This window comes from Mustela nivalis, assembly GCF_964662115.1.
Source record: "Mustela nivalis genome assembly, chromosome: 15".
NCBI lineage: Eukaryota > Metazoa > Chordata > Mammalia > Carnivora > Mustelidae > Mustela > Mustela nivalis.
In genome coordinates this window covers 41851137-41995315 of record NC_139034.1, presented here as the reverse complement: position 1 = coordinate 41995315, position 144179 = coordinate 41851137, and the positions used below count along the sequence as shown (strand labels likewise).

General features: G+C 34.7%; 1 protein-coding gene across 5 annotated transcripts; it reads right to left on the bottom strand.

The window, feature by feature from the left end:
- Positions 1-30865: 30865 nt before the first annotated feature.
- On the bottom strand, positions 30866-130117 carry PCDH17 (protocadherin 17). 5 transcript variants are annotated; one of them, XM_082700675.1, is made up of 5 exons: positions 125206-130117; positions 124996-125079; positions 93153-93211; positions 92847-93019; positions 30866-35609 (listed from the first exon to the last, which is right to left on the bottom strand). In XM_082700675.1, exons 1-5 carry the CDS (start codon positions 127567-127569, stop codon positions 34927-34929), a joined length of 3363 nt encoding a protein of 1120 aa, XP_082556801.1. In that variant the 5' UTR covers positions 127570-130117; the 3' UTR covers positions 30866-34926. The 5 variants fall into 5 exon arrangements, with proteins under 5 accessions (XP_082556801.1, XP_082556799.1, XP_082556798.1 ...); XM_082700673.1 differs by having other exon boundaries at positions 124996-129411; positions 129518-130117; XM_082700672.1 differs by having other exon boundaries at positions 124996-130117.
- Between the last annotated feature and the right edge of the window lie 14062 nt (positions 130118-144179).

Here is a 144179-nt window from a genome sequence, read left to right as displayed (position 1 = left end):
TTAAAATGTCAATCACTAGGAGCCTGCAGCTGTAGATAATAACAATCCTGTATTCTGGACATCAAAGATAAATATTTCTTTAAGTATAATAAGCAAAAATAATGGGAAAAAATCTCTGTGAGAACCATAATGCATATCATGATGGAAACATATGGGCAAGGAGATTCCTTAGAAATCCAAATGTTTTCCTTAACATGTTTAAGAATGGCTTAGATTAAAAATTACATCACTTAGGAAAGAATTTAATACTGAACTCAGTTTATTTTATAAGAGAAAATATTTTTGCTGTTTGCTAAAATCTTAAAACTTCATTGTTTATGAAATTCTGGCTTTGACTTTTTACAAAATATACATATTTCAATTTTATGATTCAAGTGCGATCTTTCAAATATTTCTGTCAGAATATGTATAATATATGAGATAAAACAATAAACTAGAAACTTTTGTTTCATACCCCTCTCACACTTGTTTCCCTCAAAGTGTCTACTGCATGATAAGACACACTTGTGTAAGTCCTACTTGTGTAGGACTTAAGGAACCAAAGAAAGACACCTCAAAATGATGCTGATTCATGTGGCTCCATGATGGAATCATAGTTTCTCAGGTTTAGAAAACGTTGTAAATTTAATTTATTACATATTTTCATTTTACTTTTAAATAAACTCGACAAAACATCTCTGGGTTAAAATATCTTTGTTGACTGGTAACATATTTTATCTTTGGATAGGTCTCAATGTCATAAATGTCTCACACACAATAACTAAAATAGGCCACCATATATTGTTTTCTTTTGTTCTTAAGTTTAGTCAATAGCACAGCATAATAGAATGTTCTTGGTCTAGATACTTCAAATACTGACAATAGCTTAATATTTAGTCGTCCTTCACCCTTCCCAACCTCTTTCTTCAGTCATTGGTCACAAGAAACAATTTTGGGGGCGCCTGGGTGGCTCCGTGGGTTAAGCCTCTGCCTTCGGCTCAGGTCATGATCTCAGGGTCCTGGGATCGAGTCCCGCATCGGGCTCTCTGCTCGGCAGGGAGCCTGCTTCCTCTCTCTCTCTCTCTGCCTGCCTCTCTGCCTACTTGTGATCCATGTCTGTCAAATAAATAAATAAAATCTTTAAAAAAAAAAAAATTAAAAAAAAAAAAAAAAGAAACAATTTTGTATTCTTTTAATATCTTGATTACTTCTTTCTGAATGCTTTCCAATTTTTCATGTTATTTTTATTAATTTGTTTCCAAAACTGAAAATAATTTTCCAGATGTGATTCTGCCACTGGAGATTTGAAAAGGACTTATATATATTTACTATGACAATTTCTAGCAATTCTATTTCAGGAAACTAGGGGTCCTGTGTAGCTCAGTCAGTTAAGCATCTGCCTTTGGCTCAGGTCATGATCTCAGGGTCCTGGGATCAAGCCCTACATTGGGCTTCTTGTTCAGTGGAGAGCCTGTTTCTCCTTCTCTCTTTGCTGCTCCCTCTGCTCCCTTGTACTCTCTCTGTCAAATACACAAATAAAATACCTTAAAAAAAAAAAAAAAGGAAACTAATAGTCTAGAAAATGTATTTTAAGCCTTCATCATACAAATACACACACACACACACCCCACACACAGAGAAATGTATATTTCTGTTTTTTATGTCTAGGATAGCACGTACACCACACCCTTTTCTCTCACATTTGGGACTTTCTAACAGAATCAAACCAAAGAGATAATGGAAACTAGGTACAGAAAAAAAAAAATAATAATAATTATAAAGAACAAGAATAGAGTGTTCTTTTCCCTAGATTTTTGCTTTTTCAATAATACTTTCTCCAATCTGAATCTTCTGAGATCCTTCCCAAAGGAGGCCAAACACGTTTTAAGTGGTTACTACTATACCCAAAATTTCCTTTATGCAAGATAGTAAACAAATGGATGACTTCACTTCCTCTATCCTAGCTAGCATTTCTTCCACTTGCTGCTCATTTAGGTCTATGCAACTATTTTTGAATGGCTCTTTATAGTTTAGGAGAGATTATAAAACAGACCTACACAAAATACTGGTCATTGGTGCTACAGAATACAAATGTCATATTTCAAAAGATCAGAATATTGTTATCACCCTCTTTTCCTCTTTTTCATTCCTGCCCATGGCTCTGATCCTGAGAGGTCAGCTACATGATCTGTGTTCAAAGGGGCAAGGTCCTGCTTCTCTCTCTTTCCAGCACTTCTCCCACAGGATTCTTCACTATTACAGCCTTGTTCTAAATATTTCTCTATTCTGTGTTCTATTTAGCCATGAATATCTAGCTTCTACATGTCCAGCTTCAACGTGATTTAAGTCAGACAGAATACTGTAATATTTCCCTTACATGTGGGTGTGTGTATTAGAGAAAATGGCTGGACCCTTAATGACGTTATGTGGGAAATAATTCAAAAACCTTTAATGATAACAACTGGAAATAACCTACATTATTTTTTCTGCATGAGGTCTTTTTGTTTAATATATGGTCAATATAAAGTGTGAGATTTCCATGAGTGAACTTAATAATAAATGACCAAAACCAAAATTGCAGGATTTGCTAATTATTGCTATAAGAACTTAAATTTCCAGTACAAATTCCAATGGTTTTGCTTACATTACAAATCCAGGATTTCCTGATTGAGAAGTGACCTTATGTCATTGACCCATTACTTGTAACTGAAAGAAAGAGGTCATGGATTAAAACTTTATCTTCTGCACATCCTGAAAATGTTCATTTGCTCTTCCTGCCAGTTCTCAACCAAAATTACATCAAAGTATTCCTATGCAATTTATACAATAATTTTTAAAATCATACAAGAGGTGACAGCAGTATTATTCCATATACTGATGCTACTCTATATAAAGATGAAAATAAAGATGGAAAAATCAAAGTATATTTTGATATGTGTTTCTGGCACAATTTTTTTTTTTAAGTTTTAAAGTTTTTTATTCTAGAATTTTTCTTCATACTCTATTACTCTATTGTAATCCTGGTCAGTTTTCAGCACTGACCCTGGATAGATATACTTTGAAAACTGAGAAATTCAGAGAGAGGTCAAAGACTAGAATTTCAAAAAGACGACAGATAAATGACATGCTTCTAAGTAGAGTTGAATCTCATGCTTGCATTTCTCCTGGTCCTTTATACTAGTTTTTTATTCCTTGGCTTTTGATGCAGCCTCCTTTCTTTCTTCTCTCTTTGTCTCTTACCTGATATCAGGCCATATTAATTACACGTGTATGTTTCAATCTGTTTCTTTCCCACTTTTATGGTGTTGATATCTCTCACTGGGATCCATGTTAAGTTTCCTACTGCCTGATCTTCTGCCAGATCTTCTGCCACAGGACCCTTCTCTCCTCTGTAGACACACCAGTAATCTGTTCTGATGTGAGAGGACCTAAGAGGGCCTAATCAGGAATGACTACAAAAAGGAGGAAAATATCCTGCATATCGTTGTGATACACAGTCACAATACACATTTTGCTCATGTTTTGACTTTGTTCATTTTCAACATCTTTACGAAAACACTAGGATTGATTAAAAGCAAGAGGGAAGAAGTGAAACTGTTAGGATGAATCCTATGTGACAGAAATCTTTAACTTTGAATTTTTTTGTATGTAAAAATTCTACAACAATCATCAAAGGAATACCTAGAATGTCAGTTGAGTGTTTTACTGTACATTGATGTTTGGGGACTTTATACCATTTAATAGATATGAACCTACAACAGCCTTTAGCTAGAAAAGAAACTAAGTGTGAAAAATTATATTTGTAAACTGAAAAAAAAAAAGTATTCTTTACTTGCAAGGAAACCCTGGTAAGAATGTGTACTAGAGATTACCTTCTGCTTTATATTTTTTCTAACATGATCTCTTAGCCTATTGTATAATGTGGTGATTTTTACTAAGGTAATTCAACTGTTAGAATGTGCAATCTGGGGGCTTGTTTTTCTTTCAGTGGTTTAAATAACCCTATGTAGGCAATAGAATTATCTTTACCAACATCTCCCTACTAGTTTGAAACCTTAAAAAAAAAAAAAAAAAAAAAGGAATTTTGAGCCATAATGGTAAAATGTGGTAAAGGAACCAAAGCAAAAAGCCAAATGAGATCTAACGTATGCCGAAAATATAATATTCTTCGAGCCAATGCAACTCAAGCAGACCATAATAACCTGTTGGGGTTAGTAAAGTTCATGCCAAAAACGGATGATTTCCCTAGAGCCAATCAAAATGATGGAAACATTGGTGCAAAATCACAGCTGAGCAGGTTTAGTCCTCTCTTCACTAGCTACAGATGGCGTGTAATTTAGGAATGCCCATTTGGTGAAATTTACCAGTTCCTCTAGAGATCACACATATGGGTTTGCATTTAAAAAGCAATTGCACCACGAATAGCTTTTTAAACAACAGATGTAAGTATTGACAGTAAAAGGATGTCCAAAAACCAAAGTATGTCCACATAAGAAAAAAAGAGAGCTTATGTTATACTTTATAGCACTTTAAACTTTAGTTTAGAAAAACTGTAAGTGGCCTTTTAACTTAAAAAAAGGACTAAAAATAATTATGAAATCAATTCACATAATGTTTGCCAACCCATGAATTAGATATGAGATTCTGTCTTCACACTATGTTACTTTCGGGTGCTTTTTTTTTTTCTACCTTCATATATTACAATCTACTCTTAAATCCCCCCAAAATACACAAGTACCTTCAGAGGAGTTTGAAATCTGTGAGTCAATCTGGGCTCTCTGCTTTTCAAACACTATTTTATTATTGTTATTGTTTATTTGTTTGTTTTATAGGAAGTTCACAATGAATCACTGAAAACCCCGTCATCATTTAAAAATTGAATGGACGTGTGTAAGCATACAGAAAGAATGATATTTGCATTTGCAGATATGTGCACTAGTTAGGAAAAGATGTTAGTTATAAGTTGTAAGGTTTCCAATTGCCTGTCCTTTATTGCTTCCTTTAAAGAAAGAAATTAATTGTGTGAAATTGCCTTGCTGGTAAAGCGATAGCAGATTGCAATGGCAGCATTGACCTAATCTAGCAGTAAAACAGGCAATCACATCCTCAGTGAACACTCATAGAAATATTTGATTTCCGGAGTGTGCAGGACCAAAGCTTCCCTGGAGAAACACTCACATAATTTCTGTTCTTGTATTCCAAGGTGGTTCTGTTGTGGATTTCTCCCGCATAGTGCAAGGCCTCTTTGTTTTTATTGAAGGATATGCCTTTGTACCTCACAGTACAATCCCATATGGAAGAAAGCTATAATTAAAAGGTTAGGTTTGGACATCAGGCTTTTGACACTGATTGTTTCTTGATTGAATAAAATATGATGTTACTTTTTCTCTCATTCTGTGATGCCATGATGCACTGGAATACTAATAGCTATGCAAACGATGACATTAACAGGAAGATTTCATTTTTCTGCTTATGACTAGCATCAGGTGAAAAATTGTGGGAGATTGGATTGGTTTGTTTGGAGGTGCAAAGATGGGCAATTGGTACTATCCCAGGAAGCAAAGGAAAATGAAATTGATTGTACAAAGGGATGGACAGATTCAGAATAGTACTCAAATATTTATGACACCCTCAATGGGTGTAATGAGAATGCAGAAATGGAATGCCCATCAAGTACAAATGCAAATAAGAGAACTGTTACCATCATGTCTCTTCCTCCACATTCAGCTTCATATTTGTACTGGACATTTACAAAGTAACTACTACATTGCCTAAGCTGTATTACATTTGCATATTAAATTAATTCAAGTGTTTTCTTATTTCACAGAATAGAGGATATTAGAAGTATAAATGCTTGTATCTGTTACACATATAACCATAAAGGCCCTTGATTACTGTATTCCCACAATTTGCTAACTGCTCCTGTGTAGTTAGATAAAGAGCTCTGATTTTAGAAATTTACTGTTTGAAAAAATAGAGAAACTAAATGAGGCTTTCACTTTAAATGGAAAATTATCAGTTGTTTCATTAGATATGAAATAATTTATGTGCAAATTCTTGTGTATCAGAATGTATATTAGAGTCAGTTTTGAAGGAAGAAAGACAAACTGATAACTCCAGATGTAGAGAAGATTCTAGAAGTAAAACACAGAAACCAATTGCATGAATAATCAGGGAGGAGGAATCGTGGTGGGAGTAGATACTACTGAGTCATTCTATTGTGCTGCATAGGATGCAGGGGGCATTGCGGAGTATTTGAAGATCAGATTTTCCTGTCCTTCTGATTATTCTGGGCTCTATCCATTGCTCAGAGGCAGGCTGTCAAAGCTGACCCCAAAGTGAATGTATACATTTTGGGGCTTTTTGCCACTTCAAAAGTGGCACTTCAGATGTAGAAAAAGACTAGGAAATAGGCAGGACAAATATTTGCTACCAATCCCCACTCCCCACCCCACCGCAGACACATAATACACAAATAAGCCATTTGAAAATCATGTGAAATAGAAGCAAAATTGGAGGGGAAAGTAAAATAACACGGATAGGTGCTGAGAAGAGATCATGTGCCCACCCATCTGTGGAGAAGGGCAACCCTGGCATAGGGGAGTAGAGTTTACAAGAAGGTGGGCATAGGGTGGCCTCATGGAATCTCTCTGCTCCTTGAAGGGGAACAAGGAGAGCCCTCTCTTTCTTTGTCTGAATGTGGCCTGAACAAGCAGACTATGTCCTTTCATCTGAGATAAGGAATCCATGAGGCATTCAGACATCTACCCCCGCCACCCCCTGGTCACATATATAACCCAGAATCTAGACCACTTCTTAGGGACAAGCTGAGATGTGGAGCTGCCATTGATCAAATTTATCCTGAAATAAGTAGGGAAAATCTCAAGCAATTAAAATTATCCTAAATTGGTGACATTAATTTTTTTTTCATTATCAGATAAAATGGCAAATTATAAAAATTGACTTCAGTCAGAGGGAAAAAAAAAGATTTTTGCACACCTAAGTGCATGGATGGAGAATTTATACTTACTATGTAAATTAAGCAGCAAATGAGGATTTTCGAAAATAGCTGTGATTCCTAATTAAGATTTTTTTTTTTTGGTAGAGATAAAATTTGTGTACCTCAGACACTCAGTGAGACAACCCACGGTGGTATATAAGTAGCTACTGAAGTAAGTGAAACAAAACAGTAGTACTGTGGACATCTGGAGGAGAGAATGTTAGTGAGGATTAGAGAGGTCACCAATGGCTTCCTGGAAGTTCTGAAAAGATGGATCTAAATTGAAAGAGCATTTGAGGATGGAAGAGGGAGAGGAAAAGCAATAACAACAACAAACAAAAAACAGAGAAACTTAACTGTAATCACCATTAGGAAAAGAGCCTCGCCTTCTAGTAAACACTGTATCATCAGTACTCAACTCACAACTCAACTGACATATGGTAGACACTCAATAGATCTTGAATTCTTGACTGATGATAACTATGATCATTATCAATTCCAAATACAATGGGATTGACCCACAGTTTCCCAATGTCTGCTCCATGGACATTTTGGACCTGGTAATTATTTTTTGTGTGCAACTGTCCTCTGTATTATAGCATAGTTAGTGTTATCTTGGGCGACTAGATTCAAGTAGCACCTTCTTTCCTCACATCATGACAATCCAAAATGTCATTGCCAAATGTCCTCTGGGAGGCAAAATTGTCCCACACTGAGAACTACTAGATTGGCCGGACTACGCTGGCCTCTACTTATGACAGGTAGAATAACAGAATATATTTTAATAGATACAGGTTTACATGTTTTATTTGACTGAGTCACTGCCTTATTTTCTTAATGTGGCACCATTTCTTGAGTTCGTTGTCTCTCTGAACATTGTATTAAGTGCCTTATAATAATTATGTAAGCTCTGAAATAGATATCACAATTTTATTTTGCAGAAAATGAATTGCCAGAAGGCACCGCTTTAAGATTCAAACCAAAAGCTATCTGACTCAAAAGTCATATTCAGCATTATGCCAAACTATTCTTCCACCTTCCTATATGCTTATGGTATAGTCAGATATTTAGATGATACATTTATACACATAAGTATACATATTTATAGAGAGATGGAGGTCACTTGCATTCATATATGTATACATAAACATATTTGCTCACCATGTCTTATGACATAGAATACACTGATTACTTTGAAGATGAGATTATCTGGAATGAGATGTGTATTTCAATTATTACCTGAGCCATATTAATCTTGCTTTATTCAATTTGAGTACAGTGTTGACTAACGCTTCAATTAGTTCCAGTTTGCTTGATTTCACACCCCATAAAAGTTAATGCTGGCTGTGTCTACACAGGCAAACTGGAGATGAAGTGATTATTGCAAAATTGTGAGTAGTAAGCACACATTCTGTTATTGAAGAAAGGTAGCCTGATAATCCTGAACTATTCAGATTTGCTTTTTACGTTCAAGACATAATATTTAAAGGCAGAGAAATGTTAATTGACCTTTTACAAACTTTATTTTGTGTTATACTTAACGTGGCAAAAAAAAAGGGAGGGCAAAGTGAAGAATATGTCCAACTCTACTCTACAACTAATCTTAAAGTACCACCACAACTCTAAATCTCAACTTCAAGTGCAAAATACAGTGGCTGTAAGGAATAAAAGTTTTTGGATGGCTACCCGAACTGTAAAATCCTGTTTTCTAAAATCTGCATTATGCAAGATGGCTAGCGCCTCCTCTGCTTCCTTTCAAGCCTGCCCCCGAGGTTTTCAGGCCTACAAGGTCAGACAGATTTAGTCTTCTGATGAAGAGTGACAACAATCCCATTTTTTGTGTACATGACACATGGTCCATCATATTAGAAAGTAAAAAAATGGCCCCGGGCATTGCAGCTCTCCAACTTGAGCTCAGAGGGCTGAGTTATGCTGCCCTTGGGTTCTTCTCCATAATTCTCTGGTTTTGTCCCTTCAAGCAGAGAATCTGATCAGAATCTGTTCCAGACCCAAAACCCAAACCTGCCATCCTATTTATCATTTCTCCTTATATTGGCCTCTTAGTTGAAACTGGTTATCATAAAGCAAATCTACATTGCCTCTCTTTCCATAAACAGAGTGGTGTAGAGTCTGGCCTCCTCAGTATCACGGGTTAGATTCAACTTGTGGTTTTACCCTTACTATTCATATATCCTTGAGAAAGTTATAGAATACCTAAACTTCCATTTTAATCATTGATACAGTTAAGGTAATAATAATACACAACTACATAGGAACATTGCAAGGAATAATTAACTGAAAATGATAAAGGACTTTTAACAGTGCCCAGTACATAGTAAACCTTTACTTAGCATTTGCCATTTTATGTCATAACACTAGAGAAATAAAAGGTTTAGGAAAGAGACGATGGACAGTTGGAGGGTTATGAGAACAAATATTTCTTATTATATTATTAGGCTTTAGGTATATACACCATCATGTCTGCTCTTTCTACTCCAACATATATGTTTGTGCAAAATCATCTTATCAAACTTTAAATAAAAGTTTATTCAAAAATACCAGTTATTGAGGCTCCTGGGTGGCTCAGGGGGTTAAAGCCTCTGCCTTCAGCTCAGGTCATGATCCCTGGGTCCTGGGTGCTGGGATCAAGCCCCACATTCGGCTCTCTGCTCAGCGGGGAGACTGCTTCCTCCTCTCTCTCTCTCTCTGCCTGCTTCTCTGCCTACTTGTGATCTCTGTCTGTTAAATAAATAAATAAAATCTTTAAAAAAGAATACCAGTTATTGTCAAGACCCTGGAAAGCATTAACACTTTCTGTTAATATACATTTTTTTTAAAGATTTTATTTATTTATTTATTTGACAGAGAGAGATCACAAGTAGGCAGAGAGGCAGGCAGAGAGAGAGAGGAGGAAGCAGGCTCCCCGCTGAGCAGAGAGCCCGATGTGGGACTCGATCCCAGGACCCTGAGATCATGACCCGAGCCGAAGGCAGCGGCTTAACCCACTGAGCCACCCAGGCGCCCCTGTTAATATACATTTTTAAGTCACCACTTTAGTGGCATAAATAAACTTCCTTTATATTGTTCGACATCCTTCAAAAGATTTATTGTTGTTGTTGTTGTTTTAGGTAAAGTGAATAATATAGGTATTTTGCTAAATAATTACTTGTTTTTATTTACCAAGTTGTCTTACTCAATGTACTGTTTCTCTAAAATCCATTTATGATGCAGAAATGACAGCCCTTTTTGACTTGGTGTAAAGTTCCCAAGGTTACCGGTTACTATAAAAGAAAAGGGGAAATAAACATTTTTTTATTCATGAAATAAGTACTAGGGGAGCTCTCATGGTGCATGGGAATTCAGGCACTAAACTGGTAACTCCGTCATGGCTTGCTTATTGTTTGACCACTCATTTCTCATCTCCAACTTTCTCACTGTCCTTTTTCCTCCCACTTCAAATCTTACATTTTTTGAAACAGAAAAAATTTCAAAGAATAATGTATTACACACAGTATCCTTATATTTAGTAATAAGCATTTGACATTATTTCCTTAATATCTACCTACCATCTAGCATGTATCTTGAATTTTTTAAAAATAAATTGCAGACATCTTAACATTTAATTCTAAATATAAATTAAACCCCAAACATAATCACACTGCATTTGATTATTTTGTCTCTTTGGCCTCTCTTTGACAGAAAGTCTCCCTAAATTTCTTTAAGCAGGATATTGAATTTTAAAGAAATCAAGCTAGTTACCTTTAAATATTCCACATGCTGAATTTATCTGATTTTTCTTATGGCTTCATTAAATCTGTTTCTCTGTCCCTGCCATTTTTTGTAAAGTGAATGTTAGTCCTGAGATCCTATTTAAATCCAAATAAAACACTGGGATAAGACTATATCATGCAAATTCTGGACAGTTTATATATTTTTTTTAATTGGGAGGCCCATGACTTCATGCTGTCTCACTAAGTAATGCCAAGTTTGATGACTCAGTTAATGTTGTGACCACAAGACCTCTATTGAAAAGATACTTTCCCCCTTTGCAAGTGGCAACTAATCTGTGAGATGGCATTTTCATCGTAGAAATATCTTTGAATGATTCTTGCTTGAATAAATCATTTCATTGCAGATTTTAAAATTATTTTAATCAATTTTATCATTTCCTTTCTATCTGTTTGTATTCTTCTGTAGATAAATGCCTCCCTGATACTTTGAGGATAAACTAAAGTTACTCATAAAAAATTAAAAATTACTGGTCTGGGTAAATGCTTAATTCTTTTAACATAACTACTATTTTCAAAGTTGGTTTGACAGGAACACTTCCAATGGTAACTATTTTTTTTCTCTTATTTCTTTAGTTTTTTGCATATCAGCATGATCTCATGGACTTTGTTTATTCAATATGTGACACTAATACCTGGAATCCATGATTTGTTTGGAAAAGCAAATTGTCCTCAAAGTAGCCAACAGGAACCACATTAGGTGGGTCTAAATCCTTCATCAAGAAACCCTGATTCCTGGGTGCCTGGGTGGCTCAGTGGGTTAAGCTGCTGCCTTCAGCTCAGGTCATGATCTCGGGGTCCTGGGATCGAATGCTGCATGAGGCTCTCTGCTCAGCAGGGGGCCTGCTTCCCTTCCTCTCTCTCTGCCTGCCTCTCTGCCTACTTGTGATCTCTCTCTGTCAAATAAATAAATAAAATCTTAAAAAAAAAAAAAAAAAGAAGTCTGATTCCTTCAGTTAGGAGTGGTGTTTTGAAACCAAGATCAATGATCTAGAGATCTCAGTGCACCCAGTATAGTATCATTGCTTCTAGACTCTTAAAATTCTCAGAGTTAAGAAACATACCTTTTTTTCCATTTGGCCTACATAATTAATGGCTTACATGTGAAAAAAATAAAAGTATTGGTATTGAATTACATTTAATATTAACTTGGTAAAGTGAACATTTTTATGAAGCTGAGTTGTCCCATGAAAGAGCTTAGTATGTCCATTGGGAAATATTACATGTAGTCCAATTATTTTTCCCTCCTAGACTTTTCATATATTTCCAAAGTATTCTATTTTTTTTTTTTTAGGTTTAATTTATTTATTTGAGAGAGAGAGAGCACAAGCAGGGAAAGGGGCAGAGGGAGAGGGAGAAGGACGAGCAGACTCCCCACTGAGTGCAGAGCATGCCATGCTGAGGGTGCTCCGTGGATCCCAGGACCTTGAGATCCTGAACAGAGATGTTCAGATGCTTAACTGACTGAGCCAACCAGGTACTTATTCTGGCCTTTTTTTTTTTTTTTTTTTTAACATTTACAAATGAGCTCTTCCACTATGTCTCCTAATTTTCATTTATTTTATATCATGCATATTTACTAAATAATTTTACTTTGTATATTAGTTTTGTTATTGTTTTTGAGGTTTTTCTCTTCTCTTTTAGCTTCTCTAGGTATTATGCCCTCTGCAAACACAATTAGCATACATTTCTCTTTCAATTCTTGTATGTCTAAATTATTATTTTTCTGATTTCATTTGATTTTACATCAAACAGAATTTTAAATAGGAATGGACATACTGGGACTTTGTTTGTTCTTGACTTTAGGAGCAAAGTTTTGTGGCTCACCATTTTGTAATATTAAGGATTATCCATCATATCAGCATTGACATTTTAAAAATTAAGAATGCATACTGAATTTTATTGAAAATATATTTTTAGTTTTTAAGGAGATGATATTATTTCTTCTCTCATATCTGTTATGATAGTAGATTGTGTTGAATACTTGAATAAAAACCACTTAAACATGACATTACTATTTATTTTATTATTTTCCAAAACTTTCTTTGTAAGTTCTTTACATGTATATTTATAAGTAAGATATATACACAGATAAATATAAATAAATTATTCAGCCTTTTGGGGGCTGAGTAATTTAGGTATCAGTTTAAATTAGACACTTTCTCAATGTTTCAGGAAAGATTAAATAGTATTCAAAAGTGTAAAGTTTTTATAATTAAATAGCGATGAGAAATTTGAAGTTTTGTTCCACCTAAATCAGCTGCTTTTGCAGGAAGCGGGGGTAGCACTTTGTTAACATTCTCTACTTCATTTCTACAAATTGGTGTGTTTAAATTGGTATCTGTCTCTACTGGGCTAACTTTAATAATTCAAAGTGGAATTCAAAAGGAACATGTTGAAAACTCTTTCTACCCTGGACTCAATCCTTATCTGTCCTTATCTTGCCCTGCAGAAAATACCACAATATACTCAGTTATTGAACTGAAAACCTGAAAATTATCTTTGAATATTTTTATTTTCTTTGTCTCATGGTTTTCTCTTCCTTTCATCCACTCTGTCAATCAGTTGTATGTTCAAAACAGATTCCGGATCTGTCTCGTCTCTCAGTCTATCCCACACTCCTCTAACCTGGGCCATGATCGTTCTCCTGTGGATCCCCAGTAGCCTAACAGAGTAATGTCCCTGTTTATATTCTCAGTGCCAAACAAATCATTCATCTAATAGCCAAATGACCTTTTTATATATATATTTTAAGATTTATTTATTTGAGACAGAGAGAGAGTAAAAGGAGGGAGGGAAAGAGAGTCTCAAGCAGAATCTGAGCTGTGCGCAGAACCCAAAGCGAGGCTCGATCTCAAGACAGTGAGGTCCCAACTTGAGCCTAAACCAAGAATTGATGGCTTAGCCAGTTGTGGCACCCTGGCACCCCTATCTTTCTATAACATAAATTAAATTAAAGTCAAATCATTTTTAAGGTTTGACCCCTGGTTACTTACTATTTTGTTTCTTCAATGATACATTTTCTCAGTTGCCTCCTTGCTCACTAATTTCTAATTCATTGACATATTTTGTTTTTTTCTAAATTTGCCAACTTGTTCTCACTTTGAAAGAAACATTCTTGTAGCGGATTATTTTTCAGGTTTTTTTTTTTTTTTTTTTTTATCCTCTTCCTTCTAATGATAGCTCAAATAAATACTGCCTTCTCTGAGATGCTGACTTAATCAGCTATCTAATTTCCATACCCCAGATTATTCTCCATTACATTACCCATTTTATTATCTTCATGGCCTATATCACCATCAGAAAGTATGTACACTGTTTACTTGATTATTATCTGGGCATATGAAAATCTAAGCTCCATGAAGAACGGATTTGCCTGTGTTGTTCACAATTTTATCCCCAAGACCTAGAGAAGTATCTGACAATTAGTAGGCCTAATGTAAACAGTGATTGAATAAATGCATGACCCTCTGAATGAAGAAATCCATACGACTATACAAAGACTTGAAAAACTGAAACGAGGAAGGGTCAAAACAGGAGCCTATAAAAAACAAAAGTAGAGCATGGTAATTCCTGAGAATTTCTGCCTAAAAAGTTATAACTATAGGCAAACAAACACTGAGACTAGAGATTTATGAATTATATCATATTTCTCTCTATGAGTAGTCTTTTTTTTTAGTTTAAAAATTAAGAAAAATAATATTACTACATAACGAGTTTTAAATATACTTGTTCTGCTTGTTTGCTTCTAGCTCAAGTGATTGGACCTGGTGAAATACATTCAGAGAATTATTCAGGTTGTTCAATATACATAAATAATACAAGCTCAATATTTTTAAACTAATTCTGTACAAGAGAAACGAAATTTTAAATGTGTAGGGCAGAGACAGAATAAGGCAACATCTCAAATTCTCAAATTCAAATTCACAAATAAGAGCCAAGGGCGCCTAGCCCAAAATGGCAGGGGTTATAATTTTGATAGCATACAAATATTTGGTAGAAACCCTCACTCAGTGTAACACAATGCACTAGTTTGGTATAAATATTTTTTTTTCCCCTAAAATGTTCCCTTAGGGACGACCAGATCTGTTGTTCAAACACTGCCACCCACATCCGTATGTGCCATCTTCCCTGCCAATGTTTTTTAGTTAGTTTTTGCTTTGTTTTGTTGTTTCACTTTTGGCCACCATGTAGACCTTAAACAACCAATATGTGTACACACACACACAAATATATTATGAAATATATATGACACAGATGATATAACTTCAGAAAAACATGGTTTCAATCAAAGTATATTAGGGAATGCTTGTCATAATCAGGACATTTGAATTCTTCACTAGTCACAAAGTTTCTTAACAATGTGAAGGAAGACCTAAAATTTAGATAATTAATACAAATAACACATTTGGAAACGTACCAAATTATCACTTCCTTTTGAAGGAAATCGCTTGTTTTCCTTGGGAAAATATATATCTGTCTCCTTGGAGTAACTTTTTCACTCTGGTTTTAGCACGTTGTTTTGGCAGTTTATTAAAACTCCAAGTGGGAGTCATACAGATTCGTCTAAATATCTTATTTTGCATTAACACTGGATTTCTGTTAAAACATAACAGATCATTACATTCATTCATCATCATTTGACTGTGAGGCTGCTGTAAGCCAAAAATAGTCAACACTTGTGGAATATATAGTAATTGAGAGCAACAGTAAATTACATTTTAAGGGCTCATCAAGGTGAGAATGAGACACTTCAATGCCATTTCTTGCTTCCTTGTTAGGAACTTTGCCAAAATGGAGAAATTTAAAGATTTGTTAAACGGTGCTTTATCTCATCGACCTTTCTTCATTTGGAAGGTTATCCCTTCACCTAAACTTGTTGCCATGTTATGGAGTTTCCCTGGATGGCAATGATTAGCTTTCACAACTGAGTTGTAAATAAGGACATAAACTCTACTTATATTCCTGAAATCAAATACAACTACTAATGGTGGAGCACGTATATCATTACGTTTCCATGGCATACCCTATTGTCATCTCAAATTTAAAGCGTATATTCTGAAGTGAAAAATAATGAGGAGTGGGATAAGGAGAACAAAAAGAATTTGGAAAAAAAAAAAACAAAAAAAACAAAAAGAATTTGGACTAGAAAGATCTTAGAATAATAAATAATCAACATAAAAAATCTTTCTGTTGTAGTTTTCCTTAATCGGGGCCCAGATGTTCTCTGATATACAGACATATCCTTGAGTATCAGAATATTTTCTACTAGATCTTTCAAAGTATAGGTTTTCATTTTTTAAATCATAGAAGGTTTTAGTTATTAAATTAAGACGTATATAACACTATATGGCAGTAGGCTAAAAAGAAAAGAATAGAGACAATTAATATGTAAATAAAGCATTCATTTAAAAGACATCAGGGTATGTGTACTAATGAATGTTTTACAATAGGTCTAAAAGAGGAAAGTGGTAGGAGATTTGTGTCATTATAAGATGCACACTAGTTTAGCAATGCCTAACTGAAAACCACCTGTAATCAGTCCCTAAACAGAACATTGTGCCATACTCGTGCTCATGTTTCAAATAGCAATTTAGTTTCAACAAAACAGTCATTTACCATCTTAAATTAATTGTGGGTAATTTGAATTTTATTAGATTTGTATCCCTGTTTGTAAATGATTTGTAGATTTCTTATTTTTTTCAGTCAAGAACTATCAGTGTATGAAAGTCATATTTAGTTTTGCATTTGTTCTTATACACAATTAACTAGCATAATAATGCAAAAAGATTTATTAATAACTGAAGACGTTTAGATATGTTCTACTTTAAGGAAGTAGAGATGTTCCAAGGAAATATTGAAAAATCTTCCTCTACTTGCCAAGAAATCATTTAATGGGCTGATATGTTTTGGCAGCTATCAGTCATCGTAGCATAGTTTCCTTCTAATATAATTTTGTAAACAAGTCATGATCTTTCACATCACGGTTTTGTATGTACTGCTTCCTTTTTCTAGAATTCCCTTCTTTCCACCAATTTCTCTATCCCTCCATTCACTTACAGACTTTTACTTAAACTTAGAGACTTTTACTTAAACTTTAAAACAGCTAGGCAGTTACTTTCTGTGGTAACTCTTTCAATGAAGATGTTTGGGAGAATCAACTCGTACATGCCTTGGACACAAAATTAATTTGTGTAATATTTCCCAATGTGTTCTTCAACTGTCCTAAACCAAAACTACCGTTAAACAAATTGTCCTAAGGACTGATAATATGGTACAACACTTGCATTAGTTAGGGTTCTCTAGAGAAACAGGACCAATAAGATATAGATAGATAGATGATAGATAGATGATAGAAAGATATTACATGGAATTGACACATGAAATTAAACATTGCACTCCTTCGTATATCATTCAAAATAAAAATATTATGAACGCAAAACACATTTGTGAGAAACATATTTGTGAGAGGATCCAATAATTATCTTCTTGTCCTCATAATCAATTTGGTCTTTTATTTTTTTAAAAAACTTTATTAATTTGAGAGAGAGAGAAAGAGCATGAGTAAGGGGTCGGAAGGAGAGGGAGAAGCAGTCTCCTCACTGAGCAGGGAGCTGGGCTCAGGGCTCCTGAGGCTTGGGTCATGACCCCAGGAGTCATGAGGTCCTGGGGTCATGACTCAAGCCAAAGGCAGATGCTTAACCATTTGAGCCACCCAGGTGCCTCTAATTTGATCCTTTAACAAACATCAAAATTAAAAACATAAAAACCACTTTAAAACCTTTTCTTTTTTTTCCAGACCCTCGTTTTACTGTGTTCTTAGCATACATATAATCTAATAAATGGGAGTTCCAGCACTAAATGTATGTTCACACCTTCAACTGGATCTCCCAAAGTTGGATTTAGTAAGTTCTCGAGTGCTGAATATTAAGTTGTGAATTGTATGTCAGATTTAGTTATTATTTCTTGAGATCTCTGACATGAAACAGTAATGACCACTGAACAGGCATAGTTTCCTAAGAATAGCCTAAGCCAAGAAACCGAAATGGGATAAAGGAAAACAAAAATCTAACGTACAATGAGATCTAGTATATGGGCTTTCTGATAAATGACTCATGTTGTCAGAGGATTCAGTAGAGTCTATCAGTGTATATTTAAAAGTACAGTAACATGTAGGGTCTGTTTTTGTTTGGTAAGGCGTGGGAGCTCTGATTTTACTTTGTGACATAACCCTCTCTTCCACTCCCCTGATCTTCAGTAGTGTTTTTCTGTTGGCAGGGATGAGAGCATTGTACAAATTAAAGGGGAATATTTCCAGGAATATTCATTTCTCAAGTAGTCATTTTAAAAAATTTTTGACTTTAGGATTGGTCTTACAAGTTCATATACATTGAGACTTTTTTTAAAGTATAATTTGATCTTAAAAGAAATTAAAAAGACCATTTTTATTGAGTAGAAGTATTATTAAAATGTGTATCTCTTAAACCTAAATTATATTTTATATTTTCAGAAGATTGCATTTTATACTTGATATACTTTTACAAAATACTATCGAAAGTACATGGTTATATTATGCATTATGTCTGGATTAAAGAATCTTTCATTAACTTTTCATTTTTATTTAAAGGGAGTCACATATAAATTGCTCCAGTGTGGGCTATTACCAAGATTTCTTCTTGTGAAATCCTAAAAGTTCAGGTGTGCTAAAAATACAAGAAATTTCTCATGGGAATTTTGCTCTTTCTGGATGAGAATATAAGAATATTTTACTTCCCTTCGAAAAACACAATGGAACAGGTGTTAGGTTTCATGATTTGGGGGAAATCAGAAATTAAATTGCTTTTTCCAGATTAGATACTGATATTTTTTTAAATAATGCTACTTTGCCTAGGGATATTTAACTTAATCCTATGCCATTGATTTACCTAGGCATTAAAGCTGTTTTCATGAGCTTTGAGAGAAAAGGAAACTAAACACTTGCAATTATTTTTCCTTGAATTTTCCCACCCTTCACATTATTTCTACTTATTTAAAAATAATTTTCCTGACTTCTGAGAAAAGTTACACAAAGCTCTTTCTTTGGAATTTTTTTTAATAAAAAATAAAGGACGATTTCTTTTTTTTTCTATTGTCTCTTAAGTGTTTTTACCCTTCCTCCTTTTCAATTCGAAGCAAGTCTTTTCAAGTTCTTCTCACATTTGTCACCTCATTCTTTTGTGATCCCCTTGTAATTTCCTGGCGCTCACTTTCATGGTTTGCATATGTTGCACAAAGCTGAAATCAGGTATAATCAATTGCATAACATAGTACTTTCACTGAAACACAACTATAAATGATTTTGAGTATTATCTGAGAAAGAGTCTATTTATTACTTTAAGTCAGAAATAGCTGCAGTGGTGATACATATTTTTCTGAAATTTCAATAAAACAATATTTTTGTCTGCCTGTTGATTTGACTTAAAACAATCCCACAGTTTTTACAACCATCTGAGTTACATAACAAGACTCAATTACACCAGGTGGTATTGACTGATGTATTTAATAATGTAATAAAGATGCCAACCATGACAGAATTGGTTAGTTTGATATTAGGGCAAAATGCCATTTCTTCCACAAAGTTGGCTAATAAAAAATATTGCTTACAATGTGATGAAACCTGTCAAGTAAATTTATGGTATGCAAAATTCATAAGCTCTCAAGTATTTCTTTGGAGTTTGGCAGTCTGGACAGCCTGCAGGATGCTCTGTTTGTGTAAGAAACAAACAAATTGAATGGCGGGTGAGCTGGCGAGTAAGCAGTCCACATTACGATTGATTAATTGGGAATATTTCATGTTCTGTATCCATCTTTTATCTAGAATGTTCTTCTTTGGAGAGTTCTATATTTCACATTCAATTTTTATGTTCACTTGCAAGTTTCTCTGGTCCCACAATTCAAAGAGAGTCTGTTGAAGGGGAAATTAGAGGCTGTGATTCAGAATTCAGTGAGTCTAGTCTCTGCAGAAACTTGGCAGAGGATAGAATCAGTTCTTGGGATGCCAAATTTAGTGGCCCTGGGCCAGATGCTAATTTTGAATGCATGGCACACATCACTTTGTGTCTCGATTAAGCCATGTCTGTGAATCCCATGCAAGCCCGGCAACAGATTTTATGCAACCCATGTATTAGTGTTCAGCGCATCATAGATTTCATTCTGGCTTTAAACATGTGACAGAAATTACTTCTTTTACATTATAAATTCCACCTCTTTGGGGAAAAAAAAAAGCAAGGGATGTTAATTGACTTTTTTTTTGTCCATGATTATTTAAAACTGAATAATATCAATTCTGGTCGTTTCTTATAAAGGTGTATTCAAGAAGAAAGAACTCATCTTACATAAATGCAAAAATATGGTAAGAATAACAGAAGATTATTTTCCCCTTCCACTCACTTGCTTCTTTAGCATATGTTAGATCATGAATTTGGATTTTTTAATTAAGCTAATGCAGAAGTCCTAGAGAAGTCTAATAAAAATTATGGAGCAAAAAAACTAAATGTCAATTTATAAAACTGAATGAAGAGGCTTTATTTTATTATAATATTTCCACCTTCTTTGAATCACCCTGCTATTCTATCACCTGGCTATCTTACCAGCATATTTTTTTTTTCTTTTTCAAAGATTTTATTTATTTATTTGACAGACAAAGATCACAAGTAGGCAGAGAGGCAGGCAGAGAGAGAGGAGGAAGCAGGTTCCCGGCTGAGCAGAGAGCCTGATGCAGGGCTTGATTCCAGGACCCTGAGACCAAGACCCAAGCATATTTCTTTTTGTTTTCTGCACTGGCAATCGAAAACTTTCAGTGTATGTGGACCTGCAGAGATATACCACCCTTTTTTGCTTAGGAGTATGTCTGGCATTGTTCTTGTCTGAATAATTTGTAAGTATATATACATGAATGTATTTTTACATGTAAACATTTTTTTAAAGTTTCTAACATAGATATTTTTAAGGGAGTTGGAGCCAGGGAGTGATAGATAGGGTAGATCTGTTGTCTTAATGTGCTGACCTTGAACTGTGCCAACTTGCTCTGTTTTCAACCCAGATTAAAAAGGCCAGGATGAATCAGATACAGCTGGCTCTGTGAGTTATAATAAAACATAAGATTCTTGTAAATCTATTGTGTGAGAGCTATACGCAAGTCTTCTGTCTATACTAATAATTTTTTTAAATCACCCAGTGGATGAGAAATCCTGACTTTTGTTCAGGGGAAAGAGTCCATTAGTTAAATGATTGATTTTGAGCTTATATTTTTTTTTTCCTCCTCAGCATTTTATTTTGTTTCTGTGTTTCTTTTTAGTGTATTTTATGCAACTCTGAGTCTTTAGTCACCATTGGATACTTAAAGGACTAAATTAGAAACTCCTTTTGAATTCGTTGCCTTTTATTCTCACCATCTTCTTCTGAGTCAGAAATGTTACTTTTTTTTTTTTTTTTAATTAAGAGGGAAAAAAAGGTTTCAATGTAAATTATATCGTTATTTTACAACATGCTTGCATTGGCCTAAGGGAAACACAAATTGAAACAGAAGAAACTTCTGAAGCACAGTATGAAAAAAATCTTATTTTCATCCAACACTGGCTTGACTTTGAGTGGCTCTGGTCTAAATTGTGGGTACCATGGTCATATATAATGGAGATGAGATTGGGGAGGCCTGACATCTCTTAATTTATTTATTCTACCAGTGTAATGCTAGCCACCTCCTGTTTTTATTATACCAATTTAATGCCAGCCATTTCCTGTTTTCATTAGACCATTGTAATGCTAGCCTCCCACTGTTCTCATTAGTGCAGGACTGTGTAATGGCAGCCACCTCATGTTTTCATTATAACAGAGCTGTATGGTGCCAGCTGCCACTTGTTTAACTTTACTGAGAAGCATTTGACCATGGACTACATACTTCTAAAAGCTAGTAGCAAACAAGGTAAAGGAGTCCAGGGTTCTGGTGAAATAGTGCTAAGTGGTTATGTGACTTATTTGCTATTAAAGTGCAAGAAATATAGTTGCTGGTAACAGCTGGGAAACGACAATAAACCGAGTAACCCCTTGAACCTTTTTGTCATTATTGTTGTTTTGTTGTGTTTTGTTTTAGAATAATTTGTCTGACAAAGACCATCAAGATTTTCAGACTCTGTATTATGGTTACATATGGATAGGTTTATATTACCCAGAGGAGTCGATTGCAACAATGGATGGTGTTCATGGAGAGTTTACTATGTGTCCAGAGTGTTTCTAAACTTGCTAAGGAATATCTCACTTATTTCTTACAATTTCTTTACAATTGCCTTATTTATTCCCATTTTACAGATGGAGAGGTGAAATATACGGTAGTTACATAATTCATGGGCTGGCAAATTTCCTCTTTAAAGACCAAATAGTAAAGGCGTTTTCTGCTTTGCGGGGCATACGGTTTTGCCCTAACTACTCAGCTCTGCTGCTATCCTGAAAATACAGAAATGAATTGGTATGCCTGGCTTCCAATAAATCTTTATTTATGAAAATAAGCTGGAGGGATGGATTTGGCCGAAAGGCTATAGTTGGCCCACTCCTGATATAAGGTCACAAAAGCTAGAGTGGTAAGAAACAATTATAGTTCTAATTGAGGCAGTTCAGCTGCTCACCCTATGACTTTACACTAACATCCTCTATTTCTGTCCGTACCTTTGTAACTGGCAATACCTCCAATTCCATTCATGCAGGACCCTTTATTATGCAATGATTAAAGTTTTCAAAGAGAAAAAACAACTTTGCTCAATTATGTACTTTAAAATATTTTTGTTTTATTCTCTATGTTCCTTGTTTTCTCCCTAATGCTTTTATTTATGAAGCACTTAAGAATGCTTTTGAATAATAACCTACACATGAAATGTATTACAGAAAATAAAAGTAGTTCTTTCCTACAGATTAAGAAAATAAGCTATCAAATTTATTTTGACCTACATTTTCTTTTCTTTATGCAAAAACGTTATGGAGTAATTTCTTTTTTGAATCCAGCACTTTGTCACCCTCAGATTGCCGTATTATTAACATTACCAAATAGGGTAATTGACAGATGTGTATAGTTTGTTGAAATGATTAAAAGCTGTGGAGAATTGTAACCTGTCAGTGTTCCCTGGGAAACAAAGTCCTATCCATCTGTTAGGGGACTCTCTAAATGACTGTAATGAGTCACCTTAAAAATGGCAGCTGTCACCCTAGGATGTGAACCTTGAAGCAAGAAAAAAATAATAATGTATTTATATATAAAGATGCATGTGCTTTAATGAAAAAGGAAAATATATTCCCAAATTTCATGCTCTTGATCACAGAAGGAGGTCAGAAAGCAGGGCTTTGTTGTATTAGTCTGTGATGTACAGTTTCCACCCCCCGTCTGTCTGAGGCCAATAAAAGTCAGGCAAGAAGGAGTGATGTCGAAGTTCGGTAAGACATTCGATGTCTGCCTGTAACTCCTCACTTGTCTTTAACATTTCTCAAAATGAATATACCCTCACAATGAACTTTGTGTGGCTCAGCGTCACCTGTTGAAATTACCTTTATTGAACTGCAACAGCAGAGACTCAGAGAAGACTGAAGCAAGAAGTCAGAACACTGGTTGTGAGGCTAGAAAAGACCAGGATTCTTCCTGTCCTCTCCCGGCTACTGGGTTCAGTGTCGCCAAGTAAAGATAGAGGAGCAAGATAGTTCTTATATTCATTCTCTTCTTTAACCATTTCGGTTTTCTCTCTTAGTTTTGGTGTTTTATCTAAAATAGGGCAGGTGGAGTTATTACATTTGCTGTGAAATAAAATGCAAATTCCACTATGCAAATAGACCATTAGGAAGTAAATTAGCTTGAACAGTAGTGGTATTTCAGCAATTATATTGCTTTTTAATATGGAGAAATTCCAGCATAAATAAAACCCAGCAGGTTTGTATGTGAGCTGGGTCGGTGACTGAGTCTCCACTGGAAGGAGGCCCCTGAGGTGGGAGGCTGTGATTTTCAACATCTTCCTGGTCTGTTGGTAACACCAGCACTCACTACAGTGTATAATAACCATTTTTAACATGCTTAATGCACATCTAGACCAAATAAAATCTCAAATGTGGATTGGCTATGGTAATTACTATTTATATTAATTGGCCTGTCAGTGTGCAGACTTTCAACTTTGCCACTGGAGTTCCTGTCACCCTTTTAACACATTATCATTATTATTTTTAAACCAGAGTCATTTCAAGTTCAAATTCATAAAATGTGCATTGGAACCGCCCACCTTGCATTACAGATGGGTAAAACAGAATGTGTCAAGAGAAATAAAACTTTTAAGGAACCATTTGCACTAACCTTCCCCTCACCTCATTTAGAAAGTCAATCTGACATTTTTTGGCATTCCACATATTACTTTGAAAGAATTAAAATCAGTATTTATGGTAGGAAGATGCCTAAGAGATCAATGGAGGCATTCATTCTGCAGCGTCTGGGCACATTTATGGTCACCTAGTTTCTGCGTTAACATTGCCATTCCTTGATCTGCCTCCATCATCATCACCTTTTCTAGGACTTGACTGCCCCACATTCCCAGTGTCATTGCAGAGACAGATTCTACATACACACTGAGGACAGATAACTGAGGTTGGAGGATAAGTTGATCATGCCAATTGCCTATAAGGCACAATAGACTCAAGATGGCCCCGGAGGCAGACTCTTTTCCCTCCCTTTACAGCTGGGGGATTTTGTTTTACCTGCCCTTCTCAGGAAATCAGTTTCAGACTACTCCAGGAGGAGTAAAGCAAACAACGACCATCCCGACCATCCCAAGCAACACCTTTTCTTTTCGTTCGATGGAGATTCCTCCAATTATCTGTATTACTGGTACTGTTTACAGTCTAAGATAATATTTGCAGCTGCAGAAAGCCACTGGCCCTGACTACCTCCCAAGCAGACTATACCTGCAAGAAGTTGAACATAAGCCCTGTGCTAAGGAATTTAGAAGACTTTCCAGGATTTTTCTCAAAACTATGGAAGAAGACATGTCAATCCACTTAGTACTTAATGCCCATTATTCAAAGCCCAATGTTGTTCACTCTTCTTTTCTTAACTCCATCCTCTCTCTCCAAGGCAGGATTTCTCAACCTGGGCATTTTGGACATATTTGATGGGGTGAATCTTTGTTGCAGGGGTCTGAACTGTGCATTACAGGACGTTTGGTGGCTTGCTAGGTGCCAGTTACAAACCAACTCCCTTGCCTCTTGAAAACTAAAATTGTCTCTAGATACTGCCAAATAACTCTGGGAGGCAAAACTGCCCTCCAGTTGGAAATCGCCAATTGAAGTCATTATTCCCTATTTGGTGTCTAAATAATCAATAATTATAAGCTCCTCTACTGACATGCATAGAACATCATGGAAGCAATAAGACAGGATACCTCTATCAGCCTGAGGGTTCTTGGGACAGCAGACATAGACAAAAGTTCTTAGATTGGGAGGGAGACAAACCATAAGTGACTCTTAATCTCACAAAACAAACTGAGGGTTGCTGGGGGGAGGGGGTTTGGGAGAAGGGGGTTGGGATTATGGACATTGGGGAGGGTATGTGCTTTGGTGAGTGCTGTGAAGTGTGTAAACCTGGTGATTCACAGACCTGTACCCCTGGGGATAAAAATATATGTTTATAAAAAATAAAAAATTAAAAAAAAAAAAGTTCTTAGGAATAGAATGATTCTGCTTGGCAGAATTCACACTGCAGATAATGAGGGGATGCTTGGAGAATCTGGAAATCTTAAAAAAAAAAAAAAACACTTTTCTGGGGATGAAATTCATCCATGTTCTTGATCTTTGTCTTTCTCTCCTGTCTCTCTTTGTCTCCCCAAATTTCCAACATGATTGCAGATTTCAAAGGGAGAATTATTTCTGGGAAGTTGGAAATATACACATAAATACTCTGCTGAGGGCTTGAAGCTGAGAATTGCAAGATTCAGCAAAGTTGGCATTGCCTCTAGATAGTTGGATCTGCCCCAAGAACAAGGTGCTATTAGGCAGCATCTTATAAAGAATGGATCACCAGGCCGCAGCAAGCTGTCCCAGTGTTATTTTCCTAAATTCGCATTCCACTTGGCAAAATTTTCACAGAGCTCTCCCAGCTTGTGAAGCTAATTCAGGTGTCCTCGATCCTCCTCTTCCTTGGACTAGGCATTCGAGTGATATCGCCTAAGCTCAGCATTCACTACAATTCCTGGCTTGACCTAACCCAGCTTTCTAACACTTTCTAACTTTCTAATCAGAAAATATTCCGACTCCATTTAAATGTTTTTGCGCACACTGCCTGTCTTCTTCCAGAATGCATTTCCTGTACATCGCCACTGCCAAAAGCCTGTCCCACCTTACATGCTCAATGCAAACACTGCTTTCTCCAAGATGCTGCGATGATTCCCTCTCCCATCTCTCTTTTCCTCAGCTGAAAGTGCTTGTGTTCTCTCCCTCTCTCTCTCCTTTTTTGTCTACTGCAACTTGCACTTCTCTCATAGTACCAACTATAATCTGTATTCAGGAAAATACCTTCATTTCCCAGTGTATTTTAAATTTTATAGAGACAGAGACCATATTTTATTAAAATATGTATGCTCCATTGTATTCAAAAACACTATATATATATGCTCCACAAATTAATGTTGAATTGGGATGTCACATTCTAAGGAGGAAAATCACTAGAGAGGCCACATTTGACCCATTCATTTTTTTTTTTTTTCCCTCCTCTGGACTATGAACACAAAGTAAATTTTAGTAGTTATCCAAAATGAAAGAAATGATGAAATATGTATAGTGGTTGAATTTCAGAGGTGTTTGGGGAATAAATGCAGATTGAGAAATCATAAGTACACAATCTCAGAGGTAAGGGTCTTTTCTTATCTTCAATCAAAGCCAACCATTTCACATAAGATATTAAAATGAGGATTCCTTAGCATATAGGAATTAGTAATAATAGAGTAAGATGATTCACTTTCTCTTTTTCAACCTTTCAATGAAATAGCTAGGCAGTCTCACATAAAAATATTTAGCTAAGATCCTGCATCCTAACCTATTCACTGCTTTACATATTTCTATTATATTTTACTATGCATTTTGTCCATTTTAACATTCCATGTAGGTTACATCTAAAAATATTATCAGTTTTCTTATAGGTTAATAAAAGCAATTTGGACATTTTCCACGTTGATGTAATTATTAGGAAACACATCACTCTCTCCATTATTGATTCATAGCCATGAAGATATATATACATATATAATTTTAAAATGGGAAAGTAATAGATGATTTTGAGATAAAATTATGAAATAAGAATGAGTTTAAGAGAATAGCCACATGCAAGCCAGCTATTTGATACTATAATGTTTGATACTACAAATAGAGACAAAAATCTAATTTTAAAAGGGAAAGGATAACAGTTTAAAAATCTTATCTGAAACAAATTATTATATTGAAGACAGTCTCTCAACTGCAATGTATGAAAGAATAATATAAAAATATGATTTAATATTGCTAAAGAGATATATGGAGATATACAGCAAATCAATAAAATGAATGAATATTATATCCCACCTATTTGAATTTAGGTTTTCAAGATATAAACTAGTTGATTAGTGTTAATAGGCTATTAAAATTTATTTCTGGACCTCTTGAAAATAAAGTTGGTTCTCTGTAAATTGTAGAGAAGTAGTAAACCTTTTAGTAAGTTAAATTCAGGCAGAATAGAACTTCACTTTTGATTAACTGAAAATGACTCAGATAACACCTGCAGTGTCTCTTTTCATCTGATCATTGAAGGAGCCAATGATACAACATTTTATCCATTGTGGATGTGGTAAGTCATAGATTAAAAAAAAAAAATGTGTTGTTCATCACTTAGCCATATTGCTACTGCTTAAATTCCTTCTCACCTTTATTTTGTGACACTAGCTTTTGAAAGTAGTCAACTCTCATGCTTGTCTATGTGCATATTAATCCCATATATATATATATATGATAAATTAAATATATATATATATATATATGTAATATTTTAAATGTTTCCTTAGTATTACTGGAGTTTATGTGACTATTTAAAATAAAGCAATTATTTATTAGTTTACTATGTGCCAAAATTCATGATTAAAGGAATTTAATGCAGCCTTACAATTTTTTCTATATACCAAGTTCACAGAAAAACTAATATCCCATAATATTCATTTAGAATAGTTTGGAGAACTTACCGCCAATGTTGTGAACCAGTTTTATAGATAGCAACAAAAACTTGAGAGCAATCTTAAGAAAGGCATGATTCTTCTGATGTCTTTTCATTTTCTTGGAGACTACAATCCCTATTCTCTATTAATTATTTAATACTGTTATGAACTATTAACATAGTTCATATGCCTGTCTACTTAAAGGGAAATGCATATCACTGAAATAGTTTAATTTTTTCAGATAATGAATTTAAGATACTAAAGGCAAAAGCTATTAAATAGGGCAAGACTGCAGAATTCACAAAATCTGGAACAAGAAGAAGCGCTGCACCCTCTTTTAAGAAGAACTTTTAAGTTTAAGTGTGGTTTTAGGACTTCCTAGCTACTTGCCCTTGGGTAAGTCCTTTTACCATTTTGAGTTTCAGAATCCTTAATTTTTTAATATCTTGTGAATTTGTGAAAGTGCTGTGAATTGGAAAGTTCTTGACAAACGGAATTTATCAGTATTAATTTAGGCTTATGTAATTGTTCTTTTATTTGGTTGGCCTTATCCTGTAAACCCTTAGGGAAGCAAACACAATTTTCATACAATTACTGAATACCAATATTTAAAATATATATAATGATTATCTGTATAAGGTAAACAAAGACTTCCAAATTTGGTTTTGTTTGTTATTAGTGATCTTTGAAAAATATTATGAAAGTAGATTTTAAAAATATAAATCATAATCAAAATGTAGTTTATAAAATGATATCAATAATATAATATGTATCCAAAAAAAAAGGAGTGGAACAAGTAATAACTTGGTCCTCTCAAAGTGAAATGTTTTACTTGAAAGACAAAACCCAAAATACCTCTCTTGACCTAATGGGTGGTAAGTCAAACTCTGTGATACAAAATTTGTAAAATCTCACTAAAATCTTCCCTCTTTCAATCAGTGCTTGTAAGATACTCATTACCATTTAAAGTAGTTTGAAAAAATAAAGTTATTTTTTGACAACTCTTTCTGAAATATTTGGTAATTCTTTCTGATACAATAACAGAGGCTGCACCCTCTTTTAAGAATACTGAGAATTTAAGTCCTAGTGTACAATGGGTTGTTTAGTACTATTAGTGTCTAAAACGAACAGAAAATGATATATTTCCTTAGTGAACCATGTGCAACCTTCTTCAAAAGCACGTAATAAAGAGTTTGAGGATGGTCCATTAACCTGCTGATCAATTTCTGTGTACTATATTGATGCTATAGTGACCTTTAAGAATTCATTCTCATCATATCCTACAAAGAATTGTTCTGTACCCTTGTCAAATAATTGTATTTTGTGGGCATATTTACTTAAAAAGATGTAATCTGAGGGACTTAATAGCTTATTGACATGATGTAAACTTGTAATATGTGTTCCATTCATGACTTCCTTCTAACTGCAGCATTGCCATTAGGGTTCCTCATTTGGGTGACTTAGAGTTCCCTCAACCCTGGTCAGATGGTTCAGGAGAACCAATTAACAGCTTGCTCTACCCTCACCCTTGAAAGTGATGAATGACATGGTAGACATATGGTTTTTGTTATTCTTAAACAAGAACTTATTTTCGTTTTGAAAAATAAGTAGTGTCAAGGCAACATAAGTTACATTCCTATGTTAGTGTATATCACAAACTACAGGTACTCCGAGGGCAAAATCATTGTCTTCTGCTTAGTTCTTTGAACTTAGGATCCTTGTATAGCACTAAGTCGTGTTCAATAAAAAAGAAACAGAATTCAGCAAATAAATGAGTAAAAGAATGAATATATAAGCCAGTTAGTCTATCCCAAAAACCTAAACCGTAAAGATCTTCTGTAATGTGGAAAAGCCATGCACACTTCTTCTTCTGTAATGTGGAAAAGCCATGCACACTTCTTTGATACGTAATGTGCTGTTAAAAGAAAATTAAGATAAAGAAAAATCCAAATGGGCAAATTGTTCTGTTTTTTTTTTCTTTTTTTTTTTTTTAATATTTAGGAAATGCCATTCACTGAGAATGAGAAAGTATAAATAAGGGGTATGTGGAGAAACTAAGGGAAGATGCAAACAACCCAATCCAATTTATATAAAGAGCAAGGTGTATTAGAACTTACTTATTTGTTTCTCCCACAAGACTGTGACCCAGGGACCACTCCTCTGTTTACTCTCTACTTCTGGGGCATAGTAGCCAAGGGCAAACACACACTAGCAATTCAGTAGATGTTTGTTGAATGAGTAGAAGGAGAGGCTTATTATTTTAAATACCATGATAAATATGTATTGACTTTAAAATTTTAATTTATTTTGTGAGATTAAGAGTCACATGGCTGGGGGGAGGGGGTTTGGGAGAAGGGGGTGGGATTATGGACATTGGGGAGGGTATGTGCTTTGGTGAGTGCTGTGAAGTGTGTAAACCTGGTGATTCACAGACCTGTACCCCTGGGGATAAAAATATATGTTTATAAAAAATAAAAAATTAAACATGCAAAAAAAATATTAAAATTTTAATATATAAATATCTGTTTTCATCAATCATGTATGAGAAAGATTTTAAAAAGGACTTTTCTGAAGTCCTTTTGATTCTCATACTAAATTACTCTCAAACAAACTATAGCTATGAAAAGCCACAAGTGTCTAGGTCATGACTCCATGGTAATCATTTGACCCGTCACCTTATCGAAGCTATCTGAAAGACTGTTAACTTGATGAGACGTAGTGATGTTATTGTTAAATAAATTTTTAACAAATCTTATTTTACTGGTAAACAAGTAACTCGCTGAACAGTTGTGATGGAGCGTCCCTGTGGTACACAGTGTATAAGACACTACTTCTGTGTTAACGAATTCAAGGGAAAGAAACGCCACTATTAGTAATAGCTTTTTATTCGGAGTCCTCATTTTCCAGATAGGTCACATTAAACACAGCCATTAAACAATAGCATTGAGATAAATCCATACAATGTATGCTGCTTTTGTTGTTGTTGTCCTTGTTCACCAATTGCTTGGTGCAGCTAAGAACCTTATGGAGTGATGGGGTTGATACATGGGAATAGCCAACCTGCAGAACACTGGGGCCAGGAAAGTCAGACTTTAATCAGGTCTCATTCAATTATGTTTCAAATCAACACATCTTGATAGCCAAAACTCTCATTTGAATTAATGCTGTGATAAATGCTGTCTGTTGTCAAAGAATATAATTAGACAATAATGAGTGGGCATATATTATGCCAGACCTCAGTCTACTTGTTGACCTCAGCAACTTCTACTCCATTAGGCAACAAACAGCTTTTAACCTAGTTCAAATAAAGCATACTGCTCTATTACTACATGACTTTTTTTTTATGGTGTCATTTTTTATATCGAGCACTGCCTATATACTTTAAAGGGAAGTCATGTTTTACAAGATCTCGGGAAAATGAAACAAAGTCAATTTCCCAACCAGGAATTCAATTAATTCATGGGGGTGGTGAGCCAATCCTTATAGATGGCCTGCAATAAGGATAAGTATGTAAGGTTAAGAAATAATATGAAAGCATTCTTTACAATTGCATGATATGTCTCTTTAATGTTTACTTTGGTATAGGTATAACTAACACTGATTCTCACTACTTTTAACTTTGATGAAAAGATCTTTCATTAACATTTAATGAAAAGATTGTTGTGTTACTGATTGTTTTTAGTTCACCAGTGAACAGTTTTTAGAACTTTTTGACTTTCTTACAAAAATTTCTATAAATTCTTATTCTGTGCTTGACTTCAGTTACTGAAAGACCTAAAGGACAAAGTATTATCAAATTATTATTATTTTTTTGAATGTGTGGGATTTTTTGAGGGGTTAGTATTTGAAGGATGTGAATTAAGACAATTTTTCCGTATTCTGAATTATGCCAAAACTGCTTGAAATATCACTGTTTGATCATGCATCACCCCTCAGAGCAAGTTGCTCTCTACAGGGGTGATTTTGGCATCTCATAGACTTCCACAGAAGCCAAGCACCAGAGGTCTGTGATAAAGGCAGTCGTCAGCCAAATGAACAAACACGAGATTCCCTCAACTCAACTATAAAAGCTCAGAGTCCTGACTGCTGAATTACCACCAACTTGTAAATAAATAATCACTACTAAATACAGGTAATGTGTTAAACAGCTAACGCTAGTAAATCACCAGTGACAGAGCCTAAAGGTAAATCCCTCACACATTGGCACAACCAATTCTTAAAATTTTATAGTGTTTTAATGTCTTCAGACACATATAATAAATTGAACAACTGGTTACTCAGCGTTAAGAATGTTTTAAAAATAAAGCCTACTCTCTTTGTTGATTTCATTTATATACTGCCTTAGATTGTACTACGTGGCTATCTGTCTAGTCAGAGAGAGGAAACACTTGGTAAGACTAAATGGAAATTAGTTTTCCATCAAATTTCAGCTATCAAGCTAAATCAACCTGTAGTCTCCTGGCAAAAAATAACATCATATAACAGAGACAACACATTTCAGATACATAAATTGTCCAAAATATAGAGAGTCAATTAGGTTTCACGTGTACAAGATCCCTTCTTTTCTAATTTAAACATTTATGAGTAATAAAAACCAAGAGTAGAGCTTTGGAAAGGCTGTTACTAGGAACCAAATACAGTTCTCGAGAGAATAAGGCTGATGGGAGTTGTCCACTCTTCCCTTTCAGAGCTGTTTTGCAAATGAGGTACAGTCTAAAATCTTGACGACATTTGACAGAAATATTTTCAGTTGAATTTTTTGAGGTTTAAAATTACAAAACTTAATTCAGTTCAATGTTTGTTTTTGCTTTTGCTTTGTTTTTAATATAATGATTTTATGACATTTATGCTGTTTCTACACTGGCTTGGTGGCCAGAAAAGAAGGCACAGAATTCTCCACCAGTTTGCAAATAACGCGTTTTTCTGCTCCAGTGCACAAACAGCCTTTATTTAACTCAGCACCACATTTTCTAAGGTATGGGCTGGAAACTGTTTGTCATGAAGCTGTAAAATGCCAAAAAATTTTAAACGCTGAAGGAAAATGTCAATCAAGGCATTTTCCCATCTGCTGCTACTTCTGCAAGTGCTAATTTTGTTTTTCCCAATTCCTGAAATTTGAGGTTTCCTAGCCTCATATGGAAGTAAGTTTGAAACTTGCTAAATGTCACAAGAAAAGGTGTAACCAGATGAAGGAAGAGAAGGTGTATTGTTCTCAAAGGACACCAATAAAAAGAGGCAGAAGAGTATTGAGAAAAAGGAAAAACATTTTGTTAAGACCCAGACCTCTTGAAACACACTACACAATGCAAGGAACCAGTGCTGGTACCACACATGCATTAAAGCATTTCTCATGGTTTTGAAATATAATGGGAACACACATCTTGAACCACTTAAGATACTTTTGAGAAACCAATCAACGTTATGATATCTACATAGGCAGAAGCTGGATGTTATTGAAAAAATGTGAACAAGTTTCAGGTATCGGTACAAATGTAACTCTTGTGATTTAGCGTGACTTTAATAAAAGCTTCTACAAGGACTTGCACATAACCATGACTGACGGATGTCTTTTTTGACCTTTCAGTTAGCTCCATTGGCTCACTCAAACACATTTTGAACAGATTATGTACTGTAGTACTTGGTAGACTATACATTAAACAAGAGACTCTGCTCTGAGGCACTGCTTCCCACACTCCATGGGGAAAAGGAAGCAGGAAAAAACAAAACTCATAGAGTTCGACAGCTACCGAGGCAACACTTGCCATTTACAATATAAGCCCAAATATTTTTGCAACACAACTATATATTAATTTAATAAAATACACAATATAGCTCTTATACACTCAACAATTTGGCTCATATGCACTGAATCTGCAATAAATCAATAAAAATATGTCATTTGATGTAAACACATTGAATTTCTTACATTTGCACATTTAAATGGTCATGTGATTGGTGTATGCCTAAGACAGTTTCACTTTCCTGAGCTATTTTAGTGTCCACAAATGAAAAAAATGTATTAATCATGTTAATTTCCTCTGCATATTATCATTCAATGGTAACTATTTTTCAGGTCAAATTTAAAACATATCCATCATTATTTGTGTGTTTGTTGGACACTAAAATGCTGAAGAGGCATTTTAAACCTTTTAAAATTTCTTCTCCATTAATGAAGTGAATTAGTCTATGTGTGTGCAGGACAAATGGACTATATCTTTTTACATTTAACTTTTATACGACATGAAGTGTCTTACAAATGACCAAGGTTTTTTTTGTTTGTTTTTTTTTTTGTTTTTTTTTTTATTTTTTTTTCGACTAATGATATGGAATGTTCTTTGTGTTTGTATGTGTGGCAGGTAACTTTATACAGAAATGTTTACCACAAATATGTGTTAATGTTTGGTGTAGCTTGGACTACTGCAAGGTCTTTTCGGGACTTTAAGTAGAAGCCTGTGGTGACTGCTAGAAATCCACCACAGATCACAAATTATGACCCTGCTTTGTATGGGGTTTATAGGTAAACAGTTAAGTCAGCATAAATCACGGAGGACAGTCTTAAGAGTGATCAGAAATACTTCAATTCTCACACTGCATACCTTCCTAACAGATTGTCAAAAGGTAACTCGCTTCCTCATCCTCCTTTTTCTTCTTTCTTTTCTCTTCCTCTTTTTTCTTTTCTCTTTCAGCATCGTTAATTCTGTCCTAATATAAGTTTGGTCAAAACAAAACCATTGTTATCTCTGAAAAAGAAACAGCAGTGAAAAGAACATACTTGTGGGCACTTCAGATGTTCACTAAAAGCCTTAAAGCAGCATTGGTCTTTCTTCATCCCTGTAAAATGGGTTGTCACCAGGAGGGATCATTTTTAAATCAACAGGAGAGACAAGAAAATGCCAATGCTTTTTTTTTTTTTTTTTTTTTTTTTTTTTCACTTTCTCACAGCCACAGGGTCATTTCCCCGGCAGTCCTGCAAAAGCTTATCGATTTCTCTCACGACTTCCTCCGCATCCACCGATTCTCTGCCCAGATCCCTGGTCGGGTGGTCGAGCTGCTCGAGAACAGCACCCATCTCGCTGGAATCCCGGCTGGCTCTAGAATGCACATCTGCAAAGACCCTTGCCATCTGATCGGAAGCCATGAACGGAGGGTCTCTTGGTTGCTTACTGGGTGACAGATACTGACTGTCAGTGGGCAAGTATTGGCCGCTTGCTTCGGCCAGGGCTCCTGGTTTTGCTTCACAGCCATCCAGCGAGCCTTTTGTTGAGGTGCAAGGCTCGATGCATGCCTTGGTTGGGCTGCTTGATGCTGAGGGGACCTCTTGGAGGAGAGGGCTCAGGGCACGTTTGGCTTTTAAATAAGGTTTAACATTGGCAATGAGAATAGTGTGCTCTCGCTTGTCTTTTCCAAATGTACAAAAAGTCTTTTTCCCAGTGGGATTCACAGTTTCGTAAGTCTCAGTCTCAACATTAGCTTCGACTGTGGGTACAAAGAGATTTGTGCGGTAATCTGCATTTTCAGCCTGATTGGCTGCAGGGAACTGTGGCATCCAACACCTGTCAGAATGACCAAGCACTCGGCATTCATCTGTGCAATTAACACACTCTTCTGGTTCTGCAAAACAAAAAAAGAAAACAGCAAATCCAATCATTAGGGTTGCTTTTAAATTTCTACTGAGGCTGTGATCAGCTCTCAGTGGGCTTGTTTGACCTCTGGTCTCTTAATTAAAAAGGGAAAGAAAACAATAATTAAAACATTTCAGGATGGTTGCATAAACCTGCTGGTTGAGACAATGGTTTTATTTAAGTCTTTTCTCTAGATATTAATGAATTCCCATAGCCTGGGAAGAAGTAAAAAGTGGCCATTGGAGAATCATTCTCAGTAGAATAGAACATCACTGTAAACTAATCTCCTGGGGATATCAGTTAATCTTTGTTCTGTATAACCCATCCTGGAAACAGTGAACTTCAAAAAGGATTACCAGGATTAATTTTTCAAATCAAATAATGGGGTAAAAACTAGATCGCATACTTCCAAGTCCTAAGCTGCTGCTTTTTTTTCCCCCCCATGATTTGTCCCTATTTGCTTGTAATTGTTATTTTGGTGACAGTCATGAAATAAAAGGTTTCCTTTAAAAACTACTTTTCCTACTGAGAGCAGAAAATGGAATTTTCTATCAGAATGTGTTATGAATAAACTTGTCAAAAAAGTGCACATTCCTATTTTATTAGATATGGATATAGATCATATAATCAGTTTTCTTCACTCCAGCTTTTTGTTTTTAGTGTAAGTAGGTGAAAATGGATTTAGTCAACAGATATAGTTCAGATGAATGACAACTCATGATTTCCTATTTAAAGGATAATGTTTTCTGTGAGAATGTTTGCTTCTCTCTTTTGCCAATAGGCATAGAGAAAATCTAAATAAAGCATTCTTTAATGATCCCTATTTCAAAGATGCTGAACAGAAAATATGAAAGAAAATTCCTTGATTATGACAACAGCTGTGTAATTCCACCATCCCAATATTTTAAACTATAACTTTGAACTGCATCTTCCCACTTGTCCCTTTCATCTACAAATGATTGTTTCCCTTAATGTTTAATGGTTCTTTTTAAATCAGGGACTTTTTTTTTTTCCAGGAGAGGATATTTACAATTCACCTCTGTGTGCTGGGAATAGAATTCCCTACACATTTAGGAACACTTGGGATAGCCATTTAATTGATGTGAGAGGATCCCTACAAATTCACAGTGTCCTGTGCAGGGCACAATCCTCCCCCCAGCCCCCGGCCACAAATACGTGAGAGGTATTTAAAATAGAAGGCACTGAATTTAACAGCACTGGTAAATTTATACAGTTACTTTGTAAAGTCATATATAAAATCTGAGTTCCTATTTAAAACACATAATAATTCCTTATCCAAAAAAGGAAAAAAATAAACCACAACTTGATTTATTTCAAAAGGTTTTAGAATAAAATCATTTCTTATGAAATTAAACTTTTTTAGAAAGGAGTCAGAATAGTGTCTTGACGGAACAAAAATACTGTGGTATTTCATCCCATGTGTCATTCATACCTGTGAAATGTTAAAAATGATTTCAAGTGGCTTGCCTCTTTTTTAATTTTGTCATGTTTTCAAAAAATATATTTACAGATGAATGAATGAAATATGTTCAGTTTATTATGCACTATAGGTAAGAATGGTGAAAGGCAGTCTCAAACTGAACTCAAAAACTCATACCCCAGAGACTCAAATACTATCTGCGCCTTGGAAGATTGTTAGGCAGATGGACATAAAGAGCAGCAGAAAAATCTAGACATAGAGATTTTCTTGAAAGACTTCCTGTATGAATTTAAAGTCGAGGAGACATTTAAAAAACAAACAGATATCAGAAAATTTTAACATCAGGTATTTGTTTTCTTTACCTATTCTGAATGGGGATCATAAATATAACCTCTACAACTGTGTCAGTCTGTGTTAGAAAAGAAATATATATCATTTCATTCAACCAATTTTATCCTCCAAAAACACAGTAGAAAATTTCAATATCTGTTGCATTTGATAATACTTCTGTGCCTTTTAAGGTCACAACTTTAAAAAATAATATTTATAACCCACATATTCTTTTTGAAATATGCTAACATAGTTTTATATTCCAATATTGACTAGCCTTCAATTTCAGCAATTTGGGTAGCCTGACACTGCATGAATTCAATACGAATTTAAGAAGAGAGTGAAAGAGACAAAATAATGCAGATGTATGAAAGTATAAATCGACCTTGAATTTGAAACCATCAACATGAAATGATTGTTTGCAGTTAACAGCTGAAAATCTACAGCTTTTTACTTGACTCCTTTATGTCACAACCTAGGGAGCAAATTCTAAGTATTGATCATGACACATTATAAGCTGTTCACCTTCTGATTAGACTGTAATTTTGACGGTAGCGGTTCCCAGCCAGTGAAGATAATCTAATGGATACTTTTGCACAAGCAGCAGAAACTGTGACCAAAAAGTGAACTATTACTGCCAAGGGTCAAATAAGAATTTATGAGAAAGTAAAATTATTCCTGAAGGAACATAAATAAATAGATGAATAGGTAGGTACAAAAAAGGGAATAGGTAGGTACAAAAAAAGAGGTAGTGGAGCACCTGGGTGGTTCAGTGGTTAAGCCTCTGCCTTCGGCTCAGGTCATGATCTCAGGGTCCTGGGATCGAGCCCCGCATCGGGCTCTCTGCTTGGTGGGGAGCCTGCTTCGCCCATTCTCTCTCTGCCTGCCTCTCTGCCTACTTGTGATCTCTGTCTGTCAAATAAATAAATAATATCTTAAAAAAAAAAAGAGGTAGTATATAATGAATGACTATCCAAACATAAACATTAACAAAATGAGAAATGTAGAAAGAAAAAAGAGGGGAGAAGGAAAGCTAAGTGAAGGGAGGGACAGAGGAGGCAGGGACAGTTGTGCAGGAGGATTTCTATCATATGTAGCTTCTGTTATATATTTTTAAGATCCCCTCAATAAACTAAATATGTATCATAAAAATAATAGTGTAGAGTATCTTCTCCAGACCTGGAGCTACAAGGTCAAACTCTTTCCTGTGCCTTAGGGACAACAGATCTCAGAATAGGTATGTTGAATTATATGCCACAGAAATGAAAAAGAAGCAAATTATGTAGACAGCAGCTATTAGCATAGATTGGATATTTGTATCAGAAAACAAATTCAGAGACCCTGGATAGAACAAATCAAGGCAAACATAATGGATCCCAGATTCACTTTTTTTCTTCTGGACCAATCTGAGGTTACAAAGAGATTATTTATGCCCATTTTCACCCTTTCCTCAATATAACATGATGACCCTTTTCATAGCATGCACAATTTGCCAAAAAAAGATAGCATAATCCAAATGGTATGCGGATGAGAAACTGAGAGATAAGCATACTTATAGTGCACAGAGAAAACAATTCTGAAGGCCAACAGCTGGGATTCTGGGTAGTTCTGCCTACAGGAAAAGTTTACAGTGTCTCAGTTTTAAAATATATGATTCCTTGAAGGACTATGTGACAATCTGATAAATTTAAATCCTTGTTTAGTATTAAGAATTTTCTATATACCTATAGTCACATCTATTACACAAGCTCTCAAAAAGAGGGATCTAAACATACTCATCTTAATTATTTTAATTTTCATCCTAATGTATATTATATTTTTGCAAAAGACATAAAGTCACTCAAATGACTCTAGCACTTGCAATTCAGCTGTACAATAAACCACACAAACACACACACATACATATATAAACGTTTATATGTGTGTGTATGTGTGTAAAAAATGAGCTTTCAGGCACCTGGGTGGCCAGTCGATTGAGTGTCTGGCTTCTGCCTTCAGCTCAGGTCATGATCCCAGGGTCCCAAGATGGAGGCCAGCATCTGGCTCCCTGCTCAGCAGGAAGCCTGCTTTCCCTCTCCCTCTGATGCTTCCCCCTATTTATGCCCTCTCTCTCTCTGTCAGATAAATAAAAATTTTTTTTTTTTAAATTGAGCTTTCTACAGGATATAGACCAAACAAAATTTTAAAACTCAAATGTATAGGGGCGCCTGGGTGGCTCAGTGGGTTAAGGCTCCACCTTCGGCTCAGGTCATGATCCCAGGGGCCTGGGATCGAGTCCCGCATTGGGCTCTCTGCTCAGCAGGGAGCCTGCTTCTCCTCATCTCTCTCTCTGTCTGTCTCTCTGCCTATTTGTGATCTCTCTCTCTGTCAAATAAATAAATAAAATCTTTAAAAAAAAAAAAACAACTCAAATGTATAACCAATGAATTCCTGAAAACTAACTATCAGCAATTGTCATAAGAGAAATACAGATAAATCAAACGCACAAGAAAGTTCTACATTCACAGTTTAGGAGATAACATAAATACATATAAAACGCACACATATATCTACACACATTTTATATATAAAACATTACATATAATGTACATATGCAGGTATAAATCTTTTTATTTCAAATCTCCAAGGACATTTTCATCTTTCCCTTTGCCCTACCGTAGGTATGAAATCCATGATTGAATCAACAACTTGACTACCCCTGACTTTAGAATTCTATGTAATTCAAATTGATTTAGACATAAAGATGTCTGAAATCTGCATATGCATATTTGCTGACATATAGGAAAGCTCTGTCTTTTTAACCTAGACTAAGCAGTTTAATAACTTAATCTTGGCGATATGAGGCAAGCAATCATTTGGTGCCAAAATACTCCTTCAAAGGAACTGTCATTGTGGAAGTTACACTTCTGTGAGGAAAGAAAATATTTAGGTAAGACATCAAACTACCTGCCCTTACATTATTGGGTTTTAGCAAGCTTTCACAAAGGTGTCCATAATTCAATGTTTACCATGTGATTTTCACATTGTAACATCACCGTATCATTAGGGATGCACAGCCATTTCTACAACGGGTAAGAAGAGCCAAAGAGTACTATGCATAAGATTAAAATTTGAAGCCAAAGCACTGTTTAAATCAGCAAGGACTACTAAAGATTAAGGGAGCCTTAGCTAAGCATGTTCATTTCCGGAAAAGTCAGGAGAAACAATCCTTGTGCGTTATGACTCAGTGGTGTTCACTACAAAGGGAATGTGTCAAGGAGCCAGTCTCCGTAAAATTTCATAGTCCAGAGTAAAACTACCTATTTATTCTAGTCTCTCTCACTGTCAGGCAGGAATTTATCACAAATCAGAATTTAAGCTTATTTTCCCTGTCTTCAAAGTGCTTTATTTACCACACTACCCAAAGAAAGATACTTGGCAACTAATTTGTTTCTACTTAGGGAGCTATCAGAAAACATAAAAGGATTTCCTCCCCTTAGTTTCACTTGCTTGCTGCCTCCAGAGCCCACATATTTGTACAAAAACATGCATATAGTTTCTAGCTTAATAGCTTCACATATGCATCTGATTTCATTTTTTATAATGAAGAAATAAACATCTGTGCCATAGAAATCCGAAAACCAAAATCCACAAGTCGGGGCATCAATGAGGAAGTTCTAAAATGCTATGGCTGGGGGGTAAGGGCATTTGAGAGACAGGGAATTTGCTCTGCTTTTTGACTGTCAACAAAATGGTTTTATTTATGCTTTGTAAACAGCTTTAAATAGGAATAGTTTTGTTCTTTTAGTGTGGTGGTTGCTACTGTTTCTAACAGCATCTTAAAATTAGAGTTGTTTCCAAGTAGACAACTCTATAAATGGAAGTCCATTTTTTATTTGTTCTCATTTTTCTTTTTTATTTCTAATTTACCTCCTTTCACCAGCATAAGCTTTCATAACACCTAATTAGCTGTCTGGAAAAGCAAAGAGCAGGCACCCATCTCTATTTATGGCTGGCACTGGTATTTTGGAGATAAACTCTACAGAAGCTAAACTAGGGACCTATCAGATTACCCACCAGCAAATAATGACAAGCCAAGACCTTCAACTGGAAGTTTCTGGGTACCAGTTTTCTACTGAAAGATTTTACTGGTATAAGACCAGCTTGTTTTTGCTGTCTTTTTCTGTTCTTCAGCACACACTCTCCATTTCACGCATGTAAACACTCTCCCTCATGATTGCGACAAATTACAACTTAATCCAAATATATTTGAACATGTCAGATAAAAAGTTATCGATGCTAAAAGAGAAATCTCATCAGAATACAGTACAACAGATCTCTAATAAAATTTTCCTTGCAGTGAATTGACATAATTCACACGAATTATGTGAGCTGACACTTTTCTAACATAAACAATTCTTTCTTTTTTTGGTGGTTGATTATTATTCACTTGCTTTACTTTACCATTTTATAAACTCGTTATACTTGTTATGATGAGAAGGTGAATCATTCCATATAAACTGCACTTTAATCTATATTCATTCAAATTATTTCCATTTATGGTCTCTATGTCCCATTTACTAGCCCATTAGTTAAAAATAAACCTTCTGATTTCGCTCTGACTAGGAGAGGAGTAAAAATTTCACTTTCAATATTACTTCTAGAGACAGTTTTGGAAAGTTGTCTCAAAACTTTTTTTTCCCCTGTGTCAGAATAAGAAAGAAAGGAGCACATTACAATTTTATCACATTTTTTTTTTTCGTGCTAATGTTCACATGACTGCCAGGCTTAATTTTAGCACAATTTTTAATAAGCTTGGTGCATCCCTCGTGCAGAGAAGAAAAAGGAAAGGGTTGGGGAAAATGCAGCATCAGAAAATCAACCACTTTACTTCAGCTAAGTGATCTTTTGTCTGTTGCTTTGTATTTCCCATGCTGCTTGTACACAGGAAGCTCTTGTTTTACTAATCGAATAACTGATATGCCAATACACACACATATAGGATGTTTTTGCTTCTTTTATTCTTTTAACATAAGGGGGACCATGTCTCTTTTTATAATATGCTGATGTGCTCATCTTATGAGGATGCCTGTTTACATGGGCAGCAATACAAATGATTAAACACTATATATACAACTCCAGAAACTTAAAATTACTTCTTAATAATTGGCCATAAGGAATCAGAAATTGGAAACACAGTTCCCATAGTAAAAAACTCTGAGAAAAATGTGTATGTATTTTTAGGTTGATCCACTGCCAATCAGGCTTTCAGATTTTACCTCAGTTGTGAAATACCATTCTGTCTGCTTTTGATAGGTGGAAAGCACATTTTGAAGAGGAAGTTATTATAATACCATCAAATAGTCAAACCGTGGTAGCTTTGAAGTAGCAATCCTCTAGCGTGCACCTGCATTGCACAATGCTTTCCAATGTACTGCCACGGCTGCATTCAGACACAGAGACCACTGGCCTATATCATATTCAACTGCATCCAATTGCAGCTGGGTATTTGGAGCACTTGGAGCATTTGCACTTACTATTCAGTGCACCTGCACGCCTTCAGGGACGGTTTTAAGTGTTTGTGACCCTTTGGACATAATAACATGTCTACCGGAGTGAATTTTCTGGCATATATATTAACAACCCATAGATAATGCTCTGAGATGAAGAAAACATAAATTAAATGGAAGCTTATGTTAAGGAATGAAAGCAAAAATATATAAGAAGATTTAATGTGCACACAAGAAGAATATTTAAAAAAAATGAGAATGAGAATCCAAACCTTGCATTGGGAATCTATAGCAAAAATATAATTATGTACCCTGGTATACTACTCTGGAGTTAACATTCCATTTTTAGCTGCCCTCTTCCCCCAATCCCATAATGTAGGTGCAGCCGTCACCTGGGGCAGCATCAGATGCTTGGAAGTGAAGGCACAGATAAATGGTGCCATCACTTTCTTAACTGGTATGCTGAGGAGGACTGGCTCTGAAGCTTACTATAGTAATGAAACAAACTTTGTTTTTTTTGTTTTTTGTTTTTGTTTTTGTTTTGAGAAAAGGACTCTGACAGGGCTTCTCAAGGAAAAACAGTACAACTCAAATGAGCCACCAGAGGAAAGACAGCTCAAACTCAGTGACAATATTAGATGTACAGCTCAGTAGTTAGTTTCAAGAAGTTATGCTCAAGCATTCAGAAGGTAAGAATGAATAAAACACCAACTTTGTGCTTCAGGCATTGGAAGTTTTTGAGCAAAGGCATCTTGAATGGAATGTTGTAGAATAATAAGGTTGTGTCAAGAAAAGGTTTGTAGTAAGTAAACCTATGTCTATCCACTTCTAAAATTCTCCAGCCTGTAAGATTTTATCTCCCCACTAAGGCATTTGCATTTTGACTAGAAATTAGAAAATAGGTTTAAAACCATCTAGGGGAAATAATTCATGATCAATTACATTTTGAATTATGTCATGCAAGTATCAAGCAACAGAAATATAGGGAAAATGTAGACTGTAATATTGTGAAAGGCTTTGTACAAGAAGTGGTGCTTGATGGCAATTCAAAGGATGATCAGGGTTTCAATAAATAGTGGAGAGCAGGAACAGGATGATCCAGGTAAAGGGATTAGAAAGTGAAATAATACCCACACAGGATTGTGCATTTCACAGGGTAGTAAAAGACCAGCTTTATAAGTCAAAAAACATACATTGCAATGCCAAAACATAAAAAAATAATTTACCGAAAATTCACTGGGATTTAAAAGACAATGAAAACTCTCTGAATAAAAACAAATGTAATGAAGCAGGCCACGGACCACTATTACAGATACCTGAGCAATGTATGGTATGTCTCAGAAGATTCTTGAAATATTTAGGTGCTTGATTGAGAAGATATTAGACAACATTTATTAACATACAAAACTGAGATGAGCCACAGGGCAAGCAGCATTCAAATCAGCATTATTTCTGTAAACAGACAGCTAGAGTTTGGGCCCCAACCAGGATATCTCTGGTGGAGCACAATAGGATATGACATTAATCACTGGCACAGTCATTCTGACCTCATTGTGACCCCATTGTGCTCACATCTCATCCTAAGCCTCCTAAACTAAAGAAAGTCTTAAGGTATGTTGATTCAACTGTTATTTTCTATTAACTATATAAATCTTGTATTTAATAATTCTGCATTAAAAAAATATTTCTTCTTCCTACATCTATTTATCTTTCTTCATTCTTCCTCTAATTTGCTATTATTATTAACCAACCATAAAATTGCATATAATCACATATCTGAAAGATTAAATGTCTTTGAGAAGGCCAGAAGAGGAAAGATTTGGAAGAAAGAAGATCCTTTTGGTAACTAGGAAAGAAGTAATAAATACTCCTACAAGGAGAAGAGCCACAAATAAGGTAGATGTTGAATCTCAGAAACTTTTCAAAGTTGATTCTGGATATCATGAAGAATAAATTACTACAGAAAATTCCTGAAAACTTTGTCCAAAATAAGTATTTCTATTTTGGATGAAGATAATGCCATTTTCTCACAGAATTAGCTCCCTAATTCTTCTTCTTTTTCTTTTTTAATCTGTCTGCTTCAATGAGATCCTTATACCCCTTGAGGATCAAGATACTGATACCATGGTATTTTCTCTCATGCTCCATTCCTTGAGCACACAGAATACACTCATTATTCACACCCTAATGCTGTCATTGATGTAAAGGAAGACATTAAAAAGATACCAAATACTATTGATAATCTATAATAAGCAAGACCACTCCTTACAGACTACATATTTCAAAACCACTGAAACTAGACTTGTAAATAAAACTTGAAAACAAATCCCAAAACCAAACCAAGCAATAAAAAACCCTTTCATTTATGAAGCTGTGATATCGACTTTCACAAGGATCCCAGGATGTAAACAAAGTTATACATAGTGGCTCTCTTTTGCTATGAGATATATAGGATTTAAAGTCACATCAGCTCTGGGGCACCTGGCTGGCTCAGTTGGTAGAGCATGTGACTCTTGATCACAGGGTCATGAGTTCAAATTCCACTTTGGGCCTAGAGCTTACTTAAAATAATAATAATAATAATAAAGTCACATCTCATTTGCCTGTTAAGTACCACACATAAAAATTCAAAGTTCTCTACTTACTCTTGAGAACTTACAAAGTTCTATATTTATTATTTATTTATTATAATTTTTAATAAGATAAGCATCTGCCTGGAATACATCCACTGAAGCACAGAGGTCAGAATATTTTCCCCTTGGGGACTTTTTAAAATCAGCGACACCTTTATTGAAATTAAAGTCTATATTTAAATAATCACCTCTTTATACTTTTAAATTACGGAAAACAGTGAGTGCCCTAAAAACCTAAGCCTACTCAGCATCTACTTCACTCCTACGTTTCTCCTTTTGTCTTTTTTTTTTATTCTACTGCATTGTGTCAAATGTGCCAGTTTCTCTCTTATAGTTTAAGTCAGCTCTTTCTCTCTCTCATTTTTTATCTGATAGCTATCATCACAAATGAATTAATTAATCAGTCCTTACAATGTTTGAGTCTTGAAAGGGTTAATTCAGCTTCCAAAAGAACCTGATTTATATGCAGCGATAAACTTACGCTCTGGTATGCATAAAGAAAGCTGTTTGGTTTACAAGGACAAATTTAAAATTATAGCAACTTAAAGAAATACTCTGAATTTCAGGCCCAAGACTATTTAAGTATGCTACTATTATTCATCTTTAAAGAGGATGTTTTCTTATGCTTTTATTGCCTGTGTTAGCTAACCCCATCTCAGATAATGACACCATTTTTGATGACATGGATGAATACATCTAAAATTCAAGTCATCCTCCCAGCAAAGTGGTAATCCTGTAAGGAAGGTCAATGAAAACATGCCTATTAAGCTGAACTCTTTGCAAGATGCGAGCAAGATAGTCTTATTAGCGTTTTTCTCTCAGACTTGCTATCTGATTTCTATTGGGATGTTTAACTATTTACCGGTTTAAATCCCATTGTTCATTTATTTCCTGCTCTTGTTTGTTTTCAATTGCTAGATGCAAGTACACAGAATCGGGTGTCATTTTTAACATTCTCAGAAAATAGAGTTAATTCAGATGCAACTAATCCTCTCTTGCTTATTATTTAGTAATCAACACCTGCCAATAGGATTTGGGAGTCCCAAAAGACAGATTTTCCAGAAAGATTTTTATATTTTTATATTTTCAATGACATTCTACTCTCCCAAAGCTTTTTGTTAAATTCATAGAACCCTACTCTACAGATAGATCTAAGTTTCAATTCAGTTACCTTAAATTATATGGACATGGTTCTGAAAGAACAGAGGGGTACCTCGCTCTGATCAGTATTTTAAAAACATCATGTTTTTAAAGAAAGAAGCAACACAAAATAAATTTATGGAAATGTATTATATGCACACACACAGATGACAATAAACATATTCTTTTACCAAAAATGCCTCTGTGAGATGAAGTTTGCCTTAAAGAGTTATTAAAATTGACAGTGTCCCAAAGGTAACTTTAGAATGAAACACAGATAGTTTGAACCTATACAATTTGACCTTGATCTTACTAAAACAATTTCCACAGTCAAGGTGCTAATACCGTCACAATTATTGCTGCTATTATTATAGATGGTTTTAAAACACACAAGGAGTAGGAAAAAAAAGATAACTGACATTTTAAAGAAAGCCTGTTCTTGGAATTACTTCTCTAAAACCATTCTGTTCGTATTACCTTTAGTGTGTTATAAGTTTATTGGAAGCTGATGTTTTTTATCCCATATGATTGGGTCATCCTAAGAATGAAAATTTAAGCAAAATCAATACACTCAATATCATGTTCTAGAGTAAATATACAGAAGTGTTTCTTGTAATGGATTTTACTGGCAATGACAAGTCATTTTTTATGTAACAGCTTTAATATTTTGTAATCATTAAAGCTCACTGAAGCAATGGGGAAATTGGGAAAAGAGGTCAGGAAATTCATATATAGAAAGAGAGGAGATATGTTCCTCTGTATCACCCTGCTACGTAATCAAACCAGAGTCAAAATGCTATTGGAGAATGCAACCCTTGAATCAGAGCAAAGATAAAAATGTGTTTCTAAAGGATATGAAAGCTTATCCATACATAATGCAGTATAAACATCAAAAGGTGTCTACAGTGATGTTTTAAATGCTTTCTTATCTTGGAGAGTACTTTCTGTGATTTAATTGATAATCAACCATACCTGGAGCAAAGAACAGATGATAAAAATGAAGTGTGTTCCCCATGATAATATTAAGAGGGAAATAAATATATGAAAGTTTATCTTCAGACTTGTAGTCTAAATCCAATCTAAGAGGAAATTCATATTGACATCACAAGGAGAATTCGTTGAGACAGTCTTTTTTAATTTAAGGCATGCTATATTTGAATTTTTCCCCCTAAAAATATGTATGCTCCATCTTAGAAGAAGTGATCCTTTGTGCTGCCAAAGCTATTTTTGAGTAGCTGCCTAACAATTTCCATGGTCATTACTGAAAAAGGTTATACAGGAGTCCTCCCTTTTCTACAGGGATACATTCAAAGACCCCCAGTGGATGCCAGAAACCATGGATAGTACCAACCCTATATATTATACACTGTTTTTTCCTATACATACATACCTTCAATAAAATTTATTTAAAAAAATTATTTTGTAAATTAGGTACTTTAAGAGATTAACAATAATATTTGCTAACAATATAATGCAATTATAACAATATATTGTAATAAAAAATTACATGAAATGAGGTCTCCCAAAACATTTTGTGTTGTGCACATCCTTCTTGATATAATGTGAGATGAGAAAATACCTATGTGATAAGAAGTGAGGTGAGGGAAGTAGATGCTATGATGTAATGTAAGGCTACTATTGACCACCTGGTGATAAGTCAGAGGGAAATCATCTGCTTCCAGATCACATTGCTGAATTCAGGAAACCAAAACTATGGAAAACAAAACTGTGGATAAGGGGCGCTGTTGTAATCAGAACTACTCAATTTGGTTTTCAAAACCCTCCATAATCTGGTCCAAATAAATTTTTTAGGCAGTTCTGGCATAAAAAAAAAATTAATGAACTTCAATTTGAACAAGTCAAATTTGTACAATGTTTTTTCACAGCAATCTTTAGGAAAATGACAGCAACCTTCTAACTGGACCCTAAAATTCCTTTAGAATGGTGTAATTACTTGAGTCGATTGGAGAATGTGAAACCTGCTAGTGGCCACAGAGTTGGGATCACAAAAAGAGAGAACAACTTGAATTTGAGAGAGTGTCACCCTATTTTTATGTGACTTATTTTAATTTTACTGGTTCAAATGAGTATGTTCCTTCATCTAAAATTAATTAGAATTAAAATCCAAGGTCCAATAAAAATGGAATAAAATTTAACTATTTGATTTGGCAAATTTCTAATAAAAGAGGTATTTTAGTGTTTATTCACTGAATTGATAAAAGGATACATGATCACAAAAGAAAACTACCTACTTAATTATTATGGTTAAATAAAGTCATTGTAATAAGTACAGCAAAATAGAAAAACTATTAAGTGAGAAGTACTTGGCAAACAAAAACTTCTTATCTATTGGGAATGATGCTTTTACGATTAAAAACTTATATATCTGCACATAATTTTACATAAAATTCCAAATATAAATGATTCATTGTAAGATTAATCACTTATTTTAAAATTTCACAGTCTAGCATATAACTCATTGATCTACTTATTATCCATAAACATAAAGGTGGTATCTTGTGAACCATATATTTGAGAAATAATAGTGATTTAAACAAAAAACAGTATGATTATTTTATAACACACACAAAATGGTTGTTTTACATATGATCATTCTAGCATGTTAAAAATCAAAGAAATATATATGTGCAAAGGTAGGAAAAGATTATAATCAGTGAACTCCAGTAACTGAGTTTTAAACTGAAGAGTTTTATTGTAGTATATATGTGGTGGAAAATATTCATGAGCTTCACTATTTTAATACATTAAGTGAAAAAAATTCTTGAAATGATAAGATAAATTGTAATATGTCATAACTTTATCAATAAAGGAATACAACTAAAAAGGCAAGCATACATATCCTTATATATGCACCCTTTGTACCCATGATGAAAAAACACATTGCCATATCAAATGGAAATGAATGGAAAGAGCCTTACCTAAGGACAAAAATCTTCTGGAGTTATTTAGTGGATGTAAAAATAAAGGCCTAATCCACTTTACAACAATCTTTGGGTTTCCTATATTCAGCCCTAGCTCCCAGATGACCCTGTGTTTCCCATTAGTAGACAGTCATGGTGAAGTCCAAGTGTGTGCCCAGGTGTTTATGTGCACACACCTATACATGCACGAGAAGCATGTATGTGCACATGAGCAGAGAATCAACATCAGGTTAAGAGAAAGAGATTTTCAAGAACACATAAAACAATGTGAGGAAATTTACATTCTAAAAGCCAAAATGTTTCTTTGGTATAAATGTTATCCTTAACTTTAATTTTAATTTTTACAGAATTGAGAAATAAAACTTTTTCCCTACTGATTTTAATTTAACGAATGTGAAATCACTAACAGGGATGATTTTATATAGATGTGTCAGTATACGTATATGCACATGCACTCACATTGTCAAACTTTCCCCTCACTCCCCCAAATCAGAAATAAGTAAAACTCCCCTCACTGTAACACCATCTGTTTAAGGACTTTACTTGTATTTTCTCTCCATTTCCATTCATTTCCATACAGAAATAATGCAACCTGTTCTCTTTTTCTGGCATGAAGTAAAGCAACACAAATAAATATGACAGTAATTGTTAGATTGCTATAACATACATGTATATTTTTCAAGCACTACAAAATCCTAATAAAATAATTTTCTCCCCTGGCTTGTGCCCCTTGTGTAGAAATTAAACTGCACAGAAACCAATTAGATCTCTCAAAAGCATTCAAATGAGTCAGGCTTGGACAATATACACTTCAAACACAGAAAAATATAATGTGATGAACTAAAATTTCACCTGAGATAGATACTTCTTTCTGTCTTTCACTTAATCCATCTACTTATTTCAAATTTCAATGTGTTTTCTGTATCAGAGTGATGTGTACAGATTTTACAAAGTAATGTGTAAAGAAGCCTTAGATATATTTCCATAAAATAACACTTCTAATATGGAGTGTCATTGCTTGTCCAAAGTGAAAGAAGAATTTGTGGACCCAGTTTCTCAGGTGAAACACAGATTCTTCTTCAGGCTACAACAGTCACATGGCTTGTTCTATATCCACAACCAACATCCAAGAAAAATAACCAAACCTCTTTCCTATACCAGCTCTCTCTCCAGTCCACCAATTTCTTCCCTAGCATTTCTTAACACTCACTCCAAAGTGAAATTTGTGTAAGCGGTGATTTTTTTTTTTTTTTACATTAAGTAATTAAGAACTGGAGCACTTAAACTCACTGAAGAACAATAATAAACGTGAAACATGAAAAACCTTGATCTAGATGAACAGTTAAATTCTCTTTTCAATCCTTAATGTTATACAGCTTTTCCTGAAATCCTAATAGTACTGATGCAGAGATAATAGAATAACTTACTTATTCACTATGCTACTGTTCTTTAAAGAAATAAAGTCTACAAGTTCTGCATTTATGTGTGTATAGTCTTACGAGTGCCATCATCTAACAAGTAAAATTCGGATCACAGAGCAGAAAGCTAGCAGATGAAGAAATTGCTCACCTGGAGGAAGCAGATCAACAGACTGAAGTCTAGTTGTGATGGTGTGTAGGGTGAGGATAGCAAAGGAAAGCAAAGTCGGGAATGCTTGAAAAATAAAATATTTTTAGTTAACAAATAGAAAAACCAAGTGGGAAAAAAGGGCCAATTGAATCACGAATCCTTCTCTATTGATTGCAATTTTTATATTAAAATCTGTTCAATTGATCAATCCCTAAAAGATATGGTCATTTGTATTTCCCCAGATAAAACTTAGTGTTATTGGAAGAAAATTACTTCAGGAGAGTATTTCAGTTTAGATGAGAGAGAAACAATGCAAAGTAACTATATGAATGCCTAGGTCAATGTGAAAAATATGCTTGTGATGATGGACTTATTTATCCTACATAAAATAAAAACTTTTCTGTAATACTGGCTATAAGATGTAAGGAAGCAGGCCACCAAATCTGTTGCAGACTGTCTGTTCTTTAATATCTCTAGAGAATAAGGCTTTAATAAAAATGTTCACTGCTAGTAAAATTTCAATATGTATTGTCTGGAACTTGTTTGAAACTTAGCTCTTTATTCAGTCACTTAGAAACCCTCAATTTTTAAAAGCATATTGACTTCAGTAATGAGATATACATATATTTCTGTAACAATCTCAACTCTTTTCTTTTTTTACCCAACATATAAATGTTATTTTTACAAAATTCAAAGAAATGCTGCATTTTGTTTTTGTTTTGCTTTTTAAGAACCTCTAACTTAGGTATATATGGATGTATAATTTATCAGTTTCTTAGGCAAAAAAAAGAGAACATTTTGTTTGCATCTAAATGCATAGTCAATATATGAAATCGATTGCCATCTAAAAGTCCTGCCCAAAAAAAAAAAAAAAAAAAAAAAAAAAAAAAAAAAAAAAAGCCTGTTGGTGAGCAAAGTAGCTTTATTTTTTAAATAGTCTCATTTTCTTATTTTCAACCTTTATTCAACATCTGTTGCTTGCTCCTCCCCTGGAATGTAATTATGCAGGATTCCAATGTAAAACAGGTTGAGTAGTTAATAACAGGCAGCTCAAACATTTTTCCACACTGTTGCCCTGCAGATGTTTTCTTTCATTTTTTTTCTTTTCTCCCCTGGCTTTGTGTTTAATTTGTGTATGTTTCTCTCCTATTCTTAAAGTATATTCCCACAACAGATGGAAACACCTGAAAATAAGTTCCCCTCATGCACATGTTTAATGATGCCTATTGTGATATTTAACACAGAAAAGAAAATACAGAATATACAGAATATTGGTTTACAGAAAAATATAATTTATCTGTAAGCCACCTTCTTACTATGTTCAATTTAAAATTCTGAAACGATAACCTGGTTTTTACTAAAGACATATGAGGAAAAGTTTATAGTCTACAACCCTCATTTATTCTTATTTTGTTACCAGACTCATTTGCCTTTTGTGCATTTGACACAATTCTCTTAAGTTTTCAATCCTACCATAAATTGGACTTTTTTTTTTCTATCCACTAACCATTTTACTATGCAAAAGGCACTTTTACATTCACTTGTTAATAATTTAGTAATCAATACCTAACATATTTTAGATATGTTCAAGGTATAGCATTTATTTTTTAAAATAATATAATAAGAATCATAAGTATAGAACTCTTTTGTTCAGAAAAATCTATTTCATTGAAATTAGAGAGTATAGGGTTGGATATCGTCCCCCAGCAGTCATGTCCACCAGGAACATTAGAATATGACCTTATTTGGAAAGAGGGTCCTTGCAAATGTAATTACTTAAGATGAAGTCATACTGGATTAGAGTGGGCCCTAATCCAAAGTATGATGTTCTTAAAAGAAAACTGAGACACAGAGACAGTCATACAGAGAAAATGTCATATGAAGATTAGAAGAGATTCGTGTATTAAGCCTGGCATTGCCGCAACCACCAGAAGTAGCTTGAGGCAAGGGAGGACCCTCCTCTAGAGTCATTAGAGACCCCTGATGATACCCCGATTTTGGACTTCTGACCTCCAGTACTGGGAGAGAATAAATTTCTGTTATTTTAAGCCACCTAGTATATTATTTTGTTACGGCAGCCCTCCAGTACTGATTCTGGTGTCTGGAAGTGATGTGCTGTTGGAACAAATACCTAAAAATGTGGAAGTGGGTAATGGTAATAAGCTAGAAGAGTTTTGAGATGCATGATTTTTAGAAGCCTAGATTGCCTTGAGGAGACTACTGGAAAAAATATAGACTTACTGGGAAATAACTTATTGGGAAAAACTTAATGATTCTGCTCAGAGCTCAGTCAGAAGTGAGATCAGCTAGAGAGAAAGTTTCTATCATCTTTGAGGATAACATGTGGCTTTACCATCAAGAACAGAAAGTACATAGAAATACGAATGTTCAAGGTATTTCTTATAAGGTCTCAGATGGAAATGTTATTGGACAGTAGAAAGCAATCCTTGTCATAAAGTGGCAGAAAACCTGGACAAAATGCTGGTTGAAAAGAAGAAATTATAACTGATGAATTTGTATGTTTAGCTAAAGAGATTTCTGAGCAAAGTGTAGTAGATGCAGCCTGATTTCTCCTTTCTGCTATAGTAAATGTGAGAACAAAGAGATCAATTAAGGAATGAACTTCCAAGCAAAAAGGAACCAACACCTGATTTGGAAAATTCTCTGCCTATCCAGATAATGTGCTCAGGAAACAAGGGCAATGTTGTGGCTTGACAGCCATTTGCTATAGAGATTAAGGTGTGATATATGGATCCAATCAACCATCATCATAAGAGAAGTTAGGATTAGAGAAAAGGTCACTGAGGAAAGATCTGTGGAGAAAGAACATGCTTGTCTAATGGTGTGAATCCCTTCAACCTCCACAGAAGACAGTCTTTGAGAATTTTATGTAACACTCCTAATGTGGACTGAAAAGGACAGAGATGAGACAAAATGAAGGAAAAATTATGTTAAAGTACAGTCACAGATACGGGGACCAGGAAGGGTGGGTTACTGTCCCAGAGGGTCAAGAGGACTTAGGGCATCAAGCACCAGAACACAGAGAACTACTCTCAGGCCTTGAAATCTAATAGAATTTGCCTTTCTACATTGCCAACTTCTTTTAGATTAGTAGTTCCTTTATTCCTTCCATTTTCTCCCATTTAGAAGGAGAATGTCTACTCAATGCTTGTTCCACCATTGTGTTTTGGAAACAAGTAATTTCTTTTCCAGTTTGATAGGTCTGTGGAAGAAGAGGAAAGTTGCTCATGAGGGACCACACCAGAGTCCCACCTACACCTGATTTAGATGCTGAGATGTTAGACTCTTTTAGTTGATATTTAGATAAGATATGGGACTTAGAGTTATGCTAGAAAGAGTTAAGATGTTTGAATGATATTGGGAGGGAGTTGATGGATTTTTTAAATGGGGCAGAAGTGAATATCAGGGTCAAGAGAGTAGACTGGGTTGAATACTGCTCCTCCAAAATCCATGTCCACCTAGAAAATCAGAATGTGACCTCATTTAGAAATAGGGTTTTTGCAGTTAAGTTAATATTAGGGTGTGTTTAAATCCTATTGACTGCCCTCCTTTTAAGAAGAGAAACAAGAGACATTGAGACAGTCATACAAGGAGAACACCATAGGACCTTGGAAGCAGTCTTGGGAGTGATTTGTCTACAAGTGTTGGCAACCACCAAAAGCGAGGGACAGGCAGAGAAGAATCCTTGTCTAGAACTGCGAGAGAGTATAGCTCTGCTAATACTTTAATTTTGAACTTCTAGTCTCTAGAACTGTGAGAAAATAAATTTCTGTTTTTTTAAGCCATCCAATTAGCAGTATTTTGTTACAGCAGCCCTAGGAAACTAATACAGATTATCAAAAAACAAAACAAAACAATCAAAAATTGAACAAACAACCTTCAAAATATAAAATGCCCAGATGGCAAAAAATTACTATGGAGAATGACAATGGGGCAAATTAAAAAATAGATTCCAGAAAAGTAAAACAAGATTGATAGGAATGAACTAAAATGTTGTCTTCTATATTATGGTTCATAAATAAATTAAATTTGGCATAAGAGACGGGTCCATGTGCTAGTAAAATTGATGCTGCTGAGTATAAGGCTTAACTGAAATCACCCAGGAAAAATATATTTGTGTGCATGTGTACGTGTAAGATTATCCAAATCCCATGAAGTTTTGAAATAGAGTATTTTCTTTAAATGCCTGCAAATTAATAGCTCTCTATGCTGCTTTTCTAAGATTGCTAAGACTTCTCTCTTTAGTTTCTATTACTTTTGATTTTTCTGTATACTAATCACATTTTCAGTACCATGTGTATGGAAACTTCACTTAAAATTCCATGCATCCTAGTAGGCTCTTAAACAAAATGTGACTGTAGGTATGTACACATACGTGCATGGGAATTTGGATTAACAAATAAAAAAGTATCTTATAAGGAGAAAAACACATTTTCATATATTAAATATGGCTTCAATTATATGTATATTTTTAGTCAGAAACTCAGCCATTATCTGAAGGCATATATTAATAAATTTTCCCACTTTTTTGGAAATGAGTGAATAAACATTAAAATAGTCACTTTTTATGCTTGTATGGACAGCATTTGATTTGATTTTTCACTTAAGTGGAAAAAATAAGGCAGAAATATATTCCCCTTAAGAAATATGAGCCTGGGTGGCTCAGATAAGCATCTGCCTTCTGCTCAGGTCATTATCTCAGGGTGCTGGGATAAAGCCCCACATCAGGCTCCCTGCTCAGTGGGGAGTCCGCTTCTCCCTCTGCCTCTTCTCTCTCTGCATCTCGCCCCTGCTTATACTCTCTCTTTGCCAAATAAATAAATAAAATCTTAAAAAATATATGATACTTAATTTCACCAAAATATACTGTACATTAGCAAAAGTTATATACATTATTAGCAAAAGCATTTCTTTTTTTTATTTTTTATTTTTTATAAACACATATTTTTATCCCCAGGGGTACAGGTCTGTGAATCACCTGGTTTACACACTTCACAGCACTCACCAAAGCACATACCCTCCCCCATGTCCATAACCCCACCCCCCTTCTCCCAACCCCCCTCCCCCCAGCAACCCTCAGTTTGTTTTGTGAGATTAAGAGTCACTTATGGTTTGTCTCCCTCCCATCCCATCTTGTTTCATTGATTCTTCTCCTACCCACTTAAGCCCCCATGTTGCATTTCTTTTTAAGTTAGTTTAGTATATACACATATAATAATTGTGTTTCTTTAGGGTTTTATGTCCCAGGATATTAATATTAAGTCATCTTTTTTTCTGTAAACACTTACCGTAGTCCTTTTGGGCTATTATAAAAAACCACCATAGACTGGGTGATCATAAACAACAGAAATTTGATTTTTCACAGTTCTGGAGGCTAAGAAAAAGTCTAAAACCCAGCCACCTACAGATTCAGTATTTGGAGGGCTTAGTGGAAAGCTCTCGGTTAGTGGAAAGCTGTCTTTTCTCTCTGTCCTCATGGAGGAAGGGGGCCTCTTTTATAGGTTATGAATCCCATTCTGAGGGTTTCGTCCTCATGACCTAATCTCCCCAAAGCATCATACTGAGGATTAGGTTTCAGCATATGAACTTTGGAAGGACCCATACCTTCAGTCTATAGCAGCACTCTACTTCACGAAAGGAAACAAATGCTGTGGGAGGGGGAAAGACTAAATAACTAAATATCAAATAGGTCTACAAAGAAATGGAACCAAATCTCATAACTGGTCTATTTGGAACTACCCAAAAATGAAAAATTTTTGTGTGTATAGATATTCAAGAATATATACAAAGATGTAACATATAGAATATATTACATCTTTGTATGTATCAGCTACTGAATATTCACGTGCCCTTTGCAAATGCAAAGCCTAAGCATCGACCCTGGTTATATATCTCTCCAATTGATTGAATCTAATGATATGTAAAAACTGACATTAGTATCTTACACATAAATGCAAGAAATTTATCTCATATTGTTTTGTTATACTGTTCACAGTAGAATATTTCTGCCATGTTATTTCAGTTTCTTTAAATGAAAAATCAATGCATGCTTTGTTGCAGCATAGCAAATTATACACTGCTACTTTTTTTCAAATAATGTCTTCAAGTACCGTGCCTGTATCTTAGCTTTCTGTGGATTCTTGGTAGGGATTTGAGTCACTGAGCTGGGCTTTACAATAGCAAAGAGCTATTAAATTAATCTTTCCTTGCTATTTGGATCTCAATCATTATGACGACCTAGAAAAAGAATGCAAAATTAAATTTTAAAAACGGATTTATACTATCACAACTATAATCAAAAGGAAACAATGCTTGATACACTTTGGGTTTTCTACAAAAGTTCAGCTGACTATTAGACTGCTTTAGTGAGCAGATTTTATAATCTGTAATGCTTACCAAAAGCCATGAAGGCATAATAGGCCATGTAATCATCATTATCTTTGACGATGGCTACAGAGAGGAGAAAATCATTTAATCCATGTTACTTTGATGTCAAAACAGAATGGTACACTAAGAGGTACAGGCTGGATTATGATCAAATTTCAGGGATTTCAAACCTATGTAGCTGAATTCTCAGTCATTTTAGTCTTGAAGTCAGAGGACAGGTATCTAAGAATATTAAAACATCCAACTAAGTCAGAAGAAATCTTACCAGAAAATTCTCTGTGAATTTCCTTACTTCAACAACAAAAAAACAGTTAAAAAAAAAAAAAAAAGGCAAGTCAACATTCTTCTTATGACAGAAAGCAAACATCACTAGAGGACAGTGCAAGCAAAATTACTGAGCTTAGATACATGCCACAGGTACAAATGAGTTCTATTCTGAGAGTTTATTCTTTCTTCTGACTTTGGGATTCAAAATTATTTTATTACATAAAAAAACCATAGTGAAATAGATTCTTAGTTTAGTTTACAAAAACCTGCTTAACTTGTAGGGTGGCTAACTATAGTACTAAGAATACTAATTTTGGCTTTAATTTGAAGTCCTAGCAACAAGGAACAATAAAACATAATAGGAAGTGGAGGAGGAACAGAGCTCATTCCCTCCATGCCAGACACTGGAGTGATTCTAGGAGGACATCTGAGTAAAAGTTTGTTTTCTTCCAATCTTCTTTGTTCTCTCTTCTGTATTTTCCCTCCATTGAACACACTTACTCCCACCCTTCAATTTATTAGACTTCCCTTGTGTTCCCAATCGAGAAATATCCCACCGGGTTTATTTACTCCCTCAATAAGTTTGCTATGCTCCCAAATTACCTAAAGATTTTTTCCTCCCTCAAGAAAATTCTCTTTCCTGCCACCCAGTGCATATCTGGTACAGGTTGCACATACAAACATGAAAAGACCCGATTAAATTTATCCAAATTCATGTGACTTAATAAACCCCCAAACCTCAAAACTTAGAGAAAAAAGAAAGCACCTTTTATGACCTTTTTTAATGAATTTCTTGGCCAAGGAGTCCATGTCTTTACAAAAATAGTAACATTTCCAAAACAAGTTAACTGTCTCATATGTGGAAATTGATCAAAGTAAACTGGGGACCTAAAAACACGGCCAGGGAGGGGCACACCAATGCACATGTGCACCTGCATTCACACAGATGCATACGCACTTTCACAGAGAGACAGAAAGGCCAGTGTCGCATGGGAGCCTGCCAGCATCCCTGGCTGTGCCTGCTTCTAATAGCTATTTCCTTTTCCCACTTTTTGAAGGCACAGTCAGCAGCAGGGGTTCAGAATGTGGCAAAGACAATGAGGAAGGGAGAGTGTGCTTCTGTGTATGTGGGTCATTTATAAATCAGGAGCTGCCTGTCTTGCTCCATGCAGCTGCATGTGACACCGCTGAGCTCTTTCACTACCCGGAGAGCACAATGCAGGCTATCTATGAGAGGCCTGCCAGCTCCGACTCTAGCTCTCTGCTCGGCGTGGGGAGTTGAAAATTTCGATCTTTAAAACTGCATTCTCAGCTATAAATAATACTTGGCAGTTAGAATAAGGAGAAAGGGCTGAAATCAAATTTGGCACACCCCCTAGCTGGATCTAACATCTTAGCGCCTTTGTTCTGAACTTCTACATTGTTTCCTTTCCTCATCTGCAAAATGGGGATATCCTCATTGGGCCCTTGTGGGGAGGAAACACGCACATGCATGCCAAGCACTTAGAAGAGTTCACAGCCACTCAGTGAAGGCTGCCGTGAAGTTATAATGGCAGGGTAGTGCTGGCAAGTCAAAGAAAGTACAGCAAAATTTGCACATAAACTCCGTGTGAATGTGGATTCTGCTGAAGTGAAAGCCACTCGTCTTGGCTTTCACTTCCTGTTGTCGCTTTTGCTTTTAATATGCTCAATATAATACTTCTCAGGCCAAATTCAGGAGTATTACACATAATCTTTTGTGGGGGGTGGTATTAATTTACACAGTGGTGGTAAAAAAGCCATAAATATATGATTCTTTCCCTTTAGGGCACTTTTGGAATGAATGGCGTCAGAATTCCAGAAACACTCATGTTCTGTCTCTATGCTTCTCTAAAAGGAAAATGTATTCAAGATACACACAAATAGTGAAGATCCGTTTTCCTGAAGAATAAGATGACTAGATGGAAAGCAATTTAAATCATGAATTCCCTGTTAAAACAAACATTTTAAAGCAGAAAGCAAAATTCTGGGTATTTTAAAACTAGAACATGAGAATCTAATACCTCTAGCAGTTGTGAGAGGTACGTATGCATTTCCTGTCCTTTGCCTTTAGGGATTCTTTAATAGAAAAATCTGAGAAATACCAGAAAGGCAAAGGATTTGACCTGGGCCACACAAACCTGAAGCAGATTGAAGGTTAGAATGATGTTCCGTGGCTACCATACAGGTTTTTCCCATGCTCTACTTCTATTCAATTATGTAAATAAATAAATAAATAAATAAACAAAATCAGGAATTCAAAGTACTACCATCACAAACTAATTGGATAAACTATTAAAAGTAAAGTTAGTTTTTGTTTTTCTTTGATTTTTTTTAAATCAATTAAGTTCCATTTTTAACAATTCTTTCTGCCATATCTAAATATGGGGAGAAAATAATGAAGAAAGTTTAGTTTTTGTTTGATCTTCTTCTTTTTTTTTAAGAGTTTAAGAGTTAATTTTTTTTAGTAATTTCTACTTAAATTCACAACCCCGACTGAGATAAAAGTCATCTACTCCACCAACTGAATCAACCAGGCGCTCCTGTTTGGCCTTCTATTCATTATTTACCTATGGTTTATTACCATTCAAAGAAATCATGACTCAAAAAAATACATCTTTTTTAGATTTTTTTTCAGAGAGACAGGCAGAGAGAGAGAGGAGGAAGTAGGCTCCTTCACTGAGCAGAGAGCTGGATAAGGGGCTCAATCCCAGGACCCTAGGATCATGACCTGAGCTGAAGGCAGAGGCTTTAACTCACTGAGCCACCCAGGCACCTCTCGAAAAATTATATCTTATTTAGCTCTTTATTGAACATTGTGGAAAGAACCTTATTTTCAAAATTGTTTGCCTGAACTTTTCTTAGAGCCTATTTCAGGTCTCCATGTATATGATTTACTGCTCACATACAGAATAATAATCACATTGACATACTTCGTTTATATTTTTCCAAAGATATTTGGACAACTATAACCCCAAACAAAAGAAAGCAAGTATTCCTTCCCACACTCAGGCCATCTCTTAAACAAGGCATCTAAACTTCTTTGCAACTATTGTTTATATACATCCACAGTCTTTGTGTAATTTCAGTCTCAAGGGAAATGTAATTATATATCATAATTTATACTTTAAGGATGAGAGGTTTAGAGATCATGCAATAAAATGTCTTTATTTTCCAGGTGAGAAAATTGGAATTCAGAATAGTTAGTAGCAAAATAAAAATTACTCTCCTGATCCCAAGTATAGTTATTTTTCCTCACTCTGTGTATCTCTACATTTTTCTTTTTATGTTGCATTTTTGTAGTAGTCACCCATAAATAACAGGTGACCATATGACATACTGTCTAAGCAAGGGTATTTTTTGAAAATGATAGAGACCACTATTAATGACTATGCCTGGACAACAGGTGCTGACAGAGATTTTTCTGGGTAAATCATGACAAATGATAATCTACCCAGAAAGTAAAGAAAGATCAAGGTTAACACCCTGTGATTTGTCTCTGAAAAAGTGATTTAAAAAAATAAAGCAAATGAAAATCTTATTTGGGATCAGTAATGTTAACTTTTCTTCTAGAAACTAATATGACCTTTTATTCTTTAAAACTGGAAAACAATCATATATTTATTGACTGAATTAAAAGCTGTTTCATCTACATACATAGAAAAATGCAGTAGAAAATCTTTACTGCTTGGGGCACCTGGGTGGATCATTTGGCTGGGTGTCAGACTCTTGATTTTAGCTCAGCTCACGATCTCAGGGACGTTGAGATGGAGCCCTGTGTTGGGCTCCCTCTTGGGTATGGCACCTGCTTAAGATTATTCCCTTCTCCCTCTCCTTCTGCCCCACTCCCCTTTAAAAAAATAAAAATAAAAATAAAAAAGAAAGAAAAGTAAAGAAGAGAAAAAGAAAAATGAAAGAAAGAAAATCTTAATTTCTTTTGTGAGAAAAATCCACACAGCCACAAACAAAAATAAGGGGCTGTTAGGAAAATCCAAACAAAATATTAAGTTAATCAAAACCTTTATTTTTTAAATCAAAAACCTTTAAAGAAAATTAAAAGTTATAAAATGTAGTGATAAAAACATGCTTTGTAAAAAAATCTAATAAGTAAAACAGTAAAAAACAAAAATAAAAATAAAAATATAAAACAAATATAAATATATATTTTTGTAAAAACAAATATAAAAATAAAAGAAGGATGAAAGGGCATTAGATCGCGAATGAAAATCCAAGTATACAAAGAGACTGTATGAATTAATCATACAAAACAGAAGGGAGAAATATAATGTGCAAATTTGATGAAGCAATTCTGGTGGTGCTCACTTGAGTAATCAAAGAATGACAGATCAATAATTAAAATTAGAAAGATAACGAAAGAATAGTTCCTTTAAAATTCAGGAAATTAATAAAAAGAAAACCTCACCTCTTTCTTTAATTTGGGGAAGAAATAAACCAGGGATATGAATTATTTCACACACATACAAACTTTAAAAACACAAATCAATGAAACATAACTAAATAAAGACTCTCTAATATCTCTTTTGACACAACATCAATGCCTACAAGGGAATGTACACATTACAATAATACATGCCGAAACCATTCAAATGTACCATGGCTAGTAATTATCTAGGACACTAAAAGATCTTGGCAAAAGTTAATCTAATAAATACGCCATTATCTTTAATACTTCAAATCTGCGCCTTGAGCTAAACAGTTGTCAAAACGGAGCTCTGTTTACATAGAACTGAATCAGAGTGAGGAAATAAAGATGTCAAGGCTTTTCTACTTTTTTTCCTTTCAGCAGTTGACATGAAATGATTAGCTGGTACATTGTATTCTGACTTTCCACATGGTGCCAAAGATCACTTTTTTCCCTCTCATAAATATATGCTGCATAACGTGAAGGTGACTGCTCATTTGAGTCCTTCAGCTCTGAAAACTGGCTTTGGCAGTACTCAAGGCCATTTTACAAGGCAACATCTCTGATTATTATATCTCTGTGACCTGAATGAATCAGCTTCAGAGTGAGAGACAATATGTTAGCATATTTTTTGAGGGGGTCACATTAATAATTTCTGTAAATCAGGTGAATTCATTTCACTAGATGGTATTCAAAATTAGTATTGTAAACTGTTCAAAACACAATATGGTGTTCTTTGGTGTTTTCAGTAACATAAGCAGAAATAATTGCCTGCTGTTTCCCTGGAAGATTAAGAGAAACCAATATGATCTTTACAAAACAGGAAAGACCAATGTTGGAACCTGATTTTCCTTCACAACTGTGCCCCTGCACAGGTAAATGTTCTGTAACCTCAATTTCTCTATAAGGTCAACAAGAAAAGTTGGTTCCCATGAGAATCTCCCTGTAATGGTAATTAAAATAAGCCTATGAATGATCCTATGTTATTAAAAAGAATAAGCAAAACAAACAAACAAAAAAAAACCAAAAACCCTCTCTTCTTCTCTTCTTATATGTATTTTTATATACTTTCCATATTTATGCGTATATATAAAAATATAACCAATTCAATCAATTCAGAACATTTTATAGACCAATGATGCCACAAAGTACATCAGGTTAAAGTAAAAATCCACTTGATGAAATTCCTGTTAACACCAAAATATACATTTTATTGCTTTCTCAAGGTTATGGATGTTCACTGTCGTGGAATTTAGATGCCCCACTGTTATGACTTTATTATTCATGAAAGAAACTGAAGAATATCTGGAATACTAAAATATGTTTTAATACATTTGAAATAATGATGGGAAGAGATGTAGGATTATGATCTATTTGATTTCATATAACGAAGACAACTTAATTCATGTAATTTGAAGTGCAGCAGACTTGTAGTCTTGGTTCCTTTTTGTTTCTGACCCCCTTTCCAACTTTCTTGGCAACCTTAAAAAAATTCACCTTTGTTTTGAGCTGTAGGATGAGGATGCTAAACATATAGACTCTGTTTTATTTCATTATCAGTATTCTATGATCTTAACATTCTAGGATATTTGACTTTTGATTCTTTTTTTTTTTTAATTTTATTCATTCATTCAAAAGAGAGAGAGAGAGAGAGACCACAAGTAGGCAGAGAGGCAGGCAGAGAGAGAGAGGGGGAAGCAGGCTATGCACTCGGCAGAGAGCCCGACGCGGGGCTCAATCCCAGGACCCTGAGATCATGACCTTGGCTGAAGGCAGAGGCTCAACCCACTGAGCCACCCAGGTATACCCCTTGACTTTCGATTCTACGTAGAGAACATATAAAGGTGGTCATTTATATCCAAGCACTGCGATTTGGTAACAAGTGGTTCATAGCTCACTTTTGGTAGAAATGTGTTTATAATAAACCTAAATAGCAAATAACATGGTAAGAGAGCTATTCATGTTGGATATAAGAAATGGTTGGCTTCTTAACAACATTTTTTCTATTCTGCTTATTTGGCAAAATCTTTGCATTTTTTTTTTCTGTATGAGTTGTATATAGTACATGTTACATTAACATAAATCTGTAAAGATAGCTTATAAAACTAATATTCCATCAGGAATAAAGAAAGTCATCTTAGATTTCTAGCACGAAACACTCATGCAAAAATTTACTAAATTGCTGTTCTGCAACATGACTAATATGCATAAAAATAATTTTATTTTATGAATAAATAAGAGCTACTCTGCCTAGCCATGAAGTCTAGGAAGAGCAGAAAACCAATCTGAATTCAGGGGTTTTAAACTTAATAAAAACAAGTGCATGTCCCTCAAGGAGGGAGGGGCTCTAAAAATGGGAGCAGGTGTCGAAAGGAATGGAAGATTGTCTCCAGAAAAAATGGATCTTCTACCATAAATAAAGCAAGTGATTGCTCTAAAAAAGTGTAGTATTAATAATCAATCAATCAATAAAGGATAAAAAAGAAAAAAGGCCCCACACAATGATCACAAGTATTTCCTAATGATTTAAGTCTACTTAAAAATCCAGAAAAATTGAGAATTATTTAAAACAAATCAAGTGGGCAATTATCAGTTTGTTGAGAGTGTCAATCAACTATGGACGTGGGAGGAATTTAAATAGATGAGAGCACTGCCAACCTTCATATTTGACTCCTTTCCTCTACTAACACAGATAAAAACTTGGGTAGTTTCACTGCCATTTAGAAGGAAAACATTTTTTTTTTTCTCACTGTGAATTTCAATTTAGAATTCTTTTCTAATCTCTATTGTTAATACTCAAAATGCATAAAATCTTATATCTTACTTAAAAAAGAGAACCACTAACTTCCTTCATCTAGTGTAAATGATAACAGTACATTTAAATCTCACAATGAGTGCTTTGAAATAAGTAATATATTTTGCATGATACTGTTTAAGACTGAGTGCAAGAATTAATTCTAAATTTAAAGACAGTCAAATTATTTCCCTTATTTTTTTGTTTGCAAAAAAGTACAAACCTGTATTTTCTTCTGTTCAAATAATCTATTTGAAGTAACACTGACATTTTCTAATGCTATTCTATTTTCAGTTCTTCTATTTAATTAATGTGATTTTCTTTCTTACAGTGTTAGGGCTAAATAAATTAGTTTACATGAAATTACTAAAAATTTACAAAATAAGAATTCGTTCCTCGAAAACGGAGGATTTAAATAATTTTATGCCATCTGCAGTTTTCTTTTTGTGTTCTGGAATGAAATAGTATTCTTGTAAGATGTGGTCTATTGAAAGTTAAAAGTAACTGGTTTAGAAAACCAAGGTAATATATACAAATAAAATATAAAGATCAACCATCTATTCTTATTTCTTGGTAAGAACAACTGTTATAATATCACATAAGTACAGAGTTTACAAGCTGTGTTCACACTTATCAATATACTTGAACTTCATCTCTAAAGAAGACGGGTATTGCTATTCCTTCAACAGGATCCTGAAATCTGGCATTAAAGGTACAAATGGCAAAAATAAACCAGAATCCAGGTTTTCTTCTTCACCGTTTACTTCCACATGAACCAAGATATCCTGATCAGACTTAAAGCACAAGAATAATTGCAAAGCCATAATCCCTTTTTTAGTAATGTGGGAATGACATCTAAATTACTAAATTACTGTCTGTGAGGACAGTGATGATAAATGTAAAGAGTTATGTGATACATGGCAAAGAGGTATTCTACTGCATTGGTCCATAATTCTTAAATTTGGCCCAGTTTTCCTATCCAAAATCAACTTTACTTCAGAAAAGCTTAGTTGGGGGAGGGAACTGATAATCAGCAGGTTATACCTTAAAAATGGGTTGATTTTTCTGAAATGATCAGAGTAAATACCATTTCCCCTGAAGACATAACTTATCTTCCTTCAGTAACCAGTATTTTCCCTTCCTTCCTTCCCTCTTTCCTTCTTTCCTTTGTTTTTTTTCTTTCTCATTTGCAATCTTCCTTTTATCTTGTATGCTTTTATATGACAAACACAATTCTGACAGATCTCAAAACCAAGGAGATAAGCTAGTATTGATATTAAGAGGTGACAATTTGCAAACTGAATGTGATCATGCCCCTCCTTTTTGAGAAGTACTGAATTTTTTAAGGTATACATTATCAATATATTTGGAGCTATTTTTTCCCCTAAGATTTATTTATTTATTTTGAAAGAGAGAGAGGGCACATATGAGAGAGAAGGAAGGGGCAAAGGGAGAGTTTTAAGCAGACTCTGGGCTGAGCCCAGAGCAAGATACAGGGCTCAATCTCAGGACCCTGAGATCATGACCTGAGCTGAGACCAGGAGTCCACTGCTTAACCCACTTTGCCACCCAGGCGCCCCAGACACATTGTTTTATACTGGGTACCTCACAATAGAGAAAAGGCAATTCAATTTTCTCTTCGGCATATACTCAATTTTAACTTATTTGGAAAAGAAAAACCAGTTTATTTCATTTCTTGCTGGCAGTAAGAACCTCTTCTAAAAATTATAGTCAACTGGATAATTGAGGCCTTCACTTACAAGAATAAGAGTGTGTCCTACTTAGCAGGTATGCTAAGCAGCAATTAACTGGTTAATAACATACAAAACACTAAAGTCTATATGACACAAAGGCCAATATCTTTCTACTCTTCATCAGGGAATTATAGAAACATCCTGACCCAGCTCTCTGGACACACAGGAGTTGCCATCCTGATTCAGATCCTTGATTAATATACTCTAGAATGATACATCTGGCAATGGCCTACATAGGTTCTCTCTCAGGACTAGGGAAAAAATAGACCCTATTAAAATGGAACAATTATACTACCAAATACTATGACTGTATTTTGGTTTGCAGCAAAACAAAATGAAACAAGAAAAGGCTAAAAACCTTAAAATAGTCACATGTGGATTTCAGGAGACTTCAGGATACTATAAAACAAAATAAAATTTACGTTTATATTGTTTATCATAGAGACTAAAACTACTACTTAGTGTGTTTATGTAACAATAAATAAATTCACACAGACTTCATTTTGAAGATCATAAATCTGTTTTTAACATCTGAATTAGCTAATGTCTCGTGACATTTTTCTTAATAATACAGGACATTCAGTTCCTCAAGGAATCACTGCCTAGAAGAGGAAGACTGACACCAGGATAGTCCTTCATTCTCATTGAAACCTCTTCATATTCATTACTTTTAGAATTTCAACAACTGCTTTCTAGGATGGTAAATATGCAAGGCCTTGCTGAACATAATTTTACACATAAAAAAGTAGCTATTATAATGGAGGAATTACACTGTGCTCCAAAAATATTGCAAAAAGAACCCTTCTCCAACAGGCATTTTGAGCAATAAACACCTTTGACTGAGAAAACAGCATGCAGAGTTATATATTTGGACTGGTTTACCTACTTCTAGCCTTTACATCTTAATAACTGAGTCAAGATCCAACTTTTGAAACATCAAAGTAGGACTGATCCCATTTGCATCTAATTTGACCCAGAAAAAGTATATAGAACTTGGCTACAAAATATCCAGGACACGTTGCCATTGATTATCTGCACCTTCCTGATATGCCATTCTTTGCGTAGATGGACTAAAAAATATACTTCACTGAGTGCTGGAATATGGTCTCTAAAATTTCTGTATCCACAGTTTATAAATTGGAAGTATTTTTACAAACTCTTTTGACTTTAATTGGTCTCTGAAGACATGGCTTAAATTATTGTAAGAGAATACAGAATATGAAACCGTAAAAATGTAATAGGTTTTTAGATTTTCTTCTTAAATCAGGGATTTATAAAACTGTGGTCTTTTTTTTTTTGCAATATGTATATTTTCCAAACATAATAAAAGATCATAAAGTGTGAGAAAGTAGAATAAAAAGATGTACATAATTAACAAAATGATTATTTGAAGTGAAGGGCTGTGTAATAATTCAATCCGTCTTATAAAAGATATTTCTCAGTAGTTGAAAATTTAAAAAATAAAGCATATTTAGCATATTTATATAACGCATATTTATATAAAGCATATTTATAAATAAACATTAAAAAATTAGTGTTAAATTATTGCATTACCACAATCAGATTTGAAATAGTAAGATACAGAATATTTTAAGCAATTAATTTATCATTACCATACAAAGTATATAGGATCCATCCCTACTTTAATCAACCTGTAATTCCTCTAATAATATGCTTAAGCTTTAAAAAGATAAAATATGAAAGTGCAATGCAAAATTTTTTAGTTTACCTGAATTTGAAAATTTGAGTATTATTTGAGAAAATATATTTTGTGTCCTAACTCCTTGATATACTTATCAAAGTAAGTGAACATATCAGCTTCCTTAAAAAACATTTTTTCCTCAAATACTATTTTAATTCACAATGAGTTTGTAACACTGAAACAGAAAAAATGTTGATCTGTATTCAAGTGTCCCTTTTCCTTAAAACAGCTGTTAGTTTCCTTGGTATTTGAAAATTGTGGACATATCTTAAAGTGGAAGTACTGACAATAATTATATCTTTTGAAATGAAGAATCAGGAACTGTATCCTCTAATCTAAACTGTGTCATGGTTTTCTTTTAGCTATGGGAAAGCTAGGAAATTCCACTGTCTCTGCTTCTTTAATTGAAGAAATCCTTAAACCTCTTAAACCTCTTAAAAGTTTATTTATTAGAGAAATGGACATGAAATGCTTTGATTGTAAAACAAGTTCAAATAAATACAAAATCAGATATTGTATCATATAGATTATCTTCCTGATGAATATGCATGTTTATATATACATAATGTTTGCTTTTTAATTGGAATGGTAATTTGGAAAATGAACTTTTACAAAATGAGCTAGAAAAACTAAATAAGCATTATTTTCCCTCCCCTTTGAAAGGAACAGCATGAACAGAAGACTTAAAAAAAAAAAAGAAGAAGAAAAGAAAAAGAAAAAAGAGAAACAAAGTACTAATGGAGAATAAGTGAATGTGAAAATACAAATTGATTTTTGTTCTTCCCTTCTGTTCTAGATTATATTAATTCATTGAGCATTGTCACTTTTAGAGCTGCAATCTAATAAAGGGAGATGAAATACATACAGCATTGTAGAATTTCCAGATGTAACTATTTTACAATAAATAAAATATTTAAATTATCAGGGAAGAAACTAGGTGGACTAATTTATGGTACATCTTAACTCATTTTAATAAAAGGTCTTGAAAGTTTTATTTCACTGTAAATAAGATTGCCAAATATCAGCCTAGTTAACTTCAAAACATTAACAATATTACAAAAGTGAAAAATAAAAGAAAACTAATACAGATAAAATTAACTGTTGATAAATGAAGAGAGCAGCTAGTCAAAGTAACATTCAGTCTTTGTACAGAAATGAAAGCTGGCCGTGTGCTCCCTGGGCATGGCTGAGAAAGGAGAATTTCTCATTTATTTATCCATAAAATTGCAGACAATTTAATAATAAGCATAGAACTGTTATTCAAAGCATGAAAATGCTAAATATCAGTGTCTGGATACCAGAAAATAGAGGATGAAAAGAAATAGTAACAGAAATTTTTATCAGTCTGCACCATGAAATATTATCAAGTTGAAATTATCTTCCTGAATTTTATAAGCCTTTTAACTTCCTGTTCTCACTGGCATTTATTAAACCATAAGTCACCTTAAATTGGTTTACTTGTATTAAAATTTAATAAGCTCTAGTATACATTCAAAATAGAAAGTCATAGTCTCATATGCATTCAAATATAGATTTGCCTTTAATTTAAAAATAAATACCTTTGTTAGTTGGCATAATATTAACATGTTTGTTGACTTAGGAAAAAGTAAAATATGTAAGGGTGATATATTTCACTTTGGAGGAACTAAAATTATTCTAGATTGGCTGTCTTATCTATGAATTAAATTTTAAATAATTTTCTTTCTCATGGATTCTCCTTCAAACTAAGCATTTCCACTTCAAATACACAAGGGAGGTGAGTAAAGCTATTTGTAAAGCTATTAAACTTTTAATTGATGTGTACACACTCCATCTATGAGTAATAAAAATAGCTTGTATTCTTTTTAAAAATTAAAATGCAAATGTTAAAAGCTTTAACATTAAAAAATAATCACAGAGGAGCCAACTAGAACAATATTAATTTTTAGGTTTTGCTTTTCTTTGTTTCACTTATTTCTCCATTGTTCTTATATTTCAGTTTTCTTGCACAATCACTGTTTATCTTATTACATTAAAAATCCCTTTATAGTAAGCTTTGATTTGCCCTCAAACACCAGTCTCAGAGAAAGTAATAAAGGTACCACTTTTACCCTAAAAAAATGAGCCACTTGGATAATAAATCATACGGTTATTAGAATAAATTGTCACTAAGTGGTATTAAGATGGTTATGAGTTAATGAGTGAACGAAGTTAATTTATTTTTTGAATGAAGTTAATTTAAAATGAACAAAAAATTTATTGCATTACTCTCTATATATTTTTAATAGAATTCTGGTTAAAATAATTAAATATCTGTAATTTCTTCATATCCAATTTTGGGAAACACTTTTGACTAATGAATTGGTAAATAATCACCAAAGAATTAACACCTTATGCTTCCAGTGAGCAAGAGCAAAAGAAAAAACAGTATAATACAGACATTTTTCAGAAGATATATTTTTAACTCAAATGTATAACTTGCAAAATGATTCTGCCAAAATGTTGATGCTGCATTTAAAAATCACAAGGGATACCATTTTCAAAGGTTATATCGTTATATTGTCAAATGAAGGGCATACAATATAACTAGTTAGAGTAATGCAATTAGTGAACATGCTGTGGTTAGATTTTTTTGAAAATTGTATCTGGCACAAAGTAAAGACTACACAATTTACAGATCACACATCATCAAACATAAAAATGATACTATAAAGAATTTGTACTGTGGCTCATGCACTGAATCATCTTTTTTTAACCCATGAGAATTTTCACTTTTATTCAGAAGTCATATTCTCTGATTGTAGCTACATACTAAATATATTATTTCACCTACTAAAAATTCATTATTTTACTCATTTTTGTTCTTTCCATTCAGTTTCAGTTGCATAATTTGATAAAACAAGGTATATTCCTTGTGTGAATATTATGGTAATAATTTTAGGTTTTCTAAACTGCTGTATCTAAAACCTGAACTCTCTTACTTCGTTAAACGATCTCCTTACATTCTAATTGAATAAAGAACCTTTGAGCACAATCCCCTAAACTCTTTATTGCATTAAACTGACATTACAGTAATTCTTAAAACTGTGAAAGCATTTTTGCCCAAATAAAGCCAACAGTATAAGAAAAACCTAGTATGAATATGGTTAGGGTGTTGGTCTAAAAATTAAAATAATTATTTTTTTATGTGTGATTTCTGAAACCTAAGTATGGAATATGAAAAACCAATTATATTTCCTTCTTAAGAATATCCCCTTTATGGATATGGGATTAGTTATCCATGTGAAAATTTTGAGGAATCTAGAGTCTGTTAATTTTTAAAAATTCCTATGGAGATCTGTATGTCTTCTTTGGAAAAATGTCTATTTGTAATGATGTGGATAAAGCCAGAGAGTAATACGCTACGTGAAATAAGTCAGTACAGAAAGAAAAATACCATATGATTTCACTCTTACGTGGAATTTAAGAAAGAAAACAAATGAGCAAAAAGTAAAAGAGAGAGAGAGAGAAACCAAGAAACTGACTTTTAACTGAAGAGAACAAACTACTGGTTACTAAAGGGGAAGTAGGAGGGGGGAATGGGTTAAATAGGTGATGGGGATTAGAGGGCACATGTGAGGAGCACTGAGTGTTGTATGAAATGTTGAATCACTATATTGCACACCTGAAACTAATAACACACTAACTAATGGTAACTAACTGGAATTTAAATAAAAACCTAAAAAAATTCTTATGGAGTTTTAGTTTTTATTAGGTACCTGAAAAAAATTCATGTTCTTTGAGACAGTAATTTGCTTCTAGGATCAATTCTTAAAGAAATAAGAGATATTATTGTAAATTCAACAGTACATTATTTATAAGAGTAAAGTAAAATAGCCCATTATTTATAAAAGAAATTATAAAGTATATGTATATGTTTATGATACATAATTTTCCCCAAATAGATGCATATATCAATAAAGACTTATTCAACCACAGTTTTGAACACTGAGTTTGAATACTGAGTTGAATTCAACTAAGGCTTTTGAAGACTTATAGGCTGGGGATTTGCTCAAGATATAATGCTATGTGTCAAGGGAAATACACAGATTATATATTTGGGATTACTCCAATTGCAAAATATATATATGTGTGTGTGTATACACCCATACAGGCGTGCGCGCACACACACAATAAATCCAGAGACACTAAAGAAACATACAAACATGTTTTACAAAGGTTGTCTCCAGGGAATTACAATTTAGAATTCCCACGGAATTGGATATTTTAATGTAAAAGAATCCAATTTAGATGATTCTTTCTTTCTTTTGTTTTGTTTTGTTTCATATTAGGTCACTCAATTTTATTTTGTCTTTTTTTCAGTGTTCTAAGATTCATTGTTTATGAACCACACCCAGTGCTCCATGCAATACGTGCCCTCCCTAATAGATCACAAGTATCATCAGTAAGATAAATAACCAGAAACTGTATCCTTTCCACTTTCCATGAATGGTGCTATACTCTCTATCTACCCCTTTTTTCTTCCCTAATGCCTCCTTCTACCTCAAACTCACCTCCTCTGCCCCAGCCATGAGGGACGTTGTGCTCCCCCCCTACACACTATATTTCCACGCCATTCATTCATTTATTTGTTTGTTTGTTTTTATTATGTTCAGTTAGACAGCAAATAGTACACAGCATTAGTTTTCAATGTAGTGTTCAATAATTCATTAGTTATGTATTAACCCCCAGGGCTCATCACCACACATGCCCTCCTTAATACCCATCATCTGTTTACCCTATCGCCCCTTTCCCCCTCCCTTCTGTAACCCTCAGTTTGGTTCCCAGAGTTCAGAGTCTTTGTGCTTTTCATTCAATATGTCAGATAAGCAAGTAGAAGAACTGGTCGTTCACTGCTTAGAACTCTCTTCCCCAGGGAGCAATCGGGCTGTACTCTCTCACTACCTTCATGGCTTCCCCTACTCATGACTTGCATGTTCACTAGAATGTATATTTCTCCATGAGGACTCCTGTCTCCACCTTCTACAATATATCTGGCTTAGTATAGATAGTGAAAAAGTGCTAAGTGAATGAATGTTATTGCCCAGAAATATTTTTAATTATTAATACATCATCATCCATCCTTATTATGAGCAACACCAGGACTGCTGAAAATTTGGGACAGTGCAAACGAATTCCCTCTTGATGAATTTTTAGTTATTGATATTACACGTATAGAATTAATCATATTTCTATACTGAGGAAATAATTGGTAAAATTTGAGTAGAGGCTGAAAAATCAATCTTACAGTGGCAAAACTTTTCAGAGTCCATATTTCTGTATACATAGCGTTGTAAAGGGTAAGGCAAGATAGAGAAAACCTAACTGGTTCCTTTCATTTACAGGTAAGGTACTAAAGACCTAGCAAGTTAAGGTCCTAGTGAAAGAGATAAGCAACTGGTATTACTGAGCCAATGCCAGAAATGAATCTACTAACTCCAGATATGACATTCATTACAATGATGGAAAAAGTTTCAAGTCTTCTTCCATGTATTTGATGATACATGAAAATAACCTTATAATATACAGCATTTCTATAAATACTCATGCAAGCACTTCTGATACTTAAATGTCAGTAGGTATTTGTGAAACAACAAAACAAAAAGAAATCTTGTATTAAAGACAGATCAGCCTATATATAACAGTCACTAGCCTTGTTTTTTTTTCTCACCAAAAAATAAAACAAAATAAAAAATGCAAAGCAAAAATAAAAAATGTATGTGTTGATTAGTATAAAGTTTTATTATACTTGCTATATGTAAGCACAATTTTTCCTAGAGAATTTTAAATGCACTATTTAATGATCCAAAGATAAAAGCTCATGACTTCTGAAAATTTCAGAGAAAATGGATTGGAAATTGGGGATGATTGTATTAAGCTTTTCTCAGCAGAGAAAAAATTTCCAAAGATGTTTGTACTTCATTGCAGTATGGGTAATCTCAATGACCAGTCAACCTCTACACAGTTTATCCTGACCAAAATACTCTGACAGGATTCCAACCAGCCTGAAAATATTGTACCTGATGGAAAAAAATAAATCTATCAAGTCTCAGGACTTTATACCCCTGAGAGAGCTTCCTCCTCCATGTCAGTCTTAGACAGCAAGGCAGTGGGATTTGAGAGAACAGTTCATCAAAAGAGAGTTTGTGGTATCTGTTCCCTTGTGTGACAAAAACTCCATTATCATTTTCTGGTACCCATGGCAAATTGGTGGTCAAATATATATATCTTTTTCTATTTTAATCACAAAATTATAAGTCAGATTTTCCTGAACCCAATGAAAAGCACTCTACAAGTCAACAATGAATGTGAGTTCCCTCTCCCCAACCAGAAACTATTTCATAGCTATTCATTTGATGATGCAATGTTAGATTTTTTTTTTAATGAAAAGGTAGTTTCTTTAATAAGAATGAGCCTAAAGAGCTCGTCACATCTATAAAATAAAAATTTAATTCCAACTGAGATTGTGTTTAATCTAATAGTTACTTCTAATTTGAACACTTCAAATTGACTACAAAAAGTTTCTTTGGAAAATCCATTGACATCAAGGGGACTGTTCCACACAATGGGAATAAATTCAGCTCTCTCTCATTACTGCTGTTTTGTGGGTCACTTTCAAATTTGATAATTTCAACCATTTACCTTTTAAAAGTTTCAGAAGTAATTTATTTTGCACATGTGAGATATGGAACATAAAATTACTTTTAATAATCAAAAGTAGAAATGTAAATGAGAATAAAATAAAAGTTAACTACCTAAAATTTCATTTTATCAAGTGAATTTGGAATTGTAGTCATGTGCCATTTTTAGACTTCTATTAGGACTATTAATTAATATTCTGAATACATATTAGAGATTACTGATTAAGTGATAGCCTGGCAGCTAGAAATTTTCCTATTTTACTCCCAATTCTTGGTTTATGCATTGAGAGTATGATTCACTGTGCACTTATGAGAAAATATTAATATTTCAAATAAGAATACAATTACCATTACAAAGATTGGGAAATAGACCACAGTGACATTCTAGGCTCAAAAATGCCAAACATTCCTTGTTCACTGTTCAAGAGGTTTCAAATTATTTAAACACAGGACATTCCTGGAGGAAATGATTAAACTTTCATTTAGCCTTGGGAACTCAAATATATCTTCTTTTACCCTACCTAGGGTAGTTTCTAAGTTTAAAATTTTATGTTATGTAGTTTTAAGTTTAAAATTTTATGTTACTTTCTTATTCTATATCCATTTTATTATGTTATAAATCTCTTTTCGAAATCACCCAGATTGTGTTTCTCTGATAGACTTCATACTCAATAAATTGCCAAATACTGTTAATTACTTTATCTGTACTGTGTCAAAATTTTATCTTTTCATTCACACTGACCAGCATATGAGTTCTGGTCTTTATCACTTTGAAAGTACTGAACCTGATTGGTCTCCTAGATGCCGCCTTTCCCTTTCTAGAGTTTGTGCGGTCACAGAGAAAGTTTACCTACATAGCTGCATTACTTTTGTATTTTTAATGGTTCCTATAGATCATTAAAAATGCCCCAATTCAGGGCTCCTGGGTGGCTCAGTGGGTTGAGGCCTCTGCCTTCGGCTCAGGTCATGATCCCACAGTCCTGGGATCCATGGAGCCCTGCATCAGGTTCTCTGCTCAGCAGAGGGCCTGCTTCCTCCTCCTCCCCTCTCTCTCTCTCTGCCTACTTGTGATCTCTGTCTGTCAAATAAATAAATAAATAAATAAATAAATAAATAAATTTTAAACAAAACAAAACAAAACAAAAAATGCCCACATTCTTTGTTTAACATCTAACATTCTGCACGATTTTGTTTCCTCAATTTTTTCTAGCAAAGTTAATATTTTAAATAAACTTTTCAATTTTAGAATCATTTTAAATTTACAGAAAAATTGCTAATACAGAGTCCCCTGAACCTCACATCCAATTGGCCCTATTATTAACATCTTCTATCCATAAAGTGCATTTGTCACAGTTAATTAACGAATATTAACGCATTATTGTTGATTGAAGTCCATATTATATTAAAATTTCCTTAGTTTTCACTGTATGTCCTTATTCTGTTCAAGAATTCCATGCAGGAAATTGTTCCTCAATATTTTTATCTACAGGAAAGAGATAAAAATTCCAATCTACAGCTTTCACAGCTGCAGATAAACTTTTACTCTTCCCAAATTTTAAAGTCAACTCTCATATATTTGTTGATTTCACATGGTAGAGCTAAGGTGTGTTTTTCAGACTTGTACTCTTCAAGAACAAGAAGTCAAACTAGATGTTGCTCCAAGAGCTTCGACTGACTGGCATAAACATTTACTGGGGTAAACTACCAGAGATCAGGACTTAGATTTGTTTTGTATATAATTTTATTCCTTAGTGCCTAATACAGTGTCTAGGACAAATAAACGTTGAATCATCTATTTCAAACTATATTTGAGAAGATAAAAAAGAATTTATGTCACTTTGAAATATCACTAATGCTTTATACATCAGTATAATTATTACTAGTTAGATTTTTTACCTTTTCCAATATTTTAAACAGACACTGCACATTAAGAGCACAAGCATAATTACAAGGGGATACTTACAACACAAAGGGAATAAACTACTTTTAGTCTTCCTCAAATAAATTAGAAGCAAATTATAGTTAGCATACTAGTAACTATCTGTATTACTATTCATCAGTGAAGATTTCAATAAGGATTTATACGGCAACATACTATTGGCTCAATTTGAATTTCCGTTGTCTTTGAATCAACCAAAATAGAAATCTGACTTCTTTTTAAAGTAATTTATGATGTAGATAGGTCCCCCAGGGATAGAATTAATGACTGTGCTGCATTATTAAAGTGAATTTAAACAGTGTAACGCTATTGAACTGGTATCAGAGAAAGACAGGTTACATCTAAAGAAAATGATAGCATATCACTCAAACGCTGATAGTATTAATAAATGTATCCAGTGTTTAAATGAACTGATGACATGTAAGTAATACATAGATTGAAATGAATGTACATATTTATATTCATTAACACCATAGATCCAAAAAAAAATTAGACAAAATATGTAACCTCTGTTTATAAAGCATGTTGCTCATAATCTAAAACAAGTAAGTTTCCTTATAGCTTTTACAATGCTATTTCTTTCACTCTTTTCAACATTCAAAAAATTTGTAAATAATCTTTAATAAAATACTGTCATGTGAACATGAAAATTATTAGGTTGTTAATGGGTTTTGAATATTCTTATGCTAATAAATCTATATGAAAATATATTATTATATATTGTTAAAACATTTTGTAACTTCAAGGGAAAGTATCTAGTAACCTGGTAGAATTTCCAGACACAGTTACAACGCATATCAGAAGTTAATGATATTCTGATGGATGTAGGATAAGCATAATTGAAAAAAATTTAAAGCTTTACCATTCAAATTTTGAAGATAAGTAATATATATATGTAAACTCATATATGTTTCCATACATATATGTGTGGGTAGAAAACAGAAAATAAGTTTAGCAATCAAACATATAGAAAAGCAAAACACCTAATTAAAACAAATCTAGGAGATTTATTTTCTAAACTATGAAGTTCTATGTAGTCTAGTTTTTAAAAATCTCCCTATTTTATAGAAGTAAAGAGGAGCAGAAATAGTATTGGTATCCTCGGTAAAATGCAAGGAAGAAATCTGGAAAACTCTGGCTTCTAGAGGGTTGTTTCTTTAACCCTTACTATTTTAAATATATGTTTTTATTAAAGTGTAAACTCAAGAGGATTTCACATCATGTTCTGAAGAGATGCACTTATACCTCTCTTTGGAAACTCTTCCATAGAGTACTTTCCTGCTCTTCCTTTTCTTAGTGTTGTCTATTATTCCTTTTGACAAATTAACCATTATTCCCCACTCCTCTTTCCTCTAAATAGACTTATCTAATTATTGATTTTTTAAAAATCAGTACATGGATATGGCCGACTGTATCAGTATTGCTCAGAAATAAATGAATACCACTTTCCCGGGTATTCAAATCTAATAATTTTATTGCAAATATGGCTTCTCCGTCTAGTAATACAGGAAGAACTACTTCTGAGCTCTGAGGAATCTTTACCTGACTCAATCTAAAGTTCAAGATAAGTTTTCATTTTACTAATTTGTCTCTTGTGTTTCCCAGGGACAATTCACTTTATTATATTCCTGATCGTGTCAGTTTATCCACATGCCTTAATTTTTGTATATACTTTAGAGTCCAATATCAGTAACAGACACCCAAAAGATAGCCCAGATTTATCCACCTTTCCTTCAACATTACAGACTAATCTTTAAGCCTGTAGTCAAATATTTCAAGTAGAGCATCATATATTTCAAATAGATTGTGCTTTCTTTTTGCACTGTCCCATTTCTCTTGTACTCATTCCTATTGCATCATTTGCTTTCTTTGCCCATCATTTTAGCCAGCCAATATTATACAATCACCTAACAATATTGTTATGACCTGGTGGAAGTTTTTAATTTTGAAAAAACTTCATGACCCTCTCTTACTCCCTACCAAGATGTTGAGGCTTTTAGTCTCCAAATATTGGTAACCCCCATGACTGCCTCTCATTTTCAATATCACCTAGACTAGTGAGAACTTCATTACTTCTCACATAGGCAATTGCCACTGTGAGATAATGAACAGACCCATGAAGTTGTAATCAGAGAGCCACATAAAAGCTTGATGACCTTAGACTGGTTATTTCTCTATTCGAAATGGAAAAGGCAATTATATACTCTAAAGTCATCCTATAACTATCTTATAAAATTATTCAAAATTGTGTATGGTAAATGAGATAATTTAAATAAATGTGCATAATTCAGTTCTTTGAAGTCATTAAATGTTTGTTGGGTCTGTTTCTATCTGCAACAGAATTGGCTTACTTAAAGATTAATTCACTATCATGTCATTTACCAGATCAACAACCTTTAATATTTACCCTGTGACTTCAAGTTCTTTAAAATCTTCTCCCTGATCTTGTTTTAATCCTCCATAAACTGTGTGTGTGTGTGTGTGTGTGTGTGTGTGTGTGTGTGTGTGTGTCTGTGTGTGTGTTTAAATAAACATTGGGGATATATTGAGAATACATCAAGAATAAGAGAAGTGTGTCCTTAGCAACACAGAATTTGCAGACTCCTGGGGAAGACAAATTAGTGCCAAAAAGGTCTCTGCACCAGAGGTCGCTTTATTGAGAAATGAAAGAAGAAACTGAAAGACTTCACTGGCTGGTGTATAATAAACTAGCAGGAGAGAGTGACACCAGGTTAAGGTTTATAGGCCAAGGTTAAAAGTGTAACTTGGGATTTTTTTGGTTTTGTTTCTTTTGTTGTTGTTGTTTCCCTAGTATTCTACAGAAACCATTGCAGGATCTTAATCACTGCAGGAGGAATGCAATGATGAAATTTACATCTCAAGGAAATCACTGTCTTGCTAATGGCTGGTAGTTTACTCCAAGACCGCAAAAGAAGCCGAGCAAGTGCCTAGGAGGGTGATCTGAAAAAGGGAGGCAGCCTAGACTGGGGAAATACCCTGGAAGTAGGGTTGGGAGGTGCAACAACAGGACTTAGTGACACCTAGTGGGATGCTGGAGAGAAAGGAGAGGAGTCTCTTTACCTGTTTCTGACTAGGGTGAGTAAGTACATGGTGATAGCCCTTATGGTGACTAGAAGGGAGCTGGCTGGGAAGAGATTATGAAAATAGAAAGAAAATATTGGCAGGTTTGGGACGGAGGAAAAAAAATGAAGTGAATGGAATTATTTGCTCTGTTTTAATGGAGCAAAACCTTTGATCAAATTCCTAGAGAACTGTGAAATGTCTTACTACATAGCGACTATAGTGTCTTACAAATGTAGATCATTAATAAAGTGGAATTAAATTTGTGAATGTAATGTCGATATCTCTGAGTCGTCTGTCATAATTCTAAAAGTAACACGGATCCTAGAGCTTAATACACGCAACATAACTGCCTTGGGAAGTCTTTGCACATAATTACTGAAGACTAAATAAGCGGGAGGGACTGGAGTGGAAAGACATGACATCAGCCAGACAACTGCTACACTACTAAGGGCCTCAACCGTGGGCAAGTTCCTTTGGTTGTCTGACACATAGGCTTTTCATTTACTGCAGGAGTTAAGAGAGCATCTCATCAGCTTGCCATTAGGAGAAATTTGTTTAGAAGAGCTTGGTACAGGAACACCTGGGTGGGGCAGTTGGTTAAGCATTGGACTTTGACTTCAGCTCCTGTCAGCACATCAGGGTTGTGAGACCTAGTCTGCATGGGGCTCTGTGCTGGGCTGTGGAATCTGCTTAAAATCCTCTCCTTCTGGCCATCTGGGTGGCTCAGTGGGTTAAAGCCTCTGCCTTTGGCTGAGGTCATGGTCCCAGGGTCCTGGGATTGAGCCCCACATCTGGCTCTCTGCTCAGCAGGGAGCCTGCTTCCTCCCTCTCTCTCTGCCTGCCTCTCTGCCTACTTGTGATCTCTGTCTGTCAAATAAATAAATAAAATCTTTAAAAAAAATTATTTATTTATTTCACAAACAGAGATCACAAGCAGGCAGAGAAGCAGGCAGAGAGGGGTGGGGAAGCAGGTTCCCTGCTGAGCAGAGAGCCTGGTGTGGGGCTCAATCCCAGGACCCTGAGATCATAACCTGAGTCTAAGGCGGAGGCTTGACCCATTGAGCCACCCAGGCACCCCTGTATCATTGTTTTTAATTAAGGGAATTACAGCTAGATGGATGGAAGATTGACATCTCCAAAGTCTAAAGATCTTGAAGGCAGAGTGTCAAATACATGAGTGCTAAAATAATATTTGTTGAATTAATGTACTCATGTTTTAATTAATGGTTGTGGAATCCGCTCCTGAGAAACAATCACAATACAACTCCGTGAGTTAAAAAAAAAAAAAAAATTATCAGATAGATTTGCTTAATATTCAAACTATTGTCTATTGTTTTCCAACAGTGTGGAACAATGCTTATGCATATCACAAAGTCATTCTGCATGTATTAAAATTTTCTAAAGTTTTCTTGCCAACATTCCCTTAAATACTTAAATAATGTTACTTTGTAGGGACAAAAGATCATATGTCTCTATAAAGGAAATTATGTAATAAACACAGTAATTAATATTAGGAAGGAAATGACTAGGACAAAACCAAAATAAAATAATTTCATTCTTCAATATGAATTTTCAAAACTTCAAAGACAATAAAAACCAGGGCAGACAAATCAATCTCCATGAAATATGTATTTTGTTTCAAAAATATATCCTGTATCAGAAGTGGGGTGCATTTGTTATCAGTCTGCAAATTCTGAAAATACTACTTGAAAGGAGCTTATGAAGCAGTAATATTTTCATGTTCCAGATTATTTTTTAGCTTCCCTAAGTAAATATTTATCACATTAAAACTGTTACAGGGGTGATAGACTTTTTTATTCTATATTTGGTCTGAAGCAAAGACCCCAACTGTACATTTCTCTTATGATTTAAAAAGAAACTGGATTAAATAATTTCTCCAGGTGGTAGACAATAATTTTTTCATTCTTACTACTTGAGTCATCAGCAGTATAACTGGTTGTCAAGAATGTAAGGAAGCAAAAGCCCCAACATGCAAATTAAGTACAAGTCTACAATTCCTTGTCCATGATTTAGAAATCCAAAAATATTTCAGATCTGGAAATGGTGGTTACTCATCTGGTGGTAAAAACTGACTTGAACTGGCATGAACTATTTCTTTTTGTCCGTTTTGTGTAAATATTCAGCCTTCTTTACTACAAAATGTAATGTGTTTGATTGTGAGTACTGCCATAGATTCCAGTGGGGAGATTACATGATGTATGATTTATGCATTACATCACCTTGCCAAAATCTGAAAAATTCTTAATTCTGGAAAGCATCTTGTTCTAAGAATTTTAAGCATACATAACAAAACATCTGCTTTCAAAAATTTACTTAAGCTATGAGACTAGAAAATATAGGAGAAGCAAATTTGAATATGTTAATATATTTGGCTATACAGTTATCAAATACAAATATATACATTTATTCTGTGGTATGATATTCCCATTTCTTGTTTTTTTAATAATTATAAATATAAAATAACAGCTATATCTGTTTTTGACAGATGTGTACCTTGGAGTAGAATATTTTGGTATTTCCTGATCTCCTCTGGCTTTCACAAAGTTGAGGTCATTTATATAATATAAATGCTTATGTGAAATAATTGATGAACTTGCCTTATACTTCATAGAGAAGATTGGATCCACCTATTATAAATTCCCCTTTACCTTTACATTGCTGTTTATCTTTTTCATTTAATTCTCTTTTCTTTCTTTTACAGAAAAAGAATTGATCTTTACTTTAAAGCTAGCATCTCTATTACACTCCAATGAATATTCTGTATCTAGCCCAACCCTCCAGTATTTCCTTTTAATTGGATCCTCTGCATCAGTATATTAAGAATTAGTTACCCTAAATAATTAAAGCATTTCCATTCATAATACGATCTTTCTTACCTACTATTTCCCCTTTCTATCCCTTATTGCATTATTTGCTGATTTTGAAATAACAGAGAAATTGTTGTTTCCAATTTCTGACCTTACTTCATGGTCTATCTTGAAATCCTTTTTCTTTTTTTTTATTACTCCATTATAACTTCTCTCATGGAAATCAAGAGTGATCTGTCAGTTATCAGATTCCATAACTATTCCTTGTGCCTCATTTTCTTGGATTTCTCTAAAGAATCAAAATATTTGTTCTTATCTATCTCTGGCTACCATGGTGATGCGGCTTCCCTACTTCCTCCCCTTACTGACCACCTCTTTGCTGTTTTCATTGGCATTTCTTCCTTTTGTCCCTTCTCCTCCCGACACATTGGACTATTCATTATCCCCTAGATTATTATATACACTTCCCATATCCCACTTATGTATTTATGTACTTGGGTGTTTCTTCTACCACTGAAAGTAAAAAGCTTCTTCATCCCTTAAATCTTAGCTCAAATTTCATCTCTTGTATGAAGTCTTCATTAAATAATATCAGTATTCTACTCCTCCTTTTGAAATTCTCAGACCCTTTTGTATATACCTAATCAATAGCCCATTTTTTTCTACATCTTACTATATTTTTGGTGTATGTTTTACTTCCATTACTAGATTACTAGTTCTGTGAAAATGGGTTTTGTGAGTTTCAAAAAGGGTTCACTTGAGAATTTCATTTGAATGTAAGCTCAATGTAAATGGGAATGTACATTTTGCTTACTATTCAATCTTCAACACTTGGAAGAGTACTTGGTATATAACAGAAACCCAAAGAATATTTGCTGAATAAATATACAACATAGCACCTAAGATATATGATGATACATAATGATACTATACAAAGTGTTATTGAATTACATTTAAAATTCAAAACATTTGGTTCCAAGTGAATGTTCTTCCCTCAAAGTGAATGAGCTCTGGAAGTTATTTATTTATGCCCATGGTGCCAGGTCACATATATGGGACTTTACACTAAACTAGCTTTTTGAATCATAAATTATAACTATCTCAGTATCTGAGCTACTGTTTTTAACAAAAACAGTATTATTCAACTTTATTTAATGTATTGTTTTAATTTGGCTCTCAATTATATGTGGCTGGAGATGAAATCTAAGAACTCGAGTTTTTAGTCACATAACTCATCTACAAGGTCTCTGGATTTTGGGTTGACACAAAGTATTCAGAAATGTTCTTGTCAGGTTGAGCAATTATTGAACTTTCTCCCTTCCCAACTTCTAAATTCTTTAGGATTTTGTCCTGGACCCTTTCCGTAAAATAATCCCAGAATCCAATCTCCTGGATTCTTTTTTTGCAATGATCTTTCTCATTGATTTACATACTTTAAGTATCGTCCTATATCAATGGCTTCCAAATTTACACTTCCTAACTTCTACTTTGACTGCCAAACTATAATTTCTAGTTTAGAAATATTCATGGAAACTCTTTTTACTTCCCAAGTATTTTCCCAGTGGTGCCCTCACCCTAACTTCGCCACTTTAGTAAACTGAACTCAGTCACCCAAGTTATGATGCTAAGATTCATTATGACACCATGCCCTATACTATGTCACTGTTTTCTAAACTTTCTCCCAAAGATCTGGTTAACTGAAGTTGGTTTTTGTTTTTGTTTTTACCTATCATCTTTGAATGGTGAAGTTTCTTTAGCAAGTCAATTCCAGCATGCAAATAATCATTGTTCATTTAGAGAAAATGCTGAGAGTTTCAAATATTTATATGTCAATCGAATATATGTGGTATAAATTACACAGAAACATACTTAAATAATTCAAGTTCTACTCCATTTATTTGAGTATCAAATTGTTTTTTCTTTAGAAACTTTTATCCCAAAATCAATTTTAAATGAATGTTGAGCAATTAATTATAATCATAAAATTGTGTCATATACTAAAAGGAGTTTCTAATCTTTCATTTAGTTCCATTCCTGCTACTTCTTTATTACTCTGGGCCTCATTTTGCCTTGCCTTGGACTACTTCCCCAGCTTCCTAAGCAAATCCCTGTCTCCCCAGTCATTTACATAACAATAATCTCTGTAAATGAGACTTTGAACTGTTACCTCCTGAACCTCCAATGATTTCTGGCCCTGGTCCATTGTCCCATCACTGAGCTTCTCAGAGTCTCAGTCTTACATGCCCCATTCTGAGTCTCACACCTTCCTACTCCCATGCATCCAACATGTTGCTTCACTTCGTTTGTGTTTCTGAGAGAGCCTTGTCATCCTCCTTCCCCAAAGGTCATTGGGCCAGGTGAGATACACATTTTCTGAAGGAACAATCAACTCCAATGTCTCCTTCTCCAAGAATTTTCTTTGTTCCCCCAAATCCTGGCTGGGTTTTCCTTCTCATGTCTCCATGAATACTCAGGGTATATCTCTCACTGCACCAACCTCGTGGCTTATATGTCAAGTTCTCTTACTATCGTGTGAACTCCTTGAGAACCCAGCCTGTGCATTAACTCATCTTCTACCCCTGGCACAGTTGTTCATTAAAAGGAAAAATAAGTGATTAAATAAATGAGTGAATGAAAATCTCTTCCAGAGCTATGAGACACACTGTTAGTGTAGATCTTGTCCCCAGACAAGAAATAGATGCATCCTTGGACTTGGTGAAAAATAACACAGTAGTGTCAATGCCTATATTTGGTACGAAACTTTTTTTTTTTTTTAATCTTTTGGAGCTTCTATTCAATATATATAACATATAAATATATTAAGTATCTATTCAATATATATGAAAGAATCAAGCATAAAGTGCTTACATCTTTAGGTTCATAAGGCAACAAAGTGTGATGACAAATCTGGAATACCTTTTTGGAGACATGAAGGTCTCTCTATTATGTGTTAGAGGAATGGTATGAAAAAATGCAAAGAGCTCCAGTCCAGCAGATTATAAACCTAGAATTAGTACTACCTCTGCCTCTAACTGAAGACTTGATTAAAAAATCATTGAATCTGTCTGTTTTCTTACAAAATGGGAATTATACTTCAGGAATCTTTCTACTCTAGTGTTTTGAATATAGCTTTCAAAAGAACAGAGAACCTGCAATAGTAGAGCATGAGTTTCAAGTGAAATAATGGAAAATATTTGGAAGATGCTTAAGACCTATTAACATTATTTTCTCACAGTTCTTAATTAACAGATGAACTGATAACCATTCTAGATTGTCACTGGTTACGGGCATACTCTAATTTTCATAGAAGTGTTCATAATATTACTACAGAGTTTTACTTGTAAAAGTGAAAAAAAATACTGTCCTAAAAAACCATTAAAGGAAAAACCTCCAGCTGTATTCAAGTGTTTGAAAGATACAGTAATTCTAAGGCTGGGAAGGGTGTCCCTGCCCCCAAGGCAAAATGAGTTTTTAAAAGTTTGGGAAATACTGCCCCAACATTCCCAAATTGGAGTGTTTTAGCAAAAGTCATTGCTGTGCTTACTAAAAGCAAGAGAATCTCAAAATCACATTGAGTCTATAGTAAATCATGCAACACTTGTTAGGGAGGCTTTACGATGAGAACAAATGTGAGGGTGATAAAATCTCTCTATTTTCATGATACCAGCTGCTGGATTCTAGAAGCAGATGTTTGCATACGAGAAAAAGAGATGTCATTGAAACTTTTAAAGTTAGGTGAACTATGGGACATTTGCAAAGTTTGGTAATCAAAAATAAACTGAAGCGCCTCAGAGTTTGGCGAATATTTTATCCAGTCAAATGTAAAACCTGATGAATTCTGCAAGTCCTAAAACACAGCACAAGAGAGTGAAAAAGTTGGTATTAAGGTGCTCTCAAATAAATGCAGTCCAATAAAAACTTATTGGGCTTGAAAAGAATAATTCTTGGCAAATAACACAATTTCTTAAATGCCATATATTTGAATCATAAAGCAGCAGTGTCTTTAAAAATTTGTAAATGATTTCTTCCTGGCATTAAATATTCAACAGTTCCTTTTCAGCCCCCTGTATATGGAAGTAATTTTCCATTTCCTTCCTAAGTCAAATTGACTATTAATAAGTTTACAGCGGCATTTCTTTTAAAAATTATTTTCAGAGATTGCGAGATGGCTGCTGAGAGGATGGATGTCGCCATCACGTCCATGTCCATACTTTTGTAGAAGCAATTTGCTATTGCCTGTTGTGGGAAGGTCTGGGGAAAGACACTCATGTATTGGAAGGGTCAGAGCTGCAGTAACTGTAGTGCAGCATAGAAAACAGAATGGAAGCTTGAGAAGGAATATAAAAGTACCATCCTGTTACTTTCCTACTCCTGGTCAGTTCTAGGTGAAATTTCAAAGTAGGTCAAGCTTGTGTTCAGTGTTCCTAATCCTGCCTCAGTAAGCCCTCCCCAAATCCTATCTGCATGTTTTCACCCCCATTTTGGTGGACAAGAGCTTCACCTTTTATTCCCCCATTTCCCTACTACTTCTTTTTTAAGTTATTCCTTCACAGCAAAGTATAGGGTGTGGAAACTTTAAACTGTTTCCTTTTCAGGCATAATTAGAAATATGGTGAAATTGCAGTCATTATGCAGTAAATTAGGGAGGGAGATGTGAAAGAGTGGGGCTCAGAGCCTCACCAAAGTGAAATCACATAACATATACTGCAGTCCCTTAAACTAGCCTAATCCTGTTTGAATATGGGGTCCACAAGCAAAATTCAATCACTGACTTGAAAAAAAAAAAAAAAAAAGCAACAAACAACAACAAAAATCCATTAGCTTTAGTTTTTGTAGTTTTGCAGAATGTCCTCTGGGAAGTGGGAAGGCAACCCTTAAGAATGTAATTTAGCTTTAAAACTGAATTCACTGGAGCAAACCTGGCTTATTTAGTATTTCTATTATTCTCAACTTTCCATTGATTTTATTTTTATTAGATTTTAATCAGGGATTCCATTGTGAAACGCTTTTAACCCAGAATGTAATTTAAGAAGTCAGATTTTCTAGTGGAAGAGAAAGAACTGCAGAGGCACAGAAATGAATAGAAAAAAAAAAAAAAAAGGAAAGAAAGAAATTATAAGGCAATTAAATAAAAGGAGAAATGAGAAAGAATTTGAAGGAAGCAACTCCTGAGGATCAGAAAGTCCTGGAATCCAGTTACAGAGGAAGGGACTAAAAGCTGGCTACCTAAAAGGGGCTTCAGATTCCCGGATGGTGATGCTTCCACTGCCGTGGCAGCAAAGGCTGTCAACATAATGTGCGATGCTATTCCACTAGTGTCTGGCTTCAATTCAAGAACTTGGTTTCAGTCAACTATAAAGACAGCAGAAGACTGATTATCCTTGAAATAATTGAGAACAGTCCTAAGCCAGCATTAGAGAGTTCAGAGAAATCATCAGACAGCATTTTGAACACTGCACATGTATTATTTGGGAAATGGTACAGACTACGGTACAGACTACTGAATTTTAGGGAAGGCTTACTAAATCTTTTTAAAGAAGAAAAAGTTATTGCTAACAAGCAAAATGCTTTACCAGATTTCTGTAGTGGACAGAAATTCAGAGATACAGACACTTCTTTAAAGAAGTCAGAGTGGGTTGTTTTACCTACCTACCTACCTACCTACCTATAATATTTGACAAAGGGAGCATGAAGAAAATCTAATTGACAAATAGAGAAGAAGGGCACAAAAAAAAAACAATCAAATAGAAAGAAACTAAAAACATTCTTTAAGAATCTTTTAAATTCCACTAAGAGAAACTAAAATAACCTCTTTCTATTAGAGGATTTATTAATATAAAATCCTTAAATCTATCCCCAGCTGTAGTGTCCTATATCACTCTTTCAATTAACTACTGAACCCTTTCAAATATTTTTGCTAAAATAATGAGTAACATATACTAATATTGTATATTTGGGATGATTAGCTGAGAGAAGCAAAAAACGCAGTAATCAGGAACAGAACTAATGGAAAAATCTGTGCAAAAGAGAAGAAAAAAGTAATATTTAAACTAATAATATAAAATCTCAAAGGCCTAAGTCTTTTGCAAAGGAAAACCATTATTAGCACAAAAATTTCCATTGAAAATGTGAAGATTATTCTTGCAATTGATTCTAATTTCTAAGTTAAAGAAATATTTTGATTTAGAAATAGAACATTATCTTTCTTAATAGAAAAAATTTAAACAAAGAAAGATGCCAACTAAATTAATATAAAAATATAAACTATAATATGTACTGATTTTTTTTTAAAGATTTTATTTGTTTATTTGACAGACAGAGATTACAAGTAGACAGAGAGGCAGGCAGAGAGAGAGAGAGAGGGAAGCAGGCTCCCTGCTGAGCAGAGAGCCCGATGCGGGACTCAATCCCAGGACCCTGGGATCATGCAGCAGCTTAACCCACTGAGCCACCCAGGTGCCCCTATGTACTGATTTTTTTAAATTGAAATGTGTCAAGGCACTACTACAAATTTTTAGAAGAGAAAAAGACTCATAAGCAGGTTTCTTTTTTGTTTAGTTTTCTGTTTCTTTTTGCTAAGAGGAAATTTACTTTTGTTTCTTAGGAGATTTTAAAGGTATTAAAAATAGGTTTAATATTTGAAATCTGACATGAGATAATTGCTTAAAGATGGCTGTCATCATCCTTCATCTGTAAAGAAAATTATTTTTTATAAGTGTGCATTGAATCATTGTTTCTCATGATGCTTTTCAAATAAATTAACAGCGTATATTGACCAAGACAATGTCTGATTGCTTCTTCAAACATTTTAAAATTATTTCTGAGTAAACTGTTCATTATGTGAATAGTATACACCCCTGGGTAAGTGGAGGGGGGGCTCTGAAGGCATGCCATTTTATTTCTAATGCTGATTTCACTACTTACAGCTATAGAATATTGAGAAAATTTCTTAGTATCTACTAAATGTGAGAGTAACATTACTTACCTATTTATAAATGCAATGAAAAATAAATAGGATAATAAGTTTTAAGTGCTGAATAATTCATTCAATGCATATGAGCTATTTTGATGTTCTCCCCTAAGGTTTGCATACATGGACTCGGGTTTTAACTTACTCTTCAATATTTATTTGGTATCTAGTCATAGAAGTGGATCAGATTGTCTCTTTGAACAAATTTTACCATTTGGAGACAAAGTTGTGTAGAAAAGACACAAGGTTTGGCTATATCTAGAGCAAGGATAATATTCCAACCTGTTGCGCAAATTAATAAATTTCCCATAAGCTCAGTTTTCTTAAATGCAAGATAAAAATGGTAATTATTTGAGAGTTTGGAGGTTAAATAAGCTAACATTGAAATGCAGCTAGCAATGTTTATAGTAGATAGTAAAAACTCAGTAAATGCTAATGTCCTCCTCCAATCTAGATAGGTAAATGGATATTGATATAAACATAGATAAGAAAGAAAGAAAAGAGGAAAAAAGAGGAGGAAGAAAGGGAGGAAGGAAAAAAGGAAGGAAGGAAAAGAAAAAAGTTGATATAGATGATGGACATTGAGATAGATAAGATGACAGACAGAGGTAAATGAGAGAGAAGAGGGATGAGAGAGGGGGCGAGGGAGAGAGACAAGAGACAGAGAGAGAAAGAGAAGAAGGAAAGAGAGATCTCTCATCATACAGTTTCTTGAAGGCACACTCCAAGTCAAATTTATTTTTGATGTTACTAAAGATTCTAACTCACCCTATGTATTACAAGGATTTATAGATATTTATTAAATAAATGAATTAATAAACAGTCAACAAATCAATGAAATACTACTCCTCCAAAATCATGTTTTAAAGTAGAAGTTAATACCTCTCCTGTAATTCATTATTACAGATTATCTAAGTGTGGCTTTCAGATTCCTAATATCTTTCCCATATTTATTAATAAGGATGTGTGGCAACTACTCATTTTAGAGGAGACATTTGCATTAGCATTCTCACTCTTACACTAGCAATTGTTTCATGTGTAACATTAACTAAAATATATGCCAAATGTACTTTCTTCTAAGAACAACAGCCACCTTAAGGTATTATTTTCTGATACTGAAATTGAAAAAAACAGACTTTCAGTATAAAGTACATCTTCAGACATGAATAAAACCCCTTCCTTTTTCTATAAGGATCCTTACCCCTTCACATCAAATACATCACTCACGTGGTTAAAAAAATTTAAAGGATTAATGTGAACAGCATATAAACTTTTTTTTGCTTAACAGAGTTTCTCACGAAAATATAATAAAGGCAAAACTCTTTACTTACTCTATGCGGCTTTACAAAAAGTAGCCAGTGCATTATCCGTCAGTCACTTTATTACATACATAGATGAATCTATGTTAGGTTCTGTATTCAAATACTAAGATCCAACAACCCATTATTTAAACTTTGTCTAAAAAATTAACATATTAAATATGACATAATCAAAACCCATCATGATCACTTAAGTCACTTCAAGTAAATATTCAAATTTGTAGGAATTATAAATATTCCATAAGCATTCAAATACCTTTTATTGAAAATTTAAAACATAATGTTGCATTATTAGACAAAAAGTTGCTATGGTATAGTTGGCAGTTAAAACTTATCAAAAGAAGGCCTTTTGGGAGGCCAACTTTTAAAAAACAGCATAATTGTAGTACAGAAATTTAAATATATATTAAACGGAACATATGCACTTATGTCTGCATTGAATTTATATATGTGTGAATGTGTGTATTAAAATTTCAATATGATCTGAGAAATTAATAGAGATGATATGTGTTGAAGTATGTATGATATGACAGACTGCACTACAGGCAAAATATATTTTCTCTGAATTGTCAACCAATAAATATCTTAAGAGAAGTAGTTTCTCATGAAAAAACTGAAATAATAAACATTAGAATATTTAAATACTATTAGTATTTTGAGAACTAGTATAACAAATATAAATGCATTTGTAATTCTGAAATTGACTTAGCCAGTTGTTCTTTTCCTTTTTTATGATGATAAGACACAAAAACCTATTCACAATCACAGGGTCTAAGTCTTACACAAAAGAGCTGCTCACTTTTCTTTGGGTGAATCATTAGCAAATATTTCTTTCTGTTTGAAACAATAAAAACATCAAAACTAATAAAACAAAAAAAATTGAAGATAGACTTTTAGAAAAAAAATATGTATTTATTAAGAAGTGTTTCTTTATTATATCGCTATCCGGGCCAACAAGTACGTGTTTATTTGACATCCCTGCAGATTTAGATGTAAATCCAAAAAAGGAGCCAAAACTTTGGCTCCGCTGTAGTTTGACTCTTGAATAACGACTTTGAGGCTAAAATTCAAGCTAAAAATAAACAAACCTTGCTAAGAGCTATAAAATTCCAATCAGGTTTTCATTTTACCTAAATGAGGTGAATTTACTAAATTTAATCTTGTAAACTAGTATATTAAGATGTGCATACCTAATTAAATATGCCCTACTTTCCTTGTTGATAAACACAAAATGGAAAAGGTTAGGAAATGTCCATAAAGATATGAACAATCTAGTGACTTTGGTCAAGTTCTCATTTTAAGAAGATTACAGATTAATATCCATGGTCTTCCTTTTTCTGTTATTACTGAAGAATTGAATAGCTGCTTTCTGTCTGGGACAAGATCTGGATTTGCTGTTTCTTTTGATTTATTATCAATGGTCCATTCCAGCGTGATAAACTGCAACTCCAGTACTAATAGGTTTATAATGATTGCTTAAGCTTTACACTTTGTAAGCATTGGAAGGCTTCACTCACCTTGTTCAAGTGGTTGGCTTTTAGTTGAAGTAGTTTTCATCTTGAGTGCCTCCCTAACAGACATGTCACAGCAGGAGCCTTTGTTAGTGTCTTGGTCACTGTCAGCCTGATCACTGTCCCCGTGCCCACTGTCTCTCAGGCTGGCTCTTTCTGGGTCCTTAAACGTGGAGCTACTGAAATACATATAAAGAAAAAGAAGAGAAAGTGTTGTCTCTAGGAGTCTGAATCTGAAATGTAGTCTCTTGCAAAGCAATTTTGACACGAATGCAAATGGGGAAGCCGAGAAAGTTATTTAATAGGCCTTACCTTTGAACAAACTGCTGCCTGCTGCCCATGTAATTGGGCTCTGCGGGAAAATTGTCTGTCTGCGAAAGAGAAGGAAAAAAATACGTATAGTTGTACACTGGACAAATCTCCTGCAGAGCAACAAGATTTCCTAGTGGAAAAATGATTAATAATTCAAAAATTCCCTTAATCTTCAGATTTGTACATTTTAATTAAATTGGAAATTGCTGACATGTAATTATGTACTCAGAACAATTAAATGATTCCGGTCCACAAATTACCTGTTAAAGTAAACAATGAGCCTGTCATAACTGGCATTCTCTGTTACCACGAGGATGGATAACACAGTCTGTGTTGTTTCATTACTTAGATATTAAGATCGAACATTTGTGGGAGGAGTGGAAAAATGGCCTAATTTCTCCATATTAAAAGTGTGAATTATTTAATAATACTCATTTTTAAACATAATTACATCATCTGCTGGGATTCTATGCCCTCCTTGATGTAATATCACTTAAAGTCATCCACTCCTCAATTAAGAGATACAGGGCATTTACTTCAAATTTTGCCAATAACAATTACAAGCACGGCACATATGGCTGAACTCATCTCTATAATTCATTCTCATCTACATTCTTACTACGGCATTGAACTCAAAGCAGGCAGTGGAAACGGGTATTACTTCTGGTTATTAAAAACAAAGTAAAATGAAAACAAGAAATAAAATGTTACTTAAAATATTGAGAGTAAAGACATTGAGAAACCAGGCTTGTTTTTGTGGTTGTTTTACTGCTTCCAAACTGATGTGGAGGTCTGCCAAAAAGAACTGAATTCTCCTTGTATCACGGAACAGAGTCTTTTGGGAGAAAGATACTAGATCTTTCATAGATCTCCCTATACTGTACATTCATACACATCACTTCTTCTTGCAGCTGACTCAGCGACAAAGGTTCTCCTGTTTTCTGCATCACTTCATATCACACCATTGTGCTCTGAAGCAGCCACAGATTCATACAACATCATCTACCATGCAAGTATCAGTGACACGGGAGCATGCAATTCATGAAGAAGGGGGCCCAAGGTAAGGCTTAATTAGTACAATATGTATTTTCCTTATAAATAAAGCTCATTTAAACTAACAGGACCCTTTTTTCTTCCCATGTAATAATTTGATTTTGCGGCTTTCTTGAAATATTACTGGAAGGAGAAAAAAAAAAGATATGTTAAGAGTAATAGCTTAAAGTACTATCTAAGTTTCACTGTTAAAAGTTTGGGGACAGGAAGTATCCTCATAAATTTCTTAATCTTTTTCTGTTGTTGTTCAACTGACCTTTATCAAAGTGCGAAGATGAAGGTAAATAAGGTCAATACATGTCTCACTTCTAATCCACCTTAACTAGTAGTTTGTAGCAACTACATGTAGAAACATGTAGACATGTTTCATTAACATGTTTTACTAATTTTTAGATTCTGTGAAGCACCTTCAGTTTTCTTTTCATAATGGTAAACTACCAATTCTTAAGGATAACGATATTCTAGTAAATACAGTAGTGGCGGCGGGGGATTGGGGGAACACCTGGGTGGCTCAGTCAGTTAAATGCCACTTGATATGAGCTCAGGTCTTGATCTCAGGGTCATGAGTTCAAGCCACATGTTGGGCTCCACGCTGGACATGGAGCGTACTTTAAAAAAATAATAAATTAAATTGAATTAAACTAAATTAAATAATAGTGGCAAAAAAAATACTGGGGCAAAATGTTTGCAAATGAATTTTTCCAATTTTTAAAATTACAATTACTTAAAAACTCCACATTTTAACTTAATAAGATCTGCTAAATTGGTCAAAAACATGCATGTAACCGATTATTGTTGTCAGTTGAAGACTAAGCCATGAATATCTTAGAATACTTCAGAAAAACAGAATCCTGGGTATGAAGGAGAGAGTAAAATGTAAAGTGAAAGTGGAAACTCTAGTTTTTATAAGTGCTATTTTAAGTAACCTTGTGACTTTAATGGCTTTAATTAGGTGGAGCATCACAGGCTATAGATCCCTATTCAGTTAGACATACGGAGACAGACTGGGAAACTTCCCTTCCTCTGTTCGAATAGGGACAATATCTGAAAGTGTTTGCCTATTGCTAAAGTTCTAAACAGCTCTGATGAAATACAGGACTTAAACTGAGAAATACAATACATTTCCCCACTGAATGAAGAGCTGTTTTTAAATTATGTGTGTGTGCATGTACACGTGTGTATGAGTGTTTGCATGAATGAATCGGGGTGCTTGATGAATACTGAGCAAGAGAATTGCCATCAAATGTTATTTTGATGAAAATAGAAACACAAGAGGAAGTCGTTAAAAAAGGGATTTTAGACGAAAAGAAAGATGAGAAAAATAAAGCAGGGAGAAAGGCAAAAGAAAAATAGAAAGGAGAAAGAGAGAAAAAGGTATATATACTGTGGAGGAATGAGGGTGAAGAGAGGTAAAAAGGAATTAAAAAAAAAAAAAAGAAAGGTTGGTTTATTATTGTAGAATTTCACAAAGTACAACTTTTAAAAATTTGTACCTTAATCAGTAGCAGAATAGCAGAAGTTTACTAATAATGCCTGAATTTATCCAGTAAAGTAGGTAGAAATGTGAGAGGTTCTGTGTGTTTATAATTATCATAATGAAATAGCCATTTGGCCTTTAATAAACATATAACTAACTCACTATAAAAACCACACTGGTTTTAATATAGAAAATAACATTTTCATTATCCAGGCTCCAAGGGTGTCAGAAAACTCATTTAAACTAATCTGAATATAAAATAAATGTATTTGCATAGAAAAATGAAAATAGACCCAAAACAAAAGCCATATGTACCACAGCATCCTTTAATTTAGAAATAGAAGGGTTTTAAGATATTTTCCAATAATGTACTCAAAAATTTATTTCTAGCTTGCACATATCTAAATCTTAACTTTTTTTTTAAGATTTTATTTATTTATTTGACAGACAGAGATCGCAAGTAGGTAGAGAGCAGACAGAGAGAGAGAGGGAGAAGCAGGCTCCCTGCTCAGCAGAGAGCCCAAAGTGGGGCTTGATCCCAGAACATCTCAGATCATGACCTGAGCCGAAGGCAGAGGCCCCAACCCACTGAGCTACCCAGGCAGCACTAAATCTTAACTTTTAAGTCTAGGAAGAGAGTAAAATTTGAGGTCAGACACTTGTGGCATTTTAGGTTTCAGCAGAGTAATTAAATGTGAATATTTGTAATTCTTGAAAACTATCCTCTTCCATACAAACTAATAGTACAAACTAATGTTTTCCCTTCAAACTCAATTTGAATGCAGTAACTTTTACTTTGAAAACGTATAATTTGTTTATTATTTTTTTCAAAGTACCTGGAGTTGGTAGGTCATTACAGAAAGTTCCAAAACAAACACGTTAAAAACTTATGTGATGATCTTTTTAATCTATTTCAGTCAAGATAAAAGACAAAGGCTGTGGGATTTTTTAGTGACTATTCACTCATAACAAAACAGATCTAAAGTATCTTATCAAACTGAGTCCACCTTCCTAGTTTGACTTTTTGTTTTATTGTTATTTTGTTTGCTGAACAGGAAAACTTAGATGTTCCTTACTTTCCTTTGTACCGAAAACATGAAGAAATAAGCAAGTAATCACTTAAAGAGACACACGAAGTGGGTCTGCATGATATGAAGGGTTTCTTTGATTATTTGCCTCCATGTATATCTCCAAAAGTACTCAGCAGATTATAACCAATTTATAAGTGATATTCAAAATCAGAATTTTTTGTCAGCATTAATCAATAATAAACTATTCCTAAAGTATATCAGAATATATATTAATATATCCTACAATTTGCTCATCTTATTATAACTCTAGAAAACAAATCATGATCTAAAAAATATAAACATCCATGAGGAAGACCAAAAGGAAGCACTTACTGAAACTGAACCATATTGGCTGAAATTGGGTAAGTTCTTTATTTGTGGAAGTAGATTAATTTGATATGACTACTTACAAGTGGCTAAGGAAGTTGAGTTGAAATGAATAGTAAAAGGAGACAAAATAGATTTTTGTATCATTAAAATAGTAAAAATAGAAATTTTAAAAATGCATAAAGCATTTGACAAAAGTCAACACTTATTGATAAAAATTCTCAGCAAAATCTGAGAAGGAAACTTCCCCAGCTGTATAAAGAGCATCTACCAAAGGGGGGAAAAATATATATATATATATGTATATATATATATAACTAACACCAAACTTACTAGTGAAACACTAAAAGTTTTCACCCTTGCTTTCACCACTTTTATTCACCATTGTAGGAAAAGACCCAGTAAGTTCAATATGGCAAGAAAAAGAAATGGGTAAATTAAAAAGGAAGGGGAAAATTTTCAGTTATTGTATTCACAAATCATATTGTTTAGGCAGGAAATAAAAAGCAATCAAAACGAATCACAAACAAAATTTCTTAGAAATCAATAAGCTAAGGTTGCCATATTCAAGGTCATCACACAAAAATCAATATTTCTATATACTAGCAACAAACTATAGAAAATCAAAATTTCGGGCGCCTGGGTGGCTCAGTGGGTTAAGCCACTGCCTTCGGCTCAGGTCATGATCTCAGGGTCCTGGGATTGAGTCCCGCATCGGGCTCTCTGCTCAGCAGGGAGCCTGCTTCCTCCTCTCTCTCTCTCTGCCTGCCTCTCTGCCTACTTGTGATCTCTCTCTGTCAAATAAATAAATAAAATCTTTAAAAAAAAAATCAAAATTTCAAAAACAATACATTTAGCATAGTTCCCTAAGATTCAAATGCTTAGCAAATAAATATTTTCAAATGATAAGTACAGAATCTATACCCTGAACATGGCAAAAATTATGAAATGAATCAAAGAAGACTTAAATAGATGAAGAGATATATTGTGTCAATGTAGTGGAAACTCAACATGGTAAAGATGTTAATGGTCCTCAAACAATCTATACACCTAACATAATAATATTCATATTTACAGTATGATTTTATGTAAATATAGATGAGATTCTAAAATTTATAACAAGAAGAAAAGTGACTATAAAAGGCAAAATAATTTTGAAGGAGAATAAAGTTGAAGGAATCACACTATTTTGAGACTTACTAAGAAGCCACACTAATCAAGACAGTATAGTATTGCAGACAGAAAAGACACAGAGATCAATAGAAAAGAAGAGACTGCCCATAAGTAGCCCACAGAAATAAGGCCAATTGATTTTTGACAAAGTTGCAAAGGCAATTCAATAGATAATTCAGTAGAAATGAACCTTAACCTGCACCTCACATTTATACATAAACATATGTGTGTGTGTGTGTGTGTGTGTGTGTGTGAAAATGGATCATATGTCTAAATGTAAATGTAAAACTATAAAACTGTAGAAGAAAACTTAGCAGAAAATCTTTGTGACCTGACATTTGGCAGAGTTCTTAGACATGATACCAAAAAGCATAATCCATAGGAAAAAAAAAAAAAAGAACCAAACTGACACAGCAATTTGGTATTTACTTTAAAGAAATGTAAACTAGACTCACATGAAAGATTTGTACATAAATATTTACAGGAGCTCAATTTGTCAAAACGGGAGTCAGCCCAGATATCTTTCAATAGATGAACAGATAATCAGACTATGGTACATGCACGTAATGGAAAACTATTTAGCAATAAAAAAAACAAACCACTTTGGGAGAAGAGGGTGGGATTATGGACATTGGGGAGGGTATGTGCTTTGGTGAGTGCTGTGAAGTGTGTAAACCTGGTGATTCACAGACCTGTACCCCGGGGGATAAAAATATATGTTTATAGAAAATAAAAAATTAATTAAAAATTAAAACAAAACAAAACAAAAAAAAAACCACTTATGTAATAAAATGGATGAATCTCAAAAGCATTTTGGTGAGTGAAAGAAGCCAGCCTCAAAAAATCACATACAGGATGATTCTATTTATAAAACTTTTCAAAAAAGAAAATAGCAAAAATGATGACAAAGAAAAGATCAGGGGATGCCAAGGTTTAAAGTTGACTATAGATATAGCATAAGAAGTTTTCTGGGGTGATAGAACTACTTAATATCCTGATTATGGTGGTGGTTTCATGAAGCTTTTATATGTACATGATTAAAAATACACAGAACTCTACACTCAAAAATGTTTGATTACTATATTCTAATAAAAGGTAATGGCAAATTACACTAAAGTGATTATCTGAGTGTCATATATACTGAAGATTCTTCCATCTCAAAGAAGATTATAAAACTACAAGTTCTTTTATTAAGTATCTTCAATAAACACTGTTTCTGAACTTTGTCTTTTAAAATGATATAAAGCCAACTTTAAAATCTATGTAGAAATTTGGACAGACTACAAATGGATTCAAGATATAAAGGTCTATTTAGCCACACTAGCAAACCCAAGCAAAAGTTCTCTAAGACATCCACCTTAATATGAATTATTTAGCAAAATTTTCGTTAATTTCGAAGATTTTTTTTGTGTGTGCAGTTCCCATTTTCCCAGCCATACATAAATACTTCAAATGAAGTTTGCAGACTGCATTTATTGCAAAGGAACAGCTTTTTTTTTTTCCCTTCTTTTAAGTAGGCCCCATGCCCAATGTGCAACTTGAACTTGTGACCCTGATATCAAGAGTTGTATGCTCTACAGACAGAGCCAGCCAAGCATCCCAACAAAGAAACAGTTTGTTGTTGTTGTTTTAAACTTCAATGCAGGAAAGAAACATGGCTACATTGTGAAGAACTGGGATCCATCCTCAGAAACCCTGAGTTTCTAAATTCAGAAAATGCCTTATAAATTGATTCTGCATTTGGAAGCGAACAGAGTACCTTTGTAAAAACTCTAAAGACATTTTAATAGGAAATGGTTGGTGTCTAAGATGTACCAAAGTATATGCAAAATATCTTCAAAGTGGTTTTGCAACTTTGGTGGCAAAATTAGGATATACTATTTAAAATATGTGGTTTTATATTTTATATGAGACAATATATGAAAATTTCTCAGTTATCAAATACAATTCTTGTTATAACTTTTGCATTAGAAAAAATCCTACATGCAGCACTGTAATAATCATGAAATAATGATAAGTGGGTGTTAAGTCTGAGCAATTTTAAACAATATTTGGATTTCTAAAAAATGAGAAAACTGTGGGATGAGAAAAATAAAGACCTCATCACTCTGAGTCTCATTTCTAATTAATTTCTATGAAAAAAATACAAGAATGCTATTTCCCAAAGTATTCCCACAAAAGGAAGAGAGGAAAAAAATTCAGCATTAGGAAAATGGATCGTATGGTTAGTTTTCTCCGTCCTAGATGCTATTTCAGTAAATTCTAGAATTCAATCTGTGATTAGGGCAATCACTGTGATAAATACATACAAAATACCTTGGTGCTAATTTCCAGTATTCTCTTATATTTCCCATTACAGAGTTATGGGGCAGTTAGGAAATTTCCTATGGAGAAAATTCTTGACAAACCAAACAGCTCTGGCATTTCCAGAATCCTTGACGTGGAAACACTGGTTTCCTTGATATCCTTTCACCTTTCTGTGCCCGTTTATCAAAGATGAGACCTTTGAGACAGAGACTCAGTGGGTGAATTCACTCCACAAATGTACATTTAGCTTGGACCCTAGGCAATATTTTAAAAATCCAGCTTTCAACAATGTAAGGTTGACAACATCTGACATCTGATTAGGAATGATAAGGTATGCAATAAACTAGGAAAATATAATCCATGGCTAGGGGAACATCAACAAAACAGATCCAGGCACGAAAAATATGATGAAATTAACCAAAAAGAATCTTAAAAATCTGTTCAAATATTAAAAATATGGTCAAGAACATGAAAGCATGAACCTGAGAATAAGTGTCTCCTTAAATGTTGAGTCCTCAGTACCTCCCTTTGTATCATCTTCATCTTAGGCCTGAAGGAGAGAAATAGATGATACAAAAAAAAAAAAAACAAACCCAAATGGAAATTCTAAAAGTAAAAACTACAATATTTGAAATGAAAAATACATTAAATAGGACTGACAGCAGATTAGACACTTGAAGAAAAGATGCAGCATTTTGTACCGGGTTCCAAAAGCATTTACCTCAATAAGTGTGTGTGTGTGTGTGTGTGTGTGTGTGTGTGTGTGTGTGTTACACACACACAATTCCCAGCCATAACATAAATACTTCAAATGAAGTTTGCATTACTCCATTTATTGCAAAGGAACAGTTTTTTTTTTCTTCTTTCAAGAAAGAACATGCCCAATGTACAACTTGAACTTGTGACTCTGAAATCAAGAGTTGTATACTTTACTGACAGAGTGCATGTATATATATATATATAACAGACACACGGGGCACCTGGGTGGCTCAGTGGCTTAAGCCTCTGCATTCGGCTCAGGTCATGATCTTAGGGTCCTGGGATCAAGCCCCACATGAAGCTCTCTGCTCACAGAGAGCCTGCTTCCCTCTCTCTGCCTACCTCTCTGCCTACTTGTGATCTCTCTCTCTCTCAGAAATAAAAAATAAAATCTTAAAAAAAAAACCCACAAACACGAAGTAGAAATATATATAATGTTATATTTATACTTTGTGTTTGTACAAGTTTTACATATTTGTGTCAACATTATATTTTTAAATTTGTAATATACTAGAAAGCAGAGACAGGTATGTCAAATACCAGAAGGATTTCCCAAAGTTTGCAATACAAAAATGAAGAAAGTTTTAATTCTAGAAATGTTGATTTAGAATAGGAATTGTTAAAGAAAAACGAAAGTATGTCCTTAACTCTTTGAAGTCCTCATTAAGAGAGAATTTACTTCTCACAAACAAATTTGGGTTTAGTTGTGTAGTATGCTGTTAAATCATATCATTATAGCTTCAGCTATACTAAGATGATCTGTGTTATCCTGTTTCAGAAGTACAGGGGAGTGGAATTTTCAAAATTCTTTTGAATTGGGCACATAAAGTTCACTGCATATATTGATGCCATTGGGTTGAAAACAAAGTCAAACAAGTTGAACTTTTCCCTTATTTCAAAGCCACTGCTTTTCACATTGATAGGGAGCATTCTCTTTGCAGCACACTAAAAACAACTGAGAGTTAAGAGGTGAATAATTCACTTTAAGCCTTTTCATACCGACATTGCTTCTGATAGCTTTGCCTTCAACAGAATATATGGTGTGGTTCTTTCTACATTGCTGAAGTAGGCAACAGCATTTTAAGCCACCACTTATAAAGTTATCTGACAGCACCTATGGCTTTGGAATTTTCAAAGAGCATGAGGTATGGCAATAACTGTATTTATCAATGATTTTCAAAATAATATATTTTATATAAGTATAGTATGATCGACATTTGTGTTTTGCAACCAAAGGCATAATAAAAGCATGAGAAATTCTTACCACATTTAGCAAAAACTAGCATTACTTTAAATTAAAAATGAGACGACAAGAAGAGCCACATCCTGTAAAGAGAACATTTTAAGTCTACAGCTCAATTAGGATGACTGAGATGATTTTTTTAAAGTTATGTGGCTACATATTAAAAGCTCTTGCAAATGGTAACTCTTTTGTAAAGGATACTGATAACTTTAATAATAACTTGTGTGCCAAATTTAATTATGTAATTTTGAATTTTAAAGAAAATCATCTTTGACAAGAAAGAAGAAAATTGAAATAATCAAAAGGTAAGAGGAGTTGCTATTTGTTATCTACAAAAGCACACAAAATAAAGAATACTGTACATTCTTTTTCATATTTGCTAAAGCCTGGAAGCCATAAGCCACCAAGTTGCCACTGAATGTTAGATATGCTTTCTCACTACCAAGGGCATAGAGTTATGCCATGAGTTGATGTCTTAGGGAGAAAAAAATCCAAAATTTGAGTTGCTAACTTCAACATCTCCAATTAACCCATTCTCTTCAGTACAATCAGCCTCTCCATTTCAATGCTAACTAATACTCAATCTTTTTCTTTTTCTTCCAGTGGTGGTAGTGGTCATAATGTGGAGGGGGGAGGGAGGTTGGGAGTTAATTCCTTTCTGCTTCTTATTTTGGTTGGTTTTTGCTAGTACTCAGCCAGATATGTTGTCTTAGAAGACTATCCTCTGCTTTCCTCCTATCATGCTTTTTTTTTTTCTCTCTTTATTAAGAATACTGAAGGAAGGGTGCCTGGGTGGCTCAGTCTTTAAGCATCTGCCTTTGGGTTAGCTCATGAGCCCAGTGTCCTGGGATCTAGCCCCATAGAGGGCTCTCTGCTCCGCAGGAAGCCTGCTTCTCCCTCTCCAGCTCACCTGTGCTTATGTTCCCTCTCTTGCTATCTCTCTCTGTCATAAATAAATAAAATCTTAAAAAAAAAAAAAAGAATATGGAAGGATTATCCCACTGGAGGGAATACCTACAATTGGATTCTCTGATCAGTCAAAGGTCTATGTAGCCAATGAATGAACATTCATTAGAAGTTTGAACTTCTAGAACTCTGACATATGAAGAGAAAGAGAGGAAAGGGAGGGAGACAGATTGGTGACTCATGATTTTACTTACTATCCCCATGAATGCTGAATCTTCTGCAAGATACATTTCCTTAAAATCTTATTAGGGTTAAAGAACTTGCTAACAAATAAAAGGAAGTTTTCATAAATTGATTTATTTAGATTCAAACCAGTTTTCAGTCTAATTCATTTAGCTAGTATGGACAACCATATTGCACTGAATCTAAATTTATGTAATTTGTGTTATTGGGCACTTTCTGTGATACAAGGCTTGGAGTATTCTGTCTTATATTAGGACATACAAAACCGTATTAGTGATATTTATTGTTCATTCTTCCCAACTGACCTAGAAGACATAATAGTGTTACTGTCTACATGGTTTCTTTAACAGATAAACTACAGCTAACTAACTTTCATAAAGTTACCCATCATATAAGCAATTCATTGCAGAACAATAACCCTTGCTGGTGACTGCTAGGACCAGTCAATTGCTGTACTACCTCTCTTAAAAACAGAGAAAAATAAGGCTCCATCCCAATATTTTCAGAATTGTTAATGAGAAATTAATGTAACTTGACTTGAAGTGCTTTTAAAAATTACTGTTACATACTAAGAAAGAAAAATGCTACTAACATCCCTAATAATAAGACAACTCATGGAAAAAGTCAGCACTTCCCTGCTTGACTTATTCTTTCTAGACTTGCATGTTAAATTATTTGAATAGCTGAACATTTTATATAACTCCAATAACCAGATTTCTTTTCCTTTGGCCAATAACATAAAAAGGTAATTATGGCCATTTATTACCAAATATTTTAATGCATGCAGTAGGCTTAACTGTATGATTACTTACCATCATGACAGACATATAAATTGCCAAAATAGGCACTTCTGAACACTTACCTTTTAAAGTGCAAAAGAAATTCAAGGTATTACTTATAGTCTATCATTATGTAAATACCAAAAAACAAGAACTAATTTAAAAGGTGAACCAAACTGCATGCCTGTTATCTATTTCATCAGCTTATTTTTTTCAAAATACACTCAAATTAAAAACATTATGAATGATTTTGATACACAAAGTTCACCAGACTTGCTCCCCCAAATATTACATTTTTAATCATAAGAAAAAGTCAATTATTCAGGTAACTCATTTTGCTAATGAAAAAATTATCAAGAAGATCAGGTTCCTGTCTGATTTTGCATCTACCTTTCAAATAATCACCTGTATAGGTATAGTCCAGGTCCTAATAGGATTTAATAAATAGAAGGAATTCAAGGTGAAATTGAGTGATGCAACACCTTTCTCATTTTTTTCCTTCTTGCAAGTCTTGATAGGGGAATTTTTAACTCTTTAGGGACAATGATGCAGGCAACCAGCTAACCAACCAATATATTTTACAGTAATTAGTAAATACTTTGGAGGAATTTTGAAGCCCCAGTCTTTTGCATGGGTTTCAAAGATAATTTATTATGTTTTCAAAAATTACAAAAATCATATACAATTATAAATTTTCAAAAAAATTATTCATTGTATTTGAATTTGTCTTGAAAAACAAGAGTAATGTGAGAATACAATTATGAAAATTTAGGAGATAATATACAAGGAATTTGGAAGACCTGTCCTCAGAAATGACTATTACAAAGTAAAAGGCATTTCTAAATTTGAAGAAAAATTAATTATTAATCAAATTTTGAGCATTAGAATACTAGAATATTTATCATTTTCCTAAGAAATACAGGAAGAAGTAGCACATTCAAAATGTATGATTCAATGGGAAGAGTCTATTTTAGGTTGGCATTCATTCCTGAAATTAGAATAAAGCCAAGTGTCTTTACTAATGTTAACAGATTTTTAATTAAACATTAGCACAAAATGAAATGAACTATCTCTACTCTTTATCAGACTGACACTTAATACCTAATTCAAGTATCCCCAGCTTTCTTTGCTTGGAGACTTCAATTCTAAGAATTTTTTCTCATTGGGTAAAAGCAGCAGTCTTACCTACACAATCATTTCAGAGATAATAGGCTTTCATTCTTTCATATCTAATTTGAAATAACGGACAAATACCTTGATCTTGTTAGAGACTCTTTATAATTTACATGGTATAGTTTTTTTTTAAAGATACACAAATGGAAAGAAATTAAGAAATGTTAACAGTTAGTAATACCTTACAAAAATAGTTGGTGAACCCTGGCCTCTGGCCCGCTATCTGTTTTTGAAAATCAAGCTGTATTGGAATTCAGCCATGCCCTTTCATTTATATGTTGTCTATGGCCACTTTCATGCTTCAATGGCAGAGTTGAGTAGTTGTGACAGAGACTGTATGGCCCATAAACCCCAAAATATTTACTATATGACTCTTAACAGAAAAAGTTGCAGGCTCCTGGCTTAGAAAAACTAAGTCTCAGTTCTTAACCTTTTAATTACAATTTTTACTCTATTCACTCCTGCAGATAAAATACTAATGAGGCATTTTCACATATACACTCTGTTTTATTAGGTCATAGTTTAGGGCGAAAAAACAAAACCCAAAATTCATTTTCATCCTCTGTGGGACAGACTTCTCTCACAGAGTTTGCATTTTGAAGGTGCCCGATTGAAAAATTGTTTATATCTTTTTTTAAAGTGGTTTTCAGTGTTAGGTGATTTGTAGCATGTTTATATTCAATTCCAAACTACTTAAAACTATGGAAACAGTACCATCATGGGAAAAACAGAAAACAAAATGCACTTAAACACATTAAGTTTCCTGAAGTGTATTACAAGTTCCTCTAGAGTGTACTTAGAATAAGAGTAAGTAACCTGTTCCTTCCCAGAAAAAAAGAACACTTCTGTTCTTGGTCCTTTATCTCCTGTGCTTCCTTATGTATTTTACAGGGTGATTTTTGTCATTGTTTCTCAACCCCTCCAAATCTATTCCTTCCTTTCAACCTCACCAGCTAGAACCATTATAATTTCTATTTTACAGATGGAGAAACTGAGGCCTGTGGAATTCATGAAAGGTTAGACGGAGGTCCCAATATGAGTAAGTAAGAGGAAGAAGTTTCTTTTCACTCAAAATTTTGCACTATTTCAAATAAAAAACCTGCAAGTACTGTAATGATCCATCTTCCTTTTGTATGTATTATGCTTTGCTTTCTAGCCTATTTATCACTGTCTGATGTATTTTACAGATTTATTACTTTCATTCTAATACTGCTTGTTAATCAATGCTCCCTACTGAGTACTGATACCAAGTCACACCCCCTTGAATGGCTTTGTTCCTATAATTGTTCAGCTCTGAGTCATTTTAAACAAAGATAAAAGCAATGAGGCCTACTGGTCAACTTTGATTCAAATAAAAGAATCAAAGCCAGTTCTATGATTAAATCTGATGATCCTGGGCTGCTTCTGGAGTCTCCAAAATTTGGAAATATTTTCACTCTATAGGATCAACTTATAGAACTTCTTGAAGCTTCTGCCGATTGTCACTTTGAAAGACCCTGAGGCAATGTGTCATATGTACACTGGTCCCAGCACAGTTTCTGAAGCTTAGAATACGGAGGCCTAAAGAATTCTTTTCCATTGACCTGCATTCTAGGAAGTAAGTTGCAGTAACTCGGAGTAGCGATTATTCATGCTATACAATGTTTTCATACTCCATAGATACCTCAGTAGAAATGTATGTCAAACATGATATCCCAACTGGTATAGGAACAGAAATCCTAAACTCTGAGTCAGATGACATTAATTCTCTATTCCTAGCTAGCTGTATATATGTGAGTAACATTTCTGTGCTTCAGTTTTCTCACATGAAAAGAAGTGTAAATGAAATCAGATGTTATCATATGTCTCTAAATTTCTGGCATTCATTACAACAGTTCTTTTGTGCAAACTTTTCTTCAGTTTCTACCTGGTGTGAGTTTTCTTCCCATAAGGTCTCCCTGCATAAAAAGCACAGTTCTTAAGTAAGACTTAATAACATCTTTCCACTTCAGAGTTTACTTTGGTAGTGTAAAAAGTTTAAAATATCTGTAAATTACTTCTTCAGAAGACAGTCGACCAAAAAAAAAAAAAAGACAGTCTACCAAAAATGGTCATTTTTTGAAATGTCTACTTAACATTTAAAGCAAAGGTGACCAGTCCTGGTTTAGAGAGGTCAAAGTGGAAATTTACGATAAAATAAATTAGCATCCCAGTAAAATTAATTTTTAATATTGTAAGTATTATGGAATAAAATTGTACTCTTAAACAATTGCTAACATTTGGGCCAACTGAAATATTGTTTTTATGGAAAATATGCCTGCCAATCAGTACCCTAACTGCTTCAGTGCTTTATGTCATTTGCTATTAACAACAACAATAACCATGTGTTAATATTTATTCAACATTTATTATTGATTATATCCTTTTTATGCATAATCATATTGCATCTTGAATTTTGATTATGACAGCTCTATGAGTAGCAAATATTATTACACTTAATAAGAAAACAGAAAAAAAAGTTAAGCAACCTGTTCTGGACTGAAAATCTATATATATAGATATATATAGAAAAGCTATCTATCTATAGATAGATAGATATAGATAGATAGATAGATAGATATCTACAGATAGATATATTTTCTTTTTAGACCAAGAACATTTGGAATTGAATCTCAGTGTAAAGCATCAAACTGTCAATCAGGGAGTAACTGATTAAATGAATTACCCATTAATTGGCCCAGAATTCCAGCATCGTTAAGGTAGTATGAAACTACATCATTGGCATGGGATGATGTCTACCTGTGATATACTTATATAATTTTAGGCAAAAAGCAGCTTAAGATATTGTGTTTAATATATACCTGTGAAAAAATCTAGTTGTGTGTCATGTTTATGTGTGTACTTAACAGCATGGGAAGACAGAGCAGTTTATGAACCCTTATTCAAAATCCTGGCACTTAGAAGACATGTTTTGTAATCCCAAACTCTTTCATATTTCAGAATGACATTTTGTTGTACATGTCATGTATTACCTATCCCAGCAGAGAATGCTACAATACCTCAAATTTAAACATTTTAATATGTCTTCAATAAAAAAATGTTCATATTAACACTAAGTGGAACTAGTAAAGGTTAAAAATAGTCTTAAATCAGTTCAGGTCTGAGTCTTTTGGATCTGTATTTAGAGAAGGGACTGTGGATCTGAACAACAAAAGGTTAGCAATAGCTACCTCTGAGTACTTAATCATAAGCAATTGTAACTTTTTAAAGATTTTATTTATTTATTTGAGAGAGTGACAGTGAGAGAGAGCATGAGAGGGGATAAGGTCAAAGGGAGAAGCAGACTTCTTATGGAGCTGGGAGCCGCATGTGGGACACCATCCCAGACCGGGATCATGACCTGAGTGGAAGGCAGTTGCTTAACCAACTGAGCCACCCAGGTGCCCAGCAATTATAACTTTTTAAATGCAACTTTCTGTGTGTAGACCTGGCAATTCACAGACCTGTACCTTTGGGGCTAATAATACATTATATGTTAATAAAAAATAAAAAATTTAAAAATAAAAAATAAATGTAAGTTTCTCTATTTTCAGACTATAGATATGTAATGAGTTCTTTCAATGCACCACGTGCTGTTTTAGGTATGTTTTTTTAGCAGAGGTTTTGCAGTAAAAATTACTAAAATGCAAAATATGGCTAAAAATATGATAAATGACTATAGTGACTATAAATAAATAAAAACATAATCATTTAATTTGGGGAAATAAAATTTAAAAAAGAAAGAAACTCATTCTGAACCAAAAAATCTGAAGTTATTTTAATGCAAAAATTTTGATTTTTTGCATATAAGAGTTTTATAATAATGTCTGTTATTCCCGAGAGTAAAATCTCTTCTAGGGAAACTATTGACTTGGTGAAAATCAAATAGGAAAGAAGTAACTGGCCTTGCAATCAAATGTAGCCAATTCATCCCTAGAGGCTGACTACAAATTCCCAGTTCAATGTTAGAGGAGCTGAAATCCAAAAGGCAATAGACTAGCAGAGCCAGAATCTCAACTATACAGGTCTAGAAGCACAGTCTCAGTGGAGTAGCTTCATCTTTAGGATATCTGTCATGGAGCACAAAACCAAGTGTCCAAAAATCTCATATATTTACCTTTCAATTGTCCTTGAGAAACTCTTCTTTATACATTACTTAATTCTATGTTTTTTGAAAAAAGTATTATGTGCCCTGCTTGTATGTACATTAGACACATTTTTGTATTAATATAAAACACAAAGTAGATAGTTTTTCCCAAAAAAGAAGTGAAAAAAAAGGAAGAATTTTTCTTTTTTCTGATAGCTTGCCTCCTCCTCCCTTCTTTTGAAAACTGAATCAGGTTGTCACATATAGTTTGAAAAATAGGTTTTTCCTGTCTGTGAAGGAGCATGGGTTTATTCAAGCAGAGTTAGGTAGTTTATAAAAGCCATATACTTAATATAAAAAAGGCAAGGTATAAAACTCTTCCTGTAGTCTAATTTGATTTAAGGTTCCCAATACCCCTTTTCTTAAGAGGACAGAACATCACAATATGAAATGGTGCACCTAGTAGCACAGTACATAAATAGCTCGGGCTGAAAGCATAACAATAAGCTCTCCGTCTATTATTGCAGAACCAATAAATAAGCATAATGAAAATCATGACACATTATTATATTACTCTGTATTGCCTCTATTCATTAAAAAAAAAGATGAGTGCATTTAAAATAATTTCACATGTCAAATGACACTAAGCCTTCCAGTTGAGATGATATTGAAAGATTGAAAGGAATATTTGTAAAGGGCAGATGCATGGTCTTATGTGGCTTATATCAAGATTACAATAAAAGCACAAAGAGTTGGAGATATAACTACTTCATTCCAAACTGATAGTAGCACAGTATCCCAGTTACATCATTCACCTGTGCTATGTGTGTTCTGATATTAGAAAGTCAATAAAAAACACATTAACAAGCTTTAGAAAAGACTTCCCTGTCAATTAGCCCTTGGATGGATTCTACTTTTCAGTTTCCCTGTTGATTTAATATACTAGATTATATTAGCAGCACTGATTTGTAAACAAGGAAGATCTGAATCCTATTAATGGAGATATGCTGCCAAAATAATCAGCTCCCTACTTAACAAGTTTCCAAGTATTTGGAAAAGCTGTGAAATGGGATTATAAGGTTAAGCTGTGTACATCTGGCTCATCACTATATAAATATTTCGGAAATTTGATCCCATAGGCTGAAGAAACACCTGTCTAATCATGACTCTTTTCCAAGTTACATGAACTTCAGTGAGCAGAGCAGTACACAAATGCTGACAAGAAATAATGATCAATTTACATGATGTATTTCTCATGTTAGGCATATAATTTTATTATGTATCACTCATCTGAGTTAAGACATAAGAAATATTTTGGGAAGGTTCTGTGGCATCACATTTATATTGGCAAAAGAGCTTGAGAGAGGTGCAACAATTTTTTAAATGCAGGATAACCACCTGAAGTACTAAATATTGCCATATTGCTTTTTTTCCTTGGGTCATGGTATATAGTTCTAGAGTAATTGGATGTTGTAAGCATAAAATAGTATAATATGGACTCAGAGAATAATTAATGAGAAGCAGGAGTTCGTGCATAAAATAACAGTAAAAAAGTTCAGCAGTCCCTCTAGTTAATCGAAACCTTAATGAATTTGAACATCAGTTGGTTTAACCAGATCCAGGATTAAATAACTATGCTGACTCTTTGTCAAATATACACCAGCCCATTAGGGCTGATTTTATGTTTTTCAAATTTTGTTCAAAGAGGTAATTGGGTTAAAAATGTACCGAATATGGCTCTTATCAAATTAACTTCAAATGTCCAACTTGAAAACATAGATTTTGAAACTGTGGTCCAAAATGGCAGCTAAAGGTCAATGAATCAAATTTCCAATTATATTTCCTGGGAGCAGATGGGTGCAATGAAACCTAATGATTGAATTTTAAATGCTTTCATGCACCTTTTATCTGTTGCCCAACATGTTGATTCTACCTTAATGCTCTAACAAGATAATAGGTTTATTACAATTAACCAACTGAAATGATATCTCCATTTTCCAATTATTTATATCATATTACCTGGGGATATTGAATCAGTGCTCCTTTCCTTTCCCACCCTTAGTGCCTTTGCATCACCATCCTACACTTACCACCAAACAAAACCCAAACTTTAATATCATTAAATAACAGATGTGTCCTGGGAGATTTGACATCTCTAGTCAAATGATGAGTGCTTAAAATAAAGCCCAACTTTACTGAGGCTCACTGAGAAACTTGTTAGTTCAAAGGTATTTGTTGAATAAGTTTAACTATAAATTTCCTTTCCTTATGTTATAAACTGATATATTAGTCTATTTCTCTGACCTGCATAGGCTTAATATATAAGGAGGGTTTATCAAGTAGTTTAAAAAAACAGTATGCTCTAGGAGCACCTGGCTGGCTTAGTTAGGTAGAGTGTTAGACTCTTGATCTCAGGGTTGTGAGTTCAAGGCCCAAATTGGGCGTAGAGTTTACTTTAAATAAATAAATGTTTTATTTACAGGAATGGCAGATGGATGGAGGATTTTATCTCTACTATATCTCAGTAGAGCACATTCTTGTCCCAAGAACAAAAGTAAGGAATTATGAAAATGTTTATTTCATTGCTTTTATATAAAGAAATCAATGTGTTATCTCTTAAAGTCTAGATGAAAGAAAATCCAAAAAAAATTTTATTTTAACTAATAAACAAAAGTTTCTCATGTATTAAATGCATTTTAATAATGCTAAAGATAATATTATTTAATCCAACCCTTTTCAAATTCAACTCACCCCGCTATAGCTGCACTATAGGAATCAACTATAGGCATCTGAGGTCTGAATGTACATATATATAGTTAAATATGTTAAATAGCTTAAGATGATAAACAACACCACGGGCTCATCTATATCTATATCTATATCTATATCTATATCTATCTATATCTATATCATCTATATCTGTCTATCTATCCATCTATCTATATATGTCTGCATTATTTAAAAATATTTACATTAGATGTAAATGTACAACGTTCTTAAGGTATCGCTGTAAAAATATATTTTCTGAATGGATATCACAGAAAAGAGACCAGATGAAAAGAATAAGAAGAAAACAAGTAGAACAAGTCTGCATAAGACACAAATAATAATTCCCTTCCTTTTGCTTCAAACTATGTACTTTGATCATTTTTAAATATCTAAACAGCTTTTTGAAATTTCTAAACAAATAATACGTTTTCAGATTCTATGGTTTTATGTGAAGACTAATATAAATGCACAAAACCTGGTATATTTGTAGCACATTCACAGCTTTTCCAACATTGTTTAGAAGTCACATTTCCAATAGATTTCTAAGCTGTATCCTTTTAAAAGAAAGCATGTATGATAGGTCAAGGAAAGAACATTCAGAGAAATGAGTAAAATTCAGACAAATTATGGATGATTATAGGCCCAGTTTCTGATCTACTGAGAGGTTATCTGCTCCTAATACTCGGGCTTTTCTTAGTGACAGGAAAGCAAGACCCATCTGGAGACAGCAGTACCCATTGCTGCTATGCCTTCTTTCCCTAAAATGCCAAGTATTTCATAAATTTATGGATGGGCTCAAACTATAATGCTTGGATAAATGTGGGTATAAATGTATAAATGTCCCCTCTGAGAACTTGCTATTTATTGGTTTATCTTATATAATATTTAACACTATAATCTTTCAGAAAGCCTTTCTCTTATTTTTGAATGTTAACTGACAATAAGTCCTAAACTTAAATTTGCATTTCAATGTTCCTTCCTATTATTTTTTCTTTCACTTTGTATCTCAACTATCTGGCAGTGGAGATAATTAAATTTTTAATATGGTTTGAAAGTTCATTCTGCTTGAAAACTTTATCAAACCTCCTTATTGTTTGATATGGATTTTGCAGTTAAAGTTTAAAATTCAGATAAATAGTAATTAAGTCCTAGAATAGCTCAAAGGTAGTAAATTATTTCAATTAAGAGCTTTTTAAATTATTTTGTTATTTATTAACTGAATTGATTATGGACTGAACAACCCTGCACGTTGTAGATGTGTTTTAAATAACAATACTGAAATGGGTAACATACTGCTTATGTAAATGCTTAGCTTATGTTTCCTCAATATGTGCATAAAAATGTCATACCACCTACATGAAATAAATTCTGAAATTTTGAGAAAAATTTTGTAGGTTGGATTATTATTATTATACACATTGAAAATTGCCCTTAGTGATATCCTTTTCCCATTATCAGATGGTGAATTGTTGATATGAAAGTGATTAAATCATAAAATTATATATTATTAAATACAAATAAAAATAATCCCAAAATTACTATTTATGGTTTATCTGTAATTTCATTTCATTAAAAAAGTCCCATAGATAAAATAATCACATTTTTTGGTAATAATTTACTAGAACTGTATGTTTCTTAAAACCTTAACAAAGAGACATAACGTTTGAATTCTATGGTTTTAATACTTTATAAAGCGTATTAAGGAATAGGACAAAAGACAAATACTCTTACCAACACCATTTGCTCTTAATATACTGTGTGTATATATAATATACACATGCACACACATATACATATGTGTGTATATATACATATACATGTGTACATATATATATAAACGAATTCACTGAAAGCTTGATACTCATAATTGTGAACTTTGATCACTTTTTTCCCATGAACTTGTAATAGTATCAATAGAATTGTATAAGAATTTCATTGTAGTTACTAAGAAGGTAACAATTATAAATAAAAATTATCAAAACATGCCACCTTCAAATAAATTGTTTACCAGCATGTTTATATATAAATAATATCTTAGACTTTAACCTCTGTAATTTCTAGGTTTGAATCTAAACTCCAGCTCATATCTGATTGATGATCATAGGATTACAAAGAATCCATATTTTTAGGTCCTTACTATGTATTAGAAAACATGCTAGGTTCTCCCAATTATAGCGACAAACAAGATGGATCTGGTCTCTGTCCTCCAATATTCAGCTACTTAAGTTGCTAACTGACAAATTAGTTGCCGATAGTTATAACATTGATCCAGAGTTTTAAAACTGTTGAGATTTAATAATATTCATTATTTTGTGTGTAGATCAATTTGTTCTTTAAGGGAACAAAGTCTATGTACCACAATCAAAGAAAGAATGAATGGAAATGGGTGTTAAATCTCCTGTCATCCAGTCTCAATATCTTTATCATGGCTTTTTAAAATTCCTATGCATTAAGTAGCCTTAGGATCAAGCATAGAAGAAAAAAATACTTGCACTGACTTCTGCTGATTAAATATTATTTTATAGTTCAAAAGACTGCATTTTTCTTTTTACTTCCAGTCTGTCCTGCTTTCTTAGACACTGCCAAGTGGTCCTACTACCATGTACTTCAAACTTAACCAGGCAACAGAGGAGTGTGATGGAAAATATTATCTACCCTTTTGCTAAAACCTTACATGTCAACTTTCGCCTAAGGCAAAATTTAATGGTTGACTTGTGGATCTTCATTTCTAGAGATTTACTGTGGAAACACTGACATAACCTTTAACCAGAGCAAACAGAGCCACTCTAATAACCAGGCAACACCAAACCTAAAAATGTACAAGGAACAGAAAGATCCTGGCAGGAATTAATCTGCCATTTTCACACATCTGCCTGAGGGAGGTATTGTAATTGCAAAAATTTACTCTAAGACTGCTGAGACTCATAGTAATTATGTTTCTTTCTTTTTTTTTTTTTTAATAGAAATAGCCACAGGTGGTAACAAATTGGGTTTTGAGATGGGGAACTGGGCATGCATTCTAACCCAAATTACTATGTAATTGTCTTGATTATAAAAAAAAAAATGCAGAAAGTCTATTGCTCAAAATCAGAAAAAAGAAATTCTCCTTAAATATATTTCTTGTCTTTTAGTTTTTAGTTTCTCTCCACTTAGGCATATAGCTTCATTTGTTTGTATTGGCCCATCTGATATCAGGGCCACACCGTAGAATAGGCTTTTGCCAATAACCCTTAGAAATTGCTGTGAGTGGGATTTGTGTAATAGGATAATTCACTTATTTCCTGCCTTATTATCATCTAGACATAAATAGTAGCTTTCCTAGAAGGTCAGGATCTGGAAATGTAGCTAATAATTACTATTATCCGTGTATCTGCCAATGCTAAAAGTGCAAAGTTATAAACTTATTTCAATCTATGTGTTGTGTTAAAATGTTTGTTATTTTTCACACACACACACACACACACGTTTTCAATAACGCTTTATCTTTCTCTACAGTTAGATTCATGCATTAGCATCAACATATTATCATTGTTTTTTAAAACTGCAAATGTATTCTGGGCATACCATGCCAAGTAAGATTCCAATTGTCAAGTGTGACTCCAAACTTTCTTAATCAGGAAATTCGGATTTAATCAACCAAGATTAAAACTAGACATTAGGCACTGACTTAAAACAAAACAAAACAAAATCCATTAATGTAACAGGAGGTAACACAAGGCTTAAAATAATAATAAAAATAAATCAATCAAGTGTCTTGCCTTGAAATTACATGAGGGTAAGTTTGTATGTAGTCTTTAATTCCATCTTAATGATAATAATAATAAAGATAAATGATTGATTTCTCTTTTATTTTTCTTGACTTAAACGCCCCTTATTTACATTCTTAATGCAGTAAGTTGATTTGGGATGAACTATTTTGAAATAGATGCAAAACTGCAAAAACAAAATAGAAAGCAAGACTTTTGTGTTCCAAGAAGACACCACAATAAATTCACCAATATTTAGAAAATATTCCATTTTTTGCTGACAGAACCATGGAAATCAAAGCAAGTTATCTTTAAGGCTGTTTGGAAAGTTTTTATGACAACTCTTTATACGAAGATATGTCATTAAGCAATTATCAGGTCTGAGATGGAAAATAACCCCTTTTGGAACTAACTCTCTTTTTCCCCTCCCCAATACTAAATGGTAACATTTTTTCCTTACTAATTTTTGCTGAGACTTTAAGTACTTTTTATCTCAGAGATTCTAATTTCTTATTGTCATATCATCTACTGAAATGGAGATATTGGCAAAAAAGCACATATTGTCTACTGTACACTCTGGTAAGAAAATGCTTCTCATGGTAATTATAGGTGAATTTCTTTTATAGATATCAGTTCTGCATATAAGAATTGCTCTGGTGAAGTAGCAAAAAATCTATTGAATATTCAGCCATAAAAAAATCTCAGTTTACTCTGATAAATTATGCTGTGTGAAAAATAAAATAAACAGCTTTAAGCAAAGTCATTTATACTAGGGTCTATGAATTGAAAAGAAAAGAAATATATCTTGAAGGTAAAAACTATCATTTTAGGTTTCAAAACTGATGAAAGTGTTCATCCTGCAAATAAATATGGAGGAATTTGCCTAAGACACAGATAGTATAAAATTAGGCAATAGAAATAAGAAAGCTATTTAAGCCACTGTGGTCATTTCTGCCTATAATAAAATACCTGTTGCATTGTCACTTTATAAAAGGAAGCTATTGGAATTTAGGAAATATGTGTATATTTCAACTTGAGTTTTATTGAATTGCATGGCATGAAAATCCTAGGTATAATTGTAATCCAATCACTGTTCAGAGGGTTTATTAACGATTCAGGCAGAAATACTGTAAGAGGTATATCAATTGCTTACTTATGCCTAAATTACATTTTTTTAAAAGTTACCACCAAAAGAAACTGAAGAAAACATCTCTAAAGAACCATACTTGTTAGAAAGAAATTATTTAGTCACCTTATAAGTTAAATATGTTATTTAAAAAAATATATATGCCACTAAAATAACAATAAAATTTTTCTGAATATAAAGTCATTATCTACATTATGTATTAATATAATTTACAAACATGTAGCCAGTGTCTCTTAAAAACAATCTGTATCTACAAAAACAATTATAAAGGTAGAGCTTTGAAAACTTGAAATAGAGTTTTAATGTTCTCACTTTCAAATTCTACAAAAGCTGCTTTCACCTGATAAAGAAAGTAAACAAGAATTGTCCTTTATATGCTTCTTTTAATGTGTTCCACTAATTAAAAATCAATCAAAAACACAAGTTTAAAAAATAATAAATATTGTTCAGACAGGGTGGATTCCAGAGCCAAAAAAGCTTACATGATTATATTGAATCTGTACCTTGCCCATTTTGCTTCCAATATAGATATGGTTCTTGAATAAATTATTGAGTAGAAATATAAAGAAAATAACATGTCTCTAAATATTTCGAAATAACTAAAACAAAATGCATTTTTAATACCATTAAATTATTTTAATATATTCCATTCCTCTAATCAAACCAAAGTCTATTTATGTAGATTAGTTACATCTAAAGTCTCATTTATCCAACCTGTATTTATCCTTTGATCACAAAGCTTGTTAACTTAAATGGTCTTTTATTGTTATGATTCATTTTCCCATAATTATGCTGTTTAACTGCCTTATTTTTTGAATAAATATATGCAAACGCGCCAATCATATTCAGCACAGTTATGCTAGATGCTCAATGAACTGTAAGAGCCATTTCACTACAATAAAACTGCCTGGAATAGATCCAGGGCAGGGCCTAGAAATACCAGTAATCAGAATGTCACTAAGACCAGAACGGATAGAAGTGTGTCACATGTATATCAATAGGTTCTCTCAAACACTGTCTGAAACCAATTTTACAGTCTATCACTGGAAGAACTTTGTGCATACAAGGGAAAGATGCCACCCACACAGCCACAATTTGCATCTGTATTTTTGTCTTTTTTTTTTTTTTTTTTGGCTTTACCTTAAAAATATTGAATTTCTACAGTAGCAAGGAAGCACAGGCAAACTTCTGCTTAGTCACAGCTGGGAATGTTGATGTCATTAAGGACTTCTTTATTATAGATAATTTATTTCAGGAGACCAGAGGATAGCAATATATCACTGTCAAAGCTGGTGGTGAAAGCTATGACTAACCGTAAAATACTGTGTGCACTGAAGGAAACTCTTGTCACGTCTCCTTTGCTAACATAGGTCGACAATAGATTAGTGTAGGCCTGATGATCTTTTAAAAGTGTCTTGTAGGTGGGTGGCAGAAGTCACAGTATCTTCAAATTGATGGGCAAAATGAACTTCATGCCATTCTCTAACAAATATACAGTCATTGGTTAAAGGAATTCAGTACAGGGGAAAAAAAAAAAAAAAAACCTTCCCTAATGACTTTACTAAAATATGACTTTAAGATAATGCCCTGTGGGATTTATTAAACAGAAGTATCACTGAGGGGAATACATTCTGGAGCAATGACTAATATCATAATTAGCAGGTGCATTTGTAAGAATTTACCCACTATTGAGTATATTGCAAGGCTTCTCAGCATAAGGGAGTTAAGTTTTTCTTCCTAACCTGGCATGAGCACAGTTCTAGAGGCCTCATCTTTTTCCCGAGGTTGTTTTGTCACCAGGATCAAGATGTATATTCTTACAGTATCTCCAGCCATCCCACCAAAAGGATCAGAAACTTGGATGAAAATTTTTTTCTCTTCATCTACATAAACTCCAGCCAACAGTCCACTGAAGGCCAGTCGTTGCTCAACTTCTCTGCTCTAGAATGACTGGCTCTACTTCAAGGCATTTGAAAATGTGTGAAGTTTGAAAACAGCGCAATCATCAAGTTTTACCATATTTTCAGAGAAAAAAGGAGGTCTTACTTCATCTTTGAAAAGAAGAGCACTGCCTTGGAACTAAACAAGTATAAAATGGGCTAATATCTGTGCTTGAGTATTTATATACATGATATGAAAAATATAAAGAGATAGATGCACGAATACACATACTTTAACTTTGCCAAGAAGTTTTATGATTCACATTTTCATAAATAGAGCCAACTTTCACTGCAATAAATACATATAATCCTTTAATAATTTTAACAAAATATTTTCTTAATTTATAACTTTTATTTCTATAGATATATTTCTATTACATTGTATTACATAAGCAGCACTGACAGTAAAAACTTTGAAGCCTGATAGTGGTAATGAAATATTAGAAAATATAAATATTATATTTGTAAATAGCATTAAATACTTATCTGTAGATTTTTTAAGTTTTTTTAAATTTTAAAATATGTGCATTTCTTAATCCTTTAATGAGGTATTTGAGATTATTTTCAGGGAACCAATTTATTTTAACCTCATATATAAATCTATATGCATTGTAAAAAAGTGAATAATATGTAACTTCAACTTCATTAAGCAAAATTTCTGGAAATTATGTTTGTTTGTTTTTTAATTTTTTGAATGTGTTTTGAACAATATGGTCACAGGTGATTGATAATGTTTTAGAACATGGAAATTTTTTCCTGACTAAAAAAATATGTTCAAGCAATTAGGATTGGAATTTTAGGACATGCTTTTCTATGATGTGATAGTTTCCATGATCACACACAGCCTTAAATAAAATGAAGATGAGGAGATTAAAATTCCAAAATCCTCCATTTAGACTTGGATTTGATAATATTTATTGAAATTATAAAATTCACTCATAGAACTTAAGTAAAATTATAAACTCACTTATGCACTCAGAAAATTTTTTAAATTATCCTACTCCTACATTTTTAAAAGACTGATGAATTATCATCTTGGTGAAAGGATGATGAAATATTTTACCTGGCTGGCATTTTGAAAATTTTGTTGAAAACCCAAAACTAATGGATGTAGAGGTTATTACCTCTGAGTAGGTATATCAACTAATCATAAAAATAAGCTTCTCAGGTTTCTAATTCATTTAATTAAAAAATATATACTTTTGTGTTTTCATTTATTGAAAAATAAGCAAATGCATCCAAATTCACATTGGAGCTGAGATTTTCATAGGTGCACACAAAACTAAGAATAAAAGTAACAACATATTAAAAATGATGATAATAATTTGAATTTTAAACTCTTCTTCAAGGACACTCAAAACACCTTGAGGCTGATTATCTTTTAATTCAGCTTTATTGTACCTTATTTATACTATTTTTAATATATGGTAAAACAAAAAATGTGCTGTGATTATGTACTCATTTTAAAGCAGAAATTAATCCTTCCATCTTTTAAAAATTAAAAAAAAGACAAGTGGAGAAGACACTCTTGGAGGCCTGCTATAGGAGACATCCCCTTCCTTAGTTAGCCCATCATTCCCCTTGTAAGTAGAGATGTATATAGTGTTTATGAAAATGAGAGAATGTAACTAATCAAAATGTGCTATCTTAGAACAACATTGCAGAAAATTAACCTCAAAATTATATATGAAGAAAGAAAATGTTCACACATTTTATATTTGTTACTGAAATCCTAACATGCTAGAATATGAAGTTTTAAAGTTCACAATCTTGGGAGCTCATCAGAGTCCCTATCATCAAGAATCTCTTGCGTTAGAGATGTGGGACTAAAGACACACAACGGATAATGTTGCTAGTAAAGATACACTTTTCTTTCACCTTTTCATTCTAAAATACTGACTTTATTTTCTATGCTATGCTACTTTAGTCCTCTATGCTGCAATCTCATTTTTATATATTTGGATTGACTGTATTTACCATGCATTTAATTCCTTTTTATTGAAAAGGCCATGCACATATATCAAAAGGATTTTCTCTTCGTAGTATAAAAAGTCTAAAGTCAATCCTAATGTGAATCTTTTGAAATTGAACTATAAAACACCACATGAGAATGTGTTCTTTTTTTAAATTTATTTTAGTAGATCTTATTCTGCTGGCTCAATATATTTTCTTCTATGAGTTCATATTAAAATGACTTGCAGTAATGCTACAAAAAAATCTGAAAACACAGATGTTCAAACAAAACTGGAAATTCTCCCAACAGTGAAGAAGTCCCCAGCCTCTTCTCAGCCAGGCCTTCGTTGAAAACACCTGTTGAGAAGTTACTCCGAGACTGAACAAATATTTCTTGATAAGCCTTGATATGCAGTAACTTGTGACAATTAGTAATGATCTCTACTTGATTTTAGATTCTCATGTTAACATATGAAATAATTCACATGAAAATTACTCCCATGAAAAGTGCTGTTATAAATTTGTATAATTCTCTATTTCCCTTACCTACCACAAAATCTGTGATCCTACTTTTCAATTTCAGTGTTATAGCTTTAAAATGAATAAAATGTTTAATTATAACAATGTATTATGACTCACATTATTGAAGATATTTTAATCACTAGTCTATTATTTAAACACATCGCAGACTGACTTTACGTCATCTGAGAAACTTGAAGAAACCCTGAAATAAAATCTCTTCTCACAAACCACTATTTCTACATACTGATTACATGTGTAACCAGCTTACATGATTATTCTGAATTCACTTAATAAAAATACTCTTATGCTCAAGAAACTAGATTTTAACCTTAAAATTTAGACCCTGTGACTCACACAATATCATTTGATACTTTAAAAAAAATCTTAATTTAAGCTGCAATATGAGTTTTCTACATCCTGAAATTCCTCAATTTCATACCAGTGTATATCAAAACAATGACGAAATATGTTTCACTCCATCAATAGAAATACACTGTGCACCTTCTAAACAGCACAAACATGCTGGAAAATAAAGCTAAAGCAGACTTAGTAGGTGCTAGTCCAAGTGCACTCCATGGATTAAAATACTACTTTCAGAAGTACAAGTGAGATTAGTAGTGTGTTTCCTTAGCAGGCTGTGTTAAATATACACACTAATACATGCACTTCAAAACAAGGTTATGGATACCTGGGCACTTGAATTTAAGCATGTCACTTCAGCACAAAGTGTTTGCAGCATGCTAGTTTAAAGAGAAAGAGAAAAGGAGGGTCACTATAGTTAATTTATTCTGTTCTCAACAATGGGTACTGAGAAGAACCTGATATATGTTTAAGAGGAAATTAACGTATTAGGAATTTACAAAGCATTCTTTATAAGACTGCAAAAACTCAGTAGGAAAAAAAAAAAGAAGAGGAAGAGGAGTGCCCGTTTTGATAGTTTAAATCAAGGATATTTCTAGGGCAGGAACAATATGCAACTTGAGTCACCTTGGAAAAAATTTCAAGAACTTAAAACTGAAAGTTTTTCTGTGTTTTTATGGCATGGATTAAGATTCTAGAAGAAAGGGAATGACAAGGAAGTTTGTCTTGTTTTCTTTTAAAATTTTCTGTCTCTTTCCCTGCACGTGTAAGATTCGCTTTGGCTTAGGTTTCACTGCTGAGAGGAATCATCATCATCATCATCATCATTATCATCATCATCACCATCATCACTAACACCATCATCCGTTCCTCAAGCAATGAAGAGCTTAAAGAACAGCATGGTGTAAATAAAATATAGGCACCCCTGTCCCTTGAAACCTTTCTGGGTACTTCCGTTCAAATCTGTTCCTCACTAATCTGGCCAAGGAACCAGGCTTGCTGACATTCTACTGTACCAACTTCATTTTTACTGGAACCTAAATAAGAATTCAACTGAAAGCACTTGAAATGGAAGATTAAACATTAACTCTGTGATATATCTGTAACTGTCAATGGTGAAAATAGAAAGAAGGTATTTAACATATGTATATATTTAAAATGACTGCAAAAGATCTATAAATACATACTTCAACATACCTCCCTAAAGAGATTATCATAAATTCCAGTATGCAGTCACAGAAAGACTTTCATAGAAACCACAATATTTTTCAAGGGATATATTTCTTGCTCAGTCTTTTATAGAAATCAAAAAAATCATGATTACTGGTATACAGTAGACACCATTAAAAGTGGGATTTAATATTACAATCGATACTTAAGTATTCAGTAGCATCAAGTAGAAGACTCTGTTTTACAAGGATATTATACTATTATAAGAAAATACGTTTTACTAACTTTTTAGCATTTGCTATCCTTATGTTAGAAAGGATAAGGTTATGAAATTTTACTGTTCATTTTAATAATAAAAACATTACTGAGTCAAGTGTCATTAAAAGGTATTTGCTTTTCAAAGCATAAAATTATGAACCAATTATCTTCATTTGCCCCAAACTAATCTTCCTCCCAAAGTGTCACTTTTAGTTAAACTCAATTTTGAATTTCAAGTAGTGCTCATCCAGAGTAATTTGTAGCAACATGCATTAATAATAAGCAAGAATTAAGTTTTTCTGTGACACAACTTAATAGTGGATAAAAGAAGCTAGGAAGTGACTACACAAAGTACAGTCACCAGCTATTAGAATCTAAGTCCATGATGGGTTAGTCTAGGATTTTTTTAAAATATATCAATAATTTTGCATTATACTATCTAAAATATATTAAATACCACATAGACATACCAAAAATACACAGTATACAAACTAAATGCATCCTGAAATTCTTTTTGGTGCATCAAGTGCCTTTACTGCCAACTTTGCCTCCTGTTTTCAACCATATAAAGTGGGTCTGTGACCTTCTGGTGCACTCTTTTCTTTCCTCAATTACTCCAAGAAACAGATCAGGACAAAATAAATATAAATTTTTCTTAGACAGGTAATGGTCATTGTCCAGAGCCCACATTCATTCAAACTTTTGAAAGAGCTTCAGAGCATAATTCACATATTAAAAGTTTAAACTATGCTAAGACACCATGATGCAGTTTCTGCTGTAAAGAATAAATCAGATTCATATTCTTTAAAACGCTTTTTAAAATATAAAACTTACTTTTCTGGTGGAGGACTGAAAACTTAGCTCAAATTCAGGCTCTGGAATTCTGACTAGTTGCTGTTTTTGTTCTTGAAAAAGTTAACTTCTGAGTATTTGAGTATACATTTCTTTCCTTTTTGGCATCAGGTTTTTTAAACAGAATTAAAAAGCAAATTTAACTAAAATGTTTTCTTTCCTACTCTGGGAATCCTTTGCTATGGAGAGAAATGTAGACCCATGAATAGAACTAATGTAAAATAAACTCCAAATAGTGAATACTGCTAACATTTAAAGCCTACAAAAATAAACTTTAAAATGCAACAAAAGTAAGACATTCCCACCTTCTAGATTTTAGACTATTTACATGGGAGGGGTTATGTATCGAATATGTTGTACACGTGGTGGCAAAAGTGTAAACCATTTCCACTTAAAAATGCTTCCCACTCACTGCTGCTGGCAGTGTGGCTTTGTCCTGCTCCAAAGGTTTCAGGACAGCTCCAAAAACCAGCAATAAAGTCAAGTCCCAGTTAGGCTAAAAGTCTCTTACCTGAATTATGGACATCCGAGTGGCAGGGGTCTCGCTCGCATTAGTCCCTTGTCCGGTGAAGCTCGTGTGGCAGCCCGCGTGCCCCTGAGGAACAGTCAGGTTGTTGGAGGCCGGTTTGAGATACATCACCTCTGACCGGGGCGAGCTAAGGGGCAGGCGGGTCTGGTAGTCGAAGTACATAGGGGAGGTGGCCAGGGAGGGGCTGCTCACCACATTCATGACGTTCATGGCGTTCCTCTCTTCCACCTCGCTCTGCACCAGCATAATATCGTTTTTGTTGATCTTTTTCTTCTTGCCCTTGCCCCCGCCCAGCTGCGGGTGGCTGTACTCGGCGATGCGGCAGTTGTAAGTGCGAATCTCCTTGTTCTCGCGCTTGCACTTGACGGCAATGGTGATCATGGCCGCTAGGAGAATGATGGAGATAGTGCTTAGAGTCACGATGAGCGGCAGCGACATGTCCCAGTGGTGCTGCTCGCCGTTTACCCGGGGAACGCCTTCGGGCAAGGAGCCGCTCACCGAGCGGATGATGAGCTTGGCCACCGCCGACAGGGTGGGCTTCCCGTGGTCAGTCACCTTCACTACCAGCTCCACCACTGGCGTCACGTCCTCCCAGAAGGGGTGCAGCGTGCGGATCTCGCCGCTGGAGGGATCGATTTCAAACAGGTGGTCGTCGTTTCCGTCTACGATCTCGTAGGTGAGGCGCCCACTCTCGCCGAAATCACTGTCTAGAGCGCGTACGGTGCTCACCAGGTAGCCCAGGCCAGCGTTGCGCGGGACCTGCAGCTCGGCTGTGTCGTTCTGCAGCGTGGGCAGCACGATCACCGGCGCGTTGTCATTCACGTCTAGCACTGTCACCCTCACAGTCGCGTTGCTCTCCAAGTGCGCGGGCGCCCCCGAGTCCTTAGCAAGCACCTTGAACTCGAAAGCCTTGGTCTGCTCGTAGTTAAAGGAGCGCAGGGCGTAGATGGCCCCGTTGGTGGGGTTCACAGACACATAGGTGTAGATGGACACGTCGCCGATGTGCGAGGGCAGGATGGAGTAGGACACTGTGCCGTTTTGGCCCAGGTCGGGATCCTGGGCAAGCACGGAGCCCAGATACTCTCCTGGGATGTTGTTTTCGTGCACCTGCAGCACATAGAGTCCCTTGGTGAAACGAGGAGGGTTGTCGTTCTCGTCCAGAATCTTGACAGCGAACGACTTGGTGGAGTTGAGAGGAGGCGAGCCCCCGTCCCGAGCCACGATTGTCACGTTGTACTCGTCCTGGGTCTCGCGGTCCAGCGGGCGGTCAGTCACCACCGTGTAGAAGTTGTCATAGTTCTCCTCAAGCTTGAAAGGCACAGAACCTCCGGGCCCGCCCAGGCCGCCGCCGCCGCCGGTCCCCCCTCCGCCCAGCACCCTGCACTGCAGCTGCCCGTTCTTGCCCGAGTCCCGGTCAGTGACCCGCACTAGGGCTATGACGGTGCCGGGCGGGGCGGCCTCGCTCAGCGCCCCCTGGCGCACGGAGACGAAACCGATGGACGGCGCGTTGTCGTTGCGGTCGATGAGCTTGACTGTGACCTTGCAGTGGGCCGGGATGGGGTTGGGCCCCAAGTCTCGGGCCTGTACGTCGATCTCCAGCATCCCATTCTCCTCATAGTCCAGGTTGCCCTTGACACGAATCAGGCCGGTCTTGGGGTCGATGGAGAAGAGCTCCCTTACGCGGTCAGGCACATAGCTGCTGAAGGAATAGAGTACTTCACCATTGGGACCCTCGTCGGCGTCGGTGGCATTCAGATCAATGACCACGGTGCCCAGTGGGGCATTCTCTGGCAGCTCCACCAGGTAGGAGGGCGCCTCGAAGACCGGGCTGTTGTCGTTAGAGTCTATCACCTTCACGTTGATTTGCACAGTGGCGGATCGCGGCGGCTCGCCGCCGTCTAGGGCGGTCAGTACAAGCGTGTGGTGGTTCTGCTGCTCGCGGTCCAGCGCCTTCTGGATCACCAGCTCTGGGAACTTGGTGCCGTCGCCGCGGGACTTGACGTCCAGCGCGAAGAGCCCGTGGTCGTCGCGCGTCAGCAGATAGGTGCGGAGCCCATTCTCGCCGGCGTCCGGGTCATGTGCACTGGTGAGAGGGAAGCGGGTGCCAGGCGCTGCGTTCTCCGAGATGTCCATCTCAATCTGGTCCGAGGGGAAGGAGGGGGCATTGTCGTTGATGTCCTGGATCTCCACCTTGATCATGCAGATTTCCTTGTCGTTGGCGAACACCTCGAGGGACAGCTGGCACTTGGCGTTGTGGCGGCACAGGGACTCACGGTCGATGCGCTGCTTGGTATAGAGGAGCCCGCTGTCCGCGTCCACGTCCAGCAGGTGCGGCGCTGAGTTCTCCAGCACCCGGTAGCTACCCGACTTGCTTCGCCCGCCGCCGCCACCGCCGCCGCGCTCTGCGGGCGGAAGCCCCGGCTGCAGTCGAGCATCCTTGCCGATGTTGCCGATCACCGTGCCGGCTCCTTGTTCCTCCGGCACCGAGTAGTTGAGGTTTTTGAGGGTCAGGGCAGGGGCCCATAGGAGGAAACAGCAACAGATGGAAAGGTACATCCCAGACCGGTGGGGTGGGGGCAGGAGCAGCCGGACTGGAGGGGCGAGCGAGTGGGAGCGCGCCAGCCTGGGGCTCGGGCGCAGCGTGCGCGCGCGACACGAGCCACAAGTCTGTGGGTCCTTCCTTCCCTCGGCTCCTGGGCTGCGGCACCCGGCGGTCTCCTTATTCCGCTCAAGTTCCCCGAACCTGTTGATCTACAGCATCCGCACTGGGCGAGAAGCGGCGGCGCAGCGAAGCTGCAGGGGCACGGAGCAAGGCGGCGGCTCCCTGCGGCTGGGGGCGAGCCCGGGGCTTTGTCTCTTCCGCCGGGACTAGGGGCGACTCAAAGTTGAGCGATGAGGCCAGCGATAAGATGGAAATCGCGTCTAGAAGGGGGTGGTGAAGAATCGGTAGATTTTCCTGGCTCCCGCTAGGGCGCTGCAAATCCACTCCCGCGGTAGCCACCGGAATACTCTTCACATCGGGTGGGGGAGGGAGCGGGGAGGTGTGTCTTGAGGCAGATGGGAAAGTGGAATCCTTACTTGTTTCCCGTCTCCTGTGATGAAATTGATGGGGACGAGGAGCAACGGAGAGAGAATCCGATATATTCTGAAGCTTCGCCGGAGCCCGGTTGAAATGTCTGCTGGCTTCGCGGGCTGTTCGGTTTTCAGGCAGTGTTTTGCTGCATTTAGAGATCTAATCTTGCATTGCTGGCTGAGGCAGAGGCGGCCGCGGACTGCATCTCCTAGCCAAGCGTATTTTTTTTTCCCTCTCTCTCCTTTCCGAGCAGTCAAAGGGAGGGGAGGAAATGCAGCGCAAAGAACTAGTGTCCCGATTTGTAGTTTCCTCCCTCCACCAGGCTCCTCCCTCTCTTCCTCGGAAAAGGCTCTCCCCCGAAGTCAGGAAAGCCACAGCCAGATCAGCGTTTGCGGCGTGAGTCTATTGGGGAGGGGAGGGGGCGTATATAGCTCTCTCCGCCTCTGTTCGCAGAACACACACTCTGTGTGATTTCTCTGTGCCAAGCCGGTAGCCGCCGCTACCATCCCCTTCTCTCCGCGAGAGCAAGGACTTCTCTCGATGCAGTTTAATTCCAGTTTGCTTTTCTTCCCAGGCGAAAGGAAATCAACAGGCAACTCATGGTTGGATGTGCAGATTTGAAGGGGGGAGGGGGAGGCGGAATAAAAAGGAAGGGGGAGCCACCCTCCCAGTCCTCGCACACACACTCTCCCTGTCTCTCGCTAGAAGGGAAACAGTCTCTGCATTCACAGGGCTGGGCTGTCAAGTGCCTCTCTTTTCTTTCTATTCAGCATCTCCTTCCAATGGCCCTGCCTCCCAGTCCTCTTCATCTAGAAAGGAAAACCTTGGCGAGGAATAAAAGTGGTGAATATCTGAAGCGAATAAAGTGCGGGTTTTTTTTGTTGTTGTTGTTGTTGTTTGTTTCCCTCCCCCACTCCCGTCAATTTTTTTTTTTTTTTTTTTTAATAGTAGGAGTGGGCTGGATGAAAGAAACACATCAAGGTTTGGCGTGATGCATTCTGCAGTCTCGTTCTCACACAGTCTCTCTGGGCGACTCGAGGAGGGCAGGGGTGAGGAGCTGCGGCCGCGACGGTCCAGCCAGGGGCGCCCACCCCACCCCCCGAGAGCGACCTCCGAGGGGATGTTAGGCACAGGTCTGTCTACACATTATTTCGGGTTCTCGAGGCGCCTCGACATACGGGAATGACACATCCAGAAATGCAGGTGTTCCGATCTGCCCGATGAGTCAGAAGCAGTGGAACGAATCGAATTCACTCTCGCCTCATGGTCCTCCCTTCACAGACATTAGTTGCGGCTTCTTCCTAACGCTTTCTCTCTGACTCACTCTATAGAAAGAAAAGCCAGATTCATGTCTTGGAGGAAAAGAAAAAGCGAGAGGAAAGGGAGGGAGGGAAGAAGGTGTAGCTGAATCCAGCAGCACTTTTACTCTACCTCTTTCTGCCGGGGTCCGAGGGTCTGGAAAACAAGGCGTCTGTTTTGCTAGGTGTATTTATTTTTTTAATTTATTTGTTTAAGAAAAAAAAAAAAAAACCTTTCCTTTTGACGAGGCGTGAGGAACCCCCAAATCTTTCAGAGTCTTGAAAAAAAAAAAAAAAAAGAAAAGAAAAAGAAAAAAAAAATCAGGATTCCAGTGACTGTTCACAGCTTAGCCCCGCATCATAGTTCATGATTTTCCCCGCATCATAGTTCATGATTTTCCTCTCAATGTTCTCTATTCACAAAGTCCAGCACCGGTGTGCATAGTTAATTGTGCAGTCCGTTGTGGAGGTTTTTTTTTTTTTTTTTTTTTTCCTCCTTTTCTGTCACGGGTGGTCGCTTTTAATCGGATGCCTGTCAGGATCAGCTCATAGCCTGCGAAAGACGTGCGGATTTCAAAGCAAATAAATCCATCTCCGCAAGCAAAGCATCGGAGGAAATGAAAGGTGAAAATTCAACAGTTGGAGTAGCGTCTCCCCAGCCGCCCTCCGCCGCTGCCGCATCCGCCGGGCTCGCAGTCCCAGCTCTCTCCCCAGCGCCTCTTGCTGACTGACTCTATTCACCTCACGCCGCCGCTTAAACATTGATACTGATTCCCTGCCAGCCAATCCGCGTGAGGAACAAGGCCCTGCCTCCTCGGCCCACATCCAATAGGAGGCGGCAAAGAGACTGGCGGGGGCGGAGCCCCCCAGCTCTCCGGAGTCATTGATTAGATCAGTTAGATGGGAGACCAGCTCGGCTAGCGGAGGCCCGCGCTCCGCCTTGACGGCGGCGCCTAGGGCCTTGTCGCCGGGTCTCCCGAGTCTTTAACTAATGGGAGAAGCTTCTCCACCGTCTCCCTCCAGAAAAAGGAGAATGAAAAGGAAAAAAAAAAAGTTTGATAGCGATTTATTATTTTTTTTTCTCCATGTATACAGGAACCTGAATCGCAGCGTGCTTGCAGAATAAGGTAGCTGCGGTCTTCCCGATGGGTTCTGTACACACACACACACACACACACACACACACACACACACACAGGCACCAAACAAGAGAAGAGCAGATCTTCTGGCTGCTGTGGATCTGTCTGAATGTGGTGCAGAGGGATGTGTGTGTGTGTGTGTGTGTGTGTGTGTGTGTATTCGCGCGCGTGGAGAGAGAGAGAGAGAGAGAGTGTGTGTGTGTGTGTGTGTGTGTGTGTGTGTGTGTGTGTGTTCTGGGGGGATGTAATGTGTATTTCAGCGAGTGCGTGTGAATGCGAGGGCGCTCGCGCGCCCGCTTCAGCCGGAGCTGGTGCAAACATACCCGGAGCAACAGCAATCAATATGTAACTTTCTTTATCCTCGGAGAAAAATCAGCTGTCCCCAGGCACCCATGCAAGGAAAGTCACTTGATTATGAAAGTGTTTCAGAAGAAAAGCAGGAGCCCAGTGAAAGAGAGGCCGTGTCTCCCGAGGGGAAAAGTCCTCTCCTTTACGGGGAAAGGCTCACTGTCGATTCAATCTTTGTAGTTTGTTAAAGCTGAAATCTGGCTAAGTAATGCTTAGGACTCTACCCTTCTCAGTCACCCTCAGCTCAGTCCAGATTGAAGCTAAAGCGGACACGCCACAAAGTATATGCACGCGTGCGCGCGCGCGCACACACACACACACACACACACACACACACGTTTTCAGGTTTTGTTACTCGCTCTTGTTATTGAGGTTCTATATGGCTATCTGAACCATTTGATCTCAACCAAGTAAGTGTAGATAATCACATTTGCCAAAGCTCCTCTGCACAAAAGCTGAGCGGAAAGTGAAAGGCAGATCAGTGGGACATCTGTTAAGATTCATGTTTTCTAAGTAACACCACCACCACCACTACTACCACCTTTCTCTCTCTCTTTCACCCCCCCAACACACACACACACACACACACACACACACACACACACACACACACACAGGCTCCTGCTTCATTTACATTGTCAACTTCAGTTTCTAATCTCAGAGATTCCTTTTTCCCCAAACTAATATCACAAACATCCACAAGTGAAGACTGGTTTGCTCCCGATCCTGCGGTTCTAGGAAAGAGTTAAGAAGGAAAAAGAAAATTGAAGTATTGAAATAGAAAAGGTGAGTGTTTTGATTGCTAGAGTATTGATCGCAATTCATAAATACTAAAGTTAAGTTGCCATTTATAAATTGTGAATGACTAACGTACAAGTCTGTTACATGAATCATTCAGGATTCAAAGAAAATCAAATCCAGACCAATTACAGAAAGTTCTGATGATTGTTGTTGGGATAATTGCTTAAAGATTCAAGTAGAGGAGCTATTTATTTCCTGGAGGATTCAATGAGATAACTTGTAGTCTGAGTTTACAGTCTGATGGGAATCCAAAATTCACCACTCTCTTAAGAGATATCTTTAACAATTTAAAAATTCAAAGAGGAGCTCTTTATAGCCAGACCTTCAAATCCTAAAATGTTTTTGTATTTTCTAAATAGGTAGTTTGTGCACATATCTTTGATAAACACAGAAGCTAGAGCTTTGTAGAAACCTGGGTTGTTTTGCTGAGTGAGTGCCTAAACATGCTGCTTTGGCTTGGTATCTCTGTACCCATAGGTGTACCTTGGAAGCTGAGGCTTTGATGCTTTAAAAGCAACCGCTAACTTAAATAAAGAGTAGCAATTACACACTCCTTTATTAATCATTACTCTTTTTTTTTAAATATGAGAAACCTATGGCTTTTTTTGCATTATATACTTATTCAGGGGAAGTCATAAAATATCTTTTTTTGGTTTACAATAACAGAAGGAAAAAAATTCAAGGAAAGGGGAACATGGCTTATTGATTAGCCCTGAATAAGTGTGCTGTTACACAAATGAGGGGGAAAACACAGTGCCTGGAAGAGACCAGTGATAATACATCCTCATAGAGAATTTGCCCACCACCCTTTCCAGAGTAATTATGTTACACTTCCCCCTAGTGTATAGAAAGAGAATACCATGCCACAGGGCATCTGCAAAAGGCAGCAAAATGGAAATATATCAGATATCTACTTATATTTTATTTAAGTTGTAGGGCTGAGTTCTGTTATTAAACACTGACAGGTACCCAAACTAACTAATTTTTATCCTTATGCTTCATCCTTATTTTATTTTTAAAGGAAATGGAATCAACTGTATTTTCAATTCTTTTGCTTCCCCTTAACAAGACACACTTTTTAAAACTATAATCACTACTAATTTTTTAACATCTCATAAGTTCTATTTCTTCTTCCCAAATATTTTGTTTGATATATAGTTATTAGGTAACTTATTTTTAAGTATGCTTAAAATATTAAGTTCATTTAAAGAACTGATATACATGTGATTAAATAGTTCAAAGATTTTATTATATTTTATACCATAGTAGGCTATGGCATATGAGATCTGATTGAGGAATCTAGAAAAATACAGTGTTATGCATAACTAACAGTACCTACAGTCTCACATTTCTCTAGAGAAGACTGGTTGATAATCATGATTTATGATTACAGATAGTAGTCTCAACCTTAAACCAAAACTGTATTATTACTTCTTCATTAAACATATATTGAACATCCAAAGATATCATTGATTTAATCAAAATACAATATGTATACACACTTATTGAGAAAATGAACTTATGTGATTAATATAATTATAAAATATAAATATAAGACCATGTAATCAATAATTATAAAATTATTTAATTAATATAAATATAACATAAAATTATTTAATTAATAAGATATGATAGTCCAAGTAAGTTTTAAAATAAATTGATTGTTATGTTAGAATAGCTACTGACAGAAGCATTATGGCCTATTTTATACACTAAGAAAGATTGACTAATAATTCTACATTAAATCAATAACTTAGTTAACATTATTCATACATAATCTTAAAGATGCTTTTTAATGAAATCTCATGTTATTTAAGTTATTTAATTATGTCTTTGAGACTGTCTGTATTTCACTATGTACTAGTTGTATTTGTAGTTCCAAGAATTTATGCTTGCAGCCATAAAGGCAGCGCTTATAACATTCTTCAAAAACTTGTCCTGTTTGCTGTATTCTTGAGTTCAATACAGTACTTAGAAGAAATTTTGGTGCTGCTATTTTCAACATAACCACTGTTTAGGAGAATAAAGATTCCCTCTCTACTGTTTAATTTTCTAACCTTCTTACCATTATTCCACTACCTGCTTTCATATATTTTTATTTGTTAATAGAAAATCTTCAAAAATAATTTTAACAGTTAACTATTTTAGATGTAAGTATGAAAAGTTTTCCTATCACCTAAATCCTAAAATAAGTAATAGTATTTCATTCACAACTAGTTCTCTTAGTTTCCACTGTCTTTTAGAGATACTTGTGGCTCACCTCTAACACACAGTTCTTGGCCATTTGCTGACTTTTAACCAAAGCTGTCTCTTTTAACAATTGACAAATCTATGCTACTAATAGGACAATCACTAAAACATCTCTCTCTTATGATAAATATGAATTACAATAAATATGAATTACATAAAGATGCAAGTGAACTATAATTTTTAAGCTTCAGGAGAAATGTTTTGTAATTTTAAAAGTTTTTGAGAACTCAATCTCTCCTATACAACAAAATAAGAAACAAATATAAAATATCTTCACAAATAAACAGTATTTTAAACTGAATATTTTTTTAGTTTTTAGTAAAACTATAAAATCTTGCTATTAGAAAATTATTTATAAGGAAATAAAATATTTATTTCTTTTTTATTATATGTATATGCTGTTATGAAATACTATATGTATACTTGTGACTTCTTCCCACACAAAAAAAGTGCATTCCTAGAAAAAGTCAAAAATAAAGTTACAGGGTTAACCCTACAAAAACATACAAGTTCTATTAATTTAAAACTCACACAAGAAATGAACTAAATTTCCAACTGGTGTTCATATATTTTATTTTATGTATATTTCTAAATATGTTAGTCAAAAGGACATAGTCATACATTAGTCACAAATGATCAAATTTTGTTCAGTGACATATTTCAGGACGTTTATTTTTAAGTATTGAGACAAATTTCAGTTACTTTAAAATTTTTATATTTAAATTTGACAATTTAAGGTTATTTGGTGTAGTATAAATAAATTGTGTGTGAAGTTGTGTGTCGAATACTTGAGAGGCTGCAAAGAAACAAGAATCATCCGATAAGAAAATGTTACATCTAATGTATTAGTTAGCATATAATTAAAACTGGGAGTTGGATTACATTGTGCAAAATGTAATTCTGAGAAAACCTATCCGGAGCTTCATAAATTTCAAATGTCATACTCATGTCCTCTCCTGACTTAGCCAGAAATAAAAAGGTTCAATTAATTATGAAACCTCAATGCTCCTGCCCCATGAGAAGTTACATGCTGGCTCCCCCTTGTGGTCATTTCGGCCATAAAGAGCGACATTGAGGCATTTGTTTTGAAATTTTCCTTCATTAAGAAAGTTAGACTTGTTCAATACTCGTATACAACTTTTTAAAAGAAATAAAAAGTTTATGAATGAAATAGTTAATTCATATATGTGACTGCTGGATGGTTAAAATTAAACGCCTTAAGCGAGAAGCATAGATAATTAGTATTTCATGTATGGTGCAGCAATCCCATTGTTTCCTACAGGGAAGCATGTTAGGACAATTCTAACGCTGCAAGGCCAGCCCTTGGTGGGAACCTGGACAACTTGATTCAGTAGGTGGCACTCTTTCCTCAGAGTCAGTTTTACTGTGATGACCTGAAATGTTTCAAAAAGCTTTGTCACTGGAGGTCCTGCCTTTCAGGTGAGGCAAACCCAAAAGCTTATAATCACTTATTGGTATAACAGGTCACACATTTCTGTCTATTATTCTGAGATATTTAAATGTCCTGTTATATAGCTATCACATAGAGAAGTATGAGAAGAATATACAGGAAGTACACTGGGCTCTTCAGAAAGCAAATAAGTGCTCTACAAATCCTCTGCATTTTAATTATCATCATAATCATTAACCCTCCCAAGTCTCAGCGACAAGGTCTTACTTGGATAATTATGTTCTACTTATGTAAATTCCTCTTTTCAGTGAGTTAAGCATATTATTTCCTCTTATCTTTAAAAATTTGGAGCAGTTCAGTTGAAAACCAAGCACTATTAAACAGCTATTGACAGTCACTCTGGAAGCCTCGGCTTTTGTTTTAGGTAAAGAACCTTTCTTTAGTCTCCCCTATCCCACAACATAAATAAACAAGTGCATACCTGATAAAATTATTTCTGTTCTTACTCAAATGATGTTTTAAAAGTCACATTAAATGTTAAATCACTGGACTGAATCATCCTTAAAATTACCATGGCTGGATTGATTCGTGGAGCTATGAAACCTCATTTCTAACCTTGGATTCTTAGAGGACCCACAGGGTTCCCAGTCAGTGTCATCTGTTTCTCAAAAAGAGGAGAACCAAATATGCAGAAGAAGGGCATGGTCATTTACAAGTTGCCAGTACTAAAAGCAATAGAATGACTTATAATATTTTAAACACTGAAGAACTTAAGTCCAACTTTCGTAGTAAATGAGTGAGATAGCTTTATTCACACAAAAAAACTAGTTATTGGAGTATAAATTTGTTATGTGACAACAACAAATATACTATGAAAACTCAAAAAATGTAGATTCTTGAGTACTTACATAAATGTTGGACAGCTTTGGGATGGCACAGTTAAGCATCCAACTCTTGGTTTTAGCTCAGGTCATGATCTCAGGGTCCTGGGATGGAGCCCTGCTCAGCGCCAAGTCTGCTTGAGATTCTTTCTCCCTCTCCCTCTGCCTCTCCTGCTCCTGTTCTCTCTCTCAAATAAATAAATAAATCTTGAAGACAAATAAATAAATAAATAAATAAATAAATGAATAGACAGGTAGAAGGATATCAGTCAGCTCGTCTTAGAAAAACACAAATAAATCCCAAAATACATAGGCTGCAATAATTAGATGAGTAGAGATGTCCCATTTTCCTCTTCTGTATCATTTGAGTGGGGCACAGGAATCAGAGGGAAGCCTAAATAGAAAGCTTTTGTAATTTGCAGTCTGCTCAGTCATTTATATAGATATAAATTAATAATATTCTGAAGGTCTATTAATAGCAAATAGAGTAATTAAAACATTTTGTGACAAGGATCCTTTCAAGAATCTGCTGAATGCTACAGAATGCCTATCCAATAAATATGATGGTGATCTATAAATTCAGTCTGTATAAATATTTGCATGAACACTCGTAGGAATTGTATATACTTGATTAGCAGACTCAGGTACAAACACTGAAGTAACTGTTTTGGAAAATTATCAATAAGTAGTTTGCTCTGCTGACACTAAATTTTTAAGAGAGGCAAGATGAGTTTGTGTGATGCACTGCACTGTATGAGATATATTTTAATAATTTAAAGATGTATTTTTTTAAAGTAGAAGCTTCCTTTACTATGATCAGATGCTTCATTTGCAGTGGAAGCCTAATTGACCATAACTATTGCGATACAAGTGAATCTTACAAACCAGCAGGAAAGGAAAAGATTGTTCAGCGGGGGAGCCCTTCCACTTTTACCCTTTGGGTTTGGTAGCAACGGGTCTATTGAGATTACAGATCTTTCTCACTCTCACTAATGAACAATGGACATATAATTCTGCCTGGTTAGAGGCAGCAGGCACAGCTGATATGAGCAGTCAAGAATAATCAGAGAGGGGCATAAAAATGGTGAGGATTTAGAATTTTATTTTATGACTTAATCCATTTCAACAAGTATAAATGAACAATATTCTAAAAGTTATAGCTAGACTCTTTAAAATATATATATTTGGGGCAGTGGAGAGAGTGAGGGCAGGGGTTGAGGGAGAGAGAATCTCAAGCAGACTCTGTGCTGAGCTAGGAGGATGCCACTGGGCTCTATCCCTTGACCCTGAGATTGTGACCTGAGCTAAAATCAAGAGCTGGATGCTCAATCAGCTGAGCCACACAGGTGCCTCATCGTAGCTAGATTCTTGAGTCATGGACACTTCCAAGAATCTGCAGAATGCTTTGGAGTTTATTTTCAATATATTTGTATTTATAAACATAGATTTAAAACATTACATATTTTAAGGGAAGATTTGTGAAGAAGCAACCCATGGAAATCCTTATGCCCCATGGATTCCTGATTACAGAAATCTCGAGCACTGTGAGTAACTTAGGGTATCACTCCAAGTAGTTTCTATTAAGAATAAAAACATTTAAGGAAAGAAAACTGAAGTACTTGGTTTTAAATATGTCTATGTATTAAAAAAGAAAAAAGAAATATTAATTATTAATGAAGGTCTAACATCTTGTCCTGGTTTCCAAGTGAATTAGTGACATGTAGATGTCACTAATTCCTCCCTTGCCTCAAACCTTGTGAAACTGCCATTGAAAATATCTTAGAAAAATAAAGCAAAAATATAGAAAATCATTCATCATTGTGGAAAGGGCAGTAATGACATGTTTGAATAACTGAAGGTGTTTTATACATACAGTGGAGATTGGACTTGATTGAAGGGAACTTCTCAAGTTATAGCTCCCCATAGCCACTTTTCTGAGAAAAAGAGGAAAAGACCTGGGAAAATGTAAATATCATGTACTCTAGAGAAAAGAAGCCAAAAACATAGGCTTTGGGAAATTATATGAAAAGGTTCAGCTATTTTCCTGTAACTCAGAGGAAGAGGCTAATGAGGAGATCAACAAAATCAGAGAAAAATAAACACAATGACGGGTGTTAGATATTCATTAACAGAACACAATAATAAATAACAGAACTTAGAAAAGAGAAAATAAGAGAGAATGGAAAAAATAAGGAAAATCTCTTACCATAAAAATATGAAAGGGGTTTGAGGTTAAAAAAAAAAACAAAAGAGGCCCAGATTTGTTAATTCAAATAGTTCATTGACTACCACGCAAAATGTACAAACCATCACAGAAATAGTCTCTTGATTTTTGAACTTCAAGGATAATGAAAAAAAAAATATATTGTTCATTCATTGTTAATTCTAAGTTCTGGTCTCCAGACCTCCTTCACCAGAAAGAGCAAGATGAACCGCAGTTGGTCACATTTGTTCATGCCCCAAACCCATAGGTCAACACAGAATGCAGCTTCTACCATTTCCAGGACAAGTGACATTTTCAGGAACAAGCTGATGGGAAAATGGACAAGACAATGTGCCTTAGAGGCACTCCACTGTAGCTAAATCATGGAAGAAACCTCAGTGCTGCAGAACACAGAACGTCCTTAATACTTGAGCTTGATTTCAGATTTTATAAATAACATACATTTTTCTCTTCACAACTTCGTCTATTGCACAAACTCATTCTACACTCCTACATGGAACCAGGAGTGGTGCTTCAGTCTTCTGAAAACCTTGCCTCCATATACTCAAAGTCCTTCTGCATTTTTGCTTCTTTCCACTCCTATACCAAAATAAATAGGCAATTTCCATTGTTCTACATGTTTCTTCTCCTTATTTTATTTCTTTTTCTATAAGACAGCTGAACAATATAGTATTTTCCTGATTTCTTGAATTATTTCTATTTTAGTGAGTCATTTCTACCAAAGTGACTAACTTTGGTGCATTTCTTTCTTCCTGTAAAATAAATTTCTCTTCCAACTTTCTCATCCTAACAGTACTACAAATGTAATACAAAATTTCTAGCTCGTACAAATAAAGAAAAATTGAATCATCTCTCATGTAAAAACAACAACAACAACAACAAAAATCTGTTAAAGTGATATTAGCAATCTACAAAATCAGAAATATAATTCATTCATTCTTGTTTTAGCAAATGAGGTATACATTTTTATGTTCTGGAATTAAAATGAACAAGGCAGACCAGGGAGGAATTCCTTTGTCCCTGCTCCAGAACTGTTGACCTTATAGGAATAAGGTTCCCATTTCCTTGCTGGTTATCAGTCTCAGCTCCACAAGGCTATCTGCATTCCTGCATTGCCCTCTCCATCTTCAAACTAGCAAAGAGGATGTCTTTTCAAATTTCAAATCTCTGACTTCTTCTGCCACATCTATTTTGACTCCAGCTGGAGGAAATTCCCTGGTTCAAGAGCTCATGTTATTAGATTGGGTCCATTCAGTTACCCCCAACAATCTCTCTAAATTAAAGTCTGTAACCTTATTTACATCTGTGAAGTCTATTTTTCTCATGTTCCGTTATATATTTGCAGATTTCCAGGGATTAGAATGTGGACATCTTCAGAGGGAGCATTTTGTCTACCACAGAGGATGTGGATAAATACATTACCCAACAGCTGTCAGTATTCTATCTGAATGTTAAGATAAGAAAAATTAATATAATGGAGCAACACTTAAAATTTTACATAAACAGCATTTAATAAAAGCAGGTATACATTATTGGAATTTTCTTAAAATTTATGTATGCACATTTGTACATAAAAAATAAGCGGGGACATGAACATCAGGCATTTGTAAGGCTATGTTGTAAGCATTTATATCTGGGTGGTGGGGTGGTGGGTGACTTCTCAATTCTATAAATTTATATTAATGCTATATAATATTATATCTAAATATAATATTATATTATAATTTATATTATACATTTATAATGATATATAAATGTATAATATAAATTATAAACATAATAATCTATGTTAAAATACATAAACTAATAGTACCATTTCCTCTCATTACCACTTTAATTTCAATCACTTCACTATCTCTCATATAAACAATATTAATTTCCATGTTTGCTTTTGTCCTTCTTCCCACCAGGCAAGTCCTTTTATCATAGAGCTCACTCAGCTTTCTAAAATGCTAGAGTTACACAAGGAACAACTTATTGCTTATAACTACTTTCTCTTGTTTTTAATTGTTACATTAATTGTAAATAATTTATTCCTCAAGTAGAATAACAGTATCCTTGGTATACGTCCATAACTAATATTCTTTTTTATTTTAGTGTATTGTTGGGAAACCAAACAATGCTAATGAGAGAAATTAATTTATAGGTAAATGAAATAAGGACCAGTCAGACTTGATACACCTTAACATAATGTTTCAAAAGGAAAAGATTTAGTAGTACTTCCCACTTTAATTTATGTGATTATACTCTTTAGATAAGGTATATAAAATTGTTATGTTTCAATATTGCTATATATGTCAAGTCTAATATCTGATAGTGATTCAATTAGATTAGCTCCATATTAATAAAATACTGTTTTTCTTATAAAAGTGTGGATTAATTCTTTGAAACTTATAGTTGTCTTCATGTCTGTCCAATTAAATACATTGATCATTCATTCTGATGGGTTTAAGATATTTATGACTCAAGAACAAAGCTAATTGGTTTATGTGGACTTAGTATGTTCAACAAAAGCATTAAATACATTTATTCAACAGAGCATATATAAATACAATTCTTGTACAAAATAGAGTATGAAGGATCATTAGCAGTCTCAATTAACCTAAAATTTTATGTCAGTCATGATGTGGGGTAGGGGTGGTCTGTTCAAGGTAGGATATCTCATTAATAATGTTGAAAATGTTATTGGCAGACTCTGGTTTCATCTGGTCCAGTAAGCAAGTAGGTTAACCTCCCAGTAACTAAATTTTATCATCTAAAAAATACTAATAAAGTATTTGGTGTTCTTCTCTCCCAAATTTGTAGGGACTAGCAGACATTTGGGAAAGGTTCTGCTGCCTCTAAAAAAATTGTTGCCATATTATTATAGTATTAGTCCATCTTGTAGCTAAATTGTGATAAAAATGAGTATAACAAAATTTTAAGAATTATAAATTTGTTTTAAAAAATACATAATTGGGGCGCCTGGGTGGCTCAGTGGGTTAAGCCGCTGCCTTCGGCTCAGGTCATGATCTCAGGGTCCTGGGATCGAGTCCCGCATCGGGCTCTCTGCTCGGCAGGGAGCCTGCTTCCCTCTCTCTCTGCCTGCCTCTCCATCTACTTGTGATTTCTCTCTGTCAAATAAATAAAATCTTTAAAAAAAAATTAAAAAATACATAATTGCACTTATTTATAATTATTAATCTCTTGACCATCCTATATGCTCTCATATAGGTTATTTGCTCTCAAATATTCCAGACGTTTAGAGATGTGCTTTCTAGGTTGATATTTTATTTGATTAATCTATTACGTATTTTACCTATTTGAAAATAACTTGCTTTTGATGTATATATTTATCTGAAAATACCTAACTAGGTCATATTTTTACTTTTGTTTACTTTTTCATTTGTTTGCTCCTGACTGTGTGGCAGCACAAACAGAACTCTAAAGAGCACAGATAAGCTCTCAAAATGTTACATGGCATTTTACCCAAACATCTGTCAAGTAAAAGGTTAGAATTTTCACTTCCAGAAGAAAAACATATACCAATTAGCAGCAATATTCTTCTGTGTATTGCATGATCAGGGTGGGGAGAACGTGGGGATTGACATGCTTGTTGATTATATGGAGGGCATATCCACATGGGACTTTTTCTGCTGAATGTCTGTAAGTTGATTCAAAAGGTAGCTTCTGTACATTATTTAGATGGTTATTTGATACATATACATTTATCTTCAATGTGTATTTCACTTTATACTGGATATATTCTCAAAAATTATCAGTTAAATGAATAATCTTATATATTCCAAAGCACTAGTGGATAATGCTTTTCTGACTATATAAAGAGATTTGCTATCAAAAGTCCCATACTGAATAAAATATTTGAGGTTATAACAATAGTTTTACATGTCATTAAAAGTCTTATAGATACCTAATGTCAGAAACCTGATGAAAAGTAAAAATTCTAAAATTTTTTAATAGGAAAGATTTTAATTATTTGGGTTAGCACTAAAATATAATTTAGATATATTCTAAATTTGTGTTTGATATCAAATAATTTTTGTACAAAGTAATATTAATATAATGTCTTCAAAATGTAGTTCAGTCACAGTATTTATAAAAGCACCAATACCATCATGCCACGTGAGTAGGGTACACATGTGATGAGATTACTACTCACACTTTTATGTAAGTTAGTTTTTTCTCAGTAGTGATAAATCAAACACATCATTCTATACCAAACCATTATGTTTTTTAGTAAATATGTAGAATTTTATGGTTAGACACATAATCATGTGTGTAACTCATTTCCTCTCAATACGCATGTAGATTGCTTCTGACATTTTATTTATAAAATGTTGAAACAAAAAAAAAAATAAAATGTTGAAACTGACACTGTTAACATATTGTATATACATATATGTGGAAATATCTTTCACATGAAATTAATTTATAAGAAAGTAATTAGCTATGTCAAAAGAAATACATATTTTAATAAAAATATAAATATATTCTACTAAAAAGTTAGAGGAACTATATTCATCATAAATGTCAATGTCACAAGGAAAGGCTTTGGAAATATTTCAGATTAAAGGAGACTAGATTAAAGAGCCTGGATGCTCAGTGGGTTAAGCTCTGCTTAACCTTAACCTTCGGCTCAGGTCTTGGTTTTGGGGGTCCTGGGATCAAGCCCTGCATTGGGCTCTCTGCTCAGCAGGGAGCATGCTTACCCCCTGTCTCTTCCTGTCTCTGCCTACTTGTGATCTCTCTGTCTGTCAAATAAATAAATAAAATATTTTAAAAAAAGGAGACTAAAGAGACATAACAATTAGTTATAATATCTGATCTTAGATAGAATTGAGTATTGAATTTTAAAAATGCTATAAAGGACATTATTGGATAAAGTGACAAAATGAGATACACATAGTTCATTAGACAACAACAAAAAGTATCAATGTTACGTTTTAATACTAGTAACCCTACTGGGGTTATGCAAGGCAATACCCTTATTTTAAGAAAATATACATAACAATATGGCATACGAAACTTACTTTCAAATGATTCTGGGAAAAAAAAAGAGTGTATACACAGATCTGATGTATATGCAAATGTACTTACATAGATGCATATGTATGCAGACACATGCCATAGAGAGAACAGAGAGAAGATGAGAGAGAGATCGAAAAAGCAAGTGTGGTAAAGTGTTAAAGGTAAACCTAGTAAAGGATTTATATGTGTTCTTTGTACTACCATTATAGTTGCAACTTTTTCGTTAAGTGTGAAATTATTTCTAAGTAAAAAAAAAAAAATCAGTAGATATTCACAAATTGCTCTCCCAGAAACAGGACTGTTCCTTCCTTTCTTTTCCCCTTCCCTTTTCTTTTAACAGTATTCGCAGCTTTCCTCCCTCTAGCTTCTGCTCTCCTTTTTCCTTCCTTCCAATGTAAAAATCCATCTGCATAAGTTGGTCTAGGGGCCCCTAAGTGGATGCTGCAGCCTGGCAGGGGTGGGAGATTGGCTATATTCAAGAGGCTTGAGGTGATTGGAGCAGTATTTCACACTCTACCAAGGGAGGCAAAAATTTGGAAGTGGGTCGGAGTAGTGTGAACCCTGTAACTTAACAGTAGAATTGGAAATGTTGGTATATATTCATGGTTATCATCATACATGCATAGATATAGAAATACATGGAGATGTGTGTATGCATGTACACACATACATGTATTTTCTGGCTGTTTCTACTGAAATGGCCGGGGACAGGT

Coding starts and splice junctions, on each gene's coding strand:
- PCDH17 (XM_082700672.1), bottom strand. CDS start 127,569: ATGTACCTTTCCATCTGTTGCTGTTTCCTCCTATGGGCCCCTGCCCTG. Junction 93,212..124,995: donor CTCGGATGTCCATAATTCAG/GTAAGAGACTTT, acceptor TCTCTTTCGCAG/ACAGACAATTTTCCCGCAGA. Junction 35,610..92,846: donor AAGCCAACCACTTGAACAAG/GTGAGTGAAGCC, acceptor TTTGTTTTGCAG/AACCAGAAGAGTGTGTTAAT.